Source organism: Urocitellus parryii, chromosome 5 (genome assembly GCF_045843805.1).
Source record: "Urocitellus parryii isolate mUroPar1 chromosome 5, mUroPar1.hap1, whole genome shotgun sequence".
NCBI classification, from domain to species: domain Eukaryota; kingdom Metazoa; phylum Chordata; class Mammalia; order Rodentia; family Sciuridae; genus Urocitellus; species Urocitellus parryii.
This window is the reverse complement of record NC_135535.1, coordinates 66,897,739-67,020,500: the sequence shown is the minus strand read 5'-3', so window position 1 is coordinate 67,020,500 and position 122,762 is coordinate 66,897,739. Positions and strand designations below refer to the sequence as shown.

The 122,762-nt window shown below is 47.7% G+C and overlaps 6 protein-coding genes and 1 long non-coding RNA gene across 19 annotated transcripts; 1 reads left to right on the top strand and 6 right to left on the bottom strand.

The window, feature by feature from the left end:
- Window positions 1–13,290: 13,290 nt before the first annotated feature.
- On the bottom strand, window positions 13,291–15,837 carry Ddn (dendrin). Its single transcript, XM_026406981.2, has 2 exons — window positions 15,629–15,837; window positions 13,291–15,217 (listed from the first exon to the last, which is right to left on the bottom strand). Exons 1-2 carry the CDS (start codon window positions 15,835–15,837, stop codon window positions 13,291–13,293), a joined length of 2,136 nt encoding a protein of 711 aa, XP_026262766.2.
- Window positions 15,838–19,326: 3,489 nt separating this feature from the next.
- Prkag1 (protein kinase AMP-activated non-catalytic subunit gamma 1) lies at window positions 19,327–34,204 on the bottom strand. 3 transcript variants are annotated; one of them, XM_026407090.2, is made up of 13 exons: window positions 34,113–34,160; window positions 29,441–29,486; window positions 24,549–24,731; window positions 22,228–22,337; window positions 21,945–22,026; window positions 21,790–21,848; window positions 21,615–21,660; window positions 21,453–21,507; window positions 21,045–21,171; window positions 20,774–20,939; window positions 20,581–20,618; window positions 20,171–20,317; window positions 19,327–20,034 (listed from the first exon to the last, which is right to left on the bottom strand). In XM_026407090.2, exons 4-13 carry the CDS (start codon window positions 22,297–22,299, stop codon window positions 19,927–19,929), a joined length of 900 nt encoding a protein of 299 aa, XP_026262875.1. In that variant the 5' UTR covers window positions 22,300–22,337; window positions 24,549–24,731; window positions 29,441–29,486; window positions 34,113–34,160; the 3' UTR covers window positions 19,327–19,926. The 3 variants fall into 3 exon arrangements, with proteins under 3 accessions (XP_026262875.1, XP_026262874.1, XP_026262876.1); XM_026407089.1 differs by lacking the exon at window positions 24,549–24,731 and having other exon boundaries at window positions 34,113–34,204; XM_026407091.1 differs by lacking the exons at window positions 24,549–24,731; window positions 34,113–34,160 and adding an exon at window positions 30,753–30,771.
- A 1,811-nt stretch (window positions 34,205–36,015) lies between these two features.
- On the bottom strand, window positions 36,016–76,139 carry Kmt2d (lysine methyltransferase 2D). Of its 9 annotated transcripts, none has more exons than XM_077798251.1 (55): window positions 75,068–76,139; window positions 69,461–69,546; window positions 69,091–69,217; window positions 68,695–68,918; window positions 68,476–68,585; window positions 68,122–68,284; window positions 67,633–67,798; window positions 67,425–67,539; window positions 67,166–67,323; window positions 66,813–66,958; window positions 65,085–66,674; window positions 63,885–64,993; window positions 63,146–63,259; window positions 62,686–62,796; window positions 62,013–62,117; window positions 61,128–61,309; window positions 60,760–60,924; window positions 60,550–60,659; window positions 60,404–60,451; window positions 59,394–59,615; window positions 59,073–59,192; window positions 58,870–58,983; window positions 58,522–58,652; window positions 58,291–58,438; window positions 58,047–58,112; window positions 57,768–57,878; window positions 57,474–57,611; window positions 57,296–57,380; window positions 56,839–57,080; window positions 56,670–56,743; window positions 56,406–56,456; window positions 54,481–56,289; window positions 54,178–54,360; window positions 53,967–54,103; window positions 51,876–53,743; window positions 49,906–50,029; window positions 49,693–49,777; window positions 49,513–49,579; window positions 49,185–49,417; window positions 46,278–49,085; window positions 46,006–46,146; window positions 45,716–45,883; window positions 45,390–45,549; window positions 44,144–44,219; window positions 43,839–44,014; window positions 43,599–43,729; window positions 42,684–42,816; window positions 42,479–42,606; window positions 41,198–42,338; window positions 40,121–40,257; window positions 39,892–40,022; window positions 37,956–38,241; window positions 37,659–37,732; window positions 37,429–37,537; window positions 36,016–37,260 (listed from the first exon to the last, which is right to left on the bottom strand). In XM_077798251.1, the coding sequence occupies exons 2-55, from the start codon at window positions 69,507–69,509 to the stop codon at window positions 37,168–37,170; spliced, it is 16,692 nt and encodes a 5,563-aa protein (XP_077654377.1). In that variant the 5' UTR covers window positions 69,510–69,546; window positions 75,068–76,139; the 3' UTR covers window positions 36,016–37,167. The 9 variants fall into 9 exon arrangements, with proteins under 9 accessions (XP_077654377.1, XP_077654379.1, XP_026262779.1 ...); XM_077798253.1 differs by lacking the exon at window positions 75,068–76,139 and adding an exon at window positions 73,716–74,319 and having other exon boundaries at window positions 59,400–59,615; XM_026406994.2 differs by lacking the exon at window positions 75,068–76,139 and adding an exon at window positions 73,716–74,318.
- Window positions 75,613–78,255, top strand: LOC113195456 (uncharacterized). Its single transcript, XR_003302402.2, has 3 exons — window positions 75,613–75,700; window positions 76,081–76,159; window positions 77,992–78,255. It is a non-coding gene; the product is annotated as an uncharacterized LOC113195456 (long non-coding RNA).
- Window positions 78,256–79,955: 1,700 nt separating this feature from the next.
- Window positions 79,956–82,651, bottom strand: Rhebl1 (RHEB like 1). The gene is made up of 8 exons (XM_026407093.2): window positions 82,591–82,651; window positions 81,961–82,032; window positions 81,543–81,610; window positions 81,190–81,272; window positions 81,047–81,103; window positions 80,824–80,871; window positions 80,299–80,380; window positions 79,956–80,165 (listed from the first exon to the last, which is right to left on the bottom strand). The coding sequence occupies exons 1-8, from the start codon at window positions 82,640–82,642 to the stop codon at window positions 80,076–80,078; spliced, it is 552 nt and encodes a 183-aa protein (XP_026262878.1). The 5' UTR covers window positions 82,643–82,651; the 3' UTR covers window positions 79,956–80,075.
- Window positions 82,652–96,260: 13,609 nt separating this feature from the next.
- Dhh (desert hedgehog signaling molecule) lies at window positions 96,261–100,697 on the bottom strand. Its single transcript, XM_026407083.2, has 3 exons — window positions 100,137–100,697; window positions 97,205–97,466; window positions 96,261–96,945 (listed from the first exon to the last, which is right to left on the bottom strand). The coding sequence occupies exons 1-3, from the start codon at window positions 100,437–100,439 to the stop codon at window positions 96,320–96,322; spliced, it is 1,191 nt and encodes a 396-aa protein (XP_026262868.1). The 5' UTR covers window positions 100,440–100,697; the 3' UTR covers window positions 96,261–96,319.
- A 2,906-nt stretch (window positions 100,698–103,603) lies between these two features.
- Lmbr1l (limb development membrane protein 1 like) lies at window positions 103,604–120,266 on the bottom strand. Of its 3 annotated transcripts, XM_026406998.2 has the most exons (17): window positions 120,016–120,266; window positions 116,417–116,501; window positions 114,675–114,708; window positions 113,310–113,449; window positions 113,034–113,137; window positions 112,084–112,207; window positions 111,373–111,441; window positions 111,163–111,227; window positions 110,523–110,595; window positions 110,348–110,431; window positions 110,171–110,247; window positions 108,988–109,065; window positions 108,768–108,841; window positions 108,229–108,319; window positions 108,062–108,128; window positions 104,350–104,511; window positions 103,604–104,146 (listed from the first exon to the last, which is right to left on the bottom strand). In XM_026406998.2, the coding sequence occupies exons 1-17, from the start codon at window positions 120,085–120,087 to the stop codon at window positions 104,079–104,081; spliced, it is 1,467 nt and encodes a 488-aa protein (XP_026262783.1). In that variant the 5' UTR covers window positions 120,088–120,266; the 3' UTR covers window positions 103,604–104,078. The 3 variants fall into 3 exon arrangements, with proteins under 3 accessions (XP_026262783.1, XP_077654542.1, XP_026262784.1); XM_026406999.2 differs by lacking the exon at window positions 108,062–108,128 and having other exon boundaries at window positions 104,057–104,146; window positions 104,350–104,427; XM_077798416.1 differs by lacking the exons at window positions 113,034–113,137; window positions 113,310–113,449; window positions 116,417–116,501; window positions 120,016–120,266 and having other exon boundaries at window positions 114,675–114,711.
- Window positions 120,267–122,762: the final 2,496 nt, after the last annotated feature.

The following is a 122,762-nucleotide window of genomic DNA, read 5'->3' as shown; positions in this document are numbered from 1 at the left end:
CTTCAAGCGAAGCCGGGAGGTTCCAGGGTGAAAGGGCAGCTGTGGTGATGTGGAAGATGAGGTGGGGGACGCAGCAAAAAAAATCCCCCTTTCTCCCAGCCTCTCTGTTGGAGCCATTGAACAGCTGTGAGCCATGCCTCCCTCAACCACCTCCTACCCTTTCCTGTCCTGCCTCCTCATCAATGTGTAAATAATTTGCACTGAAACGTGGACACAAAACCACGAGTTTGGTTGTTGTAAATAAAATTATTTATTGTGCTGGGTTCCAGCCTGGTTTGCAGAGACCACCTTCACTCTAACCCAGTCCCTCTCCATTCTTCTCTCCTTTTGCCCTCCAACCTTCTCTCCTCTCCTGTTTCTCAAAGATGCCTTTGCCTACCGGAATCAGTATTTCCTTCCACTGTAGCTATTAGTGGCTCCTCGCCCCCACCAATGTAATATCTTCCTCTGCAGAATAAAATCTCTATTTTTATCAATGACTTGGTAGTGTTTCCTTGAATCCAGAACACATCATGGTTTGTGGTGTCCCCTTACCTTCCTCTTACTACTCCCAGATTTGGGTGCTTACTTCTCTTAAACAAATAGGGTATATTGTTGGGGAACTGGTTTCCTGGACCTGCAAGAAGATCCTGAAATTCTGACCCTTGGATGACCTAATGAGAACAGTTGGGACCCAGGTCTCCAGAAGAAACTGATCAGAAGTTTAAACATCCTGCAGGGTTCATCTTCCTATTCTTTTTTAAAAATATTTATTTTATAGTTGGACACAATACCTTTATTTCACTCAATTATTATTTTTTTAAAGAGAGAGAAAATTTTTTAATATTGATTTTTTAGTTTTTCAGCAGACACAACATCTTTGTATGTGGTGCTGAGGATGGAACCCCGGGCCGCACGCATGCCAGGCTACCGCGCCACCGCTTGAGCCACCTCCCCAGCCCCAATTATTTTTTACTTGGTGCTGAGGATTGAACCCAGGGTCCCACGCACTCTACTGCTGAGCCACAACCCCAGCCCCTCATCTTCCTATTCTAACAGCAACTTTCTATGTGATATAGGCAAGTGCATTCATTTGATGAATGGGGATTAAACATACTCTGAGCCTGCTTTTCCTCCTAGAAGACAACTGAGTGATAACTGTGGCCATGTTCTGAAGAGTAGAAAGAGAAATCCAAGTAGAAAGGATGCTATTGTCCTTGATGTAGATCTCTTGTTCCCTGAATCCTGTCTCCTACTAGGACCCAGGTATAGGGCAGTGGTGAAGCACCCCTTTCTTCTGCAAGACAGGGAAATATCTTCTTAGAATCCCAGTTATACCTTGGATGCAGGAGCATCCAGGTAACAGGTTATTGACTCTTTTCCTCAGAGAAGGATCTCCATGCTGAGAAAAAGCTCAGAATGATGATGGGAGAGAAGAAAGGAGCAGGAAGTTTAGAATTCAAATGTGGACTAGGCTTAAACCACCCTAAACCAAAAGGAGACAAAGTGTGATCCATAACCAAATCATTAAACTGGCCATTCCCACAAAGAGTCAGAATGAGGATTCTGTTACTAACAATTCCTAGAGGCTACCTCTGTATGCACATTCACTGGAGTCAGCAGGAATGCTAATCCTGCCCATAGTTCTAAACCTAGGTTAACTCTAATCCTCTCCCTATCCCCAGGTCTAGGCCGAAGCCTAGCCTGAACCCTAACTTCAGACAAACACTATCCCCTTCCTAAACTCTAATGTCTGTCTCTAATCTTAACCCCTCCCTTCCAGGGAAGGACCAGAAGGGCAGCAGGAGCTAAGAAACACCCCCCCCCCCCAAGGGCAACAACTGGTCCCAGCCAACAAGAGAATTTCCCCCTCTCCCCAGGACTCCTTTGCTGTTGTCACTGCCTCCCACCTCTCCCTGGGTGTATGAACTCTGACCCTTGTTGGCCTTTGGGATGTGTGTGGGGGTAGGGAAGTGGATCCAGGATCTGCTCAACCCTGCAAGGACATCCCTTTCCCTTTCTCTTCTTTGGTTAAGGCAGAACCATTTCAGTTCTGATGGGCAGCCTAGTGGGAAGAATAAAACCCTTATTGATTCTGAGTAAGAGACACCTGAAAGACCTTGGGTTTCCAGTAAATGTCTTTTGCTTTCTCAACCTCTTTTGCCTTGACCATTAAACAGGAAAGGTTATTGTTACTTATTCTTCAGGGAGGATATGAGGTTCAGATGAGATCATGTACCTGAAGGCTTCAGTCATTTGAAGCTTACTGACACCTCTTCTATACTGGGTATACACCAAATGCTGGCAATATAGTGTTATACAAGCCATATTTCCTGCTAGGAGAAGTTTACAGTCCAGCCAGAGAATCAAACACATAAACAGATTCTGTCAGTTTAAAGGGTGGGAGGGAGTGCAATGAAGGCTCAATGAAGTGTAAAGTCTTCTGCATGTACCTGAAGACTTTACTAAGGTACTAAGCTTAAAGACAGACTCCCATACATAAGCCCTCAGCTTGGAGATCCTTCTCTTCCTGAGGCTGGAAAGTGCAGAATATTCTGGGAAGTACAAAACAGGGCTGGGCCCTAACAGGGCATGCACTAATAAAAGGGGGAAAAAAGCTCTTAAAAGGGCTGGGGGTATAGTTCAGTGGTAGAGTGGTGAATATGCTGGAGGTCCTGGGTTCTATCCCCAGCATGGGGTAGGAGACAAGTAAAAGGAGTGCAGGATCCGAAAAGCATGGCACAGGAACTAATTACTTTATTATGATCATCTGTGCTGTTCTCACTTGGGGCTAGAGTGGGTAGATCCTGGGGGAAAGAACAGCTGTGCCTAGAAAGAGTCTCATAAAGGTCTCAGGGCTGAGTGGTTCAGGGTGGTGGCCACAGGATAATGTCATCAGGAATGTGCCTGATGCTCTGGCTCCCACCCACCTCTGATCTTCAGGTGCCACATACCCAAGGGGATCTGAGGCTGGCAGGGACCCTGGATACAAGGTTGGCCTCAGAAAATGAGGGAGGTACTAGTCCTGAAATATCCTCAGGGGAGTGGAAAAGCTGAGAGGACTGCGACAGCAGTCTTGCATAGTCCCTGGGGGGTCAGCAAACTGGCACCCGCACACACCCTGCCACACGCACCCTGGAAAAACCCTGTCAGTGGGGCTGCAAATACCCTAGGGTCCAGTCCACTCCCCCCACCCCCTGTCCCAGGCTGGCTCAGTCTTCCTCTCCAGGACAGAGAGAGAAAAATAACAAAATGAGGAGAAAATAAGATGTTTGGCTGTGGTGTGAGCAGGAATATCCATGCAGAGCTGCCCACCACTCACCCTTACTCACTCTTTCCACACCCAGCTGGGGCGCCCAGCATGAGACAGACCACCCTCCTGCCCCCTCCCCCGTCTGGGCTAAAAGCAGACGCTGGTGAGGAGCAGCAGGTTATAAATATGCCCAGGGAACTGCCGCCAACTCTCCCTTGTCATCCCCTGGGAGGGGGTAGGGTGGGGTGGCTCTAAGGAGGAGCCAGGGCTGCCCTGTTCCCTGAGGCCCAGAGGAAGTGGGGCTTCCAACAGCCTACTGCCTTTTTTTTTTTTTTTTTTCTTTTTTTTGTCTTTTCCAGGTGAAGGAACCACTGCTACTCCATTTTCCCTAGACACTTGCTCATCTCCTCAGAAATGGAGTTCCCTGGCCATGGCTGAAAGTTCAGTATGGAAGGGCCCAAAGTCACCCACTCTGTGTCAGGGTGCAGCCAAGTACCACTTCCCTTTTTTCACATCAGTTACTCTCATCAAAAGGTCATTCATTCATTCATTCAACAGGCATTTACTGAGGACATGCCAAACACCAAGCCCGGTGCACAGGCATACCTGAAGGCAAAATCTCCTGTGCACACTTGCAGCCACCCCTAGTTCTATGTGTTCACATCAATTCCAGCCATACAGTCCAGAAGGTTCTGGCTTTAACCTGGCAGCCTCCTTGGGGAAGGTAAAGCTTCAGGCTCTGGAATCTGCTTCAGAGTAGGTTTTGTGGGGACTGGGGAAGAGGGGCTGAGAACAGGGCTCCTAAATTACATGCCTGTCTCCTCTACTTCCCTGACAAATGAGGAGGTGCTTCCTCCCCTCTCTGCCCCATCATTTTCCCTATGTAGGTGCCATGTAAGGAAGAGTCATTCTGTGGGATGCTGAGGGCACCTGCCCAGGTGGCCAGTCTCCTGCCTCCAGCCTCTTGTCACATAGATACCCAGCAGGGCAAGAGGGGGCAGTGCCACCCTGTGAAGCTTCCAGCTCTCCTCCCCCAGGGCTGAGCTCCCCCCCCCCATTAATCCTCGGAAGTGAAGGGGCCGTCCCTGGCAGCCCCTCAGCCCTATTGTGGCCCCTCGCCCTCCTCGGCTGGCGTCTAATTAACTCCTCCTGCCCCTGGTTTTGTGTGCCCCCCTTACCCCACCTTGTCGGCCCCGCCCCTCCGCTCGTCCTGCTCCCTCCCACACGGACATTCCAGCCAGGCCGGGCCAGTATGCCAGGGCAACCAGGGCCGGACCGAGGCCTAATCCCCCTGCCGCCTGGCCCGGCTAGGGGAGCCCCACTCACCTCCCCACTCTCTGGGGGCTGCTCGGCTCTGCTGTGTCGGAGACACACAATCAGGACAAAGGCGCAGCCCCCAGGGGGCTAACTCAGCCTTCACGCCCAGGTTGTGCGGCATTTGGGGAGTTTAATGAATTGTCCATCACGCCTTTCAGGGCCCGCCCGTCAGCCTGGATTAATCTTGGGAGCCCTGGTGGGGTAGGAGACACTAAGCCTGTATTTATTACTCTCCCATTGTCACTAATTGAGGTAATTATCTGTGACTCTGGCCTGACCAACAATGCCGCATTCACTCCCTGGGACCTCGATGGGCCTGGCTCCCACTCTCAGCACCAACCCTCCCTCCCATCCTCTCCCAAACCCGCCAAGGGCTCAGAAGGGCCCTGGAGCATGTTGGGAAAGTGGACAATGTCCCACAATGCTCCATCTTCAGCCACCACTATGATGGAGTTGTGTCTAAGGAGGGGCCTGATCCTCCCAAAGTAGGTCTCTGTCAGGAGACAGGTTTGGCTGGCAGAAGCCTTGTGCCACAGAGGACCATTTTTCTGAAGTCTGGTTTTCTAAAGTCTCCAACTCCTCATTTCTGGATAGGTATGGATCTGGCCTCATGTCCTTGTAGCCTCCAGAGCTTTAGGTGCTGGGAGACTCTAGCATATACCAGACCTATGCTGTGAAGATTTTAAACCTACCAGGGCTGGCAGAGTGACTATGTATACATGATGGGATAGGATGGGAGAGAGAACAGGAAAGGATATGACTGGGAACTGAGGAGAAGGGCAAGAGAAAGAAGCCTTTGAGGGAAGGAGTGTTCAAGGGTCAGTGGTGTGTCAATATTCCGTGGCCATGCAGCAACCTCGGGGAGAAATTTGGATTTGAATGTGTGAACAGCACCAAAGAGTAGATCTCATGTGGAGATGGCTTCCCAGGTCAAGGGGACTGGCCCTAAAGAACAGGTGCATGTGTGAGTGTGCATGTGTGTCACACACATGTAAAAGAGAGAAGAAGGGAAGATCTGCATAGGACTGGACTATGAGGTTCTTGAGGCAAGAACTGTGTTTTGGTCCCTCTTGCTTTTGCAAGACCCCAACATACAATGTACCTGGTACATAGTGACACAGTCAAAGGAATGGTTGGATAGATGATAACTGATACATGATTGAGGTTGGGGTCTGTCAGCTCTCCTCCTCCTCCTTCTCCTCCTCCTCCTCCTCCTCCTCCTCCTCCTCCTCCTCCTCCTCCTCCTCCTCCTCCTCCTCCTCCTCCTCCTCTTCTTCTTCTTCTTCTTCTTCTTCTTCTTCTTCTTCTTCTTCTCTCTCTCTCTCTCTCTCTCTCTCTCTCTCTCTCTCTCTTTGTATATTGAACCCAGGGGCTCTTAACCACTGATCCACATCTCCCATCCCTTTTTAGATTTTATTTTGAGACAAAATTTAAGTTTTCTTAGGGCTTCACTAAGTTGCTGAAGCTGGCTTTGAACTTGGAATTCTCCTGCCTCATCCTCCCAAGATGCTGGGATTACAGGTGTGCACCATCATGCCCAACTTGTCAGCTCTTTTATTCTGTGGCTGCACTCAAGTTCTTCATTTTCTTAGGACTAGCTGGAAGGAGATGTCTAGACCATTCCTGGATAATTCTTAGACCAGGCTTCACCAGTTGAAACACTAAGGACTCTAGCAGAACCAAATGCTTTAGTTGGAACAGCGCCACCTTGTGGTGCCTTATGGAGAGACCCCCAGCAAAGAAGGCAGGATCCTCTCTTAGGAGCTGGAGTGGTGTGGGGGACACAGTAGGCAGAAACTATCACTTTTCCTATATATATGATGCTACATCATCATGCCGGTGTTCCTGTGGCACAGTTTTGTCATCTGTTCTGTCCTTATGTCCGTGTTTTCTGAGCACCTGCTCCATGACAAGCTTTAGGGGATATAGAATTAAGTCAAAGGCAGGACTCTTGAGTAATTCATAACCCTGCAGGGGATTCCACAAGGTATTAAGACCAAGAGGGTCATAATCAAGCATTAGGTAAATTTTTATTGGTGTTGAGGAGCACTGGGACATTCTCAGCTCCAAACCTCTGCCACTCACCTCTCCCTCAATTCCTCTCACTAAAGCTCAAATGTTTTTGTTTTGTCTGTTTTGAGACAGGTCTCACTATGTTGGCCAAGCTGGCCTCCAATTCCCAGGCTCAAGTGATCCTCCAGCCAGGCCTAAAGGTGTGTGCAACAGGGCCTAATTTAATGTCAGATGTTTTATCTTTGCTTTTAAAAATCATTTCATGACTTGATTCCCACATATCTCTCCAGGACCCCACTTCTTTTCAGCTCTGTATTCCTCAGTGCTTCTGTTCCCTGTGAAAGCTATGTGTTTTCAACATACCCAGAATGCACCCTTTTCCCATCTCCCTATTGAAACTTGTCTCAAATTTTCCTTCCTCCATGAAGACTCTGATTTCCCTTGCCTATTCGAGCTCCTGAAGTACCTTGCTGGTGGAGCTTTCACTAACAGCACAGACTGGCCATCCCATCAGTGGTTATTTGTGTATACTACTCCCCCACCAGGCTTCCAGTTCCCTGAGAACATGCTCTGTGTTTTCTTCATAATGGCATCTTTTGCAGCATTAAGCTATACAAAACTGCCTTCATTAAATGATGAATGGATGGACAAATGAATAGATGGATGGATGCATGGATGGGTACATGGATGAATACACAGATGCATAGATAGATGGATATAGAGGGATGACTATATGGATGATAGATGAGTTGGTAGATGGGTAAATGGATGGATGGGATACATAGATAGACACGATGGATGGATGAGTGGATGGGTGCATAGGTGGAATATCCATCCACAAAAGAATTCATGTGCCATGGGGCTGGGGTTGTGGCTGAGCAGTGGAGTGCTTGCCTAGCACATGTGAGGCCCTGGATTCAATCCTCAGCACCACATAAAAATAAATAAAATAAAAGTATTGTGTCCAACTACTATATATATATATATATATATATATATATATATATATATATATGAAGAATTCATGTTTATATATGAAGAATTCATGTTTATATAAATATAAAGAATTCACGTGTCATGGGATTCAAGAAAGAGAGTTCACCCTATGTCATGCAAAGGCAAGGACAGCATATCTAGGCTGAACCTTCCTTCACTATGCACTTTAAACAGTTTGTCTCCTGGAAACCTGAATATGTTCTTACTCCTCATAAGTCCTAGTCTAGTAGCTGTTTCTTCCTTCCTGCCATGTTCCCTCAGGAATGCTTTTTTATTATGCTGTCATTTTACACTGTAATACCTCTGTGGGTCTTTACCCATAGAGCCTAGAATGTGGAATTCATGAAGGTAGAAAGTGTGCCTGAGTCTCTTCTGTATCCCTGGCATATGCATTTAATGGGCAAGTGAACAAATGAATAGCTGAGTGAACACTGACACTATACCCCGTAGACACACTTCGCATACTTCCCATGTCCTGGAGTTTAGTTTTCTCTCCTGGTTCTCTCCTCCTCACACACATACATGTTCACACTCCTGACTCTGATAGTCTCTGAAGTCCCAGAGTTATGTCCTGGTTCTTGGTTTCCATTACCCATCTATGGATGATCTCAGGAAGTCCCAGAGACTTTCCTGAGTCTGAAAGGAGAGAAGGTGCTTGGTTTTTCCAAAGCCTTAATCACTAGAGCAGAAAAGTCTTCCCAGGGAAGAACCTGGCTATTGGGAGGGTCACAGGGACCCACACTAACCTAAGATCTCTGCTCCAAATTGACCATGTCCTCCTGTATCTGCTGTTCCTACTCATAAACAGTAAGGCAATACTAAGGTAGGAGGTGGTTGTGGCCTCCATCAGGAGGCTGGCTGACTGGCAGACACAGCCGAATTTAGAAGTCATTTTCGCAGCAGGGAACCTTCAGCCTCCCACCCACAGGGCCCTGCAGGGCCAGCCTGAGATATGGATTACCAGGAGCTGGCCCCAGACCTGCAGTCACTCCTCCACTTCTCTTTCTCCCTTTCTCCCCAGAACTTTGGCAACTGGTGCCAACTCTATCCATAGGCAAAGATGGAGTGAAGTTCTGGGAGAAGGAGCATGTTGTTCCTAATCACTCAAGTGTTCCCAGTACACCACTGGCCCATTTAACGTGCTGTTTGCATCCACTCCAGTGCTTTTTTTTTTTTTTTTTTTTTTGTATTGGAAATTGAACCCAGGAGCACTTTACCACTGAGCCATATCCCAACCCTTTTTATTTTTTATTTTGAGACAGTCTGGCTAAATAGCCCAGGCTGGCCTTGAACTTTGGATCCTCTTGCCTCAGTCTCTGGAGTCTCTGGGATTACAGGCATATGTTACCATGCCCAAACCCTGTGCTTCTCTTTTTTTTTTTTCTGTGCTCCTCTTGATGTGGACTCTGCTACCCCTTTCTCCTCTTTTACTTCTACTTCTTTCCCTCATCCTTTTGTTTGACACTCCATCACTAATGAAATAGTGCTAAAGAGAAAGAATAGAGCTAATACTTATATATCACTTACTATGTACCATGCATTGTTCTAAGTACCATGCATATTGAATCATTTAATCCTTTCAACAATCCTATGCAAAAAGTGCTTTTAATATTTTCCCCCTGCCTTTTTTTTTTTAAAGAGAGAGTGAGAGAGGAGAGAGAGAGAGAGAATTTTTAACATTTATTTTTTAGTTCTCGGCAGACACAACATCTTTGTTGGTATGTGGTGCTGAGGATCGAACCCGGGCCGCACGCATGCCAGGCGAGCGCGCTACCGCTTGAGCCACATCCCCAGGCCCCTTTTTTTTTTTTTTTTTTAAAACCAGGGATTGAACCCAGGGGTTCAACCCCTGCCTTTTTATAATTTTTTACTTTGAGACAGGGTCTTGCTAAATTGCTAAGGTGAATTTGAACTTGTGATCCTCCTGCTTCAGCTCCCAAGTTTCTGGGATTACAGGTGTGCACCTCCACACCTGGTAATATCCTCCTCTCCTTTTTATATAAGACATTGAGGCATAGAGACATTGAGTATCTTGCCCAATGTCACACGGCTAGAATGAGGTACAGGCAAGGTTTAAATACAGGCTGCCAGGCCCTGAAGTCCAAGTTCTAAACATGCTACCTTAATTCTCCAATAATGGTAGCAATGTGGGTGAGCTTTTAGAAAATAGACTATTGTATGTTCACCTCAAATGTGCTTAGGCAGTATAGTGGAGACAACTCCCACAGGGTCAGCTCTTCCACTATACCACACAGTTAGTTCACCACTTCTACCTGCCTCAGGATCCTGGAACCCCTAGGTTGTAGCAAACTACAGGCAGCTGCTCTCACTTCCGCCGTGGGCTTCCCTAGTTTTCCTCTTAGCCTGAATCCTACCCTCTTCCCAAGCCCAAGAGGGTAGGGTTCACCAATGTACCAGGTTCACCTGTTCCACCTCTGTTTTCACTCCCAACTGATTGATCTTCCACTATGAACATTCTCTCAACTTTGTGAGGACTAGACCATTTGGTAATTTGTGGGAAGGAGGTACTGGGAATTGAACTCAGGAGTTCTTTGCCATTGAGTTACACCCCAAGCCCTTTTAAAATTTTATTTATTTATTGGTGGTTCTGGGATTGAACTCAGGGCCTCACACATACTAGGCATGCACCTTACCACTGGGTCCATCCCCAGCCCTGATTAATTTCTTTATTTTGAGACAAGGCCTTGCTAAATTGCCCAGGCTGGTCTCCAACTTGGAATCCTCCTGCTTTAGATGGGTTTACAGTCCTGCCACTGTGACTGGCTCATTTGATAACTTTGTTTTCTTTTAATTTTGTAATTTAAAAAATATCCTGTTTCCCTGCATCCATATTTTTTAAAGAGAAAGAGAGAGAGAGATAATTTTTAAATTTATTTTTATTTTTATTTTTTTGGTGGACACAAATATTTATTTTTTTATTTTTATGTGGTGCTGAGGATTGAACCCAGCGCCCCGTGCATGCCAGGCAAGAGTGCTACTGCTTGAGCCACATCCCCAGCCCTCCATATCTTTTTTGCTACTTTGTTCTCTCTACTTCTATTTTGATTTTTGAGATGGGATCTTGCTATGTTGCTTACACTGGTCACGAATTCTAGGATTCTAGCAATCCTCCTGTCTCAGTCTCCAGAGTAACTGGAACTACAGACTAAGCTCTTAAAGACAGGCACCACCTCTACTTGAAATGCTCTTTCACCAAATTTTATCTCAAATGCCACTTCCTCCAAGGAGAAGTCCCAAATCTCATAAAATTGTAATCTCCCTAGTTTGACTCCTCATAGTATTTAACATTCACACTTGGTACTATCATCTCTGTGTTTCATCTTTGCCTCATTGTCAGGCATGCCTTGCTTCTCTTTCTGGAGGCCAGCACAGAGTGTCTTGCTCCTAGTACTGCTCAGTAAACACTTAGTCGTTAGAATTGGCAACAGCTAAGGATTGAGATGGGAGGGAGACAGATATCAGCAACCTTTAATCTCTGCCCAAGATGGTATGGTCCTCCTCCCCACTTCCTTCACCCTCTCCTTCCAGAACTATTTGAAATCTGGAAGTGTACGTTCAAGGCAGGCAGCGGGGTGGACCTTCTTCCGGGGCTCAAACCAATGTTCTCCCCTCTGGTGCGGAAACACCAAGAGGAGAGACCCTCATCTCCTGAAGTAAGGCCAACCTCGGGGCCCTGGGTCGCCTCACATCCAACTGGCAGCCCTGCCTCCTCCAAGTCCTTCCCAGAGTGATGTCGAGATAATTGGAGACTAAAACCAGAAGTGGTTTGAGAGCGGAGCTGGGGACCTGAACGCTGAGCGGGAGCTGGGGTTGGCGGGACTCGATGGAAGTGAGGACAGAGGCGGGGCCGGGGGGCAGGCCAGGACCCGGAGACTGAGTCTGGGCAAAGCCCCCGCGCCTGCCTAGCCAGCGGCTAAATTTACCCGGGCTGACTCAGCCCTTGCCCGGAATGGGGGGCGGGGGGAGTGCTCCCAAGCAGTGGGAAGAGCTAGCAGGGGTGGAGTGGGGGGCGAGGAAGAGAGAGTCCCTGGTAGGGGAGATGGGTTGGCCTAGAGTTTTCACCAAAGAAAGGAGTCCTCCTCCCCCCTCACAGCAAGCAGGAAGGAGCAGAGGAGCCCTGGGAGAGGGTGTGGGGAAAGGGTCAGAGAAAGGAAGATGCCAGAACTGATTAAAGGGAAGCTTAGATTTATTGAGCGCCCATGTGTGCTAGGCACTGTGCAAGGCGCTTTACATACATTACCGCATTAAATCCTCACAACAACCCTGCGAGGTAGGTGTTTATAAACCCCCATTTGACAGATGAGGAAACTGAGGCTCAGGGAGGTGAAGTGATTTGGCCAAGCTCACATGGCTAGTAAATGGCAAACAGAGGATGTATCCAGGATCGGAGAGAAAAAAAAGGTCAGTGTCCGCGTTCCAAGCCACTTGGCGTGGATGAGTACAAAGAGGGGCTCGGCGTGCTCCAGAGATCTGGGAAGCCGGAGGCCTGCTCCCGGCCCAGCACAGCTGGAGGTGGCAAGGCGGGGGACAGGCGCGCGGTAACTAGGGGTCAGATAACCTGCAATGCCCGGATAGGGGGGACTCAGGAACTAGCAACCAGGGAAATCCGCGACCTGCGCGCGCCCCTTAGTGGCTACTGTGAGTATCACGCCCCACCCTATGGTCTTTTTGAGACCAGCCTTTTTCCTTGCCTGGAGGGTTTCTTGAAGAGGCAAAGATGCAGAATTTCTCAGGGTTCTGTCAGGTGGGCAATACACCTGGCTGAGAAATCGTAATAATGCTTTAGTACACCACTAAGGGACATGGGGGTGAAGCAAAAGGGGAAGGCCTAGAGAGGTCCCAAGCTGATTCATTGGCTACCTTCCCTCCCCAGCTTGGACCACAGGCCAGGGACAGTAACAGGGTCACTATCCTGCCTTGCTTTGGGGAACCCTCATCTAAAAGAGGGAGACCAGGGTATGAGCACCTTGCTCACTCAGTTCTTCTGTAAACCCTAGACAGTCTCCTGAATTGAGGATAAGTGAAGGTGACAAGGAGGCAACTGGGGAACCCTTGGATTCTGTTAGCCTATTCCCAATACTCTTTCCTGGCTTGTTGAGATGAGGCCTCCTCAAAGATCCCCAAATTCCAGATCTGGAAAGAACCATAGATCTCCCTCATTTTAAATACTAGGAGCCCTGGAGAGGGGAAGTGACAGGTGTAAGTCAACTGGCAAATCAGTGGCAGAGTTGGGGCCAAAACTCAAGACCTGTGTCAACAACCTTGAGTCCTTTTCCTGCTTTGCTGGTTGTTTCTGGACCCTCTTCTGCCAAGAACCCCTCTATCACCTGGCCACTTTGTCCCTAGATCCTTCCTGCCCAGAGGTCCTGCCCTGACATTGTCTCCCTATGACTGCCTCCATCCCTGCCCTTTTGCCTGGTCCTTACTAGGCCTCTCTGTTCAGCTCTACACCTTAGGCACCAGCCCCTGCTGAAGATCTCAAGGAATGTCTTGCATACAACAGGCATTAAATCTGCTCATTCTCATCTCTCCTGAAACAACCATAAAATGCCACATGCTCCCTTTTCCTTTCATTTCTATTTCAAGTATGGGAAACGGTATGGGTAGGGAAACAAGGAAAAGAGAGCAAAGGAAGTCTCTGTGGGGAAGAAGGAGGACCAGTAGGTCCAAAGAGGGATGGGTCAGAGGATACAAATACAAGAAGGAGTCTCTCACTGCCTCTCCCTATTCCCTTGTGGGGTCCCCTTGGCATCCCTCGCCCCAAAGAGGGCCTGCTCAGTTTGGCTGATGACATCTAGAATCTCTTGGACACTGTCGCTCAGCTCTGCTGTCTTCCCGCCTTCCCGTGGCCGGGCGTTCCCAACCACCGACAGGGTCCTCTCATTCCGCCAGGAGGCGCCCGGGGTTTCTGTGTCGCTTCCATCAGAGGAACCGCTATGGATGCTGAGCTCTTCAGCTTCGTCTGAGTCCGAGTCTGGGGCAGTGTGGCGGCGGATGCGGGACACGGCTTCCCGCAGGGCCCCGGCATAGGGCCCCGGGGTCCGCGCCCAGCCCCCGCCCGCGCGCCGCGGGACCACTGCCACTTCCAAGCCCTTTGCGCCGCCGGCGCCTCCCAGAGCTGATGGGCCTAAGGTTGGGTGCTCTGGGCTACCTGGCTGCGTGGGGGCGTCCGGCAGGTTTACTTCGCCTACCGAGAGCCCCAAGATGCGGGAGGCGCGCTCCTCCAGTGAAGATTCCCCCGGCTTCCCGTCCTCAGTTTCGCCCCCGCGCCCCCTGCCCAGCTGGTGTAAAAGGAGACTGCTCAGTAGCGGTTTCTGGTCGCTGGAGGGAAAGACCGCGGACCCCTCGCCCTCTTCCTTACAGGGATTGGGTTGCCTGGGAGCTTCTCCCACCACGCGTGGCTCCCCAGAGGGCAAAAGCTGCACCTTTTGGGTTCGAGAGGTGGGAACATACTGGGACCGTATCACCACACACGTGGCGTCAATGACAAAGACACCTTCTCCACTAGCGGGACCCCGGGAACTGCGAGGCAGGGTGTGGGCGCGGCGGGTCGCCTTCCAACCCTCCAGGGTCTCGGATCCTGTCCCCTCTCTAGGACCCAGGAACTCTCTCCATCCAGTGCCTCCTGGAGCCCAGGGTCTGGGGAGCGTCTGGCTATGCCGGGGTGGCTGCTTTTTAGGGGAAGGAAACCAGCATTTGGGCAGCCAGATAGGTTCTCTTCCCTCTTTCCCTTCCCTCGAGCCCTTGTGATGGTGCCTGGACCTGGGAGCTGGACGTGGGGGGCTCGGAGACGCAGTTGCAGACCTCGAAGGAGCTATCTCCGTGCCTGGGCTACCTGTAGTTTTGGCTTGGGAGTGGCGGTCACTACCATTGTTGAGGCCAGCAGCCGCTAGGCCCAGACTTTTCTCCATGACCCTCTTGTCAGACTCTGGCCTCGCTCTGGCCGCTCCACAGCCTGGAGATCCCCCTAAGAGACCTCGCCCCTGTCGGATACCCCAAGCCCCTAAGACGTCCCGGTAGATTCGAGGGTCTAACTTCTTTTTTGTGCGCCCTCCCTCTGTCCTGGCGGGGGTCGGAGTTGGGGCTGATGAGATGGGTGCCTGTGAGAACTCGGGACCTCGCTTGGTCCCCAAGGTCCTGTGGGGGCCTTCGTAACAAGGTGGAGCCACGTAGGGTGGTGGCCGGTCCCAGCGGCGTCGTGGGGCCGTACCTGCAGAGCCTCTGAGTAGCAGGTGAGTCTCATAGCTGGGGGGCCCTGGCCTGCGACCTCCCCAGGGCCCCGCCCATGGCGCCCCCGGGTCGCTGTGCGGTTGCGCGGATGGACGAGCTCTCCCCACCTGCCCCAGGCGCCCGGGCCGAGAGAGAACTGGGAGCCCTGCAGGTTGGGCCACCCGAGGGACGTTCCGGAGCTCCAGGCGCGGCTGACCCACGGGGCTTCGTCGGGCCCCACCAGCTTTGCGCCTTTTTCGCTCGGTCTCCTTGGCCTCCCGTTCCTGCGACGCCGCTTTCCTTTTCTCTTGCTCCCGGGCTCGGGCCTCGGCCGGAGGCCCCGCCCGCCAGTTGGTCGCCTCCTGCAGCACCCTGGAGGCCCAGGGACGGCGAGGCAGCGGCTCGGGGGATCCCGGGCTTGGCCTACACCTGGGACAATGAGCAGGAACCCAGGTGAGCAGTTTGTGGGGGAAGGGAGCTGAGGTCCAGGGAACTGGGAGCACTGGTGACCGTTTGGGGCAGCCACATGAAGGGGTTTGTGTGAGTGTGTGCGAGTGTGCACGTGCGTATATGTTAGGGCTGAAGTCGAAGTGGGACTTCTCGCCACCTCTCCATGCACACTTTAATAGCGCCTGCCCCATCTTACCTCCTGCCCTTTCTCACGCCCACTCATGTCCCCCGAATCAACGCTGAATGAGTCAGGCCTGAGCCCTCGAGGGGTGGGGGAGGGAGGCGCGGGAAAGAGAATGGGGACCAGCGGTGTTCACTGGTGCCCGTGGGGAGATCTGGACCCCAATCCCCGCCCCACCACTTGCTTCCCCTCACCCCTCCTTCACTCACGTGCGGTTCTGGGGCCCGCGAGCCCAGTGGCTGGCCTGAAAGTCCATGGGCTGTCGAGAAGGGGCGCGGCGACTATAATGACAGGAAATAGTCTTCACTTCGATCACCAACAGCTTGGACTTCTGCACCCAGAGGCAGCTGCCAGACTCCTCATCCTGGAGCTCCCGGGGGCTGTCGGGCCCCTCGGAGAACAGCGGGCCATCCAGCATCCTGCCCCACCCCACCCCGGCCCCCCACCCTCCCACCCGCCCCTGGAGCCCCCTCCCAGCCCAGGGAGCCGGCGCCCACTGCAGAGCGGCGGGCCCAGGGACTGGGAACTATATATACCCAGGCACACGTGTGTGCCTGTCTGTGTGTGTGCGCGCGCGCATGTGACACAGCGCGGACGGCTCAGGCTCAGCGTTGCTACCTCCCCCATGTACACTGCTGCCCCCTGGGGCCCAGGATTGGACGCCCCTTCCCACTGCTCTGGTCCCCCAAGCCTAATGGGACCCGCATTGTGGGTGGAAGAGAGGCTTCTGATTCCTACCACGCTGACAGTGCCCCCCTCTCTAGTCGTCCCCATTTCTTCAACCTTCCTGCTGTTTTAACCCTTTACTCTCCTGCTTGTCAGGTTGCCAGACCACTAGGGTTCTACCTGGTACTTTCTTCCTGCCTTGGACTTATTTCCACAACGGGGAATGATGAGAATGGAATTTAAGGTCTCTGCCTGCCACTCTCTGTGCTGGTTTCCATGGGGTTGGGGTGCAGGAGGGGCTGGCCCACGGCTGGGGGCGCTATTTTTAGCGGCAGTGGCATTCGGGTGCAGAGATGAGATGAGTAACCAGCTCCCAAGCAGTGGAGAGAGGAGGCGGTGGCTTTCAGGAAGCTTTTGTATGATTCGGAGAGAGAGCTGTTCCCCCAAGCTCAGAAAGGGTGACCCCTACATCCTTAACCCTCACTTTTTGAGTGTGACAGAGTGGCTGCTGGTATAGTAGGACACACTCCATGGTGGCTATCTAAGCTGTTCTACCACTTCCACTCTAGATATTTCCCCTTGGGCACCCATGGAGCCACCCCACCCAGGAGCAGATACATTCCCCAAGTACAGAAGCCATAATTTTGGGGTTACACTGTTCTGTGCCTACACAGCCCTGCCCAGCCTTATGGAGGACAGAATAGAGTGCTTATGCACTTGCACCCTTACTAAGAGGGATGGAGGAGGAATGGTGTGCTCCCTTGGCAAAACAAATTCCCTAGCAACTGCAATAAAAGTGGCCTGTATTTCCCACTGTAGGGCTCCCTCTCCACTACCACAATTCCTAGTTCACTCAACCCCTTTCTAAAGTGGAACTAGCCTCTTGGGCTCAGTCTGTCCTAGGAGGTTGTTGCTTACATCCACATGATCCCTCCCCCGAAGCCTATACCAGGTGTCCCCTGATTCACCATGGTAATGTTAGTGGCAGCACAGCCCACGCCAACCCTTACATGCAGAGACTTAGCAACATTGCCTGGCAACCATGGCAGCAGCTTCTGTGGAGGGGAGGGGTGCAGAGAGGGAGAAAGTGTGTATGGTAATGGTTCCTAAGGAACAAGGGACAATTTGCCTCTTCTGAGAAGAAAAGGTTAGAAGCCTGTGGAGCTCCCTTGTCCTTCCCTCAGTTCCATCCTCAGATTCTGAGAATGATTGGTTGGATTTTAGAGGAAAATGGGAAAAGCAGGAGATCCCAATTTGTTTTCTGCTAAAGGACATGGACCTCTTTGGGTACAGACCCTACCTTTTAAGGTAATGGGAATAAAAAGGGTTGCATGGCAGAGATGGGACTTACTACTGAGAAACAGCACAAAACTTAGACCCCCTGCTCCTTAACATGGACCCTTGGAGAGAACCCAAACAGCCCCTGTCCCATCTATGTCCTCCCTCCTGATTCCATGCACATACCAGCCGCACTGATGGCTCTGCTTGAAGGTGCTTCTTTCCACTCTGGATTCCACCAGAGTCCAGAGGCTTTTTAAAGCTCTTGCCTCCTCTCCAGACAAATCTTTGTTCATGAGGGAATGTGACATAAGGAGACATCTGTCCTTTCCACCATGCACCTACCCACACACATATAAACATACTCTAATTCTAATAACTTGGAAGCCTTCCTCCCCCAAGTTTGGGAATGTGCTGTCAGAGCTGTGAAGAGGTGAGCACAGAAGCAAGGGCATAGCCACAATGCAGCACTGAAAGCTGAACCCTGACAAGTATCTTGATGCTTTTCTCCTGGTTTGGAATCAGGAGATTCCATTAGGAATCCTGGTTTGGAAAAAGTATAGTAAGGCTGATGGTTCATCAGAAGAATTAGATACAGGGGCTAGGGTTGTAGCTCAGTGGTAGAGTGCTTGCTTTGGAAGCGTGAGGCCCTGGGTTCGAGCCTCAGCCCCACATAAAAATAAACAAGTAAAAATAAAGATATTGTGTCCATCTACAACTAAAAAAAAATTTTAAATGCAAAAAAAAAAAAAAAAAAAAGAAAGAAAGACTTAGAAACAGTAGAGGGAAGCCCAGGCTTGTAGAGATGCTGTAGTTCCTGGTTTGGATGGGAAATTATTTTGTACCTGCAAGGGAGTAGTGAAATGGCATTGGAATCTGGCTCATATCCCATAGTCTGGCAGTCATTGAGGTGTCTGATGCTGTAATTTCAGCATAGGGAGTGGGTCTGATAGGGTGACCTAACTCCTGCTATTCCCTTACCCACTAATGTTAGCTCAGTGTTTGTGTGTGTGTGTGCGCACATGTTTGTGCACCTCGAGCTACTGGAGATTTAAACTAGGGCCAAACATGCTAGGCAAGTGTTCTACCACTGTCTAGCTCATTCTTACCTTGGAAGAAAGGCAAGAATTTGTAAGTTCAAGGATAGTGCCAGCCCAGCAAAGTTCAAACAATCCAACCTTCCTTAGGAAAAGTTGCTGATGGTGGCAGGTCTCTCTGCCCAAAGACCTGTCTATTCTCTGGAGAGCTATCATTATTATGAGATTTTCCTGGGGCCTCAGCTATGGTTCAGGCAGAGGAGAAAGTGAATAATAAGGGAATAGGGTGGACAACACTTGTGAAAGGAGAATTACAGAGGTAGTAAGTCTAGCATAGTGATTAAAAAAAAAAAAGAAAGAAAGAAAAAGCATGAAACCTGGATCTAGACCATTTGGATTCTAATCCTAATTTTATTTTTTATTAGCTTGTGGCCTTGAGCCAGTTAGTCCCTCTATGCCGCACTTTTTAAAAAAATCTATTAAGCGCTGGGGATTCAGCTCAGTTGGTAGCGTGCTTGCCTTGCATGCACAAGGCCCTGGGTTCAATCCTCAGTACCAGTATCAGTACCACACACACACACACACACACACACACACACACACACACACACAAATCTATTAAAACTAGTATAGTATCTAGTATGGTTCTGAAGACTAAATGTGTTAACACAGTTGACTATCCCTAATCAAAAAATTTTAAATCTGAATTGCTCTAAAATTCAAAACACATAGTCTCAAGTATTTAGGATAAGGAATACTTAACTTGTATAGGTAAAGCACTGAGAATGATATTTAGTATGCAGTTATATATGTATGTGTGTTGTTATTACTACTGTTATTAGTGATGAGTTGAAGAAGTCATATGAAGTTGAAAGGCTGGGGAAAGTGTCTATTAAGTGTAAAAATCAAACACTGCAATAACATGATGAGATTGTTGTCATTTAATCAGCTTTGCCATGAAAAGCAATAACCTTTGCTATCCACTCTGACCTCCTCCACCACTTAACCATCTTCCTTCATATGCTTACAGCACAAGAACCAAAAGCCTTCCTCCCCACAATCCTCCCCACTCAGATCACTGGAAGAAATGACACTAAATGGACTCAGCCTCCTACATACAGCATGAACTAGGAAGAATAAAAATATGAAGAGTTTGGTTGTGCTATTATCTTAGGATAGAGTCAGAGCAGAGACAGAGGCAAAGGAAGGGTGAGGTCTAGGGATCTCTCAGAGATCAGTATTTGTCTGAGGAGCACAGAGCCCATATTATACCCAAAAAGGGGCTATGTCTAAGACAGGAGCTGGGATTGGCTAGGCTGAAAGATTTTCTCAAGTATACATGTGAGGGTAAGGGTAGCTAAAATCCTTTCTCTTTCTCCTCATGCCTCCTCTAGCTTTCAGAGAGAGGGCAGGGGACTCTGAGTAGGGAACAGTCAGTTCTCCTAAGGTTTCATCTGATTCCTACAGCTTTCATCAGGCAGCAAGTGAAGCATAGCCCCTGATGCTGCCCAACTCCTTCCTCCTGCTCAGGGCTTCTTCTCTCCACCTGTGAGCACCAGGGCCTGCAGGATGTCAGATAGTGATACAATTCCCTTGACCACATCATTCTCATCCACTACTACAAGTCGGTGAACCTGGCACAGAACAAGAAGAAGGAATGCTTAGTGCCAGCCTCAGTTGGGGTGAGCCCCTCAACCCCTATTCTCCATGCTAAACCCCAACTCTCAAGACTACTTCCCCCAGCTCCTTTAGAGTCACTGGCCTCCCTACCTCTGCTTCCACCAGCCTGTTGATGATGGTCTCTAGAGTTTCATGCAGGTAGCACTTGAGAACACCCTCAAAATAGTGTGATCGATGTTGTAGAGCTTTGGTCACAGACACATCCAGGTTGTTGTAGGTCTTTTCTGCTGCCAGATTCTGGGGAGAGAAAGGAAGGGCTTGCAGGGAAGCAAGGGAACCAGTCCCTAAATCTTGGACACACCCAATCTCACCATAGGGGTTTAGGGCAATTGTCAGCCACATCCACAAGCCATACACAGATCATTCAATTTATTTTCAAATAGAATTTGAAAGCTTGGAAACTTCTAAGACTCAAGTGACAAAAAAGACTCCTTCTTTTCCCTTTCCACATTCAATATCCCTCCCCTCCCCAATATCCCAACCCCTCCCCAATCACTCACGATAACATCAAACTTGGAGTAGATGTCCACCACACGCCCTAGGGGGATAGAGGCAGCTCAGAAAGGAGATCTGGCATCCAAGGCTCCCCCTTCCCGAAAGAATTGCCCCCCTCCCATGTTGAGCTGAAGGGAAAGCAGATTTTCTTCAGCTACCTGACCCCTAAGAGTCTTCCCTCTCCTTTCCTAATCTCACCTTTCTCATCCACCACAGGCAGGGCTGAGACTCGATGCTGTACAAAGATGCCCAGAGCCACATATACGGGGGTGGTAGTACGGACCATAGCAATATTGGCATAGGTGCCAATCTGCAACTCTTCCAAAGACTTAGACATGAACTCTGGCTTGGGGAACTCAGTGATCTGAGGAAAGAACCATTAGCTTGACTTTTAAGGCCCCCTAAACCAACCATGGATAACCCTCCAACCCAGTATATAAGAAATAAGAACTGGGTTGAGATCACTTACAAACAATTTGAGGAACTTCAGGATGCGCTTGTGAGTAAGAATGTACAAGGTATTGCCTGATTCTGGGTCAATAACTGGCAGCCTATGGATCTTGTTTTGAATTAATGAAGAGACAGCATCAAACAAGCTGTGAGAAGGTAAAGAGTAATAATAAGTCCATAATTCTAATGCTGAGTTATATAATTCTGTTAAAGAGTATTTGTAAACAGGGAAAACTGGTGGTTAGGAGAGGTTGATAGCTTAGATCAGACTTGGGGGGAGAGAAGAAGTGAGTGAGTGTGTAAGAGAGTGTGAGTGTTAAGAGGAGTATCTTTTTTTGCCCCTCCCTGGATCTTTGGGTGTTTAGGGTTTTAGTTAAGCTGATGGCAAGGCTGTTCCCATTTGGATACATGGACAGCAGGAACTCACCTAGCATTTGGAGAAATACAGACAAGTGGCTTAAAGGAGTCCTGTAGGTACACCTCTGAAGGGAAAAGGGACAGTTCACAAAATACTGCCGTGGAAAAAGCATTTCCCACAGGAAAGACCCTCATCCCTTCATCCTTTTACAACCCCCAATTCTCCATATACCTCTCCAGGTTTCTATTTTGTGTTCTTCTAGCTCATAGATCTGTACCTGGAAGCAGAAGCAAAAGAACTTGATCATCTTCCTCTTTATTTCATGGCTTGCATGCAGGAAAATACATGAGAATGAGAAACTCTGGGCAAGGAAAGTGGCTTTAGTGTTTGGGCTAAGGTTCCTTACCAAGGCTGACTTATAGTAGCGATGTAAGATATTGATGAAATCTGTGATAGTCAGCATACCTAAAGGCCAAGACAAGAGCCCTCAGCATTGCTCAAAGCTTCTCTCCCTTCCCAGCATAAGATGCCAATAATATTGTGTTCCAGACTTTTGCTTACCCACAAAACTTTGCTTCTTACTATCCCACAATGGGGCAGCACGTACACCATTAGTTACCAAAGCAAAGAAAGCTTTCTTCACCTGTAACCAAGACAGTAATAATCATAAAGGGAAATTAGCAGGATACAGGACTGTTAGAAAGAAGAAGGGTTGGTATTCTGGGGAAAACAAGAGATTAATTCCATAGAAGGAAAAGGTCATTACCCTTAAGATGAGACAGGATAAGAGGTATTGAACCAGATGTTCCAAGGAAGGGGGAAGGGAAAAGAAGATTCCACCCACCTGCAGGGAAGTATCAAATACAACCAATTTGGAGCTTGTGGGAATCAGGTCATAGCAGCGATGAGACTTCATGAAGGAAGTATATACGCTATTGTTCGATTCTGGGGTCTCTGCATAGGGTGAGATAGTTAATAGCTTTCTTCCATACAACAACCCCCCATTAAAAGAGACAATAAATAAAACAGTGTTTTAGTTTCTCAAATAGAGCATTTAAAAAAAAAAAAAGGTTCCCTATTCTGTTTTGTTCTGTGGTTCCTAGAAAACCTAGATGAACACCTTAAAAACTGTTTTATCCAACTCCTAACCCCAGGTAAGACTATATTGGCTCTTTAAGTAAAAGAAGGATGATTAAAACAAAGTCTATAATATCTTTCATTAATTTCTTCTAGTCTAAAAGTTTTTTCTCATCTTTAATTCAAAAATTTCCTTCCATTTATTTAGCACACTTTCACTTGTTGTCTTTTCTCAGTAAAGATGAAATACCAAGGGGCTGAAGTTGTGGCTCAGTGGTAGAGCACTCGCCTAGCACATGTGGGGCACTGGGTTCAATCCTCAGCACCACATAAAAATAAATAAATAAAGGTATTGTGTTCACCTACAACTAAAATAAATAACTAAATAAATGATAAGGGCTGGGGATGTGGCTCAAGCGGTAGCGCGCTCGCCTGGCATGCGTGCGGCCCGGGTTCGATCCTCAGCACCACATACCAACAAAGATGTTGTGTCTGCCGAGAACTAAAAAATAAATATTAAAAAAATTCTCTCTCTCTCTCTCTCCTCTCTCACTCTTTCTTAAAATAAATAAATAAATAAATGATAAAATACTAAGCAAGCTTTTTAAAATTCTTCTCTAAGAGGCTGAGGCTGTAGCTCAGTGGCACAACACTTCCTTAGCACCACATAAAAATAAATAAAGACATTCTGTCTACCTACAACTACAAAAAAAAAAAAAAAAAATTCTTCCAAGACCTGCAGATGGCAGAGTCATGGTATAAGTTGAGCCGTTTCTCAGCAACACTAAGTTGGAGCCCAGTGCTCAATCATCCTGAGAGTTCATTATGGGATCATTCTGGAATCAGAGATCATACCACCTAGACAAATAGGAGAGTCTGGCTAGGCTTACCTCCATTCTTTTGATTTTTGTGGGGGACAGGTACTGGGGATTGAACCCACGGGCACTTTACAATTAAGTTACCTTCCCAGACCTTTTTTATTTTTAATTTTGAGACAAAGTCTCACTAAGTAGCTTAAGGCCTTACTAAATTGCTAAGGGTGGCCTTGAACTTGAAATCTTCCTGACTCAGTCTCCTGAGTCACTGGGATTAAGGCATGTGTCACGGTGCCAGGCTCATTCCTGTGATTTTAATTGCTTGACCAAAACTGGAGAAGCAATCCCTCAAAACAGCAACCCAAATGTGCTATGTACTAGGCTATGTATACTTAAACATATTACATCACTTAATTCTTTCAACAAATCTGTTAAGTATCCTCATGTTTCAGATGAGAAAACAGATATGGAAGAGTTAAATAAGCCATCAAAGTCACACCATTAAAGTGGCAAGAAAGATCTACCTAATTCCAAAGTTCATGCTCATAAATTCTAAGTCAATTTTGTTTATTTGTAGCTGGGGATTGAATGCAGGGTCTCTGTTCATGCTAAAATGTGCTCTACCATTGAACCATATCCCTAGCCCCTCCCACCAGCTTGCTTTTCAATATTTAATTTTTCACCAAAGTTACACAGGCACACAGTTTGAAGAGTTAAATAGTTTTGCTAATTTTGTTATGAAAAACTGCTGTACCAGGCACCCACCTCCCTGAACCACCCCTCCTCAGATATTTATCTCTTTTAGCTGATTATTTTGGTAATTATTTCTATGTCCTTAAATTACATACTTATATTGCTACTTTCTGATTTTTCATTTTTGTTCTTTATCTACTATCTTTCTAACAAGTAAAATGAGGATTTTTAGTTTTTTGTTTTTTTTCCCCTACTGGTACTCCATCACAAACATGTACCTTCCACCTCAATTCTTCCAGGAGTTAAACTCTAATGTTGGTTACATTAGTACTTAAGCCATTTTGGCTAAATATGCATTATCAGAACTAAACCAAAAAGTAAACTCTGATTTTTCTTTTACAACTTTGTTTTCCCTGGAGTTAACAATGGTTTTATACTTGTTTAATTTTCTATATAAGTACTTATAATTCAACCCCCAAACTCTTCACAAATTATTAAAATCTCCTTTCAAGAAATTCAGAAGCATGAGATAACTTATCAATTTAAATTATCTAAAGAAGTCTCTCTGGAGTCTTCTGACCTGCTCAAATCTGGACTGGTTTGCCTGGTGTATACTGCTGCCATCCTGGGATCTTCCTTTCGTCACCATCCAGGGGGCCCTTTTACATCTCTCCTCTATTGGTACTCCTGTTTCCTGTATTTCATGTTTTCATCTTTTTTGATTACTCCCTTGTTTTGGTGGAGCACATCTTCCAGTAGCTTCCTGAGAAAGGGTGCATGGGAGGTAAATGTTTTGAGACCTTGCAGTCTGTTGATATCTTTATTCTACCCTCATCCTTCCTTGGTTTATAATTTGGGTGGATATGGAGTTTATTTTCCTGAAGAATATTGAAGGCATTGCTCCATTTCCTGTTAACTGCTAGTATTGTTGAGAGTCCCAGGTAATTCTGATTCTTTGTATATTACTTGCTTTTTCTTCTCTGGAAACTCACAGGATCTTCTGTTTTCAGTGTTTTGAAGTCTCATGATGACTGTGTTTCAGCAGGGTTCATCCTCTGTGCTAAATGTTCAATGAGTTATTTAGTTTGAAAACTAATTTTTCAGTTCCCAGAAATATTCTTGATTTTTTTTTGTTTTCTTTCTTTCTGTGTTGTCATTTTCCCTTTTCAGTCCTATTATTTAGATATTGGACTATCTACACTGATCCTCTCAGGTCTGTCTGGGTTTTTGTTTGCTTTTGTGACTTATTGGTTTTTTTTTTTTTCTTTTTGTAGTTGTAGATGGACAGAATGCCTTTATTTTATTTGCTATGTGGTGCTAAGAATCGAACCCAGTGCCTCACATATGCTAGGCAAGCGCTCTGACAGTGAACCACGTCCCAGCCCCCGACTTCTTGTTTTTAAAATATCTTCTCTCCTATTTTCTGCTTCCTTGATTTATTTTGCAGTGCTGGGGATTGAACCTAGGGCTTTGCCCAGGTTAAGCAAGTGCTCTACCACTGAGCTACATCCCTAGCCCAGCTTCCTTGATGTTTAACTATATTCTGGGAGAATTCTTCTCCTGTATTTTTCAGATCTCCTATTTATTTCTGTTTTTGTTTTGTTTTGTTACCAGCAAGTGAATCCAGGGGTACTTAACCACTGAGCCACATCCCAAGCCCTTTCTATTTTTAATTCTTTTTTGGTACTGGGAATTGAACTCAGGGCACCAGACCACTGAGCCACATCCCCAGCCCTATTTTGTATTTTATTTAAAGAGAGGGTCTCACTGAGTTGCTTAGTGCCTTGCCATTTCTGATGCTGGCTTTGAACTCATGATCCTCCTGCTTCAGCCTCCCAAGCCGTTGGGATTACAAGCATGCACCACTATGCCCAGCTTTATTTTTTATTTTGAGACAAGGCCTCACAAATTGCCAAAGCTGGATTTGAACTTGTGATTCCCCTGCCTCCCCAGGGCTTTGTGTATGTGAGGCAAGCACTCTACCAATTGAGCTATATCCCCAGCCCCCCCAAAAGTTTTTGTTTGTTTCTGTGGTGCTGGGAATTGAACCCAGGGCCTTCTACATTCGAAGCAGGCACTCTACCAACTGGCTATATCCCAAACCCCTGTATTTGTTTTTAAGTTTTGATTGATTTCCAAGGGCTCCATTTTGTTTTCTGAAAATTCCTTTTTTAAAAAAAGAAAAACATATCTTATACTTTTTTCCTGACAGAAATATGTTCATTGAGCCTAATATTATTATCAAAGTTTTCTACTCTATGTATTGACTTTTTCTGCAGTTGCTTTTTTTTTCTTTTTGTTTCCATATGTGAGGTGGCAAGTAATCATTTGTATCACTTTTTTCACTTCCTTTAGATGTTTGGTAGTTCTTGGTTTAATTTTATTAATTCATTCACCCATTCATTTATTCAGGGGCACTCTACCACTGAGCTACACTCTCAGCCTTTTCTTGAGATAGGGTCTCCTTAAGTTGCCTAGGTTGATCTCCAACTTGTAATTCTTCTGCTACATCCTCCTGAGTTGCTGGATATTATGGTTTAGATATTAGGTGTCCCCCAAAGGCTCATATGTGAGACAATACGGGAAGGTTTAGAGGCAAAATGACTGGGAGACCCTTTAACCCAATCAGTACCTTAATTCCAACAGTGAGTGTAGGCAGGTGGGGTATGGCTGGAGAAGGTGGATCATGGGGGGATGGGGGGATGGGGGGGGCACATGTCTTTAGTATCTATTTTGTGAGCTCAGCTTAGTCGCTCTGCTTCCTGGTGCCGTGTGCTCAGCTGCTTTCCTATGCTACACACTTCCGCCGTGATGTTCTGCCTCATCTCTAGTCTTGAGGAACAGAGTCAGCCAGCCATCTATGGACTGAGACCTCTGAAACTATGAGTCCTAAAATAAACTCTTCCTTCTCTAATTGTTCTTGTCAGGTCTTTTGGTTACAGCAGCAAAAAAGCTGACTGAAACACTGGGATTGTAGGCATGTACCACTGGGCCTGGCTTGGCTAGTAACTCTTGGTTTAAAAGAGTATTCAAATCCTATTGTTCCCCCATCCCTGCCAAAATCACTGTCTCCCTCTCTCTCTCTCTCTCTCTCTCTCTCTCTCTCTCTCACACACACACACACACACACACATACACATTTGAGGGAGGTCCAGATTATATTATAAGAGGGGAGGATTAAAAACTGATTGGGTGCTCTAAGTGTGTGAGTAAGCCTTCTGTGAGCCATTTATAGAGAACATTTAGTACTTACATTTTTGGGGGCATTCCCCTCAAGGGGAATCTGGAGAGAAGAACTATTCAATTTCAAGCTTGGAGGGTGAAGTCTTTCAGTATTATAGAAGCTGAATCTCCAGGGGAAAGAGGGCTGAAGGGTCAGTACCTGGGGCAGTTCACTTTAGGCCCCAGTTTTCAGTATAGTACCTCCGCCCTCAACTGTGCCTCAGTCTCTCTCTTGATGCCCAGTTTTGACCAAAGTAGGGAGGGGGAGTTGTCCAACCATATTCAATAGGTAGACTCTTGGGATCTATTTGCTCATTTTCAGTTTTCTCAGATCAGCCAAGTTACTCAACATTCTTCCATCTGCTTTCCAGCTTCCAAAAACTCATTGCTATTATCTTCTCTCCTGTTCTGATAGTTTGTACCTTTTTAAAAAAATTCCTTTATAATGGTTTTAGGGGGTTTGGTGAAGGATATATATATCCAATCTATCATCTTTAACTGGAAGCTATCCATTGTTTTTCAAACATGAAAATTCACAAACACCTAAGAAATACCTTTAGATACTAGTTGAAAATATACTGCATCAACAATTAAACACTACCATTTTAAGCCACAGGCCCCTATACATATTGAATTTGGCTTTCCTAGTGTTTTAAAAAAGTAATTTGTATTTGCTCAACTTTAAAAACCTGGAGATTTACATAAAAATGCTAATTCCGAGTTTCTTTCCAATATCAAAAAGATCTAGGGGACAGAGATATAGCTCAGTGGGTAGAGTGCTTGCACAAGGCTCTGGGTTCAATTCTCAGCACCACAAACACAAAAAAATCTGGCCAAAATAGGTAGATAGTCATAGTGGCGCATGCCTGCAATTCCAGTGGCTCGGGAGGTTAAGGCAGGAGGATCTTGAGTTTAAAGCCAGCCTCAGCAAAAGCAAGGCACTAAGCAACTAAGTGAGACCATGACCATGTCTTTAAATAAAATAAGATTTAACTGGAAGCTACCCATTGTTTTTCAAACATGAGATTAGAATAAATTAGAATAAATCAATTAAAAATAAAAAAGATTTATAGATTGTTCCAATCATATTTCTGTTTTACTGCTAGGTTCATGTAGATAATCCAGTTTCTAACTCCTACCTTGTTGCTACTGAGAATATACTCAGACAGATACCATGTGAAAATGCGCAATTATGAAGAGTTATTCAGATAATCCAAAAATAAAATGAAAACAAAAAAAGTTTTAATTTTTTTTTTGGTGGTGGTACTGAGAATCAAACCCAGGTCTTTGCACATGCTAGGTAAGCACTCTACCACTGAACTACTTCCGTAGCCTAAAAAAATTTTAAATTCTTGTCAAGAATTCAAAAACCCTTAGGATCACAATATGATACTATATTGCCTCTTGGAATCTGTACTCAGCTCCTATTTAATCCTCTGGAAAAGTGTGTACTCCCGATGCCATAAACACATCCTGTGGAGACCTAAGAGTGTTCCTGGGAAAAATCGTTTACTAGAGATGTCTGTCAATTGTGCCTCTTTCTAGATGGCCTAGAGTTGGAACATTCCATTTTAAAAAGGTATTTGGAAATGCACAGGAATTGTCTTCTCCTTTACTCTGGATTTTAAAGGCATAGTACTTCTACTTCCAGATAAATTCTAAGGACTTTTGAAGTTTTTCCATAATTTCTTTTCTTTTTTTTTTTTTTATTTATTTTTTAGTTCTCGGCGGACACAACATCTTTGTTGGTATGTGGTGCTGAGAATCCCGCACGCATGCCAGGCATGGCGCGCTACCGCTTGAGCCACATCCCCAGCCCATTTCCATAATTTCTTGTGTACACTTAAAGGCTTTGTGAACTTGCTGGGTGAAAAAATCCTCACGGCACTGTTTTTGGACTACTCAAAAAATACCAGAGATTTCAAAAGCATGGCTAGCCAGCTGAGTTGCCTACTGAGAATGTACTCAGACAGATACTATGTGAAAATGCTCAATTATCTCAGAAGTTATTCCCAATTGGCTTAATAATTGAAGGTATTAATCCTCCCCACCCTATCCAAGATTTATTCCTGGGTGATCCTGCCAAATGACTATTCCTGATTTGAGTGGCTTGGCACATTATCTGGATCAGTTTTGATTTTTCCAGGGGAAACACTAGAAGATGCAAAACCATTGTGAAGATAAGTTAGGGTCAAGCTATGGTTTTTATGTTCAGTCTCCTTTGTTCACTTTATCGCACAGTATACTTACCTTGAGGATGCTCATTTTCCAGAGCAGGGGAGCTATCTGAAGTAACCTGGAAAGATAAGAGAAACACAGATGCAACTTAACCTAGGCTCCATCCATTTTAACCTAGCAACATTATGAAAAAGGCTTATAAACTAATGATTTCCTTTAAAACATTCTAGGACTCTTCATAAATATTATTTTACTTAATTTTCATAACAACCCTGAGGTGAATACTATTATTATCCTATTTTCACAGATTAGGAAACTGAGAGTCAAGAGACATTAATCAACCCATCAAAGGTCATCTGGTTGGTAAGGGGTAGAGACTTGAACAAATCATCTGTCTGGTTTGAAAGTTCATGTTCTTATTTGCTATCCTGCCTATGAGACATTAGGTCTTTTTTTTTTTTTTTTAATATTTATTTATTTATTTAGTTATTGGCAGACACAACATCTTTGTTGGTATGTGGTGCTGAGGATCGAACCTGGGCCGCACGCATGCCAGGCAAGCGCGCTACCGCTTGAGCCACATCCCCAGCCCGAGACATTAGGTCTTAAAATTTTTTTTTTTTTTTTAAACATTTCCTTAGTTGTAGATGAACACAATACCTTTGTTTTATTTTATTTTAAAATTTTTTTAAAGAGAGAGAGAATTTTTTTAATATTTATTTTTTAGTTTTTGGTGGACACAACATCTTTATTTTATTTTTATATGGTACTGAGGATCAAACCCAGTGCCCCCTACATGTGAGACGAGCACTCTACCACTGAGCTACAATCCTAGTCCTAGGTCTTAAAAATTAAGACTAAAAAATATGGACTTAGGACAGGCCTCATAGGATTCTCACAGGATCGACTTTATTAAAATATAGATGCTGGGCTGGGGTTGTGGCTCAGTGGTAGAGCGCTTGTCTAGCATGCATGAAGCACTGGGTTTGATTCTCAGCAGAGCACTACATACAAATAAATAAAAATAAAGGTCCATCAACAACTAAAAAAAATATTAAACAAATAAATATAAAATAAAATAGATGCTGCTGGGCACAATGACGCATGCCTGGAATCCCAGCTACTCAGGAGGCTGAGTCAGGATGATCACAAGTTTGAGGCCAAACTAGGTAACTTAGTGAGACTATGTCTCAAGATAAAATAAAAAGGGCTGGGGGTGCAGCTAAGTGGTACAGTGCTTGCCTAGCATGTAGGAGGCCCTGGGTTCAATCCTAGTATCTCAAACAAATAAAAACAAACAAAGACAAAACAAAAACATGGATGCCAGAAAGATAATGATATTAAGCATAGTTGTGGGCACTGGAATCACAGACATACCCCTTACCACTGACAGAGGGCCATGTCTGGGGAGATCCTCATAGTTGTCAGTAAGACAGCCAAAGCCTGAAAAACTGAGGAGTAAATGAGGAATATCAATGTATAAAACTGGAGACTTGAGTCCTCTCAGCACCCTGTGAGTCAAAGGGAATGCTGGATTTCCAAGTTTCATTTCCCAAGACAGTCTCAGATTAGACAAACAAACCTTCAGAACCATGTCTGTGCTCCCCCAAGTGGGGATGTTATGTAGGAACTCAGGAGGGATTCTGAAAATCAACTGGCATCAATAATTTTGGCTCCATCTGTTTTGGGTAATATCCCCAAACAAACTTTTTTTTTTTTAAATATTTATTTATTTTTTAGTTATTGGCGGACACAACATTTTTATCTGTATGTGGTGCTGGAGGATCGAACCCGGGCCACACGCATGCCAGGCGAGCGCGCCACCACTTGAGCCACATCCCCAGCCCCCCAAACAAACTTAAGGCCATACTTTACATCCATAACTTCTGTAGTAACATGAAGTTAAAGACTTTGACTTGAACCTTAGAAGCTGGCTGGCAAACAGGGTCAAGTTGGCAGAGCAACCCTAACTTCCCCCCTGAAATGTGCTGAGGGTTGGGGTAGGAGAGAGAATAAACTCCCTCACTTCTCTTTGGGCTTGGTCTGGGCATTTTTGGCAGGGCTACCGGAACAACAGCCTCATCATTTAAAAGTGAAGAGAGCTGTTCTGTAGCAAAGATACATACATGATATACACAGCCTCACAAAGGTTTATACAAAGGTACAGAAACAGCTACTCATATAAATTACCACACCCATCATATGATACCTACACACCGCACTGTGTTACAGTTATTTTTTTCATTATCTATTTAAACAGATTATAAATTCCTGGAAGCCTACAACTAGCTTATACTTTGTATCCCCCATCACTTAGCATGGTGTACTGTATATCATTCACAATTTTTTAAAATTCTCTAGTAATAATTAGACCTAAGACTAAGTTCTATATAGAGAGAAGAGACATATATCTTAATTGAAATATAGATAACGATATAAAAGAGTAAGACAATTGAACATATGACCTTATCTTTCTGCCTGTTTCTCCACACAAGAGGGGAATTTACTCCTTTCTATTTTTAATAATGTGAGGAACTGAGAAGACACCCCTGTATTCCACAAGTAGTACAATATATTACAGACACAGTTTAGATCTGACACACAGACAACAAATTCTTTAAACTTCTTATCCACATTTCCAATTGACTTGACAACAACAGTCACAAAGACTACTAAAAATGCTTCAATACAAAACAGAATATTTATCTGTTCAATCCTCTTAGTCTTACTGTGATTGGTATCTTCCCAAGTACCTAGAACTGTAGTTGATTTTCCTACTTTCTGTAACATGCAGAACTCAAGGTGCTAAGCTACTATGTTAGAAATGCCTAATATCATGCCAGATGCAGTGGCATAAACTTGTAATCCCAGCTACTTAGGAGGCTGAGGCCGGAGGTTCACAAGTTCAAGACCAGCCCCAGCATTTAGTGAGACTGTTTTTTTTTGGGGGGGGAAGAAGCCTTATATCCATCTCTCTTACACGTTTATAGTCTTAAGCTTTTACCTCTCCCTTCTGCAATAGTCTCTAAATTTGTTTCCTTGCCCTCAATCTATCTCCTCTTTGATTCATCTTCTATGCTTTCACCAAGTTCTCTCACCAACACATCTCTAGTTTGAGAGGAATTTTCATCTCCAGAAATCAGAAACTCATTACTTTCTGTAGTGGGTCCATCCATTGACAGAAAGCTGTTAAGAACATTCCCTGCAAAGCACACTTATCCCTGGTTCAGACATCTTCCACAGGTCCCTTAATTATAAAGCAAAATTCAAACCTAGAACAATAAGCAATACCTTTAACCTGATTTTAGCCTACTCTTCTAGTCTTTTTTCATACTGTGTCAAAAAATTCAAAGCTCCAGCAACATCAAACCAACTATCTCACTCCTATTTATTCTTTGTGTACCCAATTTTTATGTCCTTGCTCAATTTTAATGCCCATTGCTAAGTCCAGTGAAATTTCTTCCTCCTCTACACTTGTACAGTTCTTAGTTTATGTCTTGATGATGGCACAATCTACCTTAATAGCTGTTTCAGGTTTGCCCTCACCCTCACTTCAGTTAGGTCAAGGACTTTCAAAGCAAGAATTTTCTTTTTCTTCTTTTTTAAAACAATCTCTACTCCTAGAACCCAATCTGGTACATAAAGCATGAGGGCTAAATTAGAAAATATATAGAAAATGCTTTGTAAACCATAATACATTACCAGTAAATTAAAAATGATACATCATTTTTTAATTGAGTGGAATCAAACTATTGTTGCTCAAAATTGTCTTACTCTAGAAACTGACTCCCTTACCTACATTTCACTTTACCACTTTGTTTTCTTTAGAATCTAAGGAACACCACCTCTCTGCAAGCAGAGAAACGGTGTGGCAAAGAATTACTCAGGGCAAACAACTAACTGACCCAAAGAAAAGTGAACCTGCAATCCTTCCACAACAACAGTAGCGGATGATTAAAAACCAAGTTGATAAGAGTTACTCTGACAGAGTAACTGGGGAGCAGGAAGTAAATGGGGGGGGGTTCCTAGAGTGCTGGAGAAAGAATCCCCAGAGTGAGGTGGGTCCAAACATGGAGCAAGTAACCTGCAACATCCATGGGAGAGGGACAGGGACCTGTCACAATTGGTCTTTCGCCTGCTCATCAAGAATGAACTATGTCAACACTCCTGCTTGAGTCGCAAAGCAGGAAATGACCTGAGCTTGTCCAAGGGACAAGGCCGCCTATAACACTGAAAGATTTCTTCCTTCAAGAAAACCTCAATTCTCAGTCAATAAGGGAATGGAACCTAGCTGGATGCAGTACAAAAGTCTTTCAGATCTCCCTCCTGCTAGAGATTGTAGGAATCAGTCAATCGGGTTCCAAGAACTATCTGCAAGCACGGGTCACCCATCAGTAAAGCCAGATCATAACCCTGCTCTCTCATGTACACTTCTGAAAGGGCTTGAGTTGCTACGGGGAAAGAGGCCTGAGAGCCATAGGGTACGTGGGCTCCAAGGAAGGAAGCCAGGAAAGTCCCCGCCCGCTCTGGCCAAGGGTACCGCGGACTGACGGAAGGCAGGCAAGGGCGGGGCCCCGTCTTAGGAAATACGCCCAGCGAAGGAGCAGAGGGGCAGGGTCACGCAACAGGACAGCCACCGGCTACTTCTTGTTTGCCAGACACCAGCGCCAGGCCCTGCCCGTCTCCTAAACTGGGGGGTCTCAGGCTCCACAGCGCCCCCCGGCCGCCCTCCTGCGCTCCTCACCGTCTCCATCGCAAGGGGCACCAGCCTTATCCTTTCACTTTAGGAAGCTCGCTCAGGGCACGTCCCGCCCCATGTCCGGTGCTGCGACGCCACTTCCGCCTACGTCACTGTAGAACGTAAGCCCGGACGGGAGGAGTCCACCCTTGCGGGGGTGGCCTTGCCTGGATAACCACCCTCCCCCGGGTCCTCGCGGACCTCACGTATCCGGCTGACGGCGAGGGTCACGGAACGGAGCCGCTTATATTTAAAATGTTCTTTTTTTATTTGTCGTTTAAAAACAAACTTGGAAGAAGCAAAATCCAAAACTTGCCCTTTGCCTCTCGCAACATAAATTATGTACAGTTCAGAATGATCGCTGATACAAAACATGCCAAGGACAGGGGCGCTGGGGGTGGAGGGAGAGAGGGCGCTTTAAAAAAGGGAACCATTTCATCCGTTGTTACGAAGGACCAACCTTGCTGTACAGGATACACACAACACAAAATAAAGTCTTCACGGGATTCACACTTGTCAGCGATTTATTTTTTTAAAAAGGGGGAGGGTCCTGGAGGTGAGGGTAGAAGGCGGTACAGGGGAAAAACTGAAAATTGAGTATGTGCAAGTGTAAACCAACCCAAAATACAAACAGGGGGAGTGGGGTGGGGAGGAAATTTTGATGCAATTATACAGGCAGGGTACTTAAAAAAACCAACAACCAAAATTCCAACCTTGCAGCTTGGGTCTGAGTTATAGTTTATATAAAAATTAAAAACTGTATAAGGATTCTTCACTAAATTCTACAGGACTATCGGATACCTAGCATATGCTTACAAAGTCTGCCCCATCCCCTTTGCCCAATCTTAAGGCCCAAGCCCCGACCAGAGTTTGACTGCAGCCAATCTCCCCGTCCCTGTGGCCTAGACCTTTTTGCTCTCAGAAAAAGAGCGACCAAGGGCTGTGGCTCTAGGGGCAGCAGCCCAGTCTCCCCACTGCCTGATCTAATTACAGTGATTCCTGTGGGAGTCGGGGGTGTTATTCTCTTAAACATTTGCAGCTTGAAACAGTTGAGGAAGCAGCTTAAAAAAAAAAAAGAAAAAAAGAAAAGAAAGAAATCTCCCTACCCCCATCAATCCACAACCCCCCAAATTCAAAACAAAACAAAAACAAACCTAAAATCACAACAGCGACCGTGCTCCCCCTCCAGCAGGCCTGCCCATCTGCCACCACCAAGCCCACCCCTACACTCCAGACATCTGATTCTTGAAAATATTAATTACAAAATGCCCTTTGCCCACAGCCCCTAGGAGAGAACTGCATATAAGTTTTATCTTCATTCCATGGCTCCCTACCAGAGAGGGGTCTGGGGCTTCACCTACCCCCTACCTACCCCTACCCCCAGGAAGAGGTTCAACTGCAGCACAAGCTTGGGCAGAAAGGGGAAGGAAAGGGGCAGGGAACCCATCACCCTCTGGCTCCCCCTGGGGCCAGCTCACTTTTGTGCGTTATAATAGTCCAACTATACAACGGAGAGGGGGGGCGGCCCAGCCTCTCTCTATACCCTCACCTTACAGCAGTCACAGCCAGGGGGTGGGAAGGGGGGGTGAGGAAAAGGGCGGTAGGTTGGGTAATGGAGTGGGCCCCCCCACAAGGGGAGCTCCATGTGTCCGCCCCACACCCCCCTACCATTTATAAACTGGTTTTGTAAAAAGAAAATAGATATATTTATATAGAATATATAAAGCACAAAAATTAGTAGTTTTACATTTGCTCTCCCCGGGGGTGGGGGGAGAGGGGAGGGTTCTCACCTCCAGCCGGCTCCCCCATGCCCCACAAGACTATGTACAATCCCATGTATAAATAGATAAATACCCCCCACCCTCCCCGCGCTGACACTAAGCTCCCCACCCCCACATCACCACCCCTTCCCACCAGACCAGCAGCAGTTTGGTGACTGAGGGAAAGTGGGAGCTCCGGGCCACACCCTGCCTCACTGGGTATGGGCATGCCACTCAGGGATAGCCCTCACCCTGCCCCCCACCCACCCATCCAGGGGCTGGAGGGCAAATGGGCTCATGATGAGGTTAGGAAAACAGGAGGGAGATATCCTGGTCCTAGGTTTAGCACACCCCTCCTGCCCCATGTCCAGATGGAGAAGGAAGTCCTAGAGCAACTAGGGGCCAGTCATCCCCAATCTTCATCACCATTTGCCTCAACCACCATCCCATGCCCATAATTAAAAACAAAGATGGATTTTTTGTTGTTGTTTTTCTTCCTCCTCCTACCCCCTTTCCACCCACTCAGAAGAGGGCAGTGAGGTGGGGGAGAGGGTTGGGGCAGTAGGGGCTTGGAGAGGGTCTCACATTTCAAAACAGCAAAAAATCCAACACTTAAATGAGGTAGGTGTGGGTGCGGGGTCTCCTTGCCCGGCTTGCCCAGCTTGCCCTCCTGGGAAGCTGGGCGCCTCTTTCCCGTTCATGTTGCATTTGTCAGAGTGGAAAACAAGGAAACACAACCCATAGAGAGACAGAAACACAGAGGAAAGAGGGAGACAGAGACAGATAAGAGAGGGAAGGAGTTGGGGGTGAGGGTGGGGGGCAGGACCCGGCAGGCAGGGCCAGGTGTGGGACCCGGCCTTTGGGATTGTCAAGCTTAGTCAAGTCTCTTTGCAGCCTTGAGTTGGGCCGGAGAGGTCAGTGGGAGCAGCAGGGCTGTGAGGCCCGGCCACACATCCTCCTCCCCGCTCCCTGCTGCCTCCCAGATGCTTCTGGGTAGTTCCCGGCCCATATCCCCCTCAAACCTGAGATGCCCAATGGCTGCTTCTGTCTGGCCCCTCCTGGAGCTGGGGGCAGAGATGCCAGCCTGAGGGTCAGTGGCGGGGAAGAGGGTTGTCCCTGGTGCCCAGGGTGGGCGTGGCCTAAGGGGCCCTCTGCCCCAGCCTCTTGCTCCAGGGGCTCCGGTCAGTCGGCAGCCCCTGCCCTGGGTCCTGGCTCTGGCTGCTACCTCTCTTCCCCCTCATCCCTTTCAGGGAAGAGGTTGGGGGTGGGGAGACTCCCCTGCCTGGTAGCCTCAAAGCTTCTTAGTTCATCCATTTTCGACAATTCCAGGCTCCACAGTGACAGGGGATCTTGTGCTGATCATCCTCAAAATCAAACTGATAGTCATAGGTCAGCTGGAAAGACAAAAAGGCAAAATCAAAATTTACTCCCCAGAGGAAGGGGATGCTGGCTGAGATCTGATCTGTGGGTCACGGCCTTGAAACCCAGCTCCTAAGGAATAGCAGAGAAGGGGAAGAGAGGGAGGAGCTGCTTTGTCACTCACTTAGGATGCTTCCTCTCACCTCCTCTCCTTTGGGGATTCGCCGGCTAGAGATGATAATGATTTTGTCCTCCTTGTCAAATGTCACGACTTCTGCCACACAGTTAGGGGCACAGGAATGGTTAATGTACCTGGGCAGTGGGACAGAGTCAGTGATGCCAGGCAACTGAGTAGAGATAATTTTGGTTCATTGTTGACCTATGCTCAGAGGGTCACCTCCAAAGACCCCTAAATCCCTCCTTCATCTCTCACCTGGCAGGGCCTCCAGTCAATGTAGCATCAATGACATGTTCATTGTTTATTCGGAACATGTAGATGCCTCGATTCTAAGAAAGACAAAGGTTGCAGAAGGGACAAGATTATCATATAGTAGACTCAGGCTGTGGGTTTATCTACCATGTTCCTCCTCATTTCTCCTGCCTTTCTCCTTTCCCCCATAAGCTTTCTACCTCCCCTCCTATACCTAAACCTCTCATACCTAAACCTGCCCCCTGTTCCTTGACTGAGTGTGGACCATCTACCATAAAGACCCCTCAACTCAGCCCATACCTGCTCTTCATATATTTTCTCCCGCCGGTTGGCCACCTCATTGCGAATGATGGTGCCAATGTACTCGATGACCATAGTGTGCTTTTCTAGATCCTTGGCTGCATAGAGCCCCAGGCCCTGGATACGGGAGCGAGCCAGATACACATTGTTCTTCCACTCGGTGCGCAGGCGCCGGTACTGAGATGACTTCGAGTGCACAAACTGCTTGCTGTATGGTGTGTTGGTTTCGCCTGTGAAGGTGCTCTGATATGCCTTAGACATGCTGGTGCTGTTCAGGGTATGGGGCCTGGGAGGTGATACAGTCCATGACAAGACAGCTACAGACCAAGTACACACCACCCACCTCCTCCCTGGGATGTGCAACATACTGTTAGGATGTGTGGTGCTGGCAAGTGCTGCCTGAGGGTGGAGGCACCTGGATCTCAATTATAGAGAGGCAGCAACTAGCTAAGAGGACCCTTCTGACACCCTAGATGGCACAAACCGCCCAAGACAAGGGATGGTGATGGAAGGAGAGGGGCACCAATTCCCCTACACTGAGCCTGCTCTCCCATCTCTTCTCTTGCTACCACCCTCTTGCTAAACCATATGCAAAGGCCAGGCTCCTCTAGGAGTCCCCAAGCAGTCCAGGCCTAGAATGTAAACTATTGAGTTCTACCTCCTGCACATGATGGAGCCATGTCTACCACATGGGCTGGATGTGGGCGGGATTTTAATTAAAATTAGCTGTAAATTTGTAGCCTAAAGGTGATATCCTTGCTTTTCTTCAGACTGTCCCATTCTCTGACATAGCATCTGGCTCTGTACAGATGGCTCAGTGCAGGGGAATGACTGCTACCTGGCAGGATGCCTTTTCACCACCCTAGGACACCAGCCAAATTCTTGCCCATCCCAGAGCAGTGGTTTTCAAACATTTGGGTTGTTTTTGGTTTTTGTTTCATTAGCAGAATTTTTTCTTTAACAAAATGTTGACTAACTCCAATCTAAAAAGTTGGTGAGGATATATCTCTTCTGGTTGAATGCAATTTGGGGAAGGTGAAATTATCCACAGCAAGGGCCAAGTTCTTCTGCCCATCAGATTATGTGTTCCATAGCATTCGGCAACACATACACTCATAGTTTGAAAACCACTGTTGTAGAGCATCAAGGACCAGGGCTGACTAGGGGTAGACTCTGACGCTCTACGACAGCCTAGGAGTCACCAAAGGCCTTTAAGAAATCCCTGCTATCATGGATTCTGCCTCCCTCTACCCAAGGACCAAGGTCAGGCTATTGTGATACACAGAAAGAATAGTGACACAAGTCAAGACGTCTGGTCCCACTTGTATGACCTTTATCCAGTCATGTAGTCTTTCTGGGCCTAGTTTTCTCAGCTGTAAAATGGGGGTCATACCACCTGCCCTACCTACCTCATAAGGTTGTTGTGAGGATCAAATGAGATAATGGATGTGAAAACGCTTTGAAAAAAAAAGTATAAAGTGCTATACAAATGTAAGGTTTTATTATTTTTCTATTATATTTCTAATTATTTTTGACACCAACTCAACCTTGGGAAGGGAAGGTGACCCTAGCATTCATGGGGTGCCTGAGATTTTGGAGAATCACAGGCCCCCCTGGATGCAAAAGAGGAAAAGGAAGAAGTGACCAAGTCCCTTATATATTTCATAACATTTCACCACTGTCTACCCAGAACCTCCCCAGCAGCCATTCCCAGGGTACCCAAGATGACAATTCAACCCAGAATATCTGAACAGATTGGTGGGGAGGAAAGGGATACCTTAGTAATAGCTATGCATCCTTTAATCAGGATGTCTAAGAGTGAATTCCAGTTTCTCCAAGGGAACCCTGATCTTCATCCCAAACTCTCACAATGTGGCCAGAGACTCTCTACCAACACCCACACCCATAGCCCATGGCCCCAGCCCCACAAGCTCACCGTTTGTAGTGTGTGAGGATTTTGGGCTCCGATCGAGCACAGCCAGTGGGGTTGATCATGAGTGGCAGCTCCATTAGTGGGTGGCGCCCATAGCGGAATAAATAGTTTTGACAGCTCTCCACCCCAGGCAGCTGTGGGCATAGGTAGTTTTTGCCTTAACCTGAGATCCTTTGCAGCAGGGTCAATGTTCTCAGTGCCACAGTCCCCCAGCTCCCAGCCCCTTGCTTACTGATTCAGCTATGCGAAGCACGGCATGCACCGTCAGCCCAAAGAGCTCCTCGCCTTTTAGGTACTCAGGGAAGAGTCGCAGCATGTCAGCTTCTTTTCTCATGGCAGCCACTGGCTCGATGATGCGATTCCACACAGCTAGAAGGTAGAGAAAGAAGAGCAGCCCTCAGAGGAAAGCTCTGCTCACTGACCTTCAGTCCTTAACCCCACTCCTGAGCCAGTTATTTTCTGTGGTCTTCACACCTTCCTGTTATGAAGGTGTGTGAATCTTTAGGATCCTCTCCTGGCTTCCTTCCCCAAAAGGGACTGGAGATATAGTTCAGTGGTACAGTGCTTGCCTTGAATGCATGAGGCCCTGGATTTGACTCCCCCAAAAAAGACAGGAGCCTCAGGAGCCTATAAAAACAAACAGTTCAGGTTCTAGTGCACTGGCCATGAGACCTTACACAAATATGTAAGTTTCTTTGCAAGATTCTTTCTTTCCATCCTTCTTTCTCTTCCTTCTCCTCCCCCCAATCCCTTCCTTCCTTCCTTTTTTTTCTATGGTCTGGGGATCGGAACACAGAGCCTCAAACATGCCAGGCAAATGATCTACCACCAGAACTTCATCCCTAGCCCACAAACCTACTTACCTCATAAGGATGCAGGAGCAAAACAACCTATATAAATCACTTAGTTTGTGGCACACAGTATATACCCAATAAAGGGTAGTACCGGCTCTTATTATTTCATCATTAACACAAAAACTAAAATCAAAATAATTTTATATAGAGAAAAAACCAAGGAACTTAGAATCAGGTTGGGTGAACCAAATCATGAGTCTCAGAACTGAATCCTTTAGTTCCATTGAGAATAGGAAAAGGAGCTAGAATATATGAGATTAGAAAAATATTTTCAATTACAAAGGAATTTAAAGTGATTGAAAGAGGATGAAATACTTTCAAGAAACCCCTGTGCGCCTGAGGTGGGGGAGGAACACTCATATGGAGGTTGAAGATCCTCTTATTGACATTGTAAAGTGACCCCTATGAGAAACTCACCCAATTCAATATTACCACTATAAAAGCTTAGTGCTTACCCTGTGGAGAGGCATCAGTGAAGACCAGGTCTTCCAGGCCCTGCTCCATGACTTTGATTATAAACTCAGGCCGCCCATTGTTCTCTCCAATGGAGCATCGGTAGCAGCAGCGGCGATTATTAGTGCGGAGGCTCCAGTAGATGCGTGTGGCCTCGTAGCCCACAGGATAGAGGGCAGTGGCACTGTGGAAGTCAGCCATCTGGTGAGGGAGCAGCTGTCCAATGGCATGGAACACAAGACCCCCTACACGGAACATGTGAAGCCGCTCTCCCCGCTGGATGATGCTAGCAATCTGCTTCACCTCATCCCGTTCAATGTAGACCCGCCGGAAGACAGCAAATGAGCTGAGCTCCTGCTCACAGGGCCCCTTGATCTTATGCATAGGACACAGCATGGTCTTGTCCTTAAAGAACATGCACTTGGCGCGGATGGCACAGGCAAAGTGGTAGACATTGGGGCAACGCATGCGATTACAGCTGCTGGTGGCACCAGTTCGCTGGCACAGGGAGCACTTGGTTAGCAGTCCTCGGTGCAGGGCAACCTCCACATTCATAAGTGCCCCACCCTGGGTCTCATATACTTCCGTGGACCACAGAGCACAGTTGAGGTGTACCCACAGGTCCAGGTCCAGGTTCAGCAGGCGGGCAGGACCATCAGTGGCCCCATCTCCCTCCTCATGACAGAAGCAGCAGCGCCGCATGTCGCGGGGCACCTTGTCAGGCCGCAAGGCTGTGCCAAGTTGTTCCATAAACTCTGCCACTTCCCGCTCATCCTCCTGCCGCCCACTGCCCTTCTGGATGGTCAGAAGCAGCCGCAGCCTCTTCCAGCGCACCCCTTTCCACTTCTTGAGGCGAGGAGAGCGGGAATCTTCACCTTCTTCAGGGGGCCGGGCTCGGGGCTTAGGCCGGGCTGATTCGGGGGATGAGGCCAAAGGCAAGGGTGAGGGCATTGGTGGGTCAGCTGAGGGTTCAGTTGCAAGTTCAACCAGGGGTTCAGCAGGAGGGCTGGCAGGGGAGGGTGCCAAGGGGGATGGGGGTGGGGAGGGTTCTTCAGGAGGCGGAGCAGAGAGCTGTCGCACATCCAGATTGGAGACGTTGTAGGTGTAGCTGTGCTGGGTGGCCGGCTCTGGAGCGGGGCTCTCCTACAGGAGAATGCCCTGGATAATTAGTGCCAGCTCCTCCAGTAACTAGCCCTCTCCCTCTTCTCTGAAGCCCTCTGTCTTTTTTGCCTTGAGTAGCACCTTTTTCCGATGACCATCCCTTTTTCCCTCCCTCTACCCACCTGTTTCAGGAGGCTCAAGATGTCTAGCTGGCTCTTAAGGGTGTAGCCAGGCAACACTGCGTCAAACTGCTTTAGCCAATCAGGGCCAGCATCTGAACTCTTGACGCCCAGACCCTTTTCTTTCCCACCTGTAGGAAAGAAGGAGTCAAAGTCTCTACCAGAACCTTTTTCCTCTGGTCCCAAGGAACTCTTCTGTCCCACTCACCAGGGCCCTCAGCTTCTGCCTTCTTAGGCTCAATGCTTGCCCTGGCAGGGCTCTCTGGAAACAGCACCTCATAGGAGTTGGGGATCTTCATGCTTAGCAGCTCTGCCACTGCCACCATCACACCATTAAGATTCTGCCACAGAAGAAGAAGGGATGGGAGAGACATGTTAGGAGAGTACCCTGAAGCATGAGTCCCAGGTGGGTGGGGACAAAGTCAGTGCTGCCTATTCCACTCTAGCTCTTCTCAAACACCTCAGTTACAGCAGGAGGTATTTCTCAAACTGTTACAGGTACTCACAGGGGCTCTGCAAGAAGGGAATATTAACTGAATTTAGGAAGTGATGCCCATTATACTCACAAGCTGGAGATTCATTCACCCTATGTGTGCAAATTAAAGCACATGAGAGTTCTTGTAGTAAAGAAACTGAGTAATGTTGTTTTAACTCTGTTTTCCAATTTTTTTTTCTATAAAAACCCTGCTAACATTCAAATACAGCAAAGTTCCACCAAATGTGAGTAAGGAAATTATGTCTTCTGGCACTTGTAGCATTTGTTGCACAAAACACACTCTGTTGGCTTGCCAGTTTTTACTACTAGATGAGGAGCTCTGGTGGACAGAGACTATGCTTCATTCACCCTCTTCTCACAAACTCTAGCCCAGGCTTTCACACATAGTAGATATTAAAAAAAAAATTTTTTTTAGATGTTAATGGACCTTTATTTTATTCATTTATTTATATGTAGTGCTGAGAATCAAACCCAGTGCTTCACACATGCTCTTAGCTCTACCACTGAGCCATAACCCTAGGCCTAGAAGAGATTTTTTTTGAATGATTGGATATATTTATCTAGACAAGCAAAGAGACTGCCTTCTCAGCAAGGTCCTCTTGGCCTCACAGAACCCGCAGGACACACCTTGGCTGCAGCAGCTGAAACTGTCAGCATGACTGACACCTCACTTCCTTTGCTCTTTTCCCAAGTTGTGGCAGGCAGCTTTCCAGGGACCTCTAAGTCGAGGGTCCCATAAGGTTTGGTATCTGGGAAGACTGAATGAGAAAGGGACACGTATAGAGTTAGTTATTTCCCTCAACCACCCACTCATGCCAGCTTCTGCCAAGCCTGCCAAGCCAGGCCTGACACATCTCCAGCACATACCTGGGATGCTAGCCCGAGGAATGATTGGGATGACAGGAGAGAGGGCCCGGTCATCCTGTTCCCACCGGCCTGAGCCCAGCTGAGGGAAACGAGGGGCCTCCTCCCCCAGGATGCTCTCGGGGGACGATGCCGGCACAATGCTGTCAGGAGAATCACTGTCCTCATCACTCTCCATCCTGTGGGCCAGATGTAGATACCTATTGGTACAGCCCTGGGGATTCTCCCACCCAAATCTAAAAATCTGCCATTGGCCAAAGAAAACTGAAGCAAGCTGTACCCCATTCCACTCTCAATTCTACCCTCACCTGACATCCTCGGTCTGATTGTGGGGGGGTGTAGGCAAGGCGGCCAGCAGGTCTACACTCTTCACCTCTGAAGCATCTGTGGGTAGGGAGAAGAAAAGTCAGGGGTAAGGGTGTCCAGAGTAGACGGTGTTTTCTCCCTGATACTTCATATTCAACTAGCATGAAATCTTAGCTTAGTTACGATTAACCATCAAACTCACCTATCAGTTTGGGGCAGAAAAGCTATATTTATTGAGCCTTTCCTATATGCAGACCCTGGGCTTTAGGTACCCTTTCTTAAAAATATTTTTTTTAGTTGTTAATGAACTTTTATTTTTACTTATTATATGTGAGGCAAGCACCCTACCACTGAGCCATAAACCCAGGCACAGGTATACTCTCTATTTCATCTTTTTCTTCTTTTTTCCACCAATACCAAGGATTGAACCCAGGGACTTGCATATGTTAGGCAGCAAGTATTCTACCACCGAGCTACACCCCCCAATCCTTTGTTGTTGTTGTTGTTAGTAGGGATTAAACCCAGAGGCACCTTGCCACTCAGCCACATCCCAGCCCTTTTTATTTGAGATAGAGTCTCACTAAGTTGCTTAGGGCCTTGATAAATTCCTAAGGCTGGCTTGAACTTGTGATCCTCCTGCTTCAGCCTCCCCGGTCACTAGGATTATAGGCATGCACCACTGCACCCTGAACCTCTCTAGTCCTTTTAAAACTCTTATTTTGAGACAGGTCTCTCTAAGCTGCCAAAGTTGGTGTCAAACTTGTGATCCTCTTGCTTAAGCCTCCTGAGTAGCTGCAATTCACCTCACCTGGCTTTATTTAATCTTAACGACTTGTTACATGAATGTTCTAATACTCCATTTATAGGAAGGAAATTGAGGTTCCCACAAGGAAATTTGGCTGAAATAATACAACTAAATAAATGCAGGCACCAGAGTCCAAATCCAGGTTGGGCTAAAGCTCCACACCCAGGAAAGTTGCACTGTTTCTTCTATACAAAAATTCAATCAGACTCTCCCTGCCACCAACCTCCCCTGTTGCCTTTGCTTCAGATTCCAGAAGCCCATCCTTGTCCCTAACAAATCAGTCCTGAAAAGGCCCTTCCTACCAGGCCACCTATCATGTTAAGCACATAGAGCAGTATGTAATCTACTTGTTTTCTTAAATTGAGTGACAGAGCACAATAATAACTGCTTAAACCCCAGCCATAGAATCCCACTGGGGAAGAAAAGTCAGCTTCTTCACTTACCCCTCAGTGCTCCTTCAGTGTCCCGGGAAGAGGCTGTGTCCTTGGGGTGCTCCCCCAGCTCTTCAGAAGGAGTGACACCATTTACCATCTTCTGCTGCACCGATGGGGGTGGGGTGGGGGGCAGCGACGAGGGTGGTGTCGGCGGGTTACTCAGGTTATTCTGGGGGGTGGGGTGGTGTTGTGTGCAAGATGGCATAGGGAGACTGCTATAATCTCCTGGCCCCACACTACATCAGCAATTTCCTCAAGTATTCCATTCCTAGTATCCCCACCCCCACCTCCCCAAGAACTTCATTATTCCCAAAAGGCAATGCCACTTTTCTGACCTTGGTAAGCAGCTGGGAATAGTAGTCAGGGCTGCTGGACAGTGCCCCACTTCCAAAGGCCCCTCTCAGCTGGCTCTGCCCACTGACTGGGCAGCCACTGCCAAAGGGAGCAAAGAGACTAAAATTGGCAGTGATGGTAGGTTCCGTCAGGGGCAGCAAGGACAGCTCCTACAAGGGCAAGATGACAAAGTTGGAAACCTGCAGCATTTGTACCTGCCATTACAAAGCTGGGGGACAGGATTCCCCCATCCTGGGATGGGACCAGGGGACTGGTTCCTGGGGGAGGTCACCTGTTTTAGCTGTTTCAGCAGGGCCTCGTTGGCCCTGACACCATCCTCCTTCCGCAGCTTCTTTCGGGAGCTCACCAACCTGTCGCTTGCCTTCTGTACCCGCTTGGGCTTTGGTGTCAAAGGCTTCCTTGCTGCTGTATCCTAATCCAGATAAACTCTGTAAAGGCTGCTGCCCTTATCTGTTCTGTCTGACCCAGACCTGCTCATTCTTGCATCTCCCACCTCCATTCTAGGCCCCACTCTGTCTGCTCAACTCTAGCAGGAGTACTCACCTCCTTGTTGCTGGGGGTACCCTGTAGTTTCTGTTCCAGCCCTGCCAGTTTGCTGTCAATGTGCCCGTTGATCTCAGCTCGCAGCCCCTCAGGCCCCCGCCCAGCGCCGAGTTGCACATTCTTTGCTCGTAGAAGCTTCTGCAAGAGCAGATGCCCTGCCTCTGAGCGGGAGCCTGCCAGCAGGAGGTGGTTGCTGGTACCTGGTGTCCCTATTGGCTCCCCATTGGCCTCCCTCTTCACTGCCTGGGGTCCCAGGGCACATGGCTCTTCCCGAGGTTCCTGCTTGATGCTGAGTTGGGGCGGCTCAGGTACCACTTGTCCATTCACCTGCTCCAGATGCCCAGGTACCAGGCTGCTCTGCTCTAGCTTCTGGGCTTCTGCTAGGTTGTCTGGGGGATCCCAAGGTCCCAGCCCCTTGCCAAAGAAGGTATCCACAAGCTGGGCAGCAGCAGGTGAGACCCTCTCAGGAGGCAGCTCTGAGGTTGGCCCCTGGGGCTTTGGGGTCCCTGGATGGGTAGGGGTGAGCTGGGCACTGGGGGAAGGTAATTGTGAAGATCTCTTTGGCTCTTGGGGACTGGATGGTGGAGGTGTGGGATGGACAGGGCCAAGGACTGGTCCTGTGGATAAGGCTCCTTGTGGGGTAGGGAGCCGGGGTGGGCCCTGAGGTCTAGGCCCTGCCCCTAGCTCCTGGAGGGGGCCTGTCTGGGATCCAGGGAAACCCCCAGGTTGAGGATGGCAGCCCAAGAGGCCCTGCAGGGGAGAGGGTTGGGTTCCAGGCTCCTGGTAGGGTGGAGTCTGGCGAACTGCCTGACTCTGCTGCAGCTGCCGCTGCATGAGGAGGGCCTGTAGTTGCTGCTGCTGCTGAGGACTCAAGTGCCGCAGCTGTGGGTTTTTGGCCAGAACTCCTTGGAGCTGTGCTCGAAGTTGACCCACTGTAGGCATGACTCCAACCCCAGGCAGACCCTGCCCAGACTGGGCGCCAGATCCTGCTTTGGAAGGCTGTGGCCCTGTATTATTTTGCATGGGTCTCTCTAGCCCAAGGGGCTGTTGGGGCCCCAGAAGGTTCTGGGTCATGGGCATAGGCTGTTCCCCTAAGGAAACAGAGGGCTGGGCCAGCAAGTGGGGCATAGATGAAGCCTCAGAGGATGGTCCACTGCCTAGTTGCCCATGGCTTCCTGCACCTGCTGTGTGTAGCAAGTTAACTTGCTGCTGAGGTTGTCCCGAGAGCCTCAGAGGTGGCTGCAGCTGCAGAGAGTTGGGCTGAGGCTGGGCCTGGGGTTGGACCAGCAAGAGTTGCGAGTCCCCAGAGAGGGAGGGCTTTACCTCTCCTGGCTCAGTAGCCAATGACTCAGGTGCAGTCCCTATTCCTAATGGCCCTCCTTGATGTGTTGAGGGCCCTTCGGTGACTTCTGAAGGAAGAGCAGTCTCTACAATGTTTTGTTCCTTGCCCGTCAGGAGGAGGGTTGGGCCTAGGGCTCCAGAGCTAGAAAAATGTTGAGAAGGCTTGGCTGGCATGCCAGGGCCAAGTGTCACCTGCTGCTGCTGCTGCTGTTGCTGAGGAGATAATAAAGTTCGACTCTGGTTCAAGAGGCCCATCTGCTGCTGTTGCTGCTGCTGCAGCTGCTGTTGTTGCTGTTGTAACTGCTGCTGTTGCTGAAGTTGTTGTTGCTGCTGTTGCTGCAGTTGTTGCTGCTGTTGCTGCAGTTGTTGCTGCTGTTGCTGTTGAAGCTGCTGTTGCTGAAGTTGCTGCTGCTGCTGTTGAAGCTGCTGTTGCTGCTGTTGCTGTTGCTGTAGTTGCTGCTGCTGCTGCTGTTGAAGCTGCTGCTGCTGTAAGGAGCCCAGAGGCTGAGTGCTCAGTTTGGGCTGACCACTGTGTGATATCAGGCCCTGCTGAAGATGGGAAAGCCCTGCCATGGATCCCTGCTGTTGGTGTTGTTGTTGCTGCTGCTGCTGTTGCTGCTGCTGCTGCTGCTGTTGGGCTGTGACCAGCCGGTGTCCCATAAGGCCATGACCCTGCTGTGCCAGCTGGGGGGAACTCAGCACCCGGGACTGGGTCATAAGCACCTGTCTGTGAGGGCCCTGAGGACCCAAAGCTGCAGGGTGCTGCTGCTGCAACACTGCCACCTGGGAAGGACCCAACATACCCTGGGACCCCTGGGGTGGTTGTGGGGACAACTGCTGCACCAGGAGGCCCTGGTGGCTGCCAGGAGGCAGAAGACCCTGGGGCTTGGGACCCAGAGTCTGGTTTGCTTGTACCCCAGGACCCTGTTGCTGTTGCTGCTGAACTGACACCTGTCCTAGGAGGTGTTGCTGCTGCTGTTGCTGCTGCTGTAGTTTCTGAGCCAGCTGCATGCGTTGCTGCTGCAGCTGCAGCTGCCTTTCCTGTAAAAGCCTTGAGTCAGGTCCTAGGCTTCGAAGAGCAAGGTTGCCAGGAAAGAAGCCCCCTGAGGCACCAGCCAAGGATCCAGCCCCACCAGAATGTTGCTGTTGTTGCTGTTGGGCCAGGGCTGTGTTGAGAAATGGGCCAGTAGGCTGTCCAGGTAGTGCCATACCCCCAGGAGGCAGGCGAAGACCTCCAGCTTGCCCACCCGGAGGCCCCTGTGGTGGCTGCAACCCATGGCCAGGGAGCAGCTGACCAGGGAGCTTGGTGAGTAGCCGAGGACTCTGAGAAGGGCTGAGAGCTAGCACAGCTGAGTGCTGTTGCTGCTGTTGCTGCTGTTGTTGCTGTTGCTGCTGCTGCTGCTGCTGTTGCTGCTTGTTTCGATATTCTGCCATGAGATTCGTGTGCTCCTTCTGCTGTTTACGAACCTAACATGAAGGGTAGAAGAGGTCAGCCTGGAACCTGCCCACCCATGCCATCCCTTATTCCTGACTTCTGAATGATAAGTTGAAGTTTGCTTTCCCCACCTGATCCAGCTGTTTCTGGATCTTGCTCTGCTGTTCTGTAACCAGTTTGAGCTTCTCAGCATCAGCTTCCGGGAACTCGCGGCCAGCCTTTTTGGCAGTGCGCTGTTTGGCACACAGAGCCTTCCGGGACTTACGGTGCACACCAATCTGCTCCTCTAGCAACTTCAGTTGCATCTGTAGGAGCTGCTGGGTATGGAAGAGCCACTCCTCATACTGCCGCTGATCAGCCTCATCTAGGAGAGGAAGTGGCATGTCAGGACCATAATCCCTCTCTTTCCACTGGTCCTTAAACCACTTCCTTGTACCTTCTCTTCTACCCCATACTCACTGATTACTCCCTGGGCAAAAGTGGGTGGGTTGGGACGAGGCTGGGAGGGGTCACTGGCATTCCGCTCCTGTTATGAGAAAGACCAATAAAAGGTCACTGTTCCACACAAGGCCCTAAGAAAGGTGACTCAATGCATAATACCCATGTTCCAACCCCAACCCCAAGCTCCTGACAACTTACCTGGCCACTCCCAGGTGCCACATGGTTCTGCAAATCACTGCCAGGTCCCCCAGAGAGCCTCTGGGCTAGCAGTGACACTTGCTGCCTGGAGTCCATCAAAGCACAGAGGATTAAGTGTTGTTGAAAGGCAAAGAAGTAGGACAAACAGGAAAGTGGGGCCAAGAAGGGAAGGGGTGTTAACTGGGAAAGAAAAGGGAGAGCCCCAAGTCTTACCTGTTCATACCAGGTGCCACCCCAATGCTGCCCTGAGCCATCACTTTCTTGATGCCTTTTAAAGCTACCATCTTGGCCTTTGCAATGGGATCAATGATGTCTTCTGCAGCAAATTTGTCCAGGTCTAGAGAGGGGATAGCCAAATGAGCTAGACTTTGGAGTCAATGCTTTATACATTATATGACTAACACCCTGACCTACACCAAGCCATGAAGAACATGGCACAGTCAGGCAGAAAGACAACTGAGACAGAAGACAGGTGGCTTGGTGACACAGCTCTGTTATTCAGAGAACATGTGGTCCAGCCTTTACTTGTACAGTGTCAGGAAAAAGAACTTGGTAAATATTTGTTTAGTCAATAGATTAATGTCACTTCACCTATCTAAACCTCAGTTTACCTGTTTGATAGAGATCATGATCCCTATTCTAGGTATATCATGGAGATGTGACAAGCGGGTACACTTTATGACCTGGAAAGTTCTCTTCAAACATAGTATTCTTAGGGCAAGCACAACTCAGAACCCAAGATGTGGGCACTGTGGCAAAGCCCTAGATGTTAAGAGTAGTTTGGGACACAAAAAGGCATCATCTAAAACCAACTTTCCTGCCAATCTAGGATGCTGGGCTAAAAAGGGTAAAATAAATAACCACCCGGGCTAGGGATGTGGCTCAAGCGGTGGTGCGCTCGCCTGGCATGCATGCGGCCTGGGTTCGATCCTCAGCACCACATACAAAACAAAGATGTTGAGTCCGCCGAAAACTAAAAAATAAATACTAAAAAAAAATTCTCTCTAAAAAAAATAATATTAATAAATAAATAAATAAATAACCACCCAAGATGCAAATTTTCCAGCAGGGCACAGTGGCACACACCTGTAATCCCAGCTACTCAGGAGGCTGAGACAGGAAAATCGAGACCAGCCTGGGCAACTTAGCAACATCCTGGCTCAAAATGAAATAAAAAGGGCTGGGAACTCAGTAATAGATTACTTGCCTAATATCACCCCCAAAAGAAAAAACAACCTCAAATCTTCCTAAAACCCTTTTCTTGGGCTGGGGATGTGGCTCAGAGGTGGAGCACTCGCCTAGCATGCGTGAGGCACTGGGTTCGACCCTCAGCACCACGTAAATGTAAAATAAAGATATTGCGTTCACCTATAGCTAAAAAATAAATACTTTAAAAAAAAAACCCTTTTCTTTATATATTTCCGTTGCTTAGAAAACAACTGACCCCCCCCCCACACACACACACACTTTCTAAAGAACTAACCAAACTCATTGTCCTGGAATTCTGAGGCAGTCAAGAAGAGTACTGGTATTCATATCCAACTCTGCTACTTGCTGTGTAATCATAGACAAGTTACTTAACTTCTATGCCTGTTTCCTCTTCTGTAATCAGACAATAATAGTACCTATTTAGTGAGTCTGTTGTGATGAGGAAATTAGACAATGAGTGTAAAGCACTCAACACACTGCTTGGAAAATAATAATTACTCAATAAATGTTGTTATAAGTTGACGTCTTTCTCAATATGGCTTTTCTTCTTACCTCTTCAAAATTATGGTAGTGCCTGCTCACTTATCTCACTGTTCTCCAACATCCTGGATGGGTTTTCCTGCCACTACAGCTTCATTCTATCTTTGTTTATCTGGATTGCTTTTTCTTGTATCACTTCTCTCCAAGTCCTAAACTTTTAGCCTCACCATAGCCACCATAAAGCCTTTGCTAATTAGACTTCATTCATGCATTCATTCCATTCATTCATTCTGATATCTGAATGCCTTCTATAGGTCATTCCCTCCCTTAAAGGCTACAGTGCTTCTGCCTGCACTAGTACAGTATTTAGCCAAATCACTTTGTGTCTAATCTCCCTTAACTATGGCTTATCTTAGGTTGCTAACCTCAATGCCCATTTGGTGATAACAATGATCACCCCCAATTAACTCAACCATGCCAGCAACTAAGGTTACCTGTATCTGGGAAGAAGTTGTTAGCCAGCTGCTGCTGCATCACCAACTGCTGGGGCTTCATGCACATGGAAGGTGGCATGGTACCCATGGGTTTCTGTGCTAGCACTGGCTGAGGGCTCTGCTGGGGCACCAAGCCTGCTTGCCCCCCATGCTGCCCACTTAGCATATGCCCTTGGTTGGACACCATGGACATAGATGGGGCCAGGCGCTGCTGGAGGGCATGAGCTGGTGTCTGGGTGGGCATCAGTGGTTGGCTCAAGCCTGGCTGTCGGGCACCTGCAAGACCTAGGGCAAGCTGCTGTTGGGGCCCAGCCAAACTAGAAGAGCCCTCATGTGGCAAAGGCAGGGCCTGGGCAGGGCCTGGTGTGGACAGTAGGGGATGTTGTTGTTGCTGCTGTTGCTGGGCAGGTTGCAGCTGTGCTGAAAGCTGCTGTTTCTTCTGCAGCTCCTTCTTTTCATGTTCCAACAGGTCCTCAATGAGCAGGGGCAACTCACTGGCAACCAGCGAGCTCTCCATCTTGTCCAGCTCATCCCCTGATGTTGCATGTCCACCAGGCAAGGTCAGGGCCCCACTCTCTAGCTCAAACTTTTCCAGTAGGGAGGATCCTCCTGGGCCACTCAAGGGGCTAGGAGTCAGCAAGTGGGCTGATGGTCCTCCTGTGGTCCCAAAGGAGCCCTTCTCAACTGTGTGCCCACTGCTGGAAAATGGTCCTGTGCCCATTCGGGTGTCCCGGGTACCCATCACACTCTGTCCTGGCTTCAGTCCTAGGCCAAGGGAAGTTGTAGCAGGTGCTGATTCTCCCTTGGGGGCAGTAATGGTGAACTGGCAAGGGGAAGGGTGGCGCCCACCTTCCTCCACCTTGGGCTTCACCTCAGGAAGTACAGATGCTATGCGGGGTTCAGATGCATCAGCAGCAGGGGGAGGGCGCTCCTCAGGGCCCAAGGGTCCTGGCTCAACCCCCCGCAGCAGGGCCTCCCGCTCAGCCTTCTCATTTGCTGACTCCACCAGTCTTAGGTGCTCATTAAAGATGTCCTTCTTGTCCCCTGTGTCCAGCTCAGGGTCAGTATATGCCAGTAGGTCAAACTCATCTCCATTGAGCAGGTCATCCAGGTGGGGATCATTGGTCTCCAGGTTTTCCAGGGTACCCAGCTCATCATCACCCTTGGCTACATCCACACCCAGACCCAAGTGAGCAAGCTCTTCATCATCCTCTAAGGCCTTGTGGGCATCAAAATCGTCGTCTAGTTCAGAATCCTCACAGGGTAATTTCCCAGTTTCTAGGGCCAGAGGAGGGGGACGGCCAAGCTCAGTGCTTGAGGGGGGACGGGTGACTAGCTCCAAACCAGCTGGCAAAGCCGGACTCTTGGTGTGGACCGTTGGATGAAGGCTATTGTTCAATTCAGGGGCTGGTGGAACAGAGGGTTTCTGTGGGGGAAGACCTGATATTGCCAGGCTTCGAAGTCCTTCAGGAGCTAATCGATGGGAATCTTCATTTACAGGGTAAAAACGGGGCCTCTGAGGGGGGCCCTGACCAGGAAATGGAGCCCCTCCAGGTCCTAGTCCTTTCTGTACATTGTGTCGCAACTCAATGAACTGAGCAGGACCAGCTGGACCAGGCACTGGCTCAGCAGGACCTGGTAGGCGGGTGGGAATTCCCGCCAAGGGAGAACCTAGTGCTTGACGGCCAAGTTCAGGTCCAGGAGTTGATGGAAAGCGAGTAGACATGGCAAGTCGCATGGAGGTTGCTGTTGTTGCCTGCTGCTGCTGCTGCTGCTGCCACAGTTGTTGCTGCTGTTGTTGCTGTAAGGGCAGGGATGCAGGATAGGGCCCTCGCTGATAGAAGGCCTGGGAGCCTCCCACCAGTTGCCTGGAAGAATATGTAACAGTCAGTGAGAGACAATCAGGATAGAGAGAGAGAACAGGACTTACTAGCAACATGAGGAAGGACAGAATTAAAGTAGTGAAGGGGATGGAATGACGAAAAAGTAAATGATACTGGAGAAGGACTGGTAAAAAAGGAAAATCAGAGTATACAATGGCGATAAAATATGTCCCCTTAGTTTATTCCCAGGGAACCCCTAGAGCCTCACCGGCTGTTCATGTCCAAAGAAGAAGGTGTGGCTGGTGGAGGTGGCCGAGATAGTCGTTCATCGGTAGGGAAGGCTCCAGGCCCAAGGATGGGGCCACCTAGCTTGCTCGGAGGTAACCCCACAAGGCTGCTCTTGTCCTAGAAGAGAGAAGTAGATGAAACTGGAGCCACTTCCATTTCCCTGGCCCTGCCACCCCATGCATGTTATTTACCTGGGCTCCAGTAAAAGGGGTCTGGCCTCGACTCAGCTGCTCAAAGGCAGGGCTGCTGGGCTCAGCACCCCAGCTGCCTGGGGGCCCTGCTGCACCTGCAGCCGCTGCAGCCGTTTCCTTCTCCTGCCGCAGGGTATTGCGCTGGATCTGCTGCCTAATTAGCAACTCCCGTAGCCGCTGGCGCTGTACAGAAAATGGAGAAAAGGAGTGAACCCATTCTATTCCAATCATGGGCCTGGCACAGAAGATATAGAGATAGGCAGGAGCTGGGGGGCAGAGCTCAGCTGTGGGATATTCACTCACCTGCCGTTGTTTCTCCAGTTCTGTCTGGCTGAGGTTGGACATGCCTGAGTCCTGGGTACCTGGGAGATCAGGTGCTGCCAAAGAGCTACTCATTGTAGACCCTGGGTCTTGCTTTTCAACTGGAGAGGTGATGCTTGCCCGCTGTGAGGCTCCATGGGACAGGTAGGAGAGGGATCCATCGGGTGCAGGTGGTGGCAGAACTGATGCAGGGCGTAGTGGGGACAGCCCATAACCCTCCCCTGTGGACCCACTGTTGGACCCCAGCGGACTGCCTGATGGATGGAAGTTCCCCGTGGCTACTGTGTAGTTTGTGCTTTGTGGCTTGCCCAAGGTGGGGCTGGGCCCAAAATGGCTGTTGATCCCATGGGGTGGAGGGAGACCAGGCTGAGGGACAGGGGGCTTTAGGGAAGGCTCCCCTACTGCCTGAGGGAAAGTAAAACGCATGGGAGAGGGGGTGCCCACAAATGCACCCGTTCCAGGGGAGCGGGCGAAATTGGGGGGCTGTCCACTTGGGACCTTGGCATGGAGCTCACCTGCTGGCCCTGAGGGCAGGGCTGCTGGGAAGCCCCCCGCCCCCAGAGGAGTGTGGGCTAGAGGCCCAGCCTTAAAGGCAACTTCAGGGGGCTGGGGTCGGGGTGGCTTATGCAAAGGGGCAAATGGGTCACGGGACTGAGGGCGTGAGGGTGGGCGAGAATAAGGGTCAGGGGACTGGAAGCGAGGGGTAACAGGGGATGGGCAGAAAGCTTCAGCAGACAGAGGACGAGGAGTTAATGGGGACTGGGAGCTGGACTGGGACTGAGGACTGGCGGGCACTCGGGAGAAAGGGTCAGAGGGCAGTGAGCGAGGGGGCAGGGCACAGCAGCTCTCAGGAGGTGGTGGCTGGGGCCGAGGAGTCAATGGGGGCTGGGCATATGGATCAGGGTAGGGACTAGGGCGAAAGATGTCTGGGTGACTGGGAGGAGAAGGGGCCAAAGCCTGGGAAGAGGGTGGCTCCTGAGGCCGTAGGCCCAGACCTGGGCTCTGGGGCTCTACCTGAGATGCCCGAGGGGTCAGGGGGGCTTTGAAGACATCAGGTGCCTTCAACTCCAGGCCACCCAGGTGAGGGCCTGAGGAGGGTGAGTCAACAAAGCCCAGGTTTTGTGGTCCATAGCTAGGAGAGGATGCCCCAAGTTCTTCTTTCTTCACCTCTAGGGCCTTCCGGGACTCCCCAAAAGATGGGGGTGAGAGCAAGGGCTCAGAAGCCTTGCCTCCCACTACTCCTGGGCTCTCAGGGACAGCCAGGTTGTCCAGTGAGGGGCAGCGGGGTTTGAGGAAGGGGTCAGGCGTGGAGGGCTGATGTCGAGGGGTGCCAGGTGGGGTAGTGCGGAATTCTCCTGGCTGACCAGTCCCAGGACGAGATGAGGCGCCCAACATCGGGGGCTGCGCAGGGGCCCCAGTCGTACTCGGATAGGGGGGATAAGTGGGTGGTGCCACAGGGAAGCGGGGCTCCAGGGTGTAGGCAGGGGCCAGTCCAAAGGGGTCCTGCGAAGGCACTTGGGCAGGCACCTGGGGCGGGAGCTTGAGGAAGAGCTCACCGGGCGAGTCGGGGCCGGGCACCGTGCCCACTGGTGGCTTCAGGAACCCGTCCGCAGAGGTAGACAAGCCGGCGGGGGTAGTGGGACTGCCAATGAAAATGGTGGGGGCCGCGGCAGGGGGCGGACTGCCCAGTGCTCCTGGCTGAGGGGGAATGCGGAGATGAAGGGCCGGTCGATCAGTCTTACGGGCTATGTCGCCCACCTTGGTCTGCTTGTTGATCTGGCTCTCAGCCTGCTACAGGGAGAGACCAGGCACAGAGCAGTCAGGCTGCTGTAAGCAGGCCCCATGACCCTAGATGGGCCATCCACTATGGGATTTCAATGACTTGGACCGGCCCAGCCCCAACTCACCTTCTGCACCTTGTTGATGCGGTGAGCCGCTCTGTTATCTTTGGCCTTTTGCTGAGGAATGTAAGACACAACATAGGCCTAGCACTGAGTCTCAAACTTAATCCTCATCCCTCATGATGTAACTCACACTCCCTACCCATAAGCTGGTCCCTCTTGGCCCAGCTTCTTTAGGGATAGGGAATGGAAAGATCTATGGTAAATATTCCATAGATACCTCCCCTCCACCTCAATTCCAAGGCTGGCCCATGCTCCTTTCTGTCTCACCAGATAGGGGGCTTTGTCAGCAGCTGGAACCTTTCTCCAGAGCTTCATGATTTGTTTGCAACGGTTAGACCAATCTGGAGGGCAGAGGGATTGAGTCAGAGACTTAGCAGCTGACCGCTCCACCTGCCAGGCTGCCAAGTTGTTTCCCTTGCCCTTGACCCACAGGTACCTGGGTAATCTTGCTTGAGATTTGGAAAGTTAATGTTGGCATAGAGCACAGGTGAGATGGTAGAGAGCTGGCCCAACTCCTCGTCCTTCTCCCAGCGCTGCAGATTCCGTTGATTATAGGAGAGCCCGTCGCCCTCACCCTCTGTGGTGGGGGTGGTGGGGGTGGAGGGTGTGGTGCCCCCTGAGCCTGTCCAAGGGCTGTCTGGCTCACCGGGTTCTGGGCTAAAGAAGCCCCCGCGCTCCCTGGGGCGCAGGGGCAGAGAGTCACAGTGGGCAGGGATGCCAAGTCCCCCACCAGGCCACCGCCCTGCCCCAATAGAGGAAGGACATTAACAAGGGAATGAAAAGAGCAGGGGAAGTATTGCTATAGTGACCCAGAAGTCCAAGCCAAGATATGGACCTAGTTGGAGGGAAAGGATAACAGGAACTGCCCACAGAGATTAAGCATAGATACCAACCTAGAATCCAAGAACGGGGACTGACAGAGGCCCGGATAGGAGTCCATTGGGCTGCTGGAGGGGAGATTGACCAGAGGGAGTCCACCTACAAGAGGGATAGGATCAGAGAAAAGGGAGTGACTGGACTACTCTGGGAGCAAGCTTATTTATCCCTTGGCCACTCCCCACTCCATATCACCTTGGATAAAGGGCCTCTGCAGTGGCGTACGGCTGCCTTCTAGGCCAGGGGTTCCACAGCCCAGATGCTGCTCTCGTTCAGAACCCAGGACATCCTTGAAGAGCTGCTGCAGATCCTTGGACTCCATCTTGGGCAGTTCTGTGGGGGAATGATAAAGGATGCTGCTGAGGAAGAAGGGAAGGGTCACCACAGGTCAACAAATGGTCATGGCCAGAGAGGGTACCCAGGACTTCCCACCAGAGAAGATCATCCCATGAGTGGGACATGAAAAAATACAACCCTTATAAGCCTCACCTTCTGTAGGAATCCTGTCTAAGTCAGAGCTAAGCATCCCTTCACCTGGGGTGCCTGGCTTCTCAGGGTCACTGGGCACAGGGGATGCCTTTACACCTCCATCCTCAGGTCCTGCAATTATCAGGAGAAACCCATCAGCCAAGGCCATGGAGATATGAAGGTACCACACTGGCCATCCTGAACTGCAGAAAGGTATGGAACAACTTCCAGCCTCCAACCCTGACAGTGCTCAAGGGCAGAGCTAACTGACAGAAGCACAGTCCACCCAGCGGCCCTTACCTGGTATATCAGCCATGCCCTCGGGGCCACGGGATTCTTCATCTGCAACATCTGGACCATCATCTCCTATAAGCAATAGGCCCCACTCCAATCAGAGATGCGTTATTCTCCAGCTTCACCAGCCAGGGCCTTTGGCATACCCTTAACTGCTGGAGGCTAGCCCCTTCCCTGGCAAACACCCACCAGCTCCTAAGCAAAAGGCAAGTTGGATCCCCTCAGATCATTTCACTCATAAAGAACTAACCTTTCTGTGAAGTGGTGAGCTCCTTCCTATCTGAGCCTCCATCCCCACGGGCTTTTGGGGTTCCTAGCCCAAAGGTTGGCCGGCTCACCCCAACTGCAAAAAGGGCCTTCCGGCTCAGGTCCAGCAGCTCCTTCCCAAAGAAGGCTTCCTATGATAGGAGTCAGAAGAAACAGGCTCTTGATGCCTTACATGTACAGATACCTCCCTTGCCCCTCAGAGCCTGAGACCCACCTGCAGGTAAACAGGGAACATATCCTCTAGTTTGCTTTTCTTGCGCCCTCGCCGCTGCTGCTTCTTCTTCTCATCCCCATCAGCGAGGTTCTGTTCCATGGAGCCCTCTGCAGGCAGATCAGTAGGCATCACTGTGGACAGAATGAGAAGGCTCTGGATCTCTGGGAACACTGGGTATCGTGTACCCAACTGGACTAAAAAATACTTTCTACCTACTCTCTCCCCTAAAATCAACTGGGCCCAACACCCACTTGGCCCTTGCAGCAAGTCCCCACCCTGGGCCTCCCTGGCATTGTTCTGTGGGTGCTATGATCCCCACCTTCTCCCAGGCCCCACTGGTGCCCTCACCCGTCTCACCCTCGTCGGGCTGCCCATCCCCACTCAACACCTCCGTCTGTGCAGCAGGCCCCTTTTTCACGCGTGTGTGGGATTTCCGTTGTCGCACCATGAAACCACCAATGCCTATGAGGAGGTGGAGCTGAGGATAAGTAGCCGCTGAGGGACCTGTTAAACTGTCCTTCCCATCCCACCTCCCCATCCCAGGGCCTTACCAGGCCGATAGGGTTTGCGCTTGCGTTTTTTGCTTTCTTCAGTCTCTTCTTTGCCAGGTTCCACATCAGGGCTTGCAGGGCCCTCTAGTTTAATTTCACACTCCATGTGTTCCACACCACCTGCATATGATGACAGAGGCGACGGAGGTAGATCAGAGGCATGGGCCCGTTTACCCTTGTTATCCTGCCCCAGAGAACCTAGTACCTTGCCACAGAATCACCTAGATAAGACCAACAGTGCTGGAAGGTGACTTGGAGTAGCAACATGGACCCCACTCAATAGCCCAACTCCCGTGTGTTCCCTGAGATTTCTGGCCCAACCTTCACCCTTGAGCAGCTCGTCGGTATCCAGGTCCCCATCCTTCTTGTCATCAGGGCCAAGGGCATCAGAGGGCTCAGAACCCTCCAGCCCTGCTTCGCCTGGGAGGCCCAGACGGCCTCGCCTCTGGCGCCGCTTGTGCAGTGGTGACATGGTCAGGTTACGCAGCACAGCCATGCCTGTTTCTGTCAGCCACACACCTTCGAAGCGAAAGTACTGGGGCTCTGTACAAGGAGGAAAAGTATGTGAGCTGTGGACAGAAGCCCAAGGGAAACTAGAACTCCAAGTTTCAACCTATGTCTCCTGCTGAGACAAAAAGCAGACAAAAAGTCCACCCTGGGATCTGAGGGCTAGGGAAAAAAGTCCAAAAAGGGGCACTGATTGAAGCCTGAGTTCTCTGTCAGTGACCCAGGGGAATCTAGAGAGGGGACTGCCATTGCAGAAGCCTGACTTTACTCAGGATTAACCCCAATTTCACCAATTAGATTCTCTAGCTGTCCAGGGACCAAAAGGGTCCCTACTTACTGACTGCCAGCACATAGTACCCCAGATGCCAGAAGTAGTATCCACATCATGATGGAAGAGATGGTCCCCAACCCATTCAAGGAGGAAGAAAGAGTTGTGCTCTCTAGAGATAAAATTCTGGGAGTAAAGATAGGTCATATTTCCTGGTAAACAGAACAATGTTCAATAAACTGGAGGTACTTTGCTTCTAGTCATAAATTTGCCACTAACTTACTAGGAGACTATGGGCAGGACACTCAACCTCCCTGGATCTACCTTCTCCTCTTAAAATGAGAAAATGATGGGGCTGAGGCTGAAGCTCAGTGGTAAAGTGCTTGCCTGGCATGTGTGAGGCACTGGGTTCAATCCTCAGCACCACAAAAACATCTACGACTAAATAAACATTTTTAAAAAATAAAAATAAAATGAGAAAATTAAGTTAGGGGGTTGGAGCTAAAGTGTGTGGTACTGAAGGTTTCCTCTGGCATGCAAAATTTCTGGGACTCACCTGGCTCTTTCACCTTCATAGGCACCAACTCTGGAGGGGCAACAGGCACTGTGGAGGGAAGAACCAAGCAGGTAGCTTAGGCACTGTCCTAAAACCAAATACCCATATTTTGTCTCCTCCTTGCCCCCCCAGCAACTGGTACTCACCCACAGGCTTTACCACATAGGGCTGGCAGGAGACACAGTCAAAGCCCTCATCAGCTGCCTGCTCCACATCATCCTCAGTGAGTAGGCTCTGGCAGCGAGCATGCATCCACCTGGGAGAACAGAGACAAGACAGGGGTGATGAGAGCACAGGCAATGCCAGGCTGACAACAGAGAAGTGGGACTGACACAAGGGTAAAGGGATGCTCTCACCGTTCACAATGGCGGCATTGAATTAACAGGTCCTCTTCAACATATGGTGCATGACAGATAGGGCAGGTTACCAGGCTGGCACAGGGCCCACAGTGTGTATAGCTATTCTGCCATTCACAGTGGAAGCCAGGGGAAGCGGCCCCACACTGCATACAAGACACACACCTGATGGAGTAGAAAGATAGACCCTCAACACCTAACCTACCCAAGTCAAGGAAAGGCACCCCCCTCAGAGAACCAAATAAGCAGCATGCCTCCTAAATTCAATCTCTGTCACATATGCAACATCACACCCATTCTAACATCTAAGGCCCAAATGCCCCATCCTCTCAAGCCCCAGGCTCCTCAGAAGACCCAGGTCTCCTTACCACTTGCACTTCCAGCCACCCTTGGGCACGGTGAGCAGTGGGGGGTCCAGGCAGTATGTGTGGTAACTAATGTCACAGTCATCACAGAGCAGCAGACGTGAAGGGTCAGAGGCCTGGCCACACACCTCACACACGATACACTCCACACAACGCCAGCCCTTTAGCAGCATCACCTTAGTAATCTAGTGTAATGTAAAAGAGGGGGATTTCTTGGGGTGTGAAGGAGGAGGGGGACTTATATTGATGGGGCTGGAGGAACCCCAGTACAAGTCAGACTTCCACTTGAGCACAGGTAGGCTTATACAGAGCACCCTCACCCCTGAAAACGGTGACTCTAAACAGGCTTCCTGGGATCTCTGTCAATCACAGAACAGCCTCACCAGCTACTACCTCACAACAAGTGTGGAAAAGCAATCCTTCACTAGTCAGAAAACCACACTTGCCTCAATTTTCTTGAATATTTAGAACCTGTTACTAAAACAAGTGCTAACCATGAATTAAATCATAAATTAATATTATTGACAAACTAAAAATGACCATACACACTTAGATCAAAACACTGCTTTCTCTTTGTGGAGACATCTTATAGTTTGATTTTATATTATAACTCCAGACTACACCATGATTTATACTAGTAAAGTTGTCATTGTTTAATGTAATGGATTGAATTATGCCACCACGTTTTGGTCTACCACAAAGAAACTATAAAGTCTTCCATAATTTCCAAAAGACTTTTCACCAAAATAAACTTAATAGCCCCGGGTGACTGATGAATAACTTCCAGAGCAATGGTCATTTTAAGAGGTACTGTGGCCAGGGCAGGAGATTAAGTAAGAAAGAACTGACCCTGTTCCCTAGTCCACACCTCTTGGGTCCTGAACTCACCTTGCTGTTGACACAGTAAGGGTGATAGCACTGAGAGCACTGTGAACAGGCCAGGAGGTGGCCCTCTGCCCCCCGACCAAAGCTGCCACATACCACACACATGTCCTGTAGAAACAAAGAAGTCTCAATGTTCAAGCAGATCTCCTTATTTTGCCTGTCCCAGCTAACTACTAGAACACTTAACCTTAGACCAAGAAGCCAGGAAATCAGAAGCCCACTCCACAGTACTGTGACACTTACAGGGCCACCTCAGGACCCCAGCTCCTCCTTTTCAACCCTTAGGAACTATGCCTCCCTAGAATGTCTCACTCACCTAATAAGTAACTTGAGTTTATAAACTTCAGCATATGTAATGGTATGAAAAAATTATAGGAAGGTAAAATGGAATAAAGACTGGTCAGGGGAGAGTCACATATGTGATAGAAGTCTGTCTGCTTCAAGATTATTCAGGTGAGAACATATGTAAGCTCCCCCTAAACAATAAGCTTCGACAGGGCAAAGATCATTTTTGCCTTTCTTACTGCTACATGGAATTAATTTATTGTCCACTTACTTTCTTATTAGCTGGGTATCCCCAGCAATAGGTACATGATTTCCCCCATCTCACCAAAACACACACACACACACACACACATATACACTGCTGGGGATAAGACTACCACAAGTATAATACCTGCATTAGAACAAATTTGTCTGTGTTGGAAAAAAGAACCACAGTATTTTGCATGGTGTCATCATCTTCTTCCTCCTCCTCCTTGCTGGGAGAGCTATCAATATCAGCCACCTTATAGGCAGAGAGTTGTGAAAGTGAGGAAAATAAGTCTATCCCAAATAAGGTGTTTCCCTCTTTGGCACTGGGGAAGGAGGGGTGAACCCTTGGCTAGATGAAAGCCAGATGCCAGATCTAAGAGGAAGAACAATATCCCAACTCCCAATCTGGGCCTCAGCTCAATGGCAAGGATTTCAGAGCAGACTAGGGACCAAGTACACAGACAGGAGTACAAACTAGCCAGACAAACCTTAGGCTAACAGGCTAATAGGCTAGCATACAGGGGACTGGCATGATATAAAGGGTGTTTAATTTTGAAGGGGCCAGGTGAAGCATGCTTGAGGAATGGGAGTCCTCTCCTTACTACCAGAGTCTCAATGGAAGAAGTGGTTGATTTTAGCCGGGCCCGTCCTCTCCCTCGTCCTCCATGTGCTCCTCCTCGAGGCCGGCGTCTTCCTGGGAAACTACTGCTGCGACCCTGAGTGTGGGAAGAGGATGATTACAAGAAAAAGTCAAGGACTCGTGTGTTGGATCCACATGCTCAAAGAGAAGAGACAAATGACAGAGTATGACTAGTAATTAAACCCAGGAGCCCCACTTAGAGCAGGGAAAAGTCAAGCTCCCAAATATCAACAAGTAGTTGCTCTGGCCCACACCAATTACCCTCTTTCAAGAAAGAGTGACCAGGGGATTGGGGTTATGGTTCAGTGAGGGAGTGCTTGCCTAGCATGTATGAGGCACCAGGTTCAATCCTCAGTACCACAAAAAATATATATATATAAATAAAATAAAGGTACTGTGTCCATCTACAATTGAAATAAAAAAAAAAAAAGTGACCAACATGATCCAAGGAGACAAAATAGTGACTTGAGAGACCCAAGTTTCTGATTCCAGTTCTCCTACTAAGTGACCAAGAGCCTAGGTAAATCATCTGCCCACTCTATGTATCAGTATTCTCTTTAGTAAAATATGAAGTTGGACTAAAGCATCTCTACAAGCCTGGGATTCAGTAAACCAATTGTGAAGGTTATCAGTGGCAAATGACTGTACTTCTCACAGTATTGTGACCTTGACCACATACGGTGGCTGCATAGCCCCCTCACCTGTTTGATTCTGGAACGGGCTGGGGAGCTGCGCCGCCGCCCCTTGTCCCCCTCAGCTTTGCCTCCGCTGATAGCTGTCCCAGCATCACACAATAGTGAGTCATCAGTCTCTGGCAGTGAGTCGGTACAGAGTCGCAGGGAGCCCTCATCTCGAACTGGACTAACATCCGTAGATACCCCCAGCTCCATGGACAAGGAGCCACCCCCCTCAGGGTCAGGAGAACCCAGCAGGGGCTCTGAGCCAGGAAAACTGGCACTGGCATCGCCCTGGCTCAGATTAGAGATCTCATTAACAATGTCAGATTTGATGAGAGTGGGTGGTATGGGGGCCACTGGTACACGGGGCTCCTCTTGTTCTTCACAGGGTGATCCTTGCCCTGCCTGCTTGCATTCTGGGCCATAGACCTCCATAGGGGTCACAGGGGCCAGCTCCTCGGGGTCCAGGAGCACAGGGGAACCTTTAGGTTCACTAGCCAAACTGGCAGGGGTCTGTCCAGCCTCTGGCTGTGAACCAGGAGCATCAGTCCCATCCAGAGGCGCTGTGTCTTCCCCCAAGCCGGAGAAGTCATCTAGAGCTGGGGCAGGGCTAGGGGCAGGGCAGGAAAGGTCCCCCATGGGGGAAGGGAGAGGACTGGTGGCACTGGGTTCCAAGGCTGGGCACTCAGGTTCTGGGCCTTTCTCAGTCTCCATCTCGTGCAACTCAGCCTCATCTGAGATATCCATTGCCTTTCCCATGGGACTCAATGGGGAGGGAATGGACAGTGGCAGAGCAGGAGGGGAGCACTGGGAAGGAGGGGAGTCTGGAAGAGGGAGGGGATGCTGAAGAAGTGGAGAACACTGTGGAGCAAGCGGTTCCATCAGGATGGGAGAAGCAGGTCCCATTGGAGAGCCTGGAGATGGGGGAAGGATCATTGGGGGCACAGGCTCAGGGTCGGTGCAATTAGCTTCCGGTGGAGGGCTGATGGGTGTCTCTAGGATGGGGGCAGCCAATGGTGACTCAGAATCACTGTCCCCTTTGGCACCAAAGGGGTACTCTAACTCCCCCAAAGGAGACAGGGCTGGTGGGGCTGCAGCTGGAATAATGGGTGACAGTGGAGGAGGAAGAGGATCTGGGAGGAAGAAAAAAGAGAAGCTCTAGATTAGATGTGCCATAAAGAGTTAAGACTGTCCCAGAGTAAACAGGCACTAACCTCCCCTTACCTGATGGCATCAGCTGAGGTGACAAGGATGGCTCCCCTGATGGGGAAATGGGCATCTCCTCAGGTAGAGGGGATAGAGGTGGTTCCCCAGGCTCAGACAGGGCCGGCTCTCCAAGCAAGGGGGACAAGGGAGGCTCCCCAGGTGGGGGAAACAAGGGCAACTCCTCAGATGCAGGGCACAGGTGTGGGTCCTCAGGAGGCTGTTCAGGCTGAAGGGATCGGCATGGTTCCTCAAGCTGGGGGGTCAGGCCTGGCTCCTCAGGCATAGGCGACTGGTGGGGCTCCTCAGGCTGGAGGGTAAGCAATTCCTCAGGCTGAGGGGATAAGCATGGTTCCTCAGTCACAGGAGATAGGTGTAGTTTCTCAGGCTGAGAGGATAGACATGGCTCCTCAAGCACAGGGGACAAACATGGCTCCTCAGGCCGTGGGGACAGGTGCGGCTCCTCAGGCTGTGGGGACAGGTGCGGCTCCTCAGACCGTGGGGACAGGTGCAGCTCCTTAGGCTGGGGACAGAGTCTCGGCTCCTCAGGCTGCAGGGACAGGTGCAGCTTCTCAGACTGGGAACAAAGTTGGGGCTCCTCAGGCTGTGGGGACAGGTGTGGCTCCTCAGGCCGGGGGCAGAGTCTCAGCTCCTCAGGCAGTGGCGACAGGGGTGACTCCTCCGGTGGCAGGGACATGAGCGAGTCCTCCGGTGGTGGAGAAGCAGATAAATCTTCAGGTGGTGGAGATGTGGGCGAGTCCTCAGGTGGTGGGGATAGGCGTGAAGCCTCAGGTGGAGGTGACGTGGGGGACTCCTCAGGTGGAGGAGACAAGGGAGATTCCTCAGGTGGTGGGGACAGGCGTGACACCTCAGGTAGGGGGGATAAGTGTGATACCTCAGGCAGTGGAGACAGGCATGATACCTCAGGTGGGGGGGACATAGGTGAGTCTTCAGGTGGTGGAGACATGGGTGAGTCCTCAGGGGGTGGGGACAGGCGTGAAGCCTCAGGAGGTGGAGACAAGGGAGTCTCTTCAGGTGGAGGGGACAAGGGAGACTCTTCAAATGGTGGGAACAGACGAGATGCCTCAGGTGGTGGAGACATGGGTGACTCTTCAGGTGGAGGGGACATAGGTGACTCCTCAGGTGGTGGAGACAGGCGAGATGCCTCAGGTGGTGGGGAACTGGGCAATTCTTCAGGTGGGGGTGACAAGGGAGACTCCTCAAATGGTGGAGACAGGGGTGATGCTTCAGGTGGTGGGGACAAGGGCGTCTCAAGTGAGGGAGATGGGGGTGATGCTTCTGGTGGAGAGAAGGGCGACTCTTCCAGTGGAGAAAAAGGTGATGATTCAGGTGGGGGAGACAGAGGAGATTCTTCAGGCGGTGGGGAAAGGGGTGATTCCTCAGGTGGAGAGGACACTCGTGACATCTCAGGCGATGGGGAAGCAGGTGATTCCTCAGGCGGCGGGGACAGGCGTGAGGCTTCAGGAGGTGGGGACGTGGGTGATTCCTCAGGTGGTGGGGACAAGGGTGACTCCTCAGGTGGGGGCAGCAGTGGCATCTCCTCATTTAGGGTGGTCTCCAACCGGGACTCAGGTTGGGCCCCTGCTCTCCCTGCAGACACAACACACAAAACTCCCATCTAGCTCAGATTTACTGCACAGAAAGTAAAATGTTTAAAGCAAAGGAAAATCTGTTTCTTACCACAGAATAAAGGGGGATTAATTTCAGGGACCCTCAAACCCTACTCACCTAGTGGTTTGGCTTCACATTGCAGGGGCCCCGATTCCTTGGGTTGCATAGAGGTCACGTGCCCACCCTTTGGCTGCCCTTGGCATGCAACGCACAGAGCATCGGGCTCATCAGTGGGGATATCGCCAGGCTCTGGGGGTGAAAATCTGCAGAGGGTACAGGGGAGCAGGCACTGTGGCTCTCACCAGCTAACAATTCCTAGAGAGCACACTGGGGTGATGCGTGAATACTGTGGATTGTGCTGCCCCCTTTAGGGCTCTCCTCTAAAAGCCAATGCTTTAACATGGCCTCTGCCAATCTCAATCCTTCTGACCACCCCCCAATCCCAATCTCAACCAGTTCACACCACTTACCTGCTACAGACAGGAGAATGCTGCTCAGCAACAGAACTGATAGGTTGACCTCCCTGGGCTTTGTGACAGCGGTGACAGAGTGAGTAGTTCTCAAACCACTCAGAGTTGGGATTCAGCTCTGCTGAACCTGTTCCACAGGCCCGGCATACCCGACATGCCTAGAAGGGAATAGGCAAAACAGGCATTGGTCAAACTGACAGAACTGGTCACCATAGGAATACTCTAGGGATGCTGTAGAGGCAGAATCAGAGACACTCACCTTACACTTCCAAGAGTGAGCAGGCAGTTCCTCCATGGGTGGTTTTAAGCAGAAGGTATGATATCCTTTGTCACAAGTCTCACAGACCAACATCTTAGAGTCATTCCCAGGTTTCCTGCAGGGGTGCAGGGCACATTATGAGGTCCTACCTGCCCTCATTTTCTACCTTAGCCCGTGTTCTGCTTCCCTCTTGTCTTCCTAGTCTTACCTGCAGGCTTGGCACACTTTGCATTCAGGGCACTGCCAGCCAGCACGCTTGCGGGGAGTCAAAGCAGTATCCAAGCAGGCCCCATGATAGTGATGCCCACAGCTGGTACAGAAGAACAGGTCACATAATTCCCCTGGTCCCTCACATACTGCACAGTGAGCCTCCTCTGCAGAGGGAAGAGACAGACAACACAGGTCAGCTGCAGATTCCTTACCAGGTACATAACAGGTATTCCATGGGCACAGAATAAATGTATAACATAGTTTACTGAGTACTGGCTCAAAATATGCCAGGTACTATTCTAGGCACTGTGGACACTATGGTAAATGAGACAAGCAAATACCCCATGCTCACAAAGTTCACACATATTTTAGTGGGGCAGACTGATGGTGTATAATTACAGATTTGAGAAGTGCTCTACAGAATACCAAAATGTGAGGCAGACTTGGCCCCTCATTTGCTCTCTGTCCAAAGGATAAGATTTCTCACCCAGATGTGCAGCCCCCTCACTGTGTTCCGGGCAAAGCAGTTGCAGTGTTTTCATGGATAAGAAAGAACCGCTGGCAGTTGCACAGGGGAAATGGTAAAGCCGTGGACATCCAGGAGAACGGCAAGGGATGGAGGCACCGAGCCTGGTGCAGTGGGAGCAACGCTGCCAGGAAGAACACAAATCCTCAGACCAGCCAGTTTTCTATAGACGAGCAGTTTTAAGTACTAACTCTGCCCCAGTATGTCTACCATCCTTCTCATTCTACCCTAACTCTCAGAATCCCACCAGCCATTCCCACTCTCTCCAAGCCCAGCCCTGCTTTCCCCTCTGCAATCCCCTAGCCTTAGCTCTACCTGTGAGATCCCTGAGAAGATGGCCTTGTCCACACCACATAGTTCTGGGCCCTCTTGCCCCCAAACGCCTGCTGACCATGCAGCACACCAATGGTGTGCCCAGAAGGACCCTTTACAGGTGGGAAGAGATAAACAAAAAGGAAAGAGTTAATAAGATGACTCCTGGCTTATGACTACCCACCCTTTACGTGGTTTTCTGCCCTACTCTCCCTCACTTACCTCCAGGTTCTCCTAGGTGGGCAGGTGTAAGGCCCTCAGGGAAACCAATCTGTGATAGATCCTCACTGGGAAGCACTGCCTCACTGGGTCCTGGGTTCCCCCCAGGTAACACCACGGGAGACCGGGGCCAGTCAAATGGCAACTCAAAGCGTTGCAGTTCCCGCTGCCCATGAAGACTTGGCTCCCCGCAGTTACAGAGAGCACAGCGCCGCACTGGACCCCCGCTGTGGAGACACAAGCATCAGCACCATGCTAGGCTCCTGGCACCCCAGGAACTGGCATGCCCATGCATCCCAAATACTCATTTTTTTTTTTAAATCTTCTTCCTTAAAGCCCCAAACTCTCAAATCAAATTCTTATGAGCCCTTACATCCTTGTTTCTCCCAAATGAGTTACCTGCAGCCCTGGGGTGGCTCCTGAAGTCTGGGACTCCCAGAACTGGGGACAGACACCTCCCCCACATGTGGATTGGGAAGGTCTGGCTCAGTGGCACCTGGCTCCTCGGAGGCTGCAGGTCCATCAGCTGAATGAACAGAAAGAGCGGCACGCATATTTAATACTAAGTCCACTCACCAGACCATGAGATTATCTAAAACCCACACTGGACCAGAGAGATGGTATTTTGATTTTTGTCTCGAAGAACAAAGTCCTTCAATTAGTTGTCTATTACTCAGATTTAATTCACGTCCTTGTGCCAGGGCCAGAAATACAAGGTTGCCACAAAGAGCTAAAAGCTTTCAGCAAACCCAAAACTTGCCCTACTCACCTGCCGGTTCTGAATCTTTATCCTCACCAGGCGACTTCTGGCTGTCCATCCCTCTCTCCGACGGGGCAGGGCCCTCTCGGGGAGACCTGTTAGTGTCAAGAGATATCTGTGTATCCAGTAAATCTCCCCTAAAGCCCTTGCCCAAAAATCCTAGGAGGAAGTCAGCTAATGGTATCCAGACCCTACAGATATCAGAACCAAGTCTTACCTACAAACTCCCAAATTAATGACAAGGAAAATCATTCTTCCTAACCTTATCCCACTTTCTCCCCAGATAAACACATACCCTCTTCTCCCACTCTAGACTCTCAGGGGATCTATTCCATTTTCCCATTTCTAGCCACCTCTATAACCCAGGGCAATAGTATTTAACTAGAAGCACATCCAATTTACACCTAGTACCACCCTTTGCCTCATCTGATTTCTTATGAGTCCTATCCCCTGTCCTTTTTCCTCATGTCAACCACCATCCTAAGGCCTGTCAGTGCCAACTTAGGGGTAATTTTGACCCTGAAGTCTGAGTCCAGCCAAAATCCCTCTCCCAGAGCCAGAGTCCCAAGGTCTTGCAAGAAATAGGGCCCACTACAAGAACTAAAGTCTAGCTGTGGATGGATCTCTCCCACTTCCACTAGTCTCAACCAGGACAACTCAATCCCAACAGAAGAAACCCCAATATCCACTCAAATGCTCTGCCCTTGCCCTAACTAAACCCTGGGTCTCACCCAGCCTGAAGGCCTCAGATCGTTGCCCTTAACAACGCCAACTGCCCTTCCTCCTGAGATGTTCCCAGTAGTTAACAGAAGTGGGCCTGAAGAGTTACTGAGCATGTGTAGGCAGGTCTGAGGCTAAGCATGCTGGGAGTTGTAGTCTCAGGAAGCACATTGCCACTTGGAGGAGTTCTAAATGGGGCAGGACATAGCAGAGCAGAGCAGTTTCCTTCCTCTTCCGGCAAAGAGGGTTTCCACACAAACTGGGTGTGTGTCTGTGTGTGTGTGTGTAAGTAACGGTCCCCAGTCCCCCTTCTAAGATATACCAGCCTGTACCAGAGTCATACAAAACACACTAAAGTTGTACCAAAAAAAAAAAAAAGTTGAAACACACCTTTGAGCATATTTTCCTTTACCTCGGAGGGAACTAAGCATAGTACAAAAACAAACAGGAGTAAAGAATAAGAAGAATTACAAAGATGAGCAATAGGAAAGGGACCCTATAGAAGAAAGGAGAAAGGGACAGGTACCATAAACTGTTAGTGAGAAGGGTAGACCGTTCTCTTAATTAGAGATTAAGAGATGGAGTATGAGAGTCCTAAAAAAAGAATTGCAAGTAATAAGAGTCTGAGAAATTCATCTCCCACCTTTTTCACTCCTCTTTTTTAACAACAGTGACTAGATCAAACTTAATAAGAACAACCCTGTCCTCTCAAACTGTATGGCAAATCCCCCAGTCAACAATTTAGGATTCAATGACAGGGGAACTCTCAAAGATGCTCAAGATTGGGAAATCAATTCCCTAATTACCAAGTTATCAGTCCCTCCTTTCCTAAGATCACACTTCCTTTTCCAGATGCTGGAAATGCTTCTCCTGAGCCATTTCCCCCACCACTCAGAATCTCTTAGGTAGGTAACATAAAGCATCACCTGATGCCTGTCATCTCCATTCTCAAACCATCTTTCTTTCACAAATCTGCTACACAACCACACCTGAAAAAAAAAGCAGGGTGGGTCATCTGGCTGTTTCACAGAAAAGTTGCTCAGGAACTTCAAGGGGCCATTAGAAACCACCTGTGGGAAGTGGGAGTTGGAGGTCAGGGTACCAGCCAGGTCCCTCTTCTTATTCAGTCATTCAAGGCCTAGACATCCCCAGAAGTCCAAGAAGGCCTCAAAATTTTCTATGTTTGCATCTTACTGTATCTTACTACTACATGCTCCAAAGATCCTCCCCAAAGATCCAGCTCTGCTCTCAAAATTGAAGTCAAAGGAGTCACACACAGGAAGAAATAAAAAATAACAGTGATAATACAGTGGGTAGGAGGAGAACCGCCTCACACAAGGCCACAGGGACAAATTCCTCTACCCTCCCCCGAGCACAGCCCTCTCAGGCTGGTACAGCTGGCAATGTTCAAGAAGGTACAGAAACCACCTTCGTCCAGTCTTCGTCCAGTCTTGAGGAACAGAATACTAATGTCCTCCATAGTCAAGAGTCCCATTCATGGAGCTATGGAAGATGAGAGATTAAGAAGCAAGGAGCAGAGTGTTCTCTAAATTGTACCAAAAAGAATCTAAAGGCACCTCCAAGAAGCCTAAGCTCTCAATCCCTACTTCCCCACCCCTGCCATCCAGCATCTACACCTCAATGCTAAGTTCCACAACCTTCAAGCCTCTGAACACATCTAAAGAAATAAAGGCACAGGTTCCCACACCCCATCAATCACAGCCAGTAAACACAGACATACTAATACACTAAGGGGTTTTTCCTAAATCTAAGTGGAATAATGCCTAGCAGGCTTCCTCTGACCTATGAAGTAAAACTATGCTGATACCCCTTAATGCTATGCCTAAAAGGCCCAAAACAAACAGCAAGAAAAGCAGGGATTTATCTCAACCCACTATCCTCCTTGCACTCATCCCAGACTAACAGCTTTCACTCCATTTTCCCAGCCACAGGGGAAATAGAGGCTTGGAGAGGTGAAAGGCTGAAACAGGCCCTTGCGTGAACAAGTCTTCAATAGGACTCAGGACTTCCTGGTTCCCAGCCTGAGAATCAAACCACACCTCTGTCCACCCCCATTTTGGGTCAGCCCTCCAGGAAAGACTCAAATGGCAATACTGGCCCTGAAGACCCTCCACACTGTCCCTGGGTCATCCTAGAATTTGCCACACCTAAGAGAAGCCACTGCTAACTTCCCATCTGAGAAAGCTGTTTGGAGACAGATGACAGGAGGAACCCTCCACAGAAAGCACTAGCAGAGACCACAGCTGACAGCTTACCTCACTTCACCAGCCCTGTGCCACCTCTCGCCTCAGAAATTGTTCAAGGGCAAAACCCCTACTTTCTGCTTTCCAAGATCAAACTCAAAAGAGATCCAGTATATACATATGCATGTTGGAGGGGGTTGAGTGAAGGAGCAAAACGCACTGGCCAAATCCCTGCTGGGCAGCATGACAGGTGTGAGAGAGGCTGTCCTAGCTGGGGAGTTCAGAGTCAGAGGCGCAAGGCTCATGCTGCAACCTCCTGCACATGCATATACACCCCTTCTCCCAGCACCACTTGCTAGGGCTAGACACACTGACTTCCAGCAGAAAAGTTCAAATCAAGTCATCCTATTCTGCAGGACTGGGATAGGATCAGAGGACCAGTTAGCATTCCTTAATCAGAAAAGTGTTGGAGAAGTCTGGGAGGAGTCTGCAGGACTGGCTAGGGACTCATGGGCAGCCAGCTCTCCACACAAGGCCCAGAGAAAGCAGGAGACAAAAGCCATTTTTTTGCAGCCCACATTCGCAGGAAACAAATCTCCACGGCCTCCTCTATAATCCCCTGGAGATTATGTCCATCCCAGGAGTAGGGGAGGCAAAGCAGGCTAAGACAGCAGTAGGCCTAGCTAGGGTCACTTTGCCAGGCAGGGGTAGTTTAAAGTTGAACAGTAGGGCCAGAGCTACCCCCAGCCCCTCCTCCTCCTTCACCAGTCACCCCTTCATCACACTAGTCAGTATCCACACACCCTCCCCTTTACTCCAGGTAAAGAAGACCTGGTGAAGGACCTAGGGCTCCTTGAGTTTCTCAGAGACTGCACTGGTGCCTGGCTGAGTAGGAACAACCTTAAAGTCCAATCTGGCAGTAAGTCCGACCTGGCAGTGGCACCCTCCCCCCATCCCAAGTTGTTCTGTCCCAAGACCCACGGGAACCCTGCGGGGAGAAGCAGCAGACTGGGATTGGTGCTGGCACCATGGCCTGGGTCTTAATTTGGTGGAACTCCCCCCAACACAAAAATAAACGGGCAGAGAGACTATCTGGACAGGTTCCCAAACTCCCTGTTTCCCTGAACCCCCAGTCTTTAAAGAGGCACACCCCAAGACACCAGGCCTCGATTCTGCCCTAACGACTGGCTCAGGTTCCCCTGACAGACCCTGCCAAAAGAACCCTCCCCAGCTCTGGCACCCCCTTCTCCAACCTAAGGCCAGCACAGGCCAAGATAGTCCATCTGGCTGTGCCCCCAGTCCAACCCTTTCTGGGCCCTGGCCGGGAGGACTTCACTCACCTCTTCACAGGGCGATCCAGAAATCCTCATCCGAGAACATGGCCAGAGCCCGGGCCGCTCCCCGACCTCCAACCGCCAGAGCGATCACAGTCGCCCCCCGCACGGGGGGGCTTAGGGGGGCCAAGAACGGTAAATCCAGGTCGGAGTGGCCACCCTCCCCACCCCCCCAAAAAAAGCAAGAAGCCAAAGAGGGGTTCTCTGCCTCGGGTTCCAGCAGTTTAGGTTTCCATGGACAGCCCCAGGGCGGCGAATCCCGAGCGGACACAAAGAGAGCACCGGTGGCTTTGATCTTGGGCAAGAAGGCTCCGCATCCGCGTCGCCGGGCGGCCTCTCAGTCCTAGGGCCCGGCCAGCGCCCCGGCCGCCCGCGCCGGGCTCGGGCGGAACGTCGAGGCTCTCCAGATGGAACGTCGAGGCGCCTCCCCAGCAGCCCGGAAGGAATGCCGCGCCGCCCCGCGCCGGGCCCGGATGGAACGTGAGACCCTCACAGCAGCGCCGAGCCCCTCTCCCCGCCCGGCCGGCGCCCCGGGGCCGCGCGAGCTACCGCGACGCGGAGCCGGCGGGGCCGCGGGGTTGAACCTGACACACACCCAGCGCCGGGCTCCTCGACCCCGAGCGCTCGGCTTCGAGTCCCCCACCTTCTGCTCCCCCCGGGGAAGGGAGGAGGGTAGGTGGGCGAGGAAGAGGAAGGGGCGGGCGGTGCGAGCCCTCTGCCCGCTCCCCTCCGGCCGCTCCAGGCCCTGCGCTCGCCTCCCTTCCCCTCTGGCCTCCGGAGCTGCCCCGCCCCCGGCCTGGCCGGCTCAGGTCGGCGGCACCCCCTTGACCCCCAGTTGGCTGTGATCGCGGGGGGCCTAGAGGTGCATGGCCCAACCCCGGCTCCCGGCGCCAAGGGGTCAGGAAACTGAGCGGAAAGTGGGGAACGAGGCAGCCATTTGCAACCGGAGAGGAAAGTAGTGCAGCGCGGCGCCGCTCCGCCTCTCCCCCCCCCCTCCGCCTCCTGTTCGGCCGGTAGGGTGGTTCCTGCGAAGGGGATATTTCCTGGCCCGAGATCTGGGCAGCAGTCGCGGAGATTCGTGAAGCCTCTGGTGTGGGATCCTCCGGGACCTTTTGCCCGGGGAGCCCCACTCAAGAAGGGGAGAAAGGATAAGATGCGGCCCTATTTTGTGTTGGAGCGGGGCGGCGTAGGGATACGGCCCTCTCGGAGGAAAGGCTGTGACTCTGCAGTTCTACGCACACGTTACGGGATCCCTCCGCCACAGGTTAACCCCGACTGCGCCGGACCAGCCGCTGTGCAGACACGTGGGAATGAAGACCCCCTGCTCGTCGCCCCAGTTCTGGAGCTGTCTTCCTTACCTTCTGGACGGTGAAACTGGAATTCTGGTCACTTTCTAATTCCATTCCCTTGCAGTCGTTGGTTTCTGAAACTGCAGCTGCCCCCTTGTCTTGGCCAGGGGCAATCTTTCCCGGGAGGGGGATGGAAAAAGAGCCAGGAGATTGGACGCTGCTCTGCATCCTGGGAACTGGAGTCCGCAAATGGAGAAAGTGAGGCACGGCGCCTGGCGCTGTATAGGGTGTGTTCTTGCCACGTTCGGGGGCCCAAAGAACTCTGGACGAGTTCCTAGTCTTTCCTTCTGGCTCCCAGACCCCTTCTTGAGTAAGGACGGTCGGTGCCCTCACAATTGCTACACACACACACACACACACACACCGCTTCCCCATCAAAACATCAATGCAGAGCTTCCTTCTCTTCCTTTTCAGAGTGCTCCTACCCCCAACTCTAGTGTTTCGGAATCTTCAGGCCCTTTGTCCCCCCCCCCTTTTTTTTTCTTTCTAAGTAAACTAAGGTAGCTTTGCTACTACCTGGCGGGAGTACTGTTACTCTGAAAAAGATTCCAGAACACACTCTTGGCGGGCACCTCCACCCCAAGTCTGGATGAGAGGAAGCAATAGGAGTGACTTTCTGTATGAGCTGTACACTTGGGGCAGGTAGGAGACAAACTAACAATGTGTAGATACTTTATATCTTCCTAGTTATTCCTCACTTGTATTATGAATTGCATGGAACGATCTCCATATTACCAATGAAAAGATTGAGGCTAAAAGAGATAAAATTGCCCAGGAAGTCACATCTAGTGAGAAGCTGAGCCATGCTTCAAACCAAAGGCCATGTTTTGTTGATTAAAAACATTGTGTGTGTTTTTTTAGCTGTACTGAGTATTGTGGGGGAGGGGGTCACTACAAATGGTTTACATCCCCAGCCTTTTGAATTTTTTATTTTGAGACTGGGTCTTCATAAGTTACTCTGGCTGGTCTAGAACTTGCTGTCCTCCTGCCTCAGCCTCCTGAGTATTTTTTTGTTTTTAAAGGAAAAGTGAAGAAAGGCAAGCAGAACGGTACAGAACTAGTGTTGTGGGAAGAGTTTACGACACAGGCCCAATGGAAAAGGTGAGCACTTTGAAATGAAGGTAGTATTATTGAGGAACTTTTTTATTTTAACTAAATTAAATTTATAAAGCCATATGTGACTTGGGGCTTCCATATTGGACAGTCATGAAGATTTGGTCATGGTTATAGGAGGGATCAGGACGAGGTATGTCCTCCAATATGCACACATTGACATCATGTTCTCTGCTCTGACCAAGTGCATTTCAGAAAAAAACGAAAATGAAAAACCTTTAGCAATGACCCCACATCTGTCCCAGCTATATAGTAAGTTAATTGAGAGATAGAAGTTGGAAAATGGAAGATACCTCCCTATTGTCTGTACCCAGAGATAGGGAAAGGCAAACCCTCACTAGAAACTCCAATAATAACACTGACTTATAGACTGATAGCTACCATTTCTTTTTTTTCTTTTTTTTTTTAACTTTTTTTTCCTTGTACTGGGGATTGAACCCAAGGGCACTTAACCACTGAGCGACATCCCCAGCATTTTTTTATTTTTTTGAGACAGGGTCTCACTAAGTTGCTTAGGGCCTTGCTAAATTGCTGAAGATGACTTTAATTGGGATCCTCCTGCCTCAGCCTCTCAAGCTGCTGGAATTACACTGCACCCAGCTGATAGCCACCATTTCTTAAGGGCTTGTATGTATGATGACCTATGCAAACTATTATGTATATTACCTCATTTAATTCTCATCTCAACCGGCTGAAGCAGATTTAACCACACTATGTAAGATGCTGAGGCTCAGAGACTTTAAGTGACTGCCCAAGGTTACAATGCTAAATGGAGAAGCTATTAACCACTAATAACTCAAGGTTTTCAGGCCCTGGGATTGCTTATTGATAAACATCTAGAAAAATCTCAGATGTCTATAAAGTCTATCCCAGGCTTTATGAAAATGGCAGTGGTAGGTTCCTGTAATGAGAATCCTTACCAGATGTGCAGAAGGACCTAATTGTATGCCATATGTGACTTGGGGCTTCCAAGTAAAAAGTAAAGAGAGGATGATGATGGCCTTAAGAAACTTCCTAAGTCACTGAGATTGCTCTTTGGGGTATATATTTTTTTCTAGAAGCCTTATTTCCTGTTAGATTCTGTATCAGAGAAGCAAAAATAGGACTTTGAAAAATCAGCATGACAAAACATCATTTTCAGCCATAAGACTGGAGCCAAATACTGACAAGGTCATGGCTAAAAATCCCACCTATCGGGCTGGGATTGTGGCTCAGTGGTAGAGCACTTGCCTAGCATGTGTGAGGCACTGGGTTCAATTCTCAGCACCACATACCAATAAATAAATAAAATTTAAAAATTCATCAACAATGAATAAAAATGTTTAAAAAATATTTTTTAAAACATCCCACCTAGCTGGGCATGGTGGTACACATTTGTAATACAAGCAACTCAGGAGACTAGAGCAAAGGATCACAGATTTTTTTTTTTTAATATTTATTTTTTAGTTTTTTTAGGTGGACACAATATCTTTATTTTATTTTTATGTGGTGTTGAGGATCGAACCCAGCGCCCCATGCATGCCAGGCGAGTGTGCTGCTTGAGCCACATACCCAGCCCGGATCACAGATTTGGGCCCAGCCTGGACAACTTGGTGATACCCTATCTCAAAAAAATAGCCAGGCCTGGTAGCACATGCCTGCAATTCCAGAGACTTGGGAGTCTGAGACAGGAGGATTATAAATTCAAGGCCAGACTCAGCAATTTAGAAGCACTAAGCAACATACTCTTACCACGGTAGGGATGTGGCTCAGTGCTAAAGCACCTTTGGGTTCAATCCTCAAAACCAAAAATAATAAACTTTTTTTTTTTTAATAAAAAGGACTGGGAGAGCTGGAACTGTAGCTCAGTGGTAAAGAGATTGCCTCGCGGGGTTGGGGATGTGGCTCAAGCGGTAGCGTGCTCGCCTGGCATGCGTGTGGCCCGGGTTGGATCCTCAGCACCACATACCAACAAAGATGTCGTGTCCGCGGAGAACTAAAAAATAAATATTAAAAATTCTCTCTCTCTCTCTCCCCCCCCCTCCTCTCTCACTCTCTTTAAAAATAAATAAATAAAAGTGTTCCTGTTGATGGGCAGAATCACAGTCTCTGGGGCAGGAGTGCCCTGTGCTAGCAAAGCAATAAACCTTACTTTAAAAAAAAAAAAGAGATTGCCTTGCATGCATGAGGCACTGGGTTCAATCCTCAGCACCACATAAAAATAAAGAAACTGTGTGGGTTCATCTACAACTAAAAATATATATTTTTTTTAAAAAGGACTGGGAATGTAGCTAAGAGTCCCCAATACCACAAAAAAAAAAAAAAAAAATTTATGTCCATTTCTCACTGCCACCAAGTAAGTGCACTGATGGGGTACTTCATCCTCCTTATACATTTATGATACCATTCAAATAATCCATTTCGTTGAAGGAGAAACTGGGCCAGTTAGACTCTTGGGTTATGAGAAAGAGAGTCAAGAAAAACAGGCAGCTGGATAGGGTGGTGCATGCCTCCAATCTCAGCTACTTGGGAGGCTGAGGCAGGAAGATTACAAGTTCAAAGGCAGCCTCAGCAATTTAGCAAGACCCTGTCTAAAAAGGGGCGGGGGAAGGAGGGGAGCTGGGGATGTGTCTCAAGCACCCTTGGCTTCAATTCCTGGTACCAAAAATAAAATAAATTTTAAAAAATTGAGACAGAGAGGTGCTGGGGTCGTGGCTCAGTGGTAGAGCACTTGCCTGGCATGTGTGAGGCATGGGGTTCAATTCTCAGCACTGCATATAGATAAGTAAAGATCCATTGACAACTAAAATATGTATATAGTGTGTGTTTGTGTATGTATGTATATAAACTGAGGCAAAGAGACCCAAACCTTTCTAGCTGAAATAGATAGCCATCCTCATTCTAAGGTGGTAAGTTGTTGAAAAAGGACAAAAACAATATCCTTTGGCAGCTAAAACATATAGCATGCCCCCCAAAATGTGAACAGTACAAAAAAATTAAAAAGCATAAAAAGAGCAAAGAATGCATATTATAATGAAAGGGACTAGGGGCAAAGAGGCTGATATGCACTAGAAGCATTATTTATGACTTTCTCAACTTTCTTGGGGAATCAAGATCTTCACAACACTTTTAGTCTTTACCTTCATTTTCACATTATAAGGAGTGAGGAACTTCCTTTTTTTTCCCCCCCAAAATCTACCAGGAGTCTCAGCCAAGTACTAAGGCCCCAGAGACAACAGCTAGATCAGCATATGGCAGGTGGCCACTAGAGGGTGGTGTTTCTGTAGATAAGGGAATGTTAAGAGCCTAACTTGGATGGGTGGAGCAACCAACAGAAACTCAGTACTGTAGAGAAGAACCTAGCAGAAAGGTGAGAAAGGCAGGTGGTAAGTCTTAGGGTAATGGTCCTTAATAAATGAGGAGTAAGGAGTAGGAATGAGGTAGGAGGAATGATTTCCCACCAAAGACCATCACTCCTTGGAAAAGGAATACTGGTCCTGAGCTTCTCAGAAAAGATTTCTCAGTTTATTTGCATATATACATTGTCACACCAGGGAGCCAACTCTTCTTCAGGAGTCCCTAGCTCTTCTTGCCCAGGCAACACCAAAAACCTATACAGGAGGATGAGTCCTGGATAAACAATGCCCAGGACTCATATACCAACCCACAGGTTCTAAGAGAATTCATTTAGAGGAAAAAACGGTCTAGAGAGGCCAGTGCCCATGAGACATCCTTGCCCTTTGTAAACATTGACACCCAGACCACTGGAGCCTGTGGAGAGTGTGCAAATATGAGGTACCACACTGTGTGCCCAGAGGGCTAGGAATAGCTGGCAGCTATCCATGAAGTCCAGAGGGTCTGTCCCCCAGTGGAACCCAGCAAGTGCTAGGGGCAGCAACAAGGGAGTTACCCCACACCCGAAGGCTCACATGAGACGGCATCGTCGCTCTTGCCCATAGGAATTCTCCACACGAGCAATCTCCTGGATGACTTTTGTGAAGATGCCTTGAGTCAGCTATAAGGGATAAGCATTCAGGGCAAAAGTCAGTTTGGTGCCAGCTCTGAGGTGAACGCCCCATTCCCCTCCCATCCCCACCACCAAGCAATGTATAAGGAAGAAACTGCTATCCCCACCATCTTCCCAGTACCTGAGTCTCTCGAGCAGATGACTCCATAAATGTCGCACCCCAGGACTCTGCTAATTTCTTCCCTTCAACTGCCTGTACCTCTCTGGAAGTAAATTTGGGACATAAAAATGGATGATAACAATGTACCCAAGTTCTCTGCAAAATCTTTAGGATCTAGACTTCTCTGATACTTCCCATCTCTCCAAAGTTTGCAACAAAGGTTAGGAAAGAGATATAGGTAAACAAAGGGCTGAGTCTTGCAGCTGGGAATATAGCTCAGTAGAATGCCTGCCTCACATGCACAAGGCCTGGGTTCAATCCCCAGAACCACAGGGAGATTTAAAAAAAAAAAAAAAAAGGACTGAGACTTGAAATACTGCAACTGTGGCTTTTGTGACAGAAGGGTTATCTTCTCTTAACCCTCTAGTTAGAAATGAAGAGAGGTGAAATAGTTTATTTGAGTCAGTAGTAGGGATAGGACTAAAGCTTAACTGATTCCTAGTCTAGCTCACTTTCCTTAACCCTGAGCAGCAGAGACTTACATACCTGTCTGGAGAGAGATCTGCCTTGTTCCCCACTAGCACCACTGGCAGCCTGTGAGGAGATGGCAGTGACTATAGGCTCCCCTCTCATTCTCTATGGACCCCAACCACCTTCAAATCAAGGCTTGACAAATCCCCATCAGACTAGGCATTATCTATGTACTAGCCTCCTTTCTAATTTAGACAATTCACCCCTCTGCTCCTCCAACCCCCTTCAGCCCACTTACCGGGTTTTCCCATGCCCTTCATGTAGCTTTTGGTACAGACTCTCAATGACTTGGAAGCTTTAAACACAAGAAATGGAGCTATAATCTTAATTCTGAGACAGTCCTCATGTCCTCCCAGGTCCCCCACAACTTTGTTTACTTACCTATGTAGAGAGGTGACAGAATACACAAGGACATAACCATGGACCCCAATGATGAATGAATAGGGCAAAATGCTGTACTCATCCTGACAAGAAATAGAAACATTAGTACCTAGATCCACACCACTCAGATGGCAAAGGTCGGTGGGACAGTGTCCAGTGTTCTTGGGGCACTCCCCACTCCAGTCACTTCTATCCAATAAGTTTATGGAACAGCTCTAATGAGCCCTATAAACAGTGTTAGCAGCTAAAATGCTTTTCATCCAATACTACTTTACACATGAACCACGAAAGCTGCCAAACTTTATCTCCTAGGGCTGAACTACCACATTTGAATACCCTGCCCCAACTGGTACCTGCCCTGCTGTGTCCACCAGGTGTAGGTGAAACTCATCTTTGCCAAGAGTCACTATCTTGCTGTAAGCTGAAAAGAAAAGAAAACTTGACTGTGAGGTGCCTTGAACAGCCAGCAATGTGTACCCCATACATTCTTAACTCTGGAGGTGACATAGATGTACCAGGTCCAGGGAGCTCTCCAGGAAACTAAAGTGACATGCTAGGACTCTTACTGTCTATATCTACACTATTCTGGACATAGTACCTTGCAAATCCATACTCTATTCACCCACAGAACAAGATTGCAAGAGGAGATTAGATTTAACAACTAAATAAAGGAGCCCCTTGGCAACAGGAAAATCCCAAATCATGGAGTTGGGTGAGGCACCCAAGCCTTCCAGGTTATATCCCCTTCACACGAAAGGACAAACTACTCACTATTCTCCACTGTAGGATCATAGCCTTCCAAAAACTCGCCTTTCACAAATTGATGTGCCAAAGATGTCTTCCCTGTAAAGTGCAGAAGTAGTATGTAAAACATCCCTCCACATTCACATCCTCAGTCCTTTAGGACTGTGGCTCAGGACCAAATAGTACCCCAAATCAGTACCCTAGTCTGTGAGCGCCCCAACAAAGACTTTCTCTTATGCTACCTTCCCCATCTTTTGGCCTTGTCTCTTCGCTTTGGCTCCCGGGTGCATACAGCAGCGCGACAGGAAGCCTTTCCTGCCACCTTTCCCTACCCCACCTTACTCCCGGGAAGATTGGATGGATATTCCTAGGAGTGTCCTCACTGCCCCAGGACACTTGTGACTATTTGCCCACACCTTCGAGTCCGGACCCCATCTCTACTCCCAGGATAATGCTGAGGACCTCTCAGATGTTCCTGCAGTCAAGTCCACATTAACCCTTACAAGCTACGGCTTCCTGCAGCCTTCAACACACCAACCTTTTTTCCTCCATCCCTCGCTCTAAACACTAGGCACTGGGTCAAGTTCCCGCGACAGCGCGCCTCTTCTGGCCACAAAGCTGCGGTGCGTTCCTGTTCTTTGCAGGGCGGAGACTCACCTACAGAGCGGTATCCGAGGATGACCACTTTCCTGTAGCGGACCAACGGCATGGCAGGAACCCGCCCCAAGGGGCATGCAGAACTGCGGGCTAAGAGAGCCCGAAGAAGAGGTCTGGATGTAGGCAGGCACGGCAACCGGTGCAGGAAAATTGTTCACCCCAAAGCTTCCAGAGGCAAGCTAAAGAAAAACCAAAACAAGCGCCGCGCCCGAAGTCGGCCACGTGATCACAACATAGCCAGACTAACGCGAGGGAGCCGGGCGCCCGGGGAACTACAGAACCTGGTGGCTTCGGGCTCCGCCCCCCAGGCCTCTCATCATTGGTCTATTAGAATGGATGAGGGCGGGGCCGCCGGGCTAGAGGGACTGGTGGGCCTCACGTGGAGCCGGAGAACCGGGAGCTGCGCGTGCGTCGATTTGAGCCGGTTCATTCATAAAGAAACAGAATGGAACACCGGGTCCTAAAGGTATTTGCGCATTTGCAGCCCGACAGGAGTGGCTACAAAGTATCATAGATGGAAAATACCCACCGTGATTGAGCCGGAGTGTCTAGTCAAAAGATTCTAGGCCTCCCTTTTGCAAGGTCTCTGGGGTCTTTGGCTAGGAAAGAAAAGCCAAAGTTCATGAATTTTTTCCTTTGCTTCTTCAGCCTGCAACCCCAGATCTTTTGTTTTTAGGTTTCCCAGTCTTCCAGGATTTTTCTTTTTCCGGTTCTGGGATGGAACCCAGGGGCTTGGAACTGCGATTCTTGTTCTTGGAAAATTTGCAAGAATGTGTAACCGACTAGTTTGAGTTGTTGTTGTCGTCGTCATCGTCGTCGTCATAAGTAGTGCGCTCATTTATTCAGCGAATATTTATTAGGCATATACTACAAGTTCCAGACATCGCTCCAACTTTGGAGATGGAAAGATGAACATACCAGACAAGGTCTCTATTCTCACAAAGCTTAAAATTTATTGAGGAGAGGGTCTGGGGTTATAGATCAGTGTGACATGTAGGAAGCCCTGGATTCAATCCCCAGCACGAGGGGGGGGTTATTATTGAGGGAGAAACAAACATATAGACAATAAATAAATAAATAAATAAATAAAACAGTGCAGTGTTAAGTGCTATTAAAGGTGGTATGATAAGAAATTGCCACTTCTGATTAGTGATACTCCTTCTCAGAGGGAGTCCCCCTTAAAACTGATATCTGAATGGCAACAAGGAGTTAACTAGCTGAATATTCCAAAAGAAGAATCCATCAATGCTAAAGTGCTAAAATGGAAATAAATTTTGTTAATTCCAGGATGGTTGGGGGGAAGAGCCAATTAGCCTAAAGCATATGAAGTTTAAGAGGAAAGTAGAGACCAAACAACATAAAGAAGTCCAGGTTAATTCTAAATACCAAAAGATGTTTAATCTGGTTTAGAAATGACATCATCAGAACTGTTTCTAGTGCTAAGGATGTAATTCAATGGTAGAGCACATTCTTTTATGCATGAGACTGTTGAGAGCCACAGTTTAGTGGGAATGACACCTGGTATTTTGCTAGAGGGAATGGTTGAAAGGTGACCCTGCTCCGGGATTAGGGCGGTTTGAGGATTAGGGTGGATCCTGGGGGCGGGGAATAGGGAAGCTCGCTCCAGGATTAGGGCGGATCCTGGGAATAGGGCGGCTCTGGGATTAGGGCGGATCCTGCTGCCTAGGGCGGTGGCTACTTCGGAGTTCCCCTTGAGTTTTCGCTGGGTTCTGTGAGAATTGGCTCGGGAATATGTTCCCGGAAAGTGTGTGTAGAGTGCCAGTGAGAGTTCGGGAATAAAGAGTTGCTGTTTGAACCTACAAGGCTTTGTGGCAGGTCGGTTATTTTGTGCCCAGCCAGACTGCAGCCTGAGACCCTGGGTTCCATCCCAGCCAACTCCACCATCCAAAAAAAAAAGCAATTCTAAAAGATCTTCCTCACTCTGGAGAGATTGGAGTTTGATGGGAACTGGAGCAAGAAAGAAGGTGGAGAGATCAGCTAAGAAAGAAACTATTACTGTAGTGTAGATGGGAGATAAGGTTGGTTTGCCTAGAATGGTAGTAATAAATGAAGTAGAGAGAAAAGATATGTTTGAAAACTGAGGTCAAGCTGACTTGTTGAATTATTGGACATGGGGAAGGGAGAAGGAAAACACTTAAATTTATAGAGTGCATTTTATTGTTATCTCACTTTATATTTACAACAAAACTAACATTGATAATTATTTTAATTTATTCATTCATCAATATATAAATGTTGAGCCAGGCAGGATGACAACACACTTGTCCAGCTACTTCAGAGGCTGAGGTGGAGGATGGCTTTAACTCATGAGTAACAAGACCCCATCTTAAAAAAAAAAAAAAAAATAGTGTAAACACACACATCTAAAGGTATGGTGGTACACACTTGTAATTCCAGCTACTTAGGAGGCTGAGGCAGGACAGCAAGTTCAAGACTAACCTAGGTAATTTTAACAAGACCTTCCTCTAAAAAAAAAGAAAAGAAAAGAAAGAAAGAAAAAGAGAGAAGGAAAAAGCACATGCCACAACACCCAGTTTATTTTGCATTTCTAATATGTTTTTTAAATCTAGATCTACAAAAGTTGCTTCAAAAACCCACTCCTAATCTGGCCTCAGGAAAGGATCCAAATATCTTTTGCTGTTGGGTAAAAAAGAAGTTATTTGCAGACTAGCAATTTTATGTTGGATTTTATGCATGAATAAGGTTGATGGTGATTTCAGATTGGGTCGTGAGTACTGTAGGACAGAACAGATAACTAAATTCAATTAAATGCAAATAAAAATGGATTCATCGCCTACTTTTTGCCAGGACTCTCACTGTGTGTTGCGTTCTGTAGATGTAAGAAAAGAAAAAAGAAAAAGATAGATGCCTGTGTGGTGTTTTTACCTCCAGATTAATTCTTCAATATTTTTTACCTTGATTTGTGTCCAGGAGACTTTTCCCTCTGACTCTCTGTGGAGCTTAAACAAAGGGAAGCACTCAAAGGAGATTAGAATGAAAGAGGAGGGTGGCTGGGACCCCTCTGAAGGTCAAAGCTCCTCTTGAGGAAGCTACCTCTCACTCAGCTCTCTCCTGGTTTGCTGTAACCCCTGTCCTCACTCCTCATGCCTACAGTTGTGATGGGCCTATGTTATACACCTTGGGTTACTATTCTACTCACTATTGCTTTCCTGTACTCTGTCCACACCTCTGTAAATAGTCTCTTCATTAACTCATCTTCAGACTCTTGCTGTGAATCAGGTATGGTGGTACACACCAAAGTGAAAGAGATCAGATAAAGGGCTTTCTCCTCTTGTGGCCTTTTCTGTTTACATGTGGAGGGAATATCTTTACCAGATTGTCTCCTTGAATAAAACTGTAGCATATGACCATCTGTAGCTGTAAGGGAGTCCAGAAATTTTACCATTTTCCTTTCTAACCTCTATAGTAAGGGAAGACAAAAGATGAGATGATTTGAAATAAATATTTAGGGCCAATAAGTGTGGTAGTACATGCCTGTAATTCCAGTGACTTGAGAGACTGAGGCAGAAGCATCACAAGTTGAAGGTGAACCTGAGCAAAAGTGAGACCCTCAGCAATTTAGCTGAGTTACATCTTCAGTCTTTTTATTTATTTATTTATTTATTTATATTTTGAGATCAAAATGTAAATAAATAAATAAATAAAAAGTCTGGAGATGTAACTCAGTGGTAAAGTGATAGGATTCAATTCCTCATATCAAAAAATAAAAAAAAAGGAAGAAAGGAAGGAAGGAAGGAAGGAAGGAAGGAAGGAAGGAGAGAAAAGAAAAGAAAAAAGGAAGAATGAAATGCTTAAGCTAGGATGTAGCTCAATGGTAAAGTATTTGACTGGCATGCACATAAGCCCTGGTTTCAGTCCCCAGCACCAAGATAAATAAAGAAAAAAAGTGTTTCTTGATTCAATCTACAAAACATATATAACTTTAGGACCAAGGTTTTTATTTGTTCAATATTTGTTCATGAGTCTGGGGGTATAGTTCAGTGGTAGAGTGTTTGCTTAGCATGTAAGAAAAATAAATATTTGTTCATTAAATATCACTTTTTTTAATACTAGGGACTGAACCAAGGAGTGCATTATCACTGAGCCACATTCCCAGTTCTTTTAAACTCACTAAATTGCTTAAGGCTATGCTAAATTACTTTCAATCCAACTGAGTAGCTGGGATTACAGGTGTGAGCCATCATGCCCAGTTTATCAGTTATTTTTTTAAATAATGTACAAATGGTCACTAGGTAAAGATTACAGTTATACCAAGATCACCAATACAGGACCAAAAATAAAGGAAGCAAACTATCCTAATGTTAGATAAATAGGTTTACAATGACATTGTTAGTAATAACACCATACAGTGCTATGTCTCAAACAACTGAGACAAAATAAAGATTAAAAAATTCCCAGAAAAATGTTTCAAGTATCTCTGTAAAAAGTGAAAACATCTGCCAGGTAAATTGGTACACACCTGTAATCCTGGTGACTCTGAAGATCAAGACAGAAAGAAGGATTGCAAGTTTGAGGCTAGCCTCGTCATTTTAGTGAGGCCCGAAGCAACTTAGTGAAACAGAATTTAAAAAATAAAAGAGCTGCGGGCTGGGGATGTGGCTCAAGTGGTAGCGCTCTCCCTGGCATGCGTGCAGCCCAGGTTCAATCCTCAGCTCCACATACAAACAAAGATGTTGTGTCCGCCAAAAAATAAATACTAAAAAATACATATTAAAATTCTCTCTCGGGGCTGGGGATGTGGCTCAAGCGGTAGCGCGCTCACCTGGCATGTGTGCGGCCCGGGTTCGATTCTCAGCACCACATACCAACAAGGATGTTGTGTCCGCCGAGAACTAGAAAATAAATATTAAAAATTCTCTCTCTCTCTCTCTCTCTCCTCTCTCACTCTCTCTTTAAAAAAAATTCTCTCTCTTTCTCCCTCTCTCTCACTCTTTAAAAAAAAATATTAAAAAAATTAATTGGTCTTATGTGTTGCCAGTTCTTCTGATTAAAAATAAATAAATAAAAAATAAAAGAGCTGGGATTGAGGGCTGGGATTGTAGCTCATTGGTAGAGCACTTGCCTAGCATGTGTGAGGCTCTGGGTTTGAGTCTCAGTACCACATATAAATAAATAAAATGTCCATTGACAACTAAAAATTTTTTTTATTTTTTTATTTTTTATTTTTTTTTTTAAAGAGAGAGTGAGAGAGGAGAGAGAGAGAGAGAATTTTTTTAATATTTATTTTTTAGTTCTCGGCGGACACAACATCTTTGTTGGTATGTGGTGCTGAGGATCGAACCCGGGCCGCACGCATGCCAGGCGAGCGCGCTACCGCTGAGCCACATCTCCAGCCCTAAAAATTTTTTTTAAATAAAATAACTGGGATTGAAATTGTAGCTCAGTGGTAAAGTGTCCCTGTTCAATCCCCACTACCACAAAATAAATAAATAAATAAATAAATAAGAGAATATCTCTATAATGTTTGCATCAAAATTATGTTGCATTTTCTCTCCAGTGAATTCTGTTGCACAGGGCTTTAGGGTTTCTTGGTTTTCTATAGTTATGGGAAACTTCCCTACTGATTATTATTGCAATGTAATAAATAGAATCAAAACTTTGTAGCTTAAAAAAACTTAGTAGCTTAAACAATAACAATGTATTATCTCTCAGAAATCTGTTGGTTGAATTGGTTATTCTTCTATTCCCTCTCCTGGAATCATTAAATCATACATGTAGCAATAGTCAGCTGAATGTGCTACTGGAAATGGAAAGCCTAAAAGGATTTCACTCACAAGTCAAGGCACTTGGGGCTCGCTATCACCTGTGTCAGTCTTCCCCATCACCACTTCTCTCTTCTTCCTGACTTGGAGATAGAAGCATGCAAGAAGGAAAAGTCAGAAACCATATGGCCTTGTGAGCCCTAGGTTCTTTTTTTTTTTTTTTTTTTTTTTTGAGAGTGAGAGAGGAGAGAGAATTTTTAATATTTATTTTTTAGTTCTCGGTGGACACAACATCTTTGTTGGTATGTGGTGCTGAGGATCGAACCCAGGCCGCACGCATGCCAGGCGAGCGCGCTACCGCTTGAGCCACATCCCCAGCCCCGAGAGAGAATTTTAATATGTATTTTTTAGTATTTATTTTTTGGCGGACACAACATCTTTGTTTGTATGTGGAGCTGAGGATTGAACCTGGGCTGCACGCATGCCAGGGAGAGCGCTACCACTTGAGCCACATCCCCAGCCCTATGACCAATTTTTTTAATTCATTTTGTAGTTGTAATGGACAGCATGCCCTTATTTTATTTACTTTTATATGGTACTGAGGATCCAACCCGGTGCCTCACATGTACTAGGCAAAACTGCCACTGCGCTACAGCATTAGCCCTAATTTGCCTTAAGTCTTGAGCACCTCCTCTTTTCTCATCCTCTGGAGAGCACTTCATTATGGCTTCTGGCATCTCACACAACATTTCCTCAAGGTTACATAACTGATGAGTAAGAATCAAACAGAAAATACAGTCCTATTGTTTTTAACTGTAGGTTCAGTGAAAAGCAGTGAGTGTGAAAGTAACAACCACTTGTATGATTCTTTTTTTCTTTTGACCAGGAATTGAACCCAGGGGTGCTTAACCACTGAGTCACATCCCAAGCCCTTTTTATTTTTTATATTGAGACAGCATCTCACTGAGTTACTTGGGGCCTCACTAAATTGCTAAGGCTGGCTTTGAACTTGCAATCCAGGAGCCTCTGAGCCCCTGGAATTACTGGTGGGTGCTACCAATCCTGGCCACTAGTATGATTCTTGATCCTCCCCAAAACACTCCCAAGAGTTTGAAAGCCTTGTTGTAGAGTTCTTGAAAGATAAAGGAAATCTACCACCTCACCACACCAAAGAAGTCCCTCCATCTTTAAACAATTCTAATAGTTTTTACAGAATATCATACAATTCAAGAATACTCCATCCTGACCAATTTATGGAAGGATAGAAAAAATGAGGGAAATGAGGCTGTGTGCTTTGGGTTTACTGCATCCAGAAGAAGGTGGGTGACTCCACTTTAGTAAGAAAAGATATCTGTTATATCTGTTCTCAAAGATTCTATGAGATGACTGTAGACAAGCTATGGATTAGAACAAGGAAGGGCTGTGTGTGGAGGAAATGGTTTTAATCCCAGTTCAAATATTGGATGGAATCCCAACTGCTGCAGCTGCTGAGGGCTTAACCAGCTGTTCCTGGGGCAGCTGCAATATTCAATATTCAGCCCAGACCTGGCTCTCATCTCAGGGTAGTAAGTCTGCCTCAGCTTGTGACCACCAGTTCCAAGGTAAACCAAGACTCTGCTCAAACGATCACTGGAAAGCAAAAGAAAATGGCAGAGTCTCAAGTTCTGGTAAGAAATCAGGCAACTGTGTTCTCAGATTATGTGGTCCCAATAAGAAAAGCTGAGAGACAATTTGGGTTTACGTTTCTGAGAGAAGCAAAGCCAGGGTGAGGTATATTGGCTTCAATTATATTGCATTTCTCATCCTATTCTATCCTACCCTAATCTGCTCCAGTTTCCCTATACTGTCTCATCTGCTCCCATAGCACATTGTATATGGGAGTGGGAGCATTTCCTAAGGTGGAAAGTGAGATGAGAACCAATCTGCTTTGGGATAAAGACTATCCAAAAACTCCTGTTCACTGGGCATAGTGGCTTACAACTGTAATACCAGTGGCTCAGGGAGCTGAGGCAGAAGAATCACAAGTTCCAGGCCAGCCGCAGCAACTTAGAAAGACCTGAAGCAATTTAGTGAGCCCCTGTCTCAAAATTAAAAGGTCTTTGGATGTGGCTTAGTTTAATACCTGGTACCAAAAATAAAAATAGTAAAATGTGTTTATTTATTCCCTTCACAGTGTTATTCCCCTGCTTCAAATTCTATAATTGGGTTTCATCTTCAGAATAAAATTTAAAATCCTTAAATAGATCCCATCTCCCTCTAGCTAGATTGAACCTCTTGATGCTTCTCAGTTTCATCTTATTCATACTCTTCAACTATACAGGCCTTTGCACATGCCATATTTTCTGCTTGAACAACTTGACTCCTCCAGGTATCAGCTTAAATGTCTCTATCGATCTCTTTCACCACACTCAACAACATTCAAACAATTTATGCTTGTCTTGTAAGATGAATGTAAGAAACATGAGGGGAAGGAATTGTGTCTACACCTGCTTTTACTAATCTATTCCCACATACAGCATAACACATGGCACATAGTAGGCATGCAGTAAATCCTTATTGAATCAAAGATCCCCCTCTCCTGGAGATTCTCATGTACATACATCAACCAAGTCCCATACAGAGACAATAACAGGGAGAGGAGGGTTTGAGTGTGCTAATTGGCCACAAAATCCCCTGCAGAGAAATAGACCCTGACTACCTATAGCTTTCTTTTCCACAGACAGCTGCCTCAATCTCCCAGCCTCAGAAAAAAGCTTCTCTAATATAACACAGATCATAAAAGCATAGTCAGGGATAAACATGTCAAGTTTTATATCAGATATGCTATTTTTTCAAGGAGAGATGATTATTTTCATTAAGTAAAGACCCTATCTTAGCACTAGACTCTTCCTCCTTTAAAGATTTCAGAGCCAGAGCTGGGCATGGTGGCATATACTTATAATCCCAGTAGCTTGGGAGGCTGAGGCAGGAAGATCAAGAGTTTAAGACCAGCTTCAGCAATTTAGCTTAAGCAGCTTAGTGAGATGGTGTCTCAAAATAAAATGTAAGGGGGAGGGGATATAGCTCAGTTGGTAGAGTGCTTGCCTTCTATGCACAAGGCCCTGGGTTCAATCCCAGCACCACACACACACACACACAAAAAAAAAAAAAAAAAAAAAAAAAAGGTAAGATGCTGGGGTTGTGGCTCAGTGGTAGAGCACTTGCCTAGCATGTGTGAGGTGCTGGGTTTGATCCTCAGCACCACATAAAAATAAAATAATAAAATAAAGGTATTGTGTCCAGCTACAACTAAAAAAAAATTATGGAAAAAAAAAAAAGAGGGAGAGAGAGAGAAAAGGGCTGGGGCTGGATGCAGCATAATCCCAGCAGCTCAGGAGGCTGAAGCAGGAGGATCACAAGTTCAAAACCAGCCTCAGCAAAAGCAAGGTGCTAAGCAACTCAGACCCCCATCTCTAAATAAAATACAAAATAGTGCTGGAGATGTGGCTCAGTGGTTGCATTACCTGAGTTCAATCCCCAGTACCCCCCCCCAAGAAAAAACAGCTGAGGATGTGACCCATTGGTGAAGCACCCCCCTGGGTTTAATTCCTAGCCACCCCCCCAAAAAAAAATTCTGGAAGCTTGTCTTAATCTTGGGCTATCATAACAAAATATTAGACCAGGTGGCTTAATTAGCAGGTATTTATTTTCTCATAGTTTTGGGGCTAGAAGTCCAAGGTCAAGGTTCTAGATGATTCAGTTTCTATGAGGGCTCTAGATAGCAGCTTTTTGACAGTGGCTTGCAGACAGCTGGCTTCTCACATATGTCCTCACACATGGCTTTTTGTGTGTGTGTATGTGTGTGTGTGTGTATGTGTGTGTGTGTGTATGTGTGTGTGTGTGTGTGGAGAGAGAGAGACAGACAGACAGACAGACACACTGACTGTTCTGGTATCTCTTCTCATCAAGGGCACTAATCCTAGGATTAAGGCCTCACCTTTATGAATTCAGTTAACCTGAATTAATTCCTTAGAGGTCTTCAAAATTTGAATATAGGAAGGGGGGAGTGCACAAACATTCAGTCCATTACAAAACCTCCCTTCTCTTTCTCTAATCCAGAAAGAACTGGGGGTCTTCTTATACTTTGTGTGGGTGTGCTAGCCTCCCATGGATTCCTATCAGAAACCAATACATGTATTTCCTTAACTGGATGGTCAGATAGCTCCTAGTGGGAGATCAGACATCCTGTGTGGAAGAAGAAAGGCCAATAAAATGAGAGAGAAATAAGTGTTAGAAAGCTAGAAGGACTTTATATTATGACTCAAAGAAGGGAAAGAGCAAGAGTAAACAGTAGCTTAAGGCCCACATAGTTGGACCCATCCATCAGAGCAGTTTTTGTTTTTGTTTGTGGTGCTGGGGATTGAATCCAGGGCCTTGTGCATGAGAGGCAACTGAACTATATCCCCAGCGCCCCCATCAGAGCAGTTTTATTTCCCATATACTCCTGCTTCATTTTACCACTCTGGCTGTGGTACCCAACCCAAGATAGTGAATTAAAGCTCTGCCTCAGGTTCCTCATCTATAATATCATCTCAGAGGACAGTTGCAAGGATTAACCAGAATGCAGGTAAAGTGCTAAAACAAGGCCTGACATGTATTAATTCCTCAGTAAACATTAGCTATATATTGTTACACTTCCCAGTTTTCTGCTCTCAGCAGGCTACATATCTTAATCCCAGATTTCAAGCCCTTGCACATGATGTTCCTTGTGCCTGGAATGCTCTTTCCAGCCTTGTCCACCTACACAAGCATCAATACTCTATTCAGGCCTTCCTTTCATCACAAGGCCTTCTCTGTACCACTGTTACATTTACTGCTGGTCCAACTAATCCCAATTAAGTAACAATGTTGCTTTAGTAGTTAAACATTTTATGTCTTTTTTGTCTCCTTTTCTAGGAAAGAAGTTGTTTGTTAATCTTTTTGTTTTGGGGTGCCTAACACAGTGCTACACTCTTGATGTTCTGAAAACACTGCTTGAAAAAAAGGAATGAATTTAAAAGGAAGACCTGAACCTTTAAACAGTGGTTCTAATTTTGATTTCCTAGCAGGCAGAGGTCTTGCCAGGGTTATCGCAAAATGCTCAGTAAATTTTCAAAACAAGGTTGTTTTTAATTATACCTTAGTTCTAAGACAAACCCAAATCTGTCACACAGCACCTTCTGAAAAAAGAAGTGTCATAAAATCAAACAAGTGTAGGTATAACTCAACCCTGAAAAGTTTGCACTGATAATGCTTTTTAGTGGAGTGGTAAGGAGAAAAACAGCAAAAAGCAGCAAAGGCAGTGAGAAATGGATGTAAAGAATGGAAAACATTTGCTGACTGTCTATTTCATATCGAGTACAACCTTATCAACAATCCTGTTAGGGAGGTAGCATTATCCTCAGTACTATCTGACTCCCCAGTCAGGGTCTTACCCTACTTTTTTGATGAAAAGAGGTGTTGCAACTGGAAGATGTTGGGTGGCTGAGTATGCCCACCTGCTTCCTGGAGATGGAGCACTTAACTTGCTTAAGAATAGGTCATGATTTTTTTTTTTTTTTTGAGAGAGAGAGAGAGAGCAAGTGAAGTGTTCTTAACTCTAAAGAACACCCTGTATAACTTTTTAGAACTATAGGAATAATCATCATTACGGTTTTATGGTGTTATTTTCAGCAAGCCTTTTGGATACATGCATTAACTGAGAAGGGTAGTAAAAACAAAGAGCCCACCAACGCAGAAAGATGAATTAGTTTATCAGATTAATCATCACATGGGTGACATAAAAGAATGACACCAAATCTGATAGAATGAACAAGGCCAGGTTTAGAAAGAAAATAAGAAAGGTCCACAGTTTTGGAGTATGTTTCTGAGATCAGGAAAAGGGTGGGTGGCAACAGGTACCTGGTGTGGACTGAGAGAATTGGTGAGTGGAAGGACACTAAAGATAAACATTTCACTGCCAAATGTTACCTTCCTAAAGCACTACATGGAACTCCATTTGCTTTTACTTCTTGACTATTAAACTCAAGGATTACAAGGGTGAGGGACATGAGGGGGCAATTTCAATGTGTAAGGGAGTCTGGACTACTCTGGGTATATGACTGCTACCCCTCCAGCTTCCATGAGCCACAGAGCTTAAACTATGCACCAGGGAAGCAAAAGTGCCACTCTTTGGAAGGGCTTTTCTAAATGGAAATAAGATGGCTTCTGAAAAGCTCCTGACACATGTGGCTCACCCCTGGCAGCTTAACAAGCCCTGAGATACATTTGTCCAGTATACACATCCATATAATATAGTTCTTTTCCTTGGGTGTAGAAGAGAACCATTTGCAGGCATAAGCCTAGATTCTCCTAATGGTCACCAGAGGGCGGTACAAAGCAGGACCCTTGGGGCTCAGAGGCTCTGAGGCTCAGATTCTCAAAACCAATCTATTTAGCAGCACAGCTACTATAGGCAGGCTCCACCCCCACCCCTAAGTATCAACCACTCCTGACTACCCCTCAGATGCTGCCTTTCCAGAGCAGTCCAACCTCTTCTGAGCTTTCCTTCCTACCTCAGGGGAGCCTGCCTCCTTTGATTCCAGGTGTTTACTGTGTTGGAACTCCCCAAAATACCTGGGACAGAGAGTCAGAGCCCAGGAATAATGGAAGAGGAAGAAGAATGATGGAAGAAGCTAATAGAAACAACAACCAGGGCTGGTGATGAAAAATGAGATAAGGTTGTAATAGGCACATGCTCTTGCCTGGGGAGGCTGTCCACTCACGCCCACACTCACAGGCCAATTTTGTTCTCTGCAGCCCTGCAGTAAGGAAAGATTTCACTTCTTCCTCTAGCTTCTTTCTTTTGCCTATAATTGTGTGTGGACTGTAAGTTTTTAGCCCACAGGTTATCAGATGGTCCAGAGACATCCCCAAAAAGAAAAAGAATAAGAGGAAGAAAGAAAGAAAGAAATGAAGAAAGAAAGAAAGAAAGAAAGAAAGAAAGAAAGAAAGGAAGGAAGGAAGGAAGGAAGGAAGGAAGGAAGGAAGAAAAGCTCCCTTCAGAGAGTGCCACCACAGTAAGATGGGGACAAGGCTGATTCATGACCTTGCGGGAGGTGCCAGGACTGCTAAAGATAGGGGACTGAGATACTTAAAGAGTACCATATGGACAGGGGAGCCCCTCTAAACAGAAAAGGGAGGTGCATGGGCTTTCCAACTCCCAGGACAGACAGGGTTCTCTACAGAAGTCGGTATTCAACCTCAGGGGAAGAATGCCGGTCTTCTCCTTTCACATTGAAGTTTTCCCCAGCAGCCTAAAATACTTGCATGACTTTTCTGGTCTTTTCTGCTGATGCATTGGGACACAGCTCTGAAAAGAGGAATAGGGTCCCAAAGATGCTGTGAGGAAGGAGGGGGAGACAGAAATAAGATTGATCTCCTTTCTCTCTCTCTCTCTCTCTCTCTCTCTCTCTCTCTCTCTCTCTCTCTCTCTTTCTCCCTCCCTCCCCCCCCAAATACCCTCTGAATAGAGATGTTTTCCAATAAGCTCCTAAAAGTCTTCCCTTTATTAGCCCATCTGCAGAAAAAATGAGGGACGTCAGATTTGGCTAGCTGTGTCAGACAATGTTAAAGCTATGTTGTAGCCCCGACGGCAGCCTCATCTTGGCTGGCTGGGCAAGCAGATCCTTATATTACAATTTATAAATAGTAAATAAAATAAAATTATCGGGTGGGGCTAAGGCACTGGGGAAGAAGAGGCTAAGCAGTCCTCATTAAGGGTGCCACCATCAACCCCACCTACCGAGGACCAAAGATCACCTCCTTTCTGTTGAATGTTGACCTTAAAGCAGGCAGTTTCCATATAGCCCCCTTTCTCCCTTACCCTCCCACCCTCCCAATCTGCATCGCCTGTGCCCACATCCCCACATCTCAGCCAGCACGATTGGGTTTCATCAAGCGTATCAAGGTTTCTATGTCTGGGGCATTCAGCCCAGCAGCTCCTCTGCCAAGCGATAGAGGAGGCGCGAGTACCAGTGCATGCCAGTCGGCTGGACTGCACCACCGGGGAGCAGCGCCCCCAGCGCGTGCAGCAGGCGCAAGGGAGCAAAGGCGCGGTGAGCCCACTGGTGACTCTCCAAAACAGCGTAGCAAGAGGCCAGGACGTCGTTGACTAGCAGGGTCCCGTGAGCAGTAAGTGGGGCGAACACGCCCACAGCTTCCTCTCGCGCTACGCGGGCCACGCGCGCCGGCCGAAGAGCGTCCCCGCCAGGAGCCAGCACTGAATCCCCAGCGCGTAATCGGCGCGCGAACACCGGTGCAAAGTCGCCGGGTTCCGGAGCTGGCCCTCGAGCAGCGAACACTAGGTGCCAGGGCGTAAGCAACAGTTTGCGCGGAGGCCTCTCGGTCTCCACAGCCACAAACGAGGCCCGGCGCTGCAAATCCCGGTCCAGGAAGAGCAGCACCGGCGTGGGCACCACCCGGCCTGTGGCGTCCGCTGCCAGCACCCAGTCTCCGCCGTGCAGTTCCCGCAGCCCCTTCCGCTCGCCGCTCCGCAGGCGCACGGTGGCATTTCCCGGAAAGCAGCCGCCGGCCCGGACAGCCAGTGAGTTATCTGCAAGGGGAAAAAAAAAAAAAAAAAAAGATAGGACTCCAGATCCAGAACGGTGGTAGATTCTCAAAAATATGAGTCAAGCTCAATGCAGACCTCACCCAGTTCTGGATAGTACAATATTTCCCACTGATCAGTCCCTAATCTGGGCAGAAGTGGAAAGGTGGTTTACAACACTAACTCCCAGTTGGTCTCCCCTAGGGCTATTGTAGATTCATGGGGACACCTTTGGGCAGACCTTACCACCCACCCCCTACTGTACCAGCTTTGACAGACACGTGGACATGGTTGCGGGACTCGTAGTAGACCCAGTCGAAGCCGGCTTCCACTGCCAGGCGTGCCAGCAAACCATACTTATTGCGGTCGCGGTCAGAGGTGGTGATGTCCAAGGCACGGCCTTCGTAGTGGAGTGAATCCTGAGCGTGGTGGCCGTCCTCATCCCAGCCCTCAGTCACTCGTAGGCGCACTCCAGGCCACATGTTCATCACTGCAATGGCCAGCGCGTTCACCCGCTCCTTACAACGCTGTTGGAGAATAAAGGAGTCAGTCTCCCCACTACCACTATCATTACCTCTGGGGCGAAACGATTTGAATAGGAGCGTTGATTCCTTGTTCTTAGGTCCCAGTTCATTCCATACCAGTTTTTGAGTGTTCTGGGCAAGTGAGGATCTGAATAGGTGTAGTCGCCCTTCTGCACTCCCTTGCCAGGGCATCGTTGGAGAACTATGGGGTCACCTCTAAGATTAAGAGCAGGCATCCATACCTAGCTCTTCCGCTATTTTAAATGGCTGCCTTTAGCCCCTACTTGTTCCGGGACCTTGGCCCGACCTGAGTTGAGAGGGTGGGTGGAGTTTGGTTAGGGAGGGCCTGGCTACCCAAGAGGAGCCCCTGTTTGAGCCTGGCCCCTGCCCCAGGCCCTGGCTGCCCTCCCTCCGCCTGATTCATCTTTTGTTTCGTTGCCTCCCCTGGCCTTCCCTGGCACTGGGCATCGCTTCCTTCCTTCCTTCCTTCCTCCTCCTCCTTTCAGCCCCTAGCATTAACCCCTTCGTGGTCTGGGTGCCCCCCACAGAGGTGCCCAAGAGAAGCCGTGCAGGATCGAGGCTGCTGGAAAAAGGGTTGGGTGGCGGGGGCTGCACGAAGTACAATGGCCATTCTCCAGGATGACTTAACTGAACGAGAATCCCGGGCCGAGGCCGGGAACGCGCCTGGAGAAGCGGACTCAGCAGCTCCAGCCACAAAGGCGCTTTTCAGCCGCCCCAGCTCATAGAGAGGAAAGGGCAGAAAGCCGCGCCTCTCATCCCTGCTCTGGCCCTCCAGGTCCCCTCCCCCAGCGTGACCAGTCCTCCCAGTTCCAGCTAAGGCTCCGCCAGCCTCGAGAGCTTCAATCTCTCCTCAATCTCTGGACAGAGATGCTCGTGGGAGTAGCACCTGAGAATACTCAGCGCTGCCCTTGCGCGGATCTGGGGGGCCCCCTGCAGGGTGGAGTGAAGAGGAGGAAAAGGAGCAGCGGCTGGAAGTCTGCACCTGGGGGAGTGAGGCCACAGTTATCTTGGCCTCTCCTGTCTGGGAGCTGGAGACCTTGGCGCACACCATAGGACGGACACCGCGGGAGGAGCGCAGAGGACAATTTCCTTTTCTTCTTCCCTCCCAGACCCCTCACCTCAGACTTGTTTTTTTCCTAAACTGCCAGGGGGATCCACCCCCACTCTCCCATCTCTAGTCATCTCCACCTCTGCAACTGCAGGGTTGGGGGTGTGGAGGGAGAGAGAACAGGAAAAGCAGTAGCTCCTTCCAACTTCTTGTCGTTTTGTCCCCTAAGGAGGCCCTGACCTGCGGGGGCAGCAGCCCAGTGCAGAGCCAACTCAATGGAGGCCTTTTGCAGCCAGGGTGTGGGAGATAAGCAGGACTGAGGGGGTTCCCAGGCCTGTCAGAGGCCCTCCTGTGCCTGTCCCTTGTTCTGCCTCCTCTGCTGCAGGTGGCAGCCAGAGGAAAGGGCCAAAATGTTCCATGACCAAGGAGGGGAAAAAAAGAAATAGACCCTTCCCAATCTCTGGGTAGGAGGAAGGCTTTCAGTACAGGAGCAAGTAGAAATGCTTTCTCCCCTTGATAGGTTTTCCTAACAAAGTAACCTGGAAAACTATGGCAATTAATCAGAGGAAATCCGTACCCCTCCCTCTCCCCCCACCTTCTCACTTCATACACAATTAGGTGGTGTAATGGAAAGTGTATAGGACTTAAAGTCAGGAGTCCTGAATTCTAGTCCCAGCAATGCCACTAATTAATTGTGAGACTTTGATTAAACTGCTTTTTCTCCTGGGACCCAGCTCTCCCATTTAAAGTGAGGGTTGGGGGTGGGAGGTTGGAGGAATGTGATTTTCAAGTTTCCTTTGAGTTCTGATACTATATCACATGCCAGAGGTGGTCCTTCTCTTCCAAGGCATAGCCCATATCACCTAGGTCAGTTCAGTATCAGTCTATAGCAGATGCTCACTAATGGTAGTTTAATTTAATTCTTTAATTTGAAGGAAAGCTTCTGAACTAAACTGAGCTTGGGGGACCCAGCAAACATTTGATACTCAGGTGAGCCCACCTGTTATTTTCACTGAGGACTGCTTCTTACACCAAGACTGTCATCTAGACCCTAGAAAAGCCTTGTCCTGCTTCTAGGAAACCTCTCCTATGCCAAAGACATTTCCTGCCCAGCTCCTCCTCAGGTAGATGCCCTGGGACTTGATCCTTGGCCACCCTTTCCCAACCCCCTTCAGTCTCTTTGCACAGAGGGCTTTTCCACAGTCAGGTCAGGAGCCAGTCTAAGGGTAGAGCCTTCTGTCTGCTGCCCAGCCAGCTCCTGGCCCCCAGCTCACCCCAGCCCTTCCTGCCTGGCTCGGTGGCTGACCCCCGGTCCACGCCTCAGCCATTTCCCGTCTCGCCTGCCGCCATCCTCCTTTCCCCGCCCTCCCTGCCTCTCCCAGCTTCACTCTCACTAGTCAATCCCTCCTCCCCCCTTCCCATCCCAGCCTTTCCCTGTTGGGATACCTCCTAACCACTCTCCAGCCAGCCAGGTTCTTACTTTTTAAAGGGAATTTACTGGGGGAGGTCTTTTCTTTAAGACTAAGGTCTCTGTAGATGAAGGCAGCCTCACCCTCCCAGAAGTTGGGGATGCCCTGGCGCAGGTGGGGCGAGGCCCTCCTTACCTCCGTCATCAGGCGGTCAGCGCCACTGTTCTCCTCATCCTTGAAGATGATGTCGGGGTTGTAGTTGGGCACGAGGTCCCGAAAGCGCTCAGAGCCCCTCGCCACCTTTCCCTCCGCCGGCCCGCTGGCGCCCAGGGTCCGCTCTGGCACGCTGGGCACAAATTGCTTGTACAGCAGAGGCACAAGCTGCTTGCGCACGTAGCGGCGCCTGCCAACAGGTCCCCGGCCCGGCCCACAGCTCTGGGCAGGTAATGCCAAAAGTGCCAAGCAGCACAGGGGCAACAGACTGACCCGCAGTGCCATGGCTGCAGCAGGCGTGGGTCAAGAGGGAGCGTTCTTTTCTTCGCTCGCTCTCCTGTCAGTTGGGCATCTCCACAAGCATAAGAGAACACAGCAGGCAGAGCTGCCCCCAGTTTGCGCTAGAGCTCTTGTGGCTTTGCGCACCTGGCTGTCGCTGGGTCTGCCCAAAGGTCCCGGGGGGGTTGGGGTGGTCTGGAATCTGCTACTGGTGGACCACCATGGCAGGGAAGGGGGGTCGTGGGTGAGTGCCAGCCCAGCCAGTCTCTGCTGCCCAACTCCTGTGCTGCCAGAATGCCCGGACTCCGCCTTAAGTAGCCCCGCCCCCGCCCCCCCCCTGCCAGGACCGTCCCGCCCCCTCCCACCCGGGCGGGCGATCTAGTCGGTCACCACTGTTCCATTTCGTGACTGAAGTGTGTCCCATCCTGGAAACCATGCAGACACCTGCCTAGGAAATCCTTGTAGCTTTACAGTCCTTGGCTGCCTGGATAAGCATCCTTCTACCTCCAAACCTAAATTTGGAACTAAACCATTCTCCTCTGATCCTTGAATTGGTCTTTGCTCTCCTAAAGCCTACACTGGCAGGCCATGCCCTCTGCTGTCATCCAGGAAGTATGGGTTCCAATTTCTGCTCAAGGCCAGCCAAGCCCTTTGGGCATACAACCAGAGCCTCCCTTCTCTGTGGTTCTCTCCAAACCTCCCCCATTTCTCTCTTCACACTCAGCAGTAAGCAGGAATGGGAGGCAAGGATCCCAGGGCACCATTTTCCCTAGTAACTTTATAGTCTTCCAGTGGGAACGCCCCCAGAACCAGGAACAGAGTTTGGTATTTATACTTCTGTTTAGGACTTCCAACTTTGCACCTTCTAATTTCTTCTCAAATGAATAAATTGCAATTTGAAGTTGCTTATGGACAGGGGACATTTATCAAAAGTCCCGCTCTGTAAAAGACTAATATAATGATCATCCTCCTTCATCTTCTAGGTAGGCACTTCTGTAGCCTCTGGATTCTTACAGGCTCTACTTCAAGCCACTCAGATCTCATCTCAGAGGCACTTCATTCACCTACTTCTAACATTTATAAATTCCTTCCTCTGGGAAGTCTTTCATGATGTTCTAATACTGCCCACCCATGTTCCTGTAAGAGGCAGCAATTGACTGTTATGCTAGTAAACTGTTAGAATTATCTGGTATCCTTCTAGACAAAGCATTTAAGTACAAACTTGTTTGTCATGTAATTCCAAGGCTAAGTGGTTAGTAGGGTGCTCAGCAAGCATTTGTGGAATCTACACTTTTTTGTATTCCACACTCACCCTTCCCTCACCTAGCTCCATAGCTGGCACTCACACCAACTTTGTGTATGTTAGGAAAAACAAAACCCTTCCTCAAGACATTAGACTTCCAGTTATAAGGAAACGGTCATGGAAGTTGGAGTGTAGTTCAGTGGTAGAGCACCTGCCTAGCATTATGTGAGGCTGTGTGTGTGAGTGGGGGTGGGATTTGCTCCCTGGCACCAGGATAAATAGAGATGGAGAGGGAAAGAAAGTGGTGCATTTCTATAATCCTAGCTACTTGGGAGACTGAGGCAGAAGGATCACAAGTTTGGGGTCAGCCTGGGTAACTTAGTGACACCCCATCTCAAAATAAAAAAAATTAAATACATGGGGATATAATTCAGTAGTATAGTGCTTCTGAGTTCAATGGGGGGGGGGAGTTACAACTATATATTGACTATGAAGTGAACAAATATACATTGACTATGAAGTGAACAGTTGTCCCATAAGTTATACAGTGAAAAATCTAAGCAGAAATTTTGTCCCTAATTCCCAACATAGCAAGGAGATTTCAAGGAAATGAAAGCCTCTACAAAGATCGAAGTTAGGTTCTTTTCTGAAGTAGGAATCAAAACCCTGTGGAGAGCTGGGGTTGTGGCTTAGTGGTAGAGCACTTGCCCAGCATGAGTGAGACACTGGGTTCGATCCTCAGAACCACATAAAAAATAAATTACATATATATATATATATATATATATAAAAATAAAGTTAAAAAGCAAAACACAAAAAACCCTGTCAGTGTGGGGTTGGGGTTGTAGCTGAGTGATGGAATGCTTGCCTAGCACCTATGAAACACTGGGTTTGATCCTCAGCACATAAAATAAAACAAGTTTTAAAAAGTGACCTGTCAGTCACTTTTCTTTGAGGGGAGGGATACTAAGGATTTAACCCAGGAGCAATTTACCACTGAGCTATATCCCAGCCCTTTTTATTTATTTTTTTTTAAACTTTCTTTATTTTATGTGGTGCTGGGGATTGAACCCAGTACCTCAAACGTGCTAGGCAAGTGCTCTTCCACTGAGCCACAATCTCAGCTCCCCTTTTCATTTTTTTGAGACAGGATCTAAGTTGCTTAGGGCCTCAATAAGTTCCTGAGATTGGCTTTGAATTTGCAATCCTTCTGTCTCAGCTTCCCAAACATACTGAAATTACAGGCATGTGCCACAGCTCTCATTAGCAGTCACTTCTTTTAGTCTATACCAATTGTCACATCAGGGAGGACAGGGCTGAAGGTTGAGTATATATGGGGAGGTTATCTTATTCCTGTGCTCATGCCCTACAACCCCCAATTCCAAAGGTACAGAAACAAGGTCATGAGTATAAGAAAGAGCAGGGGACTAGCCTTTTTTTTGGGGGGGGGCAGTTAGGAGAGACTGGGGATTGAACTCAGGGTGACTTAACCACTGAGCCACATCCCCAGCCCTATTTTGTATTTTATTTAGAGACAAGGTCTCACTGAGTTGCTCAGTGCCTTGCCATTGCTGAGGCTGGCTTTGAACTCTTTGATCTTCCTGCTTCAGCCTCCCAAGCCACTGGGATTACAGGCATCTGCCATGGCACCCTGCGGGACCAGCCAGTTTTAAGCAAGGCAAAAGGAAGAGGAGCTTCCTACTGCTCAACTATAGGGCCTAATACTAGATCTATGTACCAAAATAACACTGAGAATGCAGATAGAAGGGAAGGAAAAGATGGCAAGATGGCGGCAAGATCCCTTTGTTTCTCAGATGGTAGACTCAGGACTGGTGGGAGCAAGGCTGTTCAAATAGTCACAGAGACAGGGTCTTTAAAAAAACCAAAGCAAACCCTGGGATCAACTTTATTGCTGATGGGTGCAGCCTCTTTCACCCTATGCCCCCATTTTCTCCAGTGGTCCAAAGCCCCTCTAGGATAGCACAGTGCTAAGGCTTGCTGGGACAGAGGCAAGGGAGACAACCTGCCTCTCAAGCCTGCCCCTTGCCCAGTCCCTCCCACCCCCTCCCTACCCTATTGCACATCAAATCATGTAAACATGACTACAGGCATGGCCCTGAACAACAGTGAGGCAGATTGATGTGTAAACGGATTTGGGACCAGGAGCCAGATCCAGTCAACCAGCCCCACCCTATGCTGAGGCCACAGTTAAGTCTGGAAAAGCAGGGGCCTGGTCCCAAACTCTGGCTCAGATTATGCAACAGTGCAGATGGCTCAGCTCCCCTCTACCACCCACCCTTTCAGATTCCAGGTCCTGAGGTCCAACCACCCTTGGGCTCCCCTCCAGGCCTAGGAAGCAGATGGCAGTGTCCAGTTTTCTCCCTCCCATCCCCAGCTGGAGGTCACTGGTGCTGGGTCTTCCTGGATGTCCGGGGAAAACCGGAGACAGGCAGCGGTAGTCTATCCAGCCCTGGAGAAGTGGGGGAGGTACACAATCAGAAGGACAGCTTAGTTCTAGTCCCTCAAGGATAAAACAACCAGGGTACAAAATGGGTGGATGAGATATGTTACATAGAAAACAAGAAGCAAGCCCTCCCCCAGCAGGAATGACTCCTGGTATAGAGCCCTATCATATAACAACCCTACCAGCCTGCACCTCCCACGCCTTCTCACCAAAGGCCCGGATCAGCTCTGCCCGCACAGCTGCGGTGAAGGTCTTCACCAGACAGAGTGTGGTGAGGCCAGCAAAGGCTGCATTGTAGAGGAACACGATGTAGAAATTACCCAGCCAGTTGAAGCGTCCAAAGTCACCCAACAGGTCAAAGCGAGTGAGCCCTGAAGTACAAAGGCCAGGATGAGAAGGGGGTTTTTCAGTCCCTCTCCTGTAGCAAACCCAACTTTTTGTTGCCTCCTGGTGGCCATATCTCAACACTGCAACTGATAGTTTGGCCTCTCCTATGCATGTATTACTACCACCTCTCAAACTCTGTTCCAAGGCCAGTCCAAGGTTGTTGCTCTAGTTTTCCTTCCAGAGTCTGGCTTATTTTCTCCAATGGGGTCTCTCTGGCTTCAGGTGTCCTTAGGAGCTCCCAGGTCTGCAACTTGTTCCTAGGCTAAGAATCTACCAGCTGGTCACCAAGTTTTCTTGAGTACACAGAGCAGTGGGGTAGTTAAAGGCTTAGATTATGATCAGTCTGCTTTGGTTCACAGCCCAACAACTTCTGTGTGCTCTAGGACAAGCTCCTTAAACTCTGTGCCTCATTCTACTCAACTGCAAAACAGAGGAAAGAATGCAATTGTTAAGAATTAAACAAGGGGCTGGGGATGTGGCTCAAGCGGTAGCGCGCTCGCCTGGCATGCGTGCGGCCTGGGTTCGATCCTCAGCACCACGTACAAACAAGAGATGTTGTGTCCGCCGAAAAAAACTAAAATAAATAAATAAACTCTCTCTCTCTCTCCCCCTCTCCTCTCTCTTTAAAAAAAAAAAAAAAAAAAAAAGAATTAAACAAAATGGCAGGGGCGGGGGGGGGGGGAGGGGCAGGCTGGGGTTGCCCCTCAGTGGTAGAGCACTTACCTAGCACTGGGTTCGATCCTCAGCACCACATAAAAATAAATAAAGGTATTGTGTCCAACTACAACTAAAAAATAAATATTAAAAAAAAAAAGAGGGGCTGGGGCTGGGGCTCAGCGGTAGAGTGCTCACCTAGCACATGCAAGGCACTGGGTTCGATCCTCACCACCACATAAAAATAAATAAATAAAATAAAAGTACTGTCTACTAAAAAATGAATATTAAAAAAAAAAAAAACAGGGGCTGGGGATGTGGCTCAAGCGGTAGTGCGCTCGTCTGGCATGCGTGCGGCCCGGATTCGATCCTCAGCACCACATACAAACAAAGATGTTGTGTCCGCCAAATACTAAAAAATAAATATTAAAAATTCTCTCTTTCTCCCTCTCTCTCACTCTCTCTTAAAAAAAAAAAAAAAAAAAAAAAAAACAACAAGATGACACATATAAAGCCATATATGTGCCAGGTACTATCTAGCACTTAATAATATTATCACAAATCAGAACCTCCCATTTACTCTTCCCTACATCCAAAAGAACTAATTGGTGAACCCACAAGACTACTTTCCTACTAAAATCCCATATCATAAATACAAATGGTACAATAGAGTACAGACCCTAATCCACAAATCCAAAATCCAACTGTTGGAGCATTTTTTTTGTTTTTGTGGTATCAGGGATTGAACACAAAGGTGCTCTACCACTGAGCTACAGTCCCAGTCCTCTTTTTATTTTTAGACAGGGCCTAGCTAAATTACCGAGGCTGGCCTTGAACTTGTGATCCTGCTGCCTCAGCCTCCCAAATCACTGGGATTATGGGTGTGCTCAGCTGTTGAAGCACTTTGGATTTAGATTAGGTATGCCAGACCAGTAAAATCCATGTAAATATACCAAAACACACACAAAAAAACCTAAAATCTGAAACACTCCTGGTCTCAAGCATTTCAGATAAGGAATAAGGGATACTCAACCTGTATAATCTTTTTTTTTTTTTTTTTAGTTGTAGATGGACACAATACCTTTATTTTATTTTTATGTGGTGCTGAGGATGGAACCCAGGGCCTCCCACATGCGAGGGGAGCACTCTACCACTGAGCTTCAACCCCAGCCCTCAATCTGTTTAGAGACTGAGTCTCACTAAGTTGCTAAGGCTGGCTTTGAACTTGCAATCCTCCTGCCTCAGCCTCCCCAACTGCTGGGATTATAGGCGTATGCCATCATGCCCAGCACTTTCAAATTTTTTTTTTTTAAATAAACTCAATGAGTTTTTCCCTTCTTTTTTTTTAGAGAGAGAGAACTTTAATATTTATTTATTTATTTTTGTTTTCAGCGGACACAACATCTTTGTTTGTATGTGGTGCTGAGGATCGAACCTGAGCCACACGCATGCCAGGTGAGCGCACTACCGCTTGAGCCACATCCCCAGCTCCACTTTCGAATTTTTAAACTGGTTAATTCTAGACTAAATCTCTAAAGGTAGGAGGACTGGGGACATTATTTGTCACTCCAGTATGTGAAGAAAGCCACTGATCTGAGGGTTCAGGAGATAAGGATTCTAGCTAGACAAAGCTTTACCTCCAACTAGGTGTACAACTCTGGGTGAATTCATTAGATTCGGTGTGTCTCTCTTTTTTTTTTTTTTTTTTTTTGGTAGGGGGCTACTGAGGATTGAACTCAGGGACACTCAACCGCTGAGCCACATTCCAGCCCTATTTTATATTTTATTTAGAGACAGGGTCTCACTGACTTGCTTAACACCTCGTCCTTGCTGAAGCTGGCTTTGAACCTGCCAATCCTCTTACCTCAGCCTCCCAAATCACTGGGATTATAGGTATACACCATCGTATCCAGCTTTGTGCCTTTTTTTTTTTTTTTCGTGGTGCTGGGGATTAAACCCAGTGCATATGAGGCAAGCACTCTACCTCAGTTGGTATATGCTATATGCTATAAGCTATATGCTCAGCCTGTGTCTTATTTTTTGAATGAGAATTTGTGGGGGTGATTGAACTTAGGATCTCATGCTCGTGAATAAAAATGTTTATCACAGAAGGAAGACTTAGAGAAAAGCAGTGCTTCCTGACCAAGAAGTGGAAGTACATGAGGAAGGCAGTGGAGTTTAGTGAATGTTAGAAAAAAATAAAATAAATTTAAAAAGAACTTTGGGTCAGCCCTTGTCTCAAAAAATAAGGGGCTGGGATGGCTCAGTGGTAGAGCACGCACCTAGCATGTGCAAGGTCCTGGGTTCAATCCTTAGCACCACATAAAAATAAATAAATAAAATAAAGATTTTAAGAAATAAATAAAATAAAAAATAAAAAGGGGGTGGGGTTGTGGCTCAGAGGTAGAGCGCTCGCCTCACATGTGCGAGACCCTGGGTTCGATCCTCAGCACCATATAAAAAAAAATAAGTGAAATAAAGGTATTGTGTCCAACTACAACTAAAAAATAAATATTAAAAAAATAAAATTAAAAAGTAAAAAGGGCTAGAGATGTGGCTTAGTGATACAGCACCCCTGGATTCAATCCCCTGTACCAAAAATAAAATAAATAAAAAATGAGCTCTGACGTGATATTACTCTAAAGCTTAGCATAGGCACTTTACAAAGCCTCAGTTTCCCCATCTATATAATAGGTAACATTTCTCATAGTTTTTGGTGGGAATAAAAAAAAATACACATATTTTAAAAAAATAAATTTTTATATATTATAAATGTATACACGCACAAGCATGTGAGCACATACACACACACGTTTGCTGACATTAGTAATAGATACTAAAAAAAATAGGCCACTTCCCTTATCTCCTTTTGCTACTTACCCAGGGTTCGAGAGAAGACAGGGAGTGCTGAACTTAGGACCAGGAGACAGACACAGTTCCCAATTATCTGGGTGGGAGTAGGGAAAGAAAAGCAAGGGTAGCAGAGCTGCTAGCACCTAGTACCCACCCATGCCGCCAAGAAGCTTCCTCTCCTCTTTCCCAGCTACCTGAGTCATGGCTGTGTCATGCCATCTGGGTCGCAGGCTCCCAAAGAATGGAGAGCTGTAGAAACCCACAACCGAGGACACCATCAGGTAACTGTAACTAGGTTAAGGAAGAACTGACCAGTTCTCAAGGATTAATGAATGCTTGATCTCAAAAGGAATGGACATCACTCTTCCAGCCCTCCTGTTTATTTGTTTAATTGATTTGTTTGGTACTGGGAACTAAAACCAGAGATGCTCTACCACTGAGCCACAACTCCAGCTCTTTTTATTTTGGGACAGTGGTTCACTAAGTTGCTGATGCTGGCCTTGAATCCACAATTCTCTTGCCTTACTTCCCAAGTGGCTGGGTTTACAGGCATAAGCCACCATGCCTGCTTCACATCAAGTCTTTTCTTTCTTTCTGATCCCAAGGTTGGTGAAGACTTACCCTCTTCTGCATTACTCTCCCCCAGATCCCACAAAGAAAGTCCCAGAGGGGTTCTGTCTAGAGTTCCAGGGGACAGGTTTGAGGAGAAAGGCAACGGCAGTTTCAAGGATACAAGATGAGTACAACCTGGATGATGGCACCAAAGGAACCCAACTTGGAGAAGGAGACCTGGCCCAGGGAGGCACCCTGTGTGGTAGAGTAGCATCACCAAGGTGCGTTCCCACGTCAGCACCATACCATACCCAGCCTTCCCTCTGTCCTCAGCTTCTGCCCATCTCCCCAACCTTTCTTGAGCATTCCCCAAAAGACACAGTGGAAGGGCAGTCCAATACCTGCATGCCCCGTGGCATGGCAGCCTCATCAATGAGCAGCTCCAGGATGTGGATGGCCACAATGAGCACAGACAGGCCCTATGTGAGGCAAGGTCAGACTCCCATTCCTTCCCTGGCCCACAATTGTGCCCAGAGTTCACTACTAAAAGCAGAGACTCTGGTCTGACATTTTCATTTTCCAAGATTAACTCTGCTTCCAACTAGCTGTGGAAGATCTTCTCAAGGCTATTATTAGCACTATTGAGGATTTTATCAGATACACAGTTTCCAGATAGAAGGACTGCAAAAAGGCTAACTAGAAAAAAGTGACTATGGAGCTGAGAGTATAGCTCAGTAATAGAGCATTTGCCTACCCTATCATGTGTGAGACCCTGAGTTAGATTCCCAGGCCTGCAAAAAAAAAAAAAAAAAAGGAAAAGAAAATTGACATGTCTTTCTCTAATCCTAAACCTAATGGGAGGAATGGATTAGATTTCAAACCTTTTTCTTATCCCAGGGCAAAACCTACACAACTACTCAGCAGCTGATTTGAGACAAATTACTTCTGTTTCTTTTTTCTTTCCTTTTTTTTTTTTTTTTTTTAAATACTAGGGATTGAACCCAAGGGCTCTTTACCACTGAGCTATAACCCTAATCCTTTTTTATTTTTTATTCTTTAGTTTGAGACAGTATCTTGCTAAGTTTCTGAGGATGGCTTCAAACTTGTGATCCTCCTGCCTCAGCTTCCTGAATCAGATTATAGATATACAACACAGTGCCTTGCTGGATACTTCTGTTTCTTCATCCACAAAATAGGGATTGATGATTCAGTGCAGGGAGGGACACAAAGTGAGCTCTCATGCTAGCGGCAGTGGTACACGTGTGCCTGTAATCCCAGCAACTTGGAAGGCTGAGGCAGGAGGATCCCAAGTTCAATGCCAGACTTAGAACTCAGCCAGCCCCTCAGCAATTTAGTGAAACCTGTCTCAAAATAAAAAATAAAAAGGGCTTAGAATGTAGCTCAGTGGTAAAGTGCCCCTGAGTTAAATCCCTAGTACCAAAAAAAAAAAAAAAAAGAAAGAAACCTCAGTAAGAGGCAACTATTATTGATAATAACCAGGTCCTTGCATCTCCTTATCCCGTCTGAGGGAACTTAAGTACTCAAGGGCCCACTCTCCATTCCCACCAACACTAGTATACCCACTGTGAGCACCAGCAAGCACAGCATGGCCAGGGGATAGCCCAGGTTCCGCTGCCAGGCTGACGCCTTCCGACGCTTCTCTGTGTAGGTAAGTAAGAGAGGATGTTAGCAAATAGTTCAAACAAGTAGCTGCTCTCATTAGAGAAATTAAAGTATTCCCAGCCATACCAACACACATACCCAGCAAGACCCTCTGTGTCTGCAGAGCCAGGACCTGTCTGTGCAGCAATTCCATGTCTAGAGGCAGCCAGCAGGAGGTGGGATCTGAGGGCAGAGAAGACCATGCTGCCCCCCAGTCCTGCAGCCCCTGCCCAGGCCAAATCTACTACCTAAGTTAGGGAGAACTACAACTCACTACAGATCCTGCGGGTCAGAGCAGCCTCCTCAAAGGCTGAGCAGTACAGCTGTTCTTCCAGGTCTTCCAGCAACTGAGGGCACAGGAAGGGAAGGACTGTCAGAGGCTCCCTGATCTAGGACTCCAAGAAAACCTTGTTCATCTCAGGGCTCTCAGTTGCAGTCCTTTCTTCAATTTGCATTTACCACCCTGTGGCTAGCAGGTTTGTCCAATCCCCTCCAGTTGCTTTGAGTTCTGCCTTCCATGTCAGGCAATCAGCTCCAGATGATAGGGATATATGATACAGAAACCAATGAAGACGGTGGCCCTTTGCAGGTTGTGCAGTGCACAACCTTAGGATTGTTTCATTTTTTGGCCCCAGCTTTGTGAGAAGCTCACCCTGTATGATTAAGAGGCAAGAGCATGCCAGACAGGGTGGCACATGCCTATAATCCCAGCAGCTTAGGAGGCTGAGGCAGGAGGACTCTTGAGTTCAAGACCAATCACAGCAACTTAGTGAGACCCTAAGCAACTCAGTGAGACCTTATCTCAAAACATAAAAAAGGGCTGTGAATGTGGCTCAGTGGTTAAATACCTTTGGGTTTAATCTCCAGTACCAAAAAAAAAAAAAAAAAAAAAACCAGGCAAAAGCACTACATACCCGAGGCTTGACCAGCAGTTTCCCAGTGACTGAGAACATGCGGGCGAGACCTAATGGAGTACATACTGTGGAGACAAGAGCCAGTCACCTGTCAATCCCTTATCTGTACCCCCCAACCCCTTCTCCCCCGCCTACTCCCTCTCCTTCCACCTATATTATTATAGGCCCAAGGACCCTATAATAATTACTTTCCAGATCCTGCACACTTACCCAGGAGCAGCAGGACCCCAAGGAAGGAGATGCAGGAGTAGAGATAGGGGAGGTAGTATTCCCAGAAGTCTAAGGATAAAAAAGTCATGTTAATTCATCTCCTTCCTCCTATTTACTGGGGGTTGATAGGCCTCAAGAGTACATACAAACACTTATAGAGATTAGACAATAAATGCAAATGAGAAGAGCTGACTGAGCATTCGAAGAATGAGTGGAGGGGACTATAGAAAACTGAAGATCCTAAGCCCTATTTAAAAGGCAAAAAATGCTATTTAGCCCCAATCACCAGGGACTAGTGTAGCCAGATTCTCTCCCTGTCAAGCAAAGTCAGATTATCTGTATAACACGAAATCTCCCAATTTTAAAATATTAGCAACTGATTCATTTGATTTTTAAAATCACCACATGGGTATTGTTATATAGTGTGAATGTATGAATATGTAACAACAAATCTCACTATTATGTATAACTATACTGCACCAATTTTTTTAAATGTGGAAAAAAGAAAAAAAAATCATTGAGTAGGTCCAGTGGAACACTTCTGCAGACTGGATGTAGCTGGAAGTCCATCAGTTTGAAACTTCAATCTAAGGAAGGCGGTGCCAATCTTCTTCACTATAGAAGGATATAGTTGTTCCAAGGTACAGGAATATCAGCCAACTGAAGAGCCAGTCCATTTGAGGAAGAGGAAGAAAAAGCTGGGCTTCTCACCATACAGAGACTCCCTGCTGGCCTTGTTGTCCACAATGGCTGATGCCACCCATACCATGCCCAGCACCAGAAGAGTGAGAAGCATCAACATCACCACCGTCTCATAGACCCTGCCCAGGACGCCCTATAGGAGAAAGCAGCATGTGAAGTAGAGGAGGATCAACATCAAGGCATGTGGGAAAGGAAGGAGATATCATAAATGGCTGCTGGGATCGGAGGACTAAAGACAGGAATGTTTCACTCTTGTTCTGATGAGTTGCTTTGCCCTCCCACTCCCCCGTCTGGGGTCACCCTGTATTCTGGATATACTTCATTTGCAAGTTCTCTCCCCAGATCAATTCCTCATCTTTGTCTGCCATGAAAAGATGAACTCTGAAGTCTGTATTATATAAGATCTCTGCTCTCTGGCTTCTAGTTCTGCTTGCCCAATGAAGGAATCGGCAGGAGAGTAGAAGGTAGTTAGAAAAACAGTTCAGGGATTTTTTTCCCCATGTTTTCTCACACCTTTGGCACCCTGGTTTTAGTACAGGCTAGGACATTAAGACAAGAATTCCTCTGCTAAGTCGCCTCACATTCCCAACTTTAACTGTCTAAAAACTATTTCCTCCCTTTAATCCCATAAGGCCTGGAGTGGTAATGACTTTGGTCACTACAGCCTCAGACTACTTGATCGTTACCTTAACTCTTTTTTTTTTCTTTTTTTTAAATATTTTTTAGTTTACATGGACACAATATCTTTATTTTGTTTACTCATTTTTATGTGGTGCTGAGGATCAAACCCAGTGCCTCACATGTGCAAGGCAAGTGCTCTGCCACTGAGCCACAACCTCAACCCATTACCTTTACTCTTACTAAACCTGTGAAAACAGTCTTCATTAAAGAATCTCGGGCTGACCCATTGGAGTTAAATTCTGCTTCCTGCCTAGATTAACTACTATATCCCTACTCACCTTTCTGGAGCCAGCAAAGCCCTCAGACTCAGTGAAGAAGTATGCAAAGGGCATGAGGAATATGAGGGACAGGTTGGAGAAGAGAAAAACGAGGTTCCAAAGGCCTAGAGCCAAAAAGGAAAAGTAGAGGTAGTCAGTAAAGGGGGACAACACACAGGGAATAGGCCCTGTAACGGGTCAGGGGCGGGGGTGACATATGACTGATTAGCCTGAGGTTTCCTATATCGGCCTATCTACCCCACTCACAGTCCCAAGTTACAACCTGCAGCCACGCACCATGGATGAGGGAGCCATTGAGCCACTGGATGTAGTAGTTCCGTGGCAGTGAGAGCAGCACCTCGTTGCTGATGATGGAGAAGGGGAGGAGCAGGACAGCACCCAGGGCAACTGCCAGGGTAAAGGTACACAGCTCAAGCCTGGGCAGAGAAGGGGACAGTGTCATTGCTTAGTTCCTCAAGAGCCCCATTTTCCCCAAAGGGCACCTGTAGCTTCTAGAACCAGATATAGCAATGAGAGACCTAGGGAAGGAACTATGCAACTAGGGCTCTATTTATTGCCACATGACCCTGGCCCTTTACCCTCCAAGGAAGCGTTGGCACATGTAATGGGCATAACCTCAGGCATTCAAGGACACATGGTGACCTGCCATGTCATTTTCCTAGGCTGCCCCCAGGAATGTGGTCCTTCTATACATGCCTATAGGGTGTGCCAGGCATGATGCCAAAGCTAAGGGTGTGTTTTCTCTGCTAAAGGACATGAATTTCTGGACTAGCATCTTTCAGCCTAGAATGGATCTGCCTTTCAAGAAGGTACTAGTGCAAGCCAGGCATGGTGGTGCATGCCTGTAATCTCAGAGACTGGGGAGGCTGAGACAGGAGGATCTCGAGTTCAAAGCTAGCTTCAGCAAAGGTGAGGTGCTAAGCAACTCAGTGAGACCTGTCTCTAAATGAAATACAAAATAGGGCTGGGGATGTGGCTCAGTGAAGAAGGAGGAGGAGGAGGAGGAGGAGGAGGAGGAGGAGGAGGAGGAGGAACAACTAGTGCAAAGACAGACAAAGGAAAGCTACAACCCAACTTCAGAACCAAGACCTGTGCCCCAAACTACATGAGCTAAAAGGGCCACTTTTTCTAGTTGGTTCATCAAGAAGAGAAAGCAAAGTGGAGAGGGTGCCTTCTAATCTGCTAACCCAGAGGAGTCTACTCTCTATTTTTCTCTGTATATGTTAGTGAATACAAGCAGTCTATTGTAAGGGCCTTCCTCTCAGAAGCCAGCATTCTCTGTCAGGTGTTTCCATCTTTCCTATACCCTCCTGTTTCCATCTGCTGCACTCCCCACTCTACTCCCCCATCACTGGCCACTAGGAGGTAAAGCCAAGCTAGAGCTAGTTCTGGTGACTCAGGTCCCAGCCAATAGTTTCTGGCCATGAGACTCTCAGAAGATCCTGGCCTAACCAGGAAGACAGGAACAGCAGCTTTCTAAGCGTCCCTAGGATGAGATAAAGCCGGAAGAAGCCAGAAATGGGATGGAAGCAGGAACTGTTTCCACTGGGTGACACCCTCCCTTTCTTCCACTGATCTAGGAGCACCCTCAAGATCAGCTCCTAAAGGTCGCTGATGTCAGATGCAGAAGCAATGACTTACGCAATCTTGTTGACTGTGGCATCTTCATCATCCACTGCAAGAGAAAGAGACATGGGGAAGGGGTAGGACATCAGTGGACATCTCTTGGAGCCAACAAGGTTAAAATGTGTCCCCTGCCCCCTTCCCTACTCCCTAAATGGAGGCAGAGCTGGAAAGGAGGTTTTGTTTTGTTTTATTTTGGTTTGGTATTGGGGATTGAACCCAAGGGCACTTAACCACTGAGCCAGATTCCCAGCCCTTTTTATATATTTTATTTAGAGACAGGTCTTGCTAAGTTGCTTAAGGCCTCACTAAATTGCTGAGGCTGGCCTTGAATTTTTTTTTTTTTAATGGACAGAATGCTTTTATTTCATTTGTTTATTTTTATGTGGTACTAAAGATTGAACCCAGTGTTTCACACATGCTAGGCAAGTACTCTGCCACTGAACTACGGTCCTAGTCCTTGCCTTGAAGTTTCAATCTTCCTGCTTCAGTCTCCTGAGCCACTGAGATTACAAGCATGCACCACTGCACCCAAAAAAGTTTTGTTTTTTGTTGTTTTTGGTACCAGGGATTGAACCCAGAGATGCTTAACTGCTGAGAGCCACAAGATCTTGCTAAGTTGCTTACAACCTCCCTAAATTTCTGAGGCTGGCCTTGAACTTATGATCCTCCTAGCCTCCTGGGCCACTAGAATTATAGGCTTGCATCCCCATGCCCACCCTGGAAAGAAGGTTATAAGGGAGACCCTCACACTATGAATCTCACATCATATTCTCCAGCTAAGGTGGCAACTTAAAGTTCAATGTTCTCAGGTAGAAAAAATATATATCAGAAATTTCCCTAATTCTCCCTCCTCCCAGAATCTCTCCCATCACAGGTTCCTCTATGTATGTAAATACAATAAACTGATCTGTGAAGCTGGTTACATCATTGGTTTGGTGAAGGAAAGAGAAGTAAAAGAGAGAAGGGGAGGTTTATAAAGACCCCCAGGGAATTACATTATGGTGGTTCACTTGTTGGGTGGTGGCTCATCCTGAGGGGAGAAAAGGCTGAGGCCAGGATGGGATAATCTCAGCAGGCTGAGGCTAGAAATTGAGGCAAATGTGGGCTGGGGCTGTAGCTCAGTGGCAGAGCACTTGCCTAGCGTGTGTGTTCAATCCTCAGCACCACACACACAAAAAAATAAATACAATTAAGGCATGATGTCCACCTACAACTATAAAAAAATAATTAAAAAAAAAAATCAAGACAAGTGTGTCCCTCTTTCCAATAAGATGTCTATAGAAAGGAAAGCTACAGTCTAAGTACGCTTAGCCACTCTATAAAGACAAAGGCTACCATTACTAGGTCCTGGAGCCCCAGTGTTTAGGAAGGTCTTTGGTCCTGAGTGTTAGAGAACAAGAAGAGATGACACAGCATGTGCCCATGACGACATTCATTTCATCCTGCTATTGCCCACTTCAGGTTCATGAAGGGTCCTCATTTGGTCTACACAATGACAGTGGTCAGGAAATACATTGTTATGCCCATTTTATAAGAAACTGAGAATTAGGAAAGCTACATGATTTGCCCAGCAGCTTATAGACACTTCCTACCACATCACCTTGGCCCTGCCTGTGAAGAAAGTATGAAGAGGCAATGTCTCCAGAACAGCCCATCATAGCCACCTCTCCCTTCCCAGCAGAGACCATTGCCCATTCCCCTGAGGCTGACTCCATGACAACAGGAACTGTGGCGGAAGGAAGGGAAGTTGCAGATACCTGTGGTGAATTCAGCAGGCTTCTTGAAGCGGGTCAGGAAGATGTGGCAGAGGATGTAGAGTGTCGCAAACAGAAGTATTGAGATCTGTGGCAAAAAAAATGAGCTGGGATGAGAAGCTCTAATCTCTATACATTCCACAGACCCAACAGCCTCTTAATTCTTTGGGGTCATACCTCCCGGTATTCTTTTTCAGTGGTACTTCCTTTAAGTCAGAAACTCAGGGGGGCTCTAGAAAGGACCAAAGAGCTGTCCCATGCACCTTGCTCTGCCCTATAAGAATTGCTGAGAAAATAACTTCAGCCCAACTCTGTTGCCAAACAAGGAAAAAAAAAAAACAACCTAGAGATGTACACACACACCCTTACAACAGTCCACAAGCATGCAGAGGGAATATACTCTGGGTACATTACTAGAAAGAGAAGCAGGTTTGAGGAGATGAAGATGTGTACATTGATCTGGCACCCCACTTTTATCCTACTCCAGCTGGTGTCTTGAGCCAACAAACTCCAGGAGAGTATATAGGAATCATGTGTATAGATAAAGTTGGAACTCAGACTCTTTGTTTACTCAGGGGCCCTGAAAGATTAAGTCTGCTCTGGACAAAACCAGAGTCTCATTTAATCTTTTTTTTTAATTAATTATTAGCTAGTTAATTAATTAATGGCATTAGGGATCAAACACCTGGGATTCTCTACAATTGAGCTACATTCTCAGCCTTTTTTTAAAATTGATTTTATTTTTTTAAATACACAACAGCGGAATGCATTACAATTCTTATTACACATATAGAGTACAATTTTTCATATCTTTGTATATAAAGTATGTTCACACTAATTCATGTCTTCATATACATGTACTTTGTTTTTTGTTTGTTTTTTGCATTACAATTCTTATTACACATATATACCACAATTTTCCATATCTCTGTTTGTATATAAAGTAGGTTGACACTCAATCCATGTCTTTATACATGTACTTTGGATAATCCTCATTTAATCTTTTTTTTTTTTTAAAGAATTTTAATATTTATTTTTTAGTTTTTGGCGGACACAACATCTTTGTTTGTATGTGGTGCTGAGGATCGAACCCGGGCCGCACGCATGCCAGGCGAGCGCGCTACCCCGCTTGAGCCACATCCCCAGCCCCCTCATTTAATCTTAAGAGTAGGCTTTAGGGGCTGGGGTTGTGGCTCAGTAGTAGAAAGCACTTGCTTGGCACATGTGAGGCACTGGGTTCGATCCTCAGCATCACATAAAAATGAATGAATGAATAAATAAAGTATTTAAAAAAAAAAAGAGTAGGTTTTAGTTGGGCCCCAACATCTACAAGAGCCAGTAGCAGTAGCTTTAGATAGTAAATCCCTGGAATCTATCTGAAGTGACTTCCAACTCCAGGGCCCCTCAGGGACTATCCCACACCCCTAAATGGCTGGACCTCCAACTCATAGTTATGGCAGAACTTGGCCAGGTTAATCAGTACATGCACTGCATCCCTACCCTACTCCAAGTCAGCTGCTAATGCCAGAGGAGAAGTCACTGGTTAGCTTGGATCCACAATCAAGGTCAGAGAATCCCAAGAGGTTACTGCATTTGTGGGAGGCAAAGACAAGATCAGTCTCAGCCAATCCCCAAGAGAAGCTGACTTTATCGGGAAGCTGCATACAGCTTTCTACACAAGGAGGGAAGTGACCCAAGAAAGCTACTGGTCTAGGACAAAGTTGTAACTTTTGACACTAGGGAGTCAGACTAGAAGGAGACACTTGGATTATAGTTGCAGGATTTTTACAGCCTAGTGCTCTACCCTGGGCTTGCGTAATAGCCAGGAAGGTAGGAGGGCTCAAAAGGTCAGGCTGGAGTTCCACGCAGTTCTGGCAGAGGAAAGGCTGTTTTCTAGCCTCTAGATGGGAGCCAGGTGGGGGAGGCACCAGAAGCCTTCAGGCTGCCCATGGCCAGCATTGATGCCCTCATCTAATGACACTAAAGGATGGGAAAGACCATCCAGAAGGCTGCTTTGGTCCAAGGTTTCATCAATCCCTGTTCTCCAGGAATGTGGGCCTCTGTTTCTACGTTGTCTCAAGGCTTAGGCATGCCTCCAAAATATGCCCAAAGCAACACACAAGGGAGCAGACTTTTATTGGAGTCCCACACAGGCACTAATATACTTCCTACTTTCCAATCCTTGGGAAAAAAGACAGACCTAGTTGTATCCTGGTTCACTTTACCCTTTTTCCAATCTGAGGATGTCCAGGTTGGCCTAATATGCAGCCTAAGAAAAAATTACTCCATCAGTATCCATTACCCCAACTCACTAACAGTTCTTTCTGTGCCTCCAAACCTTTCCTTTTTCACTTAATATTTGGTAAGAAGGGATATCCTGGAAACCCCTGGAGAAGAAACACAGAGTAAGATGAGAATTCAAAACAGGCCTGGGTGTCCCTAGCCCCAAAGTAAGGAGTACATGTCTGTGTGGTAAATTCAGTTTTGCTTTAGGTGCAATGAGAAATAGGGAACAGTGGCCAAGTGCACTCAAGAAAAGTGTGGGAGCCACTCACAAGGGCAATTCCTGAATGGCTAGGAAGCTGAGAATCCAAACTTTCAGGGTTTCAAAGAAACACTAATAAGTAGGGGCATGTAGTCCCAGCTACTTGTAGGCTGAGACAGGAGGATGGACATGTTTGTGGCCAGCCTGAACAACTCAGAACTTGGCAAAACCCTGTCTCAAAATAAAATAAAAAGAACTGGTGATGTAGGTCTGTAATAGAGAGCTTTTCAGTACGATGGAGGCCCTGAGTTCAATCCCCAGTACAAAAGAGAGAGAAGAGAAAGGCGGAGAGGAGGTTGGGAAAAATGAAAAAAAAAAAAAAAGAAAGAAAGAAAAACAATATCAATTAAGGGCTGAGAGTGTGGCCAGTGGTAGAGCATGTGCTTGGTATGTCCTGTATTCAATTCCGAGCACAAGCACTTGGACACACGTTCACACCAAACAAAAACAAAAACACCAGTGTGGCGAGAAAATAGGGGAAACACTTTACAACTCAGAATCCCTCCCAGTAAGCGTCCCTTCTTCCAAAGTGGGAGACGACCTATCAAGTCCCCCATTCCTCCTACCGGCCGCCACTACACCTGCCAAGTCTTTCCCAGAATCTAACTCAATGTGCCGACGTCTCCCCTTCATTCAACATCAGCCCTCTACCCAGTTTGAGGACACGTAAATTAACCCTGCCTGAATCAAACGCATCCCTTTCCATCAAACTAGGCAGACTCGCCAGACGCTGGGCATCCAAAGACCCACCGCCAGAAACGCCAGCACCGCAGGAGGAAAGGAGGGAGCCTGGGGGAGGGGCGTGGAGGAGGAACGGAAACCGACCGGCTTTGTTTACCGCGCAGGGATTCAGCTCATCCTGACTAGGGGTCCACCAGCCGGGCACCGGCCCTTCTCTCCCGCTCGAAGCCTTGGTCGCCCGCTCCTGGTCCAAGCAGGGCTTGAGGGCGCTCTGAGCCCAGATGGTCGCACCCTGACCCGAACTTCTCGCTCTCCCACAACACCCGTACCCCTCCCACCTTGGTCCGACCCCTTCCTGCCCAGGTCCCGCACTCACGATGCACTCGCGGACCCTCTCGTGAAATAGCTGCTCCCGCACAGACAGCACTTCGTAGTCAGCTGCTTCCATACTCTGTTCAGCATGACTGGAGCAGGGGGTGTCTCCGGGCCCGGGGAGGACGAGCGGGGGATGAGGCCGCCGCCGCCAAGCACCCGGACCCAGCCAAGGAACCTTTCCTCGCTGCCTGTGACGGAAACTCGGGGTAATCTGGGGATCAGATTCAGTCGTCGGGTTGCCCCGCCCTTAAAGGGGCAGGCACTAGTCCGCCTCGTTTTAAAGGGTTCCGGCCCCTCTTTGCTCCCTCCCCTTTAAGGTCGGGCCCTGGTCACGTTTCTAGGCAAACCACCCCGCTAATTGAGAGGAAGCGCCAAGTTTAGTCCTATCTTTTTAAGAGACTGAGTGACGACACAAGTGATAGGCGGGCTCGTTCCAGAGAGTGGAACTCACTGGCTTGTGAGGAGCTGCCGTTCACAGCTAGAGGAGCGCTGATAGGTTCGTCTGAGGAAGGAGGCGGGACGTTTTGGGCCTACCTAAACTCATTTTAAAACTAAGCAACAGTCTCTCTCACCTCCTACTGTAGAGAGGGGGGGGGTTCCTGACTTCAATAGCGGCCAAGATTTTAGGGTTTTGATGTTGTTGTTATTTGTTTGTTTTTATTTATTTACTTTTACTAGGGTTTGAATCCTGTGGAGCCTTACTACTGAGCTAAGTCCCCAGCTCTTTTTAGTTTTTCTTTTGAAACAGGTCTCACTAAATTGTTTAGTGCCTCACTAATTTGCAGATGCTGGCCTCGAACTTGTGATCCTCTTGCCTCAACCTTGTGAGTCGCTGGGATTACAAGCGTGCGCCACCACGTCTGGCTAAATTATAGTTTGAACGTGGTTAAATGAGCCGAACCGTTTGGATCAGGCCAGCCAGGGAGGATGTGAGAGCAACCCGGGAGTTCCAAAAGGTACAGCAGTCTGGTAACCTAAATTCCGTAGCATAGCAGTTTCTGAAAGTGTGTTTGTGTTGGGATCCTCTCCCACACCTTCCAGTCCCCAGGATTTTTCACTCAAATCATTTTTATGAAAGACCTAATGTGTACTAGAACAAATAGTAGAGAAACCTGTAGCCGGGTATGGTAGCTCACCCCTGTAATCCTAGAGGCTGCGGAGGTGAGACAGGAAGGATCACAAGTTCAAAGCCACTCTCAGGAATTTAGCGAGGCCCTAAGCAACTTAGTAAGGCCCTGTCTCAAAACATAAAAAGACCTGGGAATTTGAACCAGTGGTTAAGCGCCCCTGGGTTCAATCCCTGGTACCAAAAACAAACAAACAAACAAAACCTACAGAAATAACCTGAAACTTGGTGAAAAAATATGCACAGGGTAGCACTGAACACTGGTGAGGAAGACTAAGTCGAACTATCCACCTACTGTTGCATCCACCTACTGTTGCCTTTATCTCTTCACAGTAACACTTCAGAGGAAGGTGTAGCAAGAACTCTAGAGGCTAGAAAATAGCCAGAGGCGGTCCTATACCCACCTGAGAATAAAAGCCCAATTTTAGAGGCCTAGACTTGTGTCTAGTTGCTATCTAAGCACAAGTTAAGAGTCCGGAATTGTGAACAACTGTCTACTATTTTGTACCTTCTTTAATTGGGTCAAGTTTTATTTGTTTTTTATTTGTTTTGGGGGGGGGTGTTTTGTTTTGGTACCAGGGATCAAACCCAGAGGCACTGAGCCACTCCCCAGCCATTTTTTTTTTAATTTTTTATTTTGAGATAGGGTCCCACTAAGTTGCTGAGACTGACTTTGAACTCTCCATCCTCCTGCCTTAGCCTCCTAAATTGCTGGGATTACAGGTGCCCCCTGCCCAGTACAGGTCAAATTATTTTTGTCCCATGTCTCCCCAGTGGTTTGCTATAGAACCTGGTTTTTTAAAAAACTTGTTTGTATATGTACACCTACATACAGTTGGCCCCCTGTATCCTCAGGTTCCACATCTGTGGTTCAAACAATTCATATCAAAAACATTTGGAGGGGCTGGAGCTATAGCTCAGTGGTAGAGTGCCTGCCTAGCATGTGTGAGGTACTAGGTTTGATCCTCAGCACCACATAAAAATAAAGTTATTGTGTCCGACAACAACTAAAATTTTAAAAAAAAAATTTTTTTAGAGAAATATTGTGTCAGGTGCTGGGGATGCAACTCAGGCATGCCTAGCATGTATGAGGCCCTGGGTTTGGTTCCTAACAACAACAATAACAAACAATAACCTCATCTGTATTAAACAATGCACACACTTTTTCCTTGTCATTCCCTAAACAATACAATGTAACAACTACTTATATAGCACTTATATTCTATTAGGTATTATAAGTAATCTAGAGATGATTTAAAGTATATCAAGGATGTACATAGGTTATACCCAAATATTACACCATTTTATATGAAGGACTTGAGCATCCTCAGATTTGGAAATTTATGGGGTGAGTTCTTGGAACTAATCTCCTGCAGACATGGAAGACAACTGTGAACAAATATATTTGTGTAGATAATATATATACTAGTCTTCGATGATAGCAAGATAATGAGAGGATATGAAGTGCTAATTTCTCTTAGAAACCAAGTTTGGAGTGAATACAACGCCAACAGAGAGAGATACAAAGAAAAGACAGCTGGCTGGGTCTTCCTATACTACAAGGAAGAAAAGGAAAACACAGGGAGGTGACTTGGGACTATTATGTGTTGTTGTTGTTGTTA

What these genes read in the sequence shown, in the direction of transcription:
- Ddn (XM_026406981.2), bottom strand. Translation starts at nt 15,837, where the DNA reads ATGCTGGATGGCCCGCTGTTCTCCGAGGGGCCCGACAGCCCCCGGGAG. An exon ending in CGCGGGCCCCAGAACCGCAC is followed by an intron (nt 15,218 to 15,628) that starts GTGAGTGAAGGA and finishes TCATTGTCCCAG; the next exon opens with GTGTAGGCCAAGCCCGGGAT.
- Prkag1 (XM_026407089.1), bottom strand. An exon ending in CAAAATAGAAACCTGGAGAG is followed by an intron (nt 21,508 to 21,614) that starts GTATATGGAGAA and finishes TTTTCCCTTCAG; the next exon opens with AGGTGTACCTACAGGACTCC. An exon ending in ACAGGCTGGTGGAAGCAGAG is followed by an intron (nt 20,035 to 20,170) that starts GTAGGGAGGCCA and finishes GTTCTGTGCCAG; the next exon opens with GTTCACCGACTTGTAGTAGT.
- Kmt2d (XM_077798251.1), bottom strand. Translation starts at nt 69,509, where the DNA reads ATGGACAGCCAGAAGTCGCCTGGTGAGGATAAAGATTCAGAACCGGCA. An exon ending in TGAGGGGGCTGCACATCTGG is followed by an intron (nt 67,799 to 68,121) that starts GTGAGAAATCTT and finishes TTCCCTCTGCAG; the next exon opens with AGGAGGCTCACTGTGCAGTA. An exon ending in CCCCTTTTACTGGAGCCCAG is followed by an intron (nt 54,104 to 54,177) that starts GTAAATAACATG and finishes TCTCTCTTCTAG; the next exon opens with GACAAGAGCAGCCTTGTGGG.
- Rhebl1 (XM_026407093.2), bottom strand. Translation starts at nt 82,642, where the DNA reads ATGCCGTTGGTCCGCTACAGGAAAGTGGTCATCCTCGGATACCGCTCT. An exon ending in TGATCCTACAGTGGAGAATA is followed by an intron (nt 81,611 to 81,960) that starts GTGAGTAGTTTG and finishes TTTTCTTTTCAG; the next exon opens with CTTACAGCAAGATAGTGACT. An exon ending in GAAGGGCATGGGAAAACCCG is followed by an intron (nt 80,872 to 81,046) that starts GTAAGTGGGCTG and finishes ATCTCCTCACAG; the next exon opens with GCTGCCAGTGGTGCTAGTGG.
- Dhh (XM_026407083.2), bottom strand. Translation starts at nt 100,439, where the DNA reads ATGGCACTGCGGGTCAGTCTGTTGCCCCTGTGCTGCTTGGCACTTTTG. An exon ending in CTGACCGCCTGATGACGGAG is followed by an intron (nt 97,467 to 100,136) that starts GTAAGGAGGGCC and finishes ATTCTCCAACAG; the next exon opens with CGTTGTAAGGAGCGGGTGAA. An exon ending in CCACGTGTCTGTCAAAGCTG is followed by an intron (nt 96,946 to 97,204) that starts GTACAGTAGGGG and finishes TTCCCCTTGCAG; the next exon opens with ATAACTCACTGGCTGTCCGG.
- Lmbr1l (XM_026406998.2), bottom strand. Translation starts at nt 120,087, where the DNA reads ATGGAAGCAGCTGACTACGAAGTGCTGTCTGTGCGGGAGCAGCTATTT. An exon ending in GCCTGCTGAATTCACCACAG is followed by an intron (nt 114,709 to 116,416) that starts GTATCTGCAACT and finishes TTTCTCTTGCAG; the next exon opens with TGGATGATGAAGATGCCACA. An exon ending in AACTGCTGGTCAAGCCTCGG is followed by an intron (nt 110,596 to 111,162) that starts GTATGTAGTGCT and finishes CTGTGCCCTCAG; the next exon opens with TTGCTGGAAGACCTGGAAGA.